The sequence below is a fragment of the Schistocerca gregaria genome, chromosome 1 (genome assembly GCF_023897955.1).
Source record: "Schistocerca gregaria isolate iqSchGreg1 chromosome 1, iqSchGreg1.2, whole genome shotgun sequence".
NCBI classification, from domain to species: Eukaryota; Metazoa; Arthropoda; class Insecta; order Orthoptera; family Acrididae; genus Schistocerca; species Schistocerca gregaria.
In genome coordinates this window covers 833,502,678-833,646,856 of record NC_064920.1, presented here as the reverse complement: position 1 = coordinate 833,646,856, position 144,179 = coordinate 833,502,678, and the positions used below count along the sequence as shown (strand labels likewise).

The window sequence follows — 144,179 nt, the reverse complement described above, 5'->3', positions numbered from 1 at the left end:
ACAGCCCTCTCGCAGTGTCAGGAGCAAGTATGGTGGGTCTGACACACCGGTGTCAATGTGTTCTTTTTTCTATATCCAGGAGTGTATGTTAGAGTTTCTGGTTGTTTTCACACAGCTGAAGTAAAAAAGAATATTTGTCTTTAAAATATCTTGTAATATTAATCTTTGCTTTTTTCGTAACGACGCAATAATTTTCTTTTGAGAGTGCTCCGTCATATTTTAGACTAACAACAGAGATATGTAACATTTTTGAAATTTTTCCTAACATTTTAAATTATCACTGACTGACAATACTGTAAGTGGTGAGAGAACCTTGATCTATCCGTTTTCTTGATGACCGCAGTAGTGCCTTAGTACAACAGTACTGCCAATATCTTTACTTGCATGTTGTGTGTTCGCTACAACTGATGATGTTAGTCAGTTGTGCTAATGAAATGTTGTGGGATTTTCACGACGACATCCGACGTCTCGCCCGAGAACCATATTTACAATTTTTACTTATTTTGGATGATTATTCCAATATTTTTGGAGCACGGCGCAAAATTCCCTTTGTCCAGATACTTTTGAACATGACCAAGATAGTGGCTACATACTGGCTGGTCTGTTTCGTTTTAATGGCCAATAAAATACTGGGGTGTGGTTGGCTGTTTCCTTTTAATCACAGGTAAGTTATTGCACTGTGATTTGCTTTTTCGTTTTCATGTCTGGTATAATGCTACCACGATGACGTGGAAGAGGAACATGGCTTGTGACATAATGGTGATGCACAGAAATACGTTGCCTGAAGGCGCTGTAGCCGTTCTGTTCACATCAAGAGCAGTTAGTAAAGAGGGTAGAATATCCCATTTTTTTGAGTGTGCTTGTTGATGAAAAACTAAACTGAAAGAAACATGCTGATGAACTGCTCATACGACTAAGATCGGCTACTTTCATTTTCGTGTACTTGGTAGGTTAAAAAAAAAGGAATCAATATTTCCAGTTACTGTCTTATGGAACGATTTTCTGTTACAACTCATTAATCAGAAAGGAAGTTTGGATTGTACAGAAAGCAAACAGTTATCTTGTAGGTACCCCTTCAAAGACGTTGGCATTTTAATTGCACCTCCGCAGTAGGACCTTTATGTATTCACTAACGAAATTCGTCATACATAATCCATCACAATTTTAGAAGAATATCGATGTCAAACTTCCTGGCAGATTAAGACTGTGTGCCCGACCGAGACTCGAACTCGGGACCTTTGCCTTTCTCAGGCAAGTGCTCTACCATCTGAGCTACCGAAGCACGACTCACGCCCGGTACTCACAGCTTTACTTCTGCCAGTATCTCGTCTCCAACCTTCCAAACTTTACAGAAGCTCTCCTGCGAACCTTGCAGAACTAGCACTCCTGAAAGAAAGGATATTGCGGAGACATGGCTTAGCCACAGCCTGGGGGATGTTTCCAGAATGAGATTTTCACTCTGCAGTCGAGTGTGCACTGATATGAAACTTCCTGACAGATTAAAACTGTGTGCCCGACCGAGACTCGAACGCGGGACCTTTGCCGTTCGCGGGCAAGTGCTCTACCATCTGAGCTACCGAAGCACGACTCACGTCTGGCACTCACAGCTTTACTTCTGCCAGTATCTCGTCTCCAACCTTCCAAACTTTACAGAAGCTCTCCTGCGAGCCTTGCAGAACTAGCACTCCTGAAAGAAAGGGTATTACGGAGACATGGCTTAGCAACAGCCTGGGGGATGTTTCCAGAATGAGATTTTCACTCTGCAGCGGAGTGTGCGCTGATATGAAACTTCCTGGGAGATTTAATTTAAATGGACGAGAACACGAGTTGTTAAGGACAGCAACGGAAACAGATATAAAAGCCATTTGATGCCAATGGACCTATTATTCCCTAAACGTAATAGGAAGTCTGTCAGACAGTCAACTCGACGAAAAATGGAATGACGTTGTAATCTGGCAGAATATGCGTAGCGGCTGTTGTAAGGATTTATTCTATGTGATGAAATAATGATTGTACAGTATGTGATGATGCTATTTAACGTGTCTCAACTCTAATCCTTTAATCTAGAGAAGTCCTAAAGCCATCATTGAAAAATGCCGAAGACAACAACCCCAAACACTAAAGACTTACCTCGAGGTAGAGACCAAGGAAGGCTCTGTGGGACAGAATAATAGTTCCCGGGAATCCTAACATACTTAATTTTCACCAGTATGGATTTCTAAAATTGAAGATGCAGTTGACAAAACGCTACGCCTCGCAACATCACAGGAACACAACATTCGGTGAACATTACGACAGACACGTCAGCAACAGTCAGTTATTTTTCTGGGCCGATAGCAAAATACGTCTGCTGCTTTCAGTGTCTCTCTTCCTAACCTAATTCCCTCAGCATCACTTGATTTAACACTGTAAGTACCATGTGTGTCATTTTTTACCCACATGGGCTTTTAGTGGGCCCTATCCACTCCGTAATCATCACAGAACCAAATGCTCCTGTGACATTTCATCATTTATGGGATTGTACAACTCACCACAGTTTTATACCTATAGCCCACCTAGAAGTATGAAAAATTTACCTATTATACCAGTAGTACCATAAGGATCATTTTTGACCCAGACCCATTTCAACACAGTTTGATGTCAGTAACACAGATTTGGATACACTAAATATTTTCTGCGCTTGCCTCGACTTTATTCACGTGATGTTTGGGTTTATTATGACATTTGGGCCAAAAAGAAAGTGAAACACGAAGAATTCGAAGCTCGGACGATATTTTATGTCAGCGCGACTTTCCGTTTTCAATAGACTTACGACATGCAGACGTACGAAGTGACACTGAGAAGCCATAGAGTAACTTATTATACAGAGGGGAAGCCAGCTCAATCCCCCTCCAAATCGCTGTCTTGGGCACTGTTAACAGTTCTCTTACACGACAGCAGATCTCAGGGGCATCGCCCTTACAGAAGTTTCCTGTCAGGATATCCTTGTCTGTAGTCAATTTGAGTGAGCCGAGGCAGTCCTGACGCAAGGGACTTGAGCTTGCACTTTATTTCCTAGAGTTCGCGTCATTGAGGTTACCATGAGAAGCCTTACGGAGGCTGAGATTCTCTACTCTTTGGAGAACGTTTCATTGATGCAATCGAATGTTGAATCCGGTAGTGAGATGAATGCGGAGGAGGACGACGATATTTTTCCCGGTATAAACTGCTGACTCAAGTGATTCAGATACATCAAATAAACATTAAGCACAATGTGACCCACCTGACAACGACAGACCTCTTGCACAACGTAAGCATAAACCATTCTACACAAAGTTTTTAACCAGAGAGTGGGCAGTCCACTGTACGACTTTCTTTCTTCTAATCTTTAAGTGTCATATTTACGGATTCTACCTGAGGGTGTGGACGTCCCTCCCAATGATGAGCCAGACGATTGTGCAATGCAGCATGGGGTTCTTCGACAAGGAGAGGGTGGTGGGATGGAGGAGTTATCAGTCAGCTACCTGATGGAGTCGATAAGTCACTGATAAATCTACGTCTACATCTACATCCATACTCCACAAGCCACCTGACGGCGTGTGACGGAGGGCACCCTGAGTACCTCTATCGGTTCCCCCTTCTATTCCAGTCTCGTATTGTTTGTGGAAAGAAGGATTGTCGGTATGCCTCTGTGTGGGCTCTAATCTCTCTGATTTTATCCTCGTGGTCTCTTCGGGAGATATACGTAGGAGGGAGCAATATACTGCTTGACTCCTCGGTGAAGGTATGTTCTCGAAACTTCCACAAAAGCCCAAACCGAGCAAAAAAATATGTCTTCAAAACTCAAATGCAATATCGCTGATCATCTAACGTAAACACGTAAATGAAAATACATCATTGTGTGTCTTTTCTCGTCATTCCCTAGCTCTCACCAGTTACAAAGAATTTTGACATACGACTCAATTTGCTGTGGACAATGGCGACGATCCAGGTGTTATGGACGACTCACAAGACGGCGATAGCGTGGCGGTGGTGCAGCTGATGGAGCGGCGAGAGGTGGACATGGTCGCGCTACATTGGGTGAGAGACGTGGTGAAGCAGCTCTACGTGGATGAGGAAGATGAGGCACCATGTGGCGAGGAGGTAGGGAGTTCCTATGTATCCAAGTGGACACAGCTTGAGCCAGGCGACACAGCACATAGGCGCAGCACCCAGTGTGCGTTCTAGGAGATACCCGGGCCGAAGGATCACGCCAAATGACATGTTGTAGACGACTCGCCACTCTCTGAGTTGCGGCTATATATCAGCGACACAATCCTGAAACTGATAAAAAATACACTGAAGAAAAGGCTCACAGCACGGTTGCTAATAATGAGTGGTCTGTAAGCCTCCCTGGATCACTCTACACTCGTGGAGCATATGCCGGTTGGGTTATTTCATAGAAACATTTATGGAGCAGTAAGTGGGGATCTCCTTTCTTTCAAAGTACCACGTCAAGGAACAGATTTTTAGAAATATGCAGTCTCCTTGGGTTTGATTCTGTGTCATCAAGAAGGCAATGTAAAGGAACTAATAAATTTTTTCTTGCTTCAGAAATATGGAAAATATTTACTGACTGCTGCATTGCCTGCTGCAAGCCAGGAGGGAATGTGACTGTCGATGAACAACTGTATCCTTGCAAGTGCAGGGTCCCATTCATACAGTACATGCCGAGTAAACCTGGTAGGTATGGGATAAAATACTGGCTTTCGTGTGATGTTGACAAGCACTACATCCTGAATGGATTCCTTTACCTTGGCAAACATGGACCTCGTAATCAAAGCAAGGGTCTTGACCACCATGTCGTTATGGCACAGCCATTCCTCAACTGTGGTTGTAAAATCACGACTGACAACTTCTTCACCTCCGTGAAACTGGCAGATCAGCTGAAACAGGAGGAACAAGTGCAGATGGCACTATTCAGATATCACACAAAGAGGAGCCGATGCATTGTTTCATATGCAATACATTTGTACAACTCAGGCAACTATCTTCTCACAATATGCCAAGGGAAAAAGAAAAAAAAGTCCTTATTCTGAGTAACGTGCTTGCTGGATATCAGGTGATTAAGAATGCTGAGTAGAAACTTCAAGAAACTGTGAAGTTTTATAATAAAACAATGGGTGGAGTCGATATTGTTGAGGAACTGGGTAGACACTACAGTGTCTGAGCTGGCACACTCCAACGGCCTGTCCATGTCTTTTACAATATTCTTGACCTTGCCATGATCGATGCTCACACACTTTTAAATTACTTACCTCCGAGAGGATCTCACTCTGAGACTTTATCCTCAAAGTGGCAAAAGAGCTTGCTGCCCCCCACAAAGCACGGAGAGGAGCAAATCTCCCCTTGTAGGCAATCAGTACTGGCACTGGCGAATATGGAAATAGAAGGCATTGTCAGATTCAGGTTTCGTGCAAACAACAAAAGGGGAATAAAACATCAAATCCATCCTTCAAGTGCAACAAGAATGTGTGCAAAAGCTGTCAAGCAAAAACTCTTGTCAAATGTCTGAACTCAGAACTCATTCCAGCTTAGACAATTCTGTCAACTCTTTGTTGGTAAAAATTTACAAATATTTATAATTATAGACTGACGTTGTTTGTTCTTATGTTTTAGTTCCTTGATTGCAATAAGTAAGAAAACACACAGAGCATTTTCAGTCACCCATTGTGTTTTAGACTCTTTCAGAAATACTCGGCACATACATTAATTAAAAATACTATTGGTAGTGACATAAACAGTATGTTATTACACTGTTTTCATCTTTTATGAAGAAAAACACTGTAAGACTCTTTCACTTACTTGTTCTAATAATGACTGATGAAAGACTGAGGAATTTCTTGTGTAAAATTTAAAATAAAGAAAGGTTTATCTCTGAAAATTTATATTTGAGCGAGTACTATTCATTTCAGAGACCAAATTATCCTTGGTTACGTTTAGAGTCTTCCTGAAATGTTATCAATATGGTGACATTGAAACTACCTCGCAAATACGAGTAAAAAGGTGGGTCAGAAATGGTACTGCTAGGGGTATAGCGAAGTCCAGTGTTAATTCATCTATATTCTATTATGTTTGTTTTACTTTTGTTCATGTCTATCTTATCATCTTTCAGACACTATGGTTTCTGTCCCACTTCTGTTACATGTCCTTTGCTGTCTCTGACAGAGTGCAAATATCCGTGGCGGACCTCAGAGTTTTTCATCATATTCAACATTTCAACATGAACAGCCACAGCTGTTGGAATTCATCGCAAGCTGAACTTGAATAGAACCACAAACAGCTATTAATTGATGATTTATTTACTGAACTTCACTGTGTTAAAGCAGCATCATCAAGTGCTAAGTAATGTCACATAGATTAGCACATGGAGAGGCCCCCATTGTTCAGTGTCACATAATCCAACACCATGAAGGGGGGCAGTAGTCAACAAATAACAATCGGCAGAGCATTGGGAAAATAGTGTGGGGAATGATTCACAATAATCATCAGTTAACAGCTATTTGAAGTTTTATTCAAGTTCAATTTACAATTTTTTGTCAGTCTATCTCCTAAAATAAATCATACATTTTGTATCACAACATGTGTTCCCATATTTCTCTGGAGACCAAAGTGGTTTTCCCCAAGATTGGTTTCCAGCAGTTTTGTCGTTGGAAACAAGAACCAATCATAATAACAACTGGTTCAAATAAATCATAGTTCTTCTGAGGCTATATATTATTTAAATATGAAGTTTAATTCACTGCTATTGGTCTATTTCAAGCTGACAATTATTTTCCAAATGTAGCTTATTGGAACTAACATTCTCAATTAGTTTCAGGAATTTAACTGTATCCCATTGGCATATCATTTGCATACCCGTGGTTCTTCTGAAGATTATTCTACCCTTGGCTCCAAATTTTTGCAGATGCTTTGCCAAAATACCATGAGATTAGTGCAGTCGAGAGAAAGATATAGTGTCCAGTTTGGCTTATCTACAACATAAGGATTATGTTTAAGACTCAACTGTTTAACTGAAAGCATAATATTTGTTGTGAAATTTGTACTTGGCTGCTTAAAACATGTACTGGACTAGAATTAGAGATGGGAAAGCCTATTAGTTAAAACTGATACTGGTATTTTAATTCTAAGTAACCAGTGTTTTTTGGTATTTTTTCCTCACTTATAACAAGTGTCTTTTTATATTTTCTGCTAAAAACCCAGTAAAAACCTGAAATATCAATTACCCATAGCAGCAGTGCTAAAATTTTTCGTTTTTAAACAAACCTGTTTTAAGAATTGAGTAATTTTTATTCACAAAAATTTCATTGGTTTGAAATATTGATTTATTACAGGCAATTGGGGAATCAGTCAGTGCTATTTTAACAACATTGCTGACAGAAATGAGTAACAAACACGTGGCATAAGAATTGGTGCAGCATTACTGAGACAATACTGTCAATGTTAATGTGTGTTATGGCTTAAGGTATGTGTGTAAGTGCTGTGTGCTAGTCTTGGTTACCAACTGTTCTTCATGGTAGTTTCTTGCTGTCATCGCGAGACATCCATTGTCTTTCAGAATGGCACCAGCCCTACTCTAGACACATTTTTAAGAATTGATATAGCAGGGAAATACAAGCTTCATTTGCTTTAAAAAATTAAAGATTTGTGTGACATTTCGATAAAGTGATAAAAGAAGAAGAAAATAATCAAAAAGCTTAACAATCCCCTCATAGTACACAATAAAAATAAAGAGTAGCTGATATGCTCCCTGTGTCTAAATAATATCCCTTTATCTGCTTCTAGCCCTTAAAAATGGGTAAATTAACACAAAAATATAGTTCTTCAATCTCAGATTTCACCCTTTCACATTGACTATTCGTAATACCTGAAGAGTGGTATGATCCTGATGACAACAGGATTTTTAAACTTCAAAAAATTAGAATCAATAGGAAATTCTGGCTATTTTGTGTAGTATTCAACCACTTACCACTTTTAGAGAAAAGCAGTGAACAGTGACTGAACAAAGTTTTCTTTTGTTTGCATATTTAATTTAATATTTTGATTTACATGTCTGGCAACTGAGAGAGTCAAAAATTTTCAATCTTTGCTTGATTTATACATTTATTACAGGAAATAATAGGAATAAAAAACGGAAAATCGGTTATTTTAGAAGGTGGTTATTTTAGAAGGTGGTTATTTTGACTGGTTTTAGGAGACTACTTAATCAGGTATAGAAAAAAGGTATAAGCAAAATCTGCCTCTTTCAGCAATAACCGCCATCCCTAACTAAGATTCAATCCCTACCTTTGATGGCAATTTGCTATCAGTTATGTCATCAGAAAACACCACTTGGAAAACAGTTGGGGATAATATATGTCAATAACTGAGTCCTGCAGATTGCGACCCTACTTATAGTGTTATAAGAATTTGTGTTATTGATAAAGTACCTTTATTTATCGACGTGGATTCTCTATATTTGGGTTGGTGGACATCATTGCCTACTCCTACAGACGTGGAAGATGATTTGATCATGGAGTGACCACTGAAGAAGTGAGATGAGGGACAAAATGTTGGAGAAACCTCATGTGTAGTTACGAAATATAGAATAGGATAAAGTGCAGATGCACATTAGTTAGGTTTACACTTATTTTTCAATTTATAGAAGAAATAGAACAAGGTGTTGACTTAAGGCATGTTAAAATGTTTCTGATGTAATACTGTATCAATTCAGAGAAGTGAAGCACAGAGAAACGAAATGAAAGATTAGCAATCCAACCAAATAACCAAAATGGATCAACAGTAGAGACTGGAGATGAGAAACTTCATAAAACTTGGAGACAAGAGTCACACAAAGGGGTTTGAGCTGAAAAAGAGAACAGTGCAGACTTGGTAAAGAGAGAAATGCTAGAAACAGTTAAGGAACTTCAAAATGACCTGCCAGGTACCAAGGAAAAAACTGGTGAACAATTTGCAGAAATGGTATAATATATAGTGCAAAAAGATTCATAGTTTTTAGTACTTAAGCAAATGACAGAGGTAATCATAAGTTGCTTAAAAGCAATAATTAAGAGTTTCCAATAACAAAAATTGCTCAACACCTCCTAGGATCGCAATGCTTCCTTCTCCACAAAGTAAATATAAGCAACAGGTAGGGTGTATCGTCCAGAAGAAACAACACTTAAGAGTGGTTCTAACCACTGTCATATCACATTATGTAACATCATGTCAGAACACGCCACAACCCTTTCAAATGGCACAGAACGTCACACCACGTCGCCATCAAGGTTTCTCAGGAAGGAAGTTTCAGCAGTGACAATGGTGGGGGAACTATGTCGTCATATGTTAACATCAAAAGTTAGTCTACTTTCGCCACATTCACTCAAGATATAGCACTGATTACTTTGCTTTTGTGTCTTCTTAAACTTAAGTTTACAATTGTTCTATGTTTTCGCGGTAAACTGCAAATATTCCATGCCATCTTGGATATTTTTTGCTTTAATTGTTCTTTTGCAAGTGAGATTAGATATCTGAAAGCGAAAAATTATTTGCATTTTACAATAATAGAATAGACCTGACCCTTGCACTGTATATGAATGGCTGAATTAATTTTAATTAAATGATATTTTAAGTGAAAAAGTCTGCTTTAATGAAGGAAAAAATTGTTTATTACATTATTAGTTACACAAGGCGAAAAACATAGTGGTTATGCTAAACAGGTAAACAGGCTCTATTTATTCCCTCATAAGTATTATTTGATGTGTTTGTTCAAATGGTTCAAATGGCTTTAAGCACTATGGGACTTAACATCTGAGGTCATCAGTCCCCTAGAACTTGGAACTACTTAAACCTAACTATCCTAAGGACATCACATACATCCATGCCCGAGGCAGGATTCGAACCTGTGATTGTAGCGGTAGCGTGGTTCCAGACTGAAGCGCCTAGAACTGCTCGGCCACACAAGGCCCGCGATGTGTTTGTCTGGATATATTTTCACTATAGGAAATGTCGAAGTTTTGAAATGTTGTTTCCCTTCTCAGCACTTCTCACCATGCAAAGTTATCAAGAACATACTTATTAAGTTTGGTTTGGCCATTAAGGAACTTTATCATCGTTAGTTTCTCAGTTCCAAAAATATACTCTAACATTTTATATCATGGTAACTCACTGTGATAAGTGAACTAACACAGTGTGATGTGGCAGCCAGTGTAAATTGGACTTTAACCAACAGAAAGGCCATTGGAGGATAATCTCTGAAGTCGATCTTAAGAAAGTACTGAGTTACAATACATCACTTACTGTGCTGGCAGTTTTTCCTGGTATTAAAAATATAATCTGGAAATTTTAAAAACGTTTGTGAATTCTACATATGTAGAGCGTTTCCTTAAATCTGTCTAACTGCTTAGAAACAAGAAACTTGCGGTGCAAATATCGATTTCATGTCTAACTATATAGCTGTAAAAAAACGAAAACACGCCGTCACCAAGGAATTTCAGTAAAGATGCGTTATCTTGGAGATATTTAATGTAGATAGAGTAACAAAAACTAGAAAAGGAGTGGGAAGAAGAAGGAAGAGCGTGGATAATAAATGTTACTAGAGGGACTAAATTTTTAGTATCTGACGTGACTCGGATTTCCCGCTGCCCTGGAGAACACGTCAGAGAAGCTTGGGCTACATACTACAGCTGCAGCTTGTGCCACATGAAGTGCAGCAGCCGTGGCATACACATAGGTTGCATCCTCCTCTGACGAGTGTGTGTCGCTAAATTCCGTGGCTCGGCTCTTACTATCCAGTCTCTCGCTAGTCTCTCAAGCCCTTAGCTGTGTGCCATTTTACTAGCAGAGTCTTGACCTTGCCTGATTTGCGTTCGACATTTGGATTGCTCCCTGTACTGTTGTATAAGTTTAAGGTGCTTTGATCTTTCGTTACCCGTTCACTACAGAACAGTCTATTTCGTTCCGCCGTTCTCTACGTTATTACCTATGCGAGTTATCATAAATTCCGTTCTACCCGCACAGAGTAGGACAGAATAGATCTGAAACACTGCCACATTTAAATTTACTTTCAATTTACCTTATTTACCACAAAATATCAAGGCTGATTTCCTTCAGTTTATCATTCTACCATATGTACCCGACCTAGTGAGCTGCTCCAAAAGCCAGTGGTACGTGTTTAATATCATGTCCTATAAGGATCAAGAAACTTGTCTAGCTGTGGTGAAGATATACATGAAACAGGAACATCATGTCCATCACCATTAGCTTGGGCAACCTATTATTACCAAACAACATCTTCTGCATCAGTTTGCTGTATATCAAGTAATGGAACCAGGAGTTCAGTGGACCCTATTTCTTGTTTGGTCTTCTCATGATTTGTCTTCTGAGTGGTTTGATAGACCTGTCATGATCCTGTACTAATCTCTTCATTTCTGAATAGTATTTACACCCAACATCCTCAATTATTTGCTGCATATATTCTCAACTCTGTCTTCCCCTGTAGTATACAGGGTACTCTATCAGAGAAGGATGTATGATAATACAGCAGAAAAATACAACTGGCTGATCAGCGGACTAATGGAAAATGAGCAAGGTACATTACACCACACTAACCTTTCATTTGAAAGTTAAGGCTGTGAACCTGGCAAAACACAAAATTTAAGAAGCCTCTTCTTCAGCTAATCTCTTTTGTTTGGTTCTGTCCCATATCTCAAAACAGAAAAAAATTGTACTGCAATATGGACCATGACAGTGACGTTTAGTAGGGTCATAAGCCTTATACTGGTAGTAAAAATGTGTAGCTACACCATGTGGATTAAAAACTGAGTAACCAGAGTTACTTATAAAATTATTTAGTGCAGACAAAAGAGCATTATCGTCATCTAATACTAAAGCAAACACCAAGTATTGGAGATGTAGAATATAATCAGTGCAAAACATATACGAGAGTATCGATTATAGTTGATGCATATTGATCAAGTGAAATTAACGAAAAGTATTTTGAGTAGAAGCCACACACACTATGCTACAAAAATTTGGTTATTCAGCACTGAAAGTGAAGTTAGTTTTAGCCAAATAAGTACAACCAGCATTTTGGCATGTGTCTCTTTTCCATCTACAGCCATACTCCACGTACTATTTGGAAGTCTGTGGTGGGCAGTAAATCCTACTGCACCAGCTCCATTCATGGGTAGTGCCTGAGAAGAAGAACTGCTTAAACGCCTCTGTCTGTGCTGTACATATTCTAATCTTGTCTTTGCAATCCCTCTGCAAGTGATACGAGATTGTAGTACATTCCCAAATACCTTATTTGAATCTGGTTCTTGTAACTTCATAAGTAGGCTTTCATGGAAGAGTTGACGTTTTTCTCCAAGTGTCTGCAAATTCATTTATTTCAATGTCTCTGTGGCGCCCTTCCATTTTTTTATTTTAGAAATATCTACACACATGGTAAAAACTAAACATGGGGAACATTTTCATTATTATCTCATATGAATGAAAAACTATTATTTGACTAAGCTCTCACTTGCTCCTCGACCTGTCAAGAGGAGTATCAAACTGTGTATCTAGCTTCTATTTAAAGGAACTGATTACAAGGGTGACTGCAATTGTTTGTGCTATGCATAGATCCACACTGAAACTGCTGGTAGGAACCAAAAGCCCTCATGACCAGGATCGCATAAGTGTAGAATTTGAAATCGGGATTCGTGTGAAACTGTAACAAATCATAGAAATTTTGAGTCAATGGGATACAAAAGAAAATTAAGAACAAGCTTTCGCCACCTTTTAATTATCAGACTGGTACAATTTTTTGTATGCTTTAGTTTAACATAGGATAAACTGTAAATTGAGTTGAATAGGGACTTGAGGATCAATATCGACAAAAATGGGAAAAAGTAACTAAGTGAAACCTCTCACTTTTGTTTTTGTCAAAGTTGTTCGTACAACTGCAATTAAGATAGCCAATATGTTGTATACAACATGCTATCAGCCAAAAATCGTTTTTTATATATTTATCGCAGTGGCAAACGCTATATTCAGTTGGTAATCTGCATAGAACTTTTGGTACACCTTAAAATATTCTGGGATTCTAGCAAATGGCTAGACTGACATGTTATTGGATTTATATTTGAAGTTCAGTGAATTTTGATGAGTATTTTTATATAATAACCGTTTAGTTAACTTCATTTTGAAAGCATCTATCTAATTTGTTAAAGTACTCTTTGTATATTTATTTAGAAGTGAGTAGGGACAAAATGAAAATTCCAAAACTACGGATCACTAACACATTTATCTTAACAATATGTATTTAGACGACAAAAAATTAGTTTTAACAATTTTATTTACTTATCTGTTTATATGACCTCAATATAGACCTCTTTGTAGTAATTCATGATGCCTAGGACATACAAAAGAGACCCTTGATCGAACGTATGTCATACTGTTGATGAGTAGATGGTAATACAGGATATTCAGGCAGTTGCTTGTGGAATGTCCACATGGGAAGCAGAGAATAAATTTGAAATTTCGAAGTCAGCCCTACACTGTTATGTGAAGCAACGAAGCCACACTTTTGGTGGTAATATAGAGTTAGGAAAAGCTAAAATCTCTCAAGTTTGTGTCAGAATAATAAAAGAAATCGAGAAAAAGTGCTCCCTGAAATTATTAGTACTTTCTTTGATGAGCTGACAGCATGAGTTGCAGGTACTGCAGCAAGTGTTCCACTAGAAGGTTTTCAAAAACATTGATGTACATAGTCCAGAACAGTTATCTGTGCTAGATGAACTAGCCTCTTCTGAAGAAGATAGGCCAAATTGTAAAGTGGAGACTGCAAATGAAGAAGTGACCAATTTTAGGGATGAGACTGGGTGAAGGTCACGTTTTCTTATAAGTGTATCAAGGTGACCATCGGAAAGATTCTTCAAGTTGATAGTTAAAATGGCCAATGAAATGGAACTTTTCTCTGCCAATCGATCAAATGATATTTTTCTGATGTACCAGGTGAGTGTGATTTCTCAGAAGCTAGTGATCTTGCTGTTTTGAAGACAGACTATTCAAGAAGGTGATAGATTTTTATACCAAAATCATTTCCAATAGGCTCCTTAACATGCGATATCTCGTAAATACAAAACCCTAACTTTTAAGAAAAGAGGAAAAACCTTCTAAATACCTTTTTTAAGGACTTAGATTGAATTTTGTGATATTTGTTAGAAACTGAGAGATATGAAGTAATATAAATTTATTTTGTTGCTACAATTGTCTTGCTTATAAAATTATGATACACAAGGAAGTCTTGCTGTATCATAACTGCTAACATATGAGTGTTTACAAGGTGTCACTACTCAAGAGATATCACATAAGATGTATGTACATGAAAACAAAAAAAGCGTTGGATAGAGTGATAGAAATCATTTGATTTTATTGCATGTATTGTAAATGTGAAGATGAAGTTACATGATATTTAATGCAAGTTATTACATTAATTTTGAGAATTCGAACTGAATTTATTAATCTTACACTGGTTTGTTATTTTACATATAACAACAAAACTGTTGTTACTAGTAAATGTATAAATGAAAGTTCTAATTTTAAAAATACAAATTTTACAAATAAAAATACAAACATACAAACAACATTAATATAATGATGAAAAATATTAGGAATACAATGATTAATGAGCAATGTCTGGTTTGTTTCTCTTGAACTACATTTAATCAACAGAGGGCTTACCTTCACTCTTACTGCTGTAATTTAGGACTGAGTATTTAACATTAAATTTACTTTGATTTGTTATTTCAACAGTTACAGGGAACATCAAAGGTATTTATGAGCTTTTACAATGAAAGTTGTGGGTTTAGTGACAAAATTATTACAGGCTATACATAATGTAGAATTGAACATAAAGATTACACATTCAGCTAACAAAAATCTTTTACACAGGCAAGTTATAACACTATTTTCTACAAACCATTGGAAAATATTGGCATATTCATTCTTATAAATGATTTGTCTCTAACGGTGTAAATTATTCAATGCCATCTTAGGGAATTTAGTCTTAAAATGGGTGGCAATGCACTGGTATGGTGGTTCTCAGTTCTTGCAGGTAAGTCGATTTCTTTTTGGGTGTTCTGAGGTGCTTTCTATGTAGATTCGGAAAGGAAGATCGTTTCTGACACTTATTTTTCTTTCTGTATGGTAAATCAATGCAATTACCATCAAATTCAAGCTTGACCTGGATTTTGTCATCAGATGTGTATTCTATAGCTTTCAGAATTGTGAAAATTAGATCCCCAGGCATTTTTCCTAGTCTAATGCTGTCATACACCATTGAACAATTTTGGTCATAGTTTTTGTCAAAAATCATATCTCAGTATCTTTGTTTTTATTAATGTAGGATTTTGCATGCTCACTTTTATCAATCTGCAAATAGCTTGGGAGATAGAAATGCATGTTTTTTTGAATGCTATTCTGTTAATGAGTGAACAGTGAAAACCTTCATTTGGTTGGGCCTTTGAGCGAATATTTCTGCTCCATTCTGAAGCTCCTTTCATGGTTAACAGCCAACAAAGCATTAGCCATTATGGTGTCTCTGGTTTGGTTCATAAAAGTGTCACTCCACACTATTATTAGCTTTGTGAGTTCACACTTTTCAGTTAAAAATTCTGCCAGAAATGATGCAAAGACATTAGCTGAAATATCTACCTGTTTTCATCACACCAATAACATACAGGTTGTTTATAAACAAGTTTATGGATGCTGAAATTATAGTGGCACAATTTTGTTCTATATTACAAGGCAGACACATTTAAACTAGGGCACGCCTTAATGGTTTCAACATCCATTGTTATAAAAGTACAGGCTCCTTTGAGAGATTTTTTCTTGTCCTTTTCTTCCTCTGTTTTCTTTACAATATGTTCATGGTAAGCAGCTACATCCACGTAACTATTTTCATATGTGATGCATTCATCGCTCCAATCCTTTTTTTGGCTGAAAAGATAGAGTATATTTAAAAACATGTCAGTCAAATGGTCCTCTAAAATAGGTTCAATAGGACCTGCAGCATTTTCTTCACATACTCTAATATACTCCTTAAACACAGCAGCACAAGAATTGCCAAAAACTGGTTCCATATGGCATTTACTATTTTTTGGTGACAATAGGATGTGGCAGCTTATATAAGGACTGTAAAAATGTGTTTTAGCTCTTTCTTGAAGGCGATGAGTTTGTCATGTAGTTTTCACAGTATCTTAGAAGGCACCATAAAATCGCTTTTACCTTCAATATTTCCACATGCCCAATATGATATGATTCATTCCTATAGATCTAAGGTGCTGAAGAACAGTTTTTCCCACCAGGTTTCTTCAGTGTATCCCTCAGTATGTTTTGCCTCCTTTGTTCCTCCAGATTCTTGTTATGGAACTTTCAGAGTGGTGTACTAATAGACCCAAGTAAATTTTTTTCTGGTTCCAAGAGAGGTCTTTATAAAAGTGTCAAACAGACTTTTTTTTATCATCGCCCCTGTCATTGCATTGTCTCTTCCTCAACTTTGCACAGACTTTATTGTTACAAGGAGAGCTCTGTTATCCTTCATTCCTATTTTTTCCCCACTTACCTGTTCCCCAAGGCTTTTTTGTCCATCCATAATGTTTTTACCTCGGTTTCTCATTTTTTAATTTTTTTTATCTCTCCATTCTTCTGTCTCAGCTATCTCTTTCCTTTTTCTCTTAATCTCATCCAATGTTGCAGGCCTCTATGTTTTGTTCTCACAGGTGGTATTCCACTCTGACTAATGTTAAATCACCATCTAACTTGGGGATCTCATAGTATTGATCATCAACATTGTTTGACAAAACAGATATTACATTATTTGTCTTTCCTATTTCTTTAATCGAAAATGGCCTTCCCACTGTGGTAACACTGGTTCCCATCAGATCACTAAAGTTAAGTGCTGTAAGGCTGGGCTAACACTTGGATGAGTGACCATCCGGTCTACCGAGCGCTATTGGCAAGAGGGTTCACTCAGCCTTTGTGAGGCAAACCGAGAAGTAGCAACTCTGGCCTCACAAACTGACATATGACCGGGAGTGCAGTGTGCTGATGACATGCCCCTCCATATTCGCATCCAGTGACGTCTGTGGTCTGACTATGATATGGCAGCCGGTCAGTACCATTTGGCCTTCCAAGGTCTGTTCAGACAGAATTTAGTTTAGTTTAATTTCTGTAATCAAATCATTGCCACCGATTTTTAAATGAGCAACTTCAGATGTAGGTCTAGATAGAACTCTGCTTTCTTCGCTATTCGCTCAGTATCCTCATCAACAATACTAGTGACACTGTCACTGACCATAGACTGTGATACAGAAAACTAAATCAGAACTAGAAGAAATATCAAAATCTAAAGCGATTATCTTCAATGTCTGCATTACATACTTCTGTGGAGTTTTTATTTGAAGATTCCTTTTATTAGATGAAGGAACAATTTCATTTATAGGTCCTGAACACCACTTTTTAAAGGAATGAATCAGTGCATAAACTGAACTGCAGTTTTTACAACAGTTTTCAATATCTGACTGTACTTCCTTCATATTTCTACCTGGAAAATATTACAAAAAAGCCTATTTTGCAATTGTATCCAATAATAACTTAAGTAGTGACACCTCATACGTGAGGCTCTGACAATAGCGAACCTTCATTGTGAAACCTCATATGTAATAACCTCTAAATTAACTACTTTTACAACATTGTTTACTGCATGTAAATAATTTTAGTACATTATGTTGTTACACTAGGTTGCTACCTTAACATAAGTAATGATGACCAACAGTTTTACCTGGAAGTAACTGCTACATTTTGAGAAACCGCTGGTTACAAGCATGCTATGTATTTACCACTACATACTATAAAGGCCCCTGTAAACGATCATATAATCTGTCAGATTGTACTGTGTTTGCCAAATATTTGACTCGTTTGTGTATTTCTCTCTCGTTTTAAACCATCCCCTGGACCAGTATCTTGTTTTGTTCTTCTTCTTCTTTTTCAGGAGAAAGAAACTCTTTATCAGGGGAAGGAAAACTGGCATTCTATGGATCACAGTGTGGAATGTCAGGTCCCTTAATTGGGTATGTAGGTTAGGAAACTTAAAAACAGGAATGAATAGGTTAAAGTTAGATATGGTGGGAATCAGTGAAGTATGGTGGCAGGATGAACAGGACTTCTGGTCAGATTAATACATGGTTATAAATACAAAATCCAATAGAGGTAATGCAGGAGTAGGTTTAATAATGAATAAAAAAATAGGAATACAGGTAAGCTACTACAAACAGCATAGTGAACTCATGATTGTGGCCAAGATAGATACAAAGCCCACACCTACCACAGTATTACAAGTTTATACGACAACTAGCTCCGCAGACAACGAAGAGATTGATAACATGTATGATGAGATAAAAGAACTTATTCAGATATGAGGGAGACGAAAATTTAATAGTCATTGGTGACTGGAATTCGATAGTAGGAAAAGGAAGAAAAGGAAACGTAGTAGGTGAGCATGGAATGAAGGTAAGGAATGAAAGAGGAAGCCGCCTGGTAGAATTTGGCACAGAGTATAGCTTTATCACAGCGAACACTTGGCTCAAGAATCGTGAAAGAAGGTTGTATAGATGGAAGAGGCCTGGAGAGACTGGAGAGTTTCAGATAGATTATATAACGGTAAGACAGAGATTTAGGAACCAGGTTTTAAATTGTAAGACATTGCCAGGGGCAGATGTGGACTCTGGGCACAATCTATGGGTTATGAACTGTAGATTAAAACTGAAGGAACTGCAAAAAGGTGGGAATTTAAGGAGATGGGACCTGGATAAACTGAAAGAATCAGAGGCTGTTGATAGTTTCAGAGAGAGCATTAGACAACGAATGACAAATACAGGGGAAAGAAATATGGTAGAAGAAGAGTGGGTTGCTTTGGGAGATAAAATAGTGAAGGCAGCAGATGATCAAAGGGTAAAAAACAGAGGGCTAGTACATATCCTTGGGTAACAGAAGATATAGTGAATTTAATTAATGAAAGGAGAAAATATAAAAATGCAGTAAATGAAGCAAAAAGGAATACAAACGTCTCAAACATTAGATCGACAGGAAGTGCAAAATGGCTAAGCAAGGATGGCTAGAGGACAAATGTAAGCATGTAGAGGCATATATCACGAGAAGTAAAATAGAAATTGCCTACAGAAAAATTAAAGATACCTTTGGAGAAAAGAGAATCACCTGCATGAATATCAAAAGTGCAGATGGAAAACTAGTCCTAAGCAAAGAAGGCAAAGCACAAAGGTGGAAGGAGTACGTAGAGGGTCTATACAAAAGCTATGTACTTGAGAACAATATTATGGAAATGGGAGAGGACGTAGCTGAAGATGGAATGAGGGATCTGATACTGTATGAAGAAATTGTCAGACCTAAGTCAAAAAAGGTCCCGGCAGTAGACAACACCCCATTAGAACAACTAATAGCCTTGGGAGAGCTGGCCCTAACAAAATTCTACCATCTGGTGAGCAAGATGTGTGAGACAGGTGAAATACCCCCAGATTTCAAGAAGAATATAATAATTCCAATCTCCAAGAAAGCAGGTGTCGACAGGTGTGAAAATTATCGAACTATCAGTTTAATGAGTCAGTCTTCTTTACAGATGACTGGAAAAACTGGTAGAAACTAACCTAGAGGGAGATCAGTACGGATTCCTTAGAAATGTTGGAACACGCAAGGCAATACTGACCCTATGACTTACCTTAGAAGAAAGATTAATGAAAGGCAATCCTACATTTATAGCATTTGCAGACTGAAGGAAAGATTTTGACAATGTTGAATGGAATATTCTCTTTCAAATACTGAAGGTGACAGGGGTAAAATACATGGAGCAAAAGGCTATTTACCATTTGTGCAGAAACCAGATGGCAGTTATAAGAGTGATGGGGTACGAAAGAGAAGCAGTGATTGAAAGGGAGAGTGACAGGGTTGTAGCCTATCCCTGGTGTTCTTCAATCTGTGTATTGAGCAAGCAGTAAAGAAAACAAAGGATAAATTTGGAGTAGGAATTTAAATGCATGGACAGGGAATAAAAGCTTTGAGGTTTGACAATGACATTGTAATTCTGTCAGAGACAGCAAAGGACATGGAAGAGCAGTTGAACCGAATGACCAGTGCCTTGAAAGGATAATATAAGATGAACATCAACAAAAGCAAAACGAGCATAATGCAGTGTAGTCTAATTCAGTCAGGTGATGTAGAGGGAATTAGATTAGGAAATGAGACACTTAAATGAGTTTTGCTATCTGGCGAGCAAAATGGTCGAAGTAGAGAGGATATAAAATGTAGACTGGCATTTCTGAAGAAGAGAAATTTGTTGACATAAAGTACAGATTTCAGTGTCAGGAAGACTTTTCTGAAAGTATTTGTATGGAGTGTGGCTATGTAAGGAAGCAAATCAAGGACGATAATTAATTTAGACAAGAACAGAATAGAATAGATGCTTTCGAAATGTGGTGCTACAGAAGAATGATGAAGATTAGATGGGCAGATCACGTATCTAATGAGGAGGTGCTGAATAGAATTGGGGAGAAAAGGGACTTTGTGGCACAACCTGACTAAAAGGGGGGATTTGTTGATAGGATACTTTCTGAGACATCAAAGGATTGTCAATTTGTTGTTGGAGGGGGTGTGGAGTGTAAAAATCGTAGATCGAGAACAAGAGATGAATACACTAAGCAGATTCAGAAGTATGGAGGTTGCCACAGTATTTGGAGATGAAGAAGCCTGCACAGGATAGAGTAGCAAGGAGAGCTGCATCAAACTAGTCTCTGGACTGAAGACCGCAGCAATGACAACAACACTGTGCATTCTTCTTGCACTATGACACAAAAATACCAACATGAGACTGTCTGTCCCAGCTGAACACATATTGTCCCAAGCACTTGAAAATATATTTTCATTGATTACTTCACTCTTTTAATTTTCGTATTTATGTGCAAAAAATCCTTCAAATTTTTGTTGAAGAATGTTGGTGCTTCTTACACTGTTTCTATAAAAATATCATTACCGACATAGTCTTCATGCACAGTCACGTTGTGTGAAGACGTTGATGCCACGTTTGCGCATCACTGTGTCGATAGCTGGAAAGCAACTAGGAAGCAGATAATGCCTGTTGAGTGACAATTTTGCCACCAGGCGGCCACGCGCCGATCAAAGCCGAGAGGCGTAGTCACTGTTTTGTCATGGGCTTACTCGCGGGTCGACAGACAAAACTGTTGCCCACATGTCACGTCTAATGCGAACTGGAAAAAGGCAGCCATTTTGGATCGATACTGGCCTCAGTCACAATGCGCTCTAGTTTCAGTAGTGGGCATTCCTTTCAAGATGTCCTACGTCAGGGAATTTTATCTCGCACGCAGCTATGTCTTGGAGATGGCTACAGATCGGAATACGTCGGCTCGACAGGTCTATGAAGCGCTCCTAGGCTGTCCACCAGCGCACAAACTGGAAATACGGATGCCAATGGTCGTCTGGAAGCAGGTATGGGCTAATATTAACAACCCATTCCTGTCGTCGGACATCAGTTCATTGTGGTAATGAGTCGTCAGTGACAACGTTCCAATCAAGCAGCATCTAGCAGATATTTACCTCAGCGAGACGAACGAATGCAGCCAGTGTGGAGCTGCCTACACCAGAGACCACTGTATAGTGTGCCACTATGTGTGGGGAGTATGGGAGTTGTGCCGATTGATGGTGGGGCTTATCAACCAGACTGCACCTTCCAGTGTGACACCAATGTGGATTATCCTTCCTGAACTTAAACTGCACCCAAAAACGAAGTGGCCTGGCTACTGCTGGGACACACTGCCTACGCCATTTTTGAGTTACAACCCAGTGACGCCGGAGAGTACATGGCCTACCTGTGGGAATGTCATCAACAATTGCAAAGTTCACCGCAGTACCACAAACATTTTTCCGACACTTTATCGCTTGTGTTCTTGTATGGATATCAGAGGACGCTTCACTTACAGTGAATACTTTCGCTAGAAGCATCCCTTTTGTTCCTCTTTTCTTATTAGAGTTTTCCATTTTCTCTTAGTCTTTTACCTGGTACACTTATTTTAATTTTTGTTTTCATTTCACAACTCATCCAGTTCTCCTTTTTTTTTTTTTTTAGAATTGTTACTAAAAGCTCTGTGAATAACTTGTCACACATTTCAATTGTATTTATTTCTGTATTTAAAAGATTTCGACTATGTGAAATATTGACCAGTTATTCACAATTACATTTTTCTGTTCATGTGTTGTTGTAACGATGTTATGTTCATAAATGAATTTTAAAAAAAGTGCGCATCTACGGGGTGTTCAAATAGTCTCTCCGCAGTGCCGTATGATTGTTAGTCGCGCGTGCTGTATGCCGCAGTGAATACACTCCAGGAAATGGAAAAAAGAACACATTGACACCGGTGTGTCAGACCCACCATACTTGCTCTGGACACTGCGAGAGGGCTGTACAAGCAATGATCACACGCACGGTACAGCGGACACACCAGAAACCGCGGTGTTGGCCGTCGAATGGCGCTAGCTGCGCAGCATTTGTGCACCGCCGCCGTCAGTGTCAGCCAGTTTGCCGTGGCATACGGAGCTCCATCGCAGTCTTTAACACTGGTAGCATGCCGCGACAGCGTGGACGTGAACCGTATGTGCAGTTGACGGACTTTGAGCGAGGGCGTATAGTGGGCATGCGGGAGGCCGGGTGGACGTACCGCCGAATTGCTCAACACGTGGGGCGTGAGGTCTCCTCAGTACATCGATGTTGTCGCCAGTGGTCGGCGGAAGGTGCACGTGCCCGTCGACCTGAGACCGGACCGCAGCGACGCACAGATGCGCGCCAAGACCGTAGGATCCTACGCAGTGCCGTAGGGGACCGCACCGCCACTTCCCAGCAAATTAGGGACACTGTTGCTCCTGGGGTATCGGCGAGGACCATTCGCAATTGTCTCCATGAAGCTGGGCTATGGTCCCGCACACCATTAGGCCGTCTTCCGCTCACGCCCCAACATCGTGCAGCCCGCCTCCAGTGGTGTCGCGACAGGCGTGAATGGAGGGACGAATGGAGACGTGTCGTCTTCAGCGATGAGAGTCACTTCTGCCTTGGTGCCAATGATGGTCGTATGCGTGTTTGGCGCCGTGCAGGTGAGCGCCACAATCAAGACTGCATACGACCGAGGCACACAGGGCCAACACCCGGCATCATGGTGTGGGGAGCGATCTCCTACACTGGCCGTACACCTCTGGTGATCGTTGAGGGGACACTGAATAGTGCACGGTACATCCAAACCGTCATCGAACCCATCGTTCTACCATTCCTAGACCGGCAAGGGAACTTGCTGTTCCAACAGGACAATGCACGTCCGCATGTATCCCGTGCCACCCAATGTGCTCTAGAAGGTGTAAGTCAACTACCCTGGCCAGCAAGATCTCCGGATCTGTCCCCCATTGAGCATGTTTGGGACTGGATGAAGCGTCGTCTCACGCGGTCTGCACGTCCAGCACGAACGCTGGTCCAACTGAGGCGACTACCCTGGCCAGCAAGATCTCCGGATCTGTCACCCATTGAGCATGTTTGGGACTGGATGAAGCGTCGTCTCACGCGGTCTGCACGTCCAGCACGAACGCTGGTCCAACTGAGGCGCCAGGTGGAAATGGCATGGCAAGCCGTTCCACAGGACTACATCCAGCATCTCTACGATCGTCTCCATGGGAGAATAGCAGCCTGCATTGCTGCGAAAGGTGGATATACACTGTACTAGTGCCGACATTGTGCATGCTCTGTTGCCTGTGTCTATGTGCCTGTGGTTCTGTCAGTGTGATCATGTGATGTATCTGACCCCAGGAATGTGTCAATAAAGTTTCCTCTTCCTGGGACAATGAATTCACGGTGTTCTTATTTCTATATCCAGGAGTGTATATCGGAATAAAACTCAGTGAAATACAAGTCATTAATATTCATGTTGAAAAGTGTCCCACCTGTTGTTGAATACACAATTCAATTCGTCTAATCATGTTTCCAAACACAAGCTGTAACATTTCTTCTGTAACAGAAGCAGTGAAAGTGGACATTGAAGTTTTCAGTTCATCCATTTATTTTGGACGGTTTTTATAGACAGTTACTTTCGCTGCACCCCAGAAGAAAAAGTCATGTGGTGTTAGGCCCTGCGATCGTGGAGGCCAAAGTCCCTGTGAAATTATACGATCACCAAAAACATCAGCAAGCAGTGACATTGAAACGCGAGCTATATGAGCGGTTGCACCATCTCGCTGAAAATAACCGTTCACTATTTCACTTAACACAAGTTCTCCTATGAATGGGTACAGAGTATCACTGCAGTATCGTTGTGCGTTTATTGTTTCATTGAAAAACCCAGGCAGGCGAACAACCATACGGCACTACGGAGGGATTTTTTATACACCCTGTACTTATGAATCCATAGGCCGGACGAGAACGACGAAAACAGTCACTGTGACAAAGTCGTCCGTGCGCGCTAGCTGTTTAAGTTTTCACGATGATGCGACAGGGCTGCCATGCCAGTGAATGTACAAGGTACTGCTTTGAAACAGAATTTACCTCAGAATTTATCATTTGTGGTACACGAGGTGTCACTGCCACAACGCGGATCGTTTGTCTGTAACTTTCGATACCGGTAATGCAAAATGGTAAAATTGTGACTTAAGAGGTGCCACATGTTAAGATGTTATGGAAATAATGAATGATTGATTTCCTTGGTTAACCAATTTGTTAATTTTATGTTACCCTTGTTTTTCACAATATTAAATATTGTTATAAGAATTACAGTCATGGGTTTAATCTAACAATTTTATTTATTGCAAATCCAATTATCTGTAAAATGTCAACAATGGTTTATGAGCATCCCATTCTAGAATAAACAAAATTCCTTTTTACTTCCGTTCTCGTATAATAAATATCAAGTTTTAAACGATATAAATTATGCCCCTAAGGCTCTCACGGTATGTTGGGAAAAAAATGACAAGTACCTGTCACTTTTGACGCTGAACATGGTTGGTTGGGTGGTTTGTGGGATTAGAAGGACCAGACTACTATGGTCATCGGTCCCATCGCTGAACATGAAGGAGTCGAAATTCAAATAAACATAATGCACGTTATGTTCGAGAAATAGGGGGAGCACATTTTCATTATATGAAATGGATAGCCTGAGCAGGTTACAAAATACATTCTCTTCACTGCAATGTCGTCCATGACTCAGACATCTGGACATAACCAGATACCGGTACAGGTACGCCTATCATGTTATTGCCTCTAACACCAATGTTCAATCACACATAAAACGGTGTCGATTGTCAACATCAGAGATGCGATTGCGGCATTGCAGGGTTTCGATGTATTTACGTTTATCCGTAAACAAATATGCTCCCACATTTTTCGTATCATAGGTAGCATGTGTTTTATAAGTTATAGGGCGCAGCAATCAGTCGTCCTTTTTATGCAGGTTTTATTTGGCAAATCCAGATTTGGTCTTGTGCCTAGCCATTATCCGTGCACTATTTTCTAGTCTCAATGCCTGTCAGTTCCCTGTTGTTCGGGCGTCACAGTTCTTGATTCAAAGAACTAGACCAGAAAATGGTGCACTGATAATGGCTAGGCACTAGCCGAAGTCTGGATTACCCAAATAAAATCTGCAAAAAATGGACGACTGATTGCTGCGCTCTATAATTTATAAATCATATCACAGCCACTGAGTGCACCCACGTTCCTAATCGAAGGTAAACTGATATTATGTGTTTGTTCATATTGGAACTCACATATAAAAAGGGGAAATTTTTTTTAAATAGTTCGCAGCATAGGTTATTGAATGTAATGACGCCTCTCACTGGGTGGCACAATCAATCAGTACCCGAACCGCAGTTCCTTAACGGTTCCAAAATGTCATCGACGCGTAAACAAACGATTAAAATGTTGACGTCCTTGCAAATGGACTGGTGACGAAGGCTAAGTCTCACTAACTGCAACCTGGACTTTGAACAGTAAAGTGGAGGGGACACGGTAACGAAAACAACTTACAGAGAAATCGTATCATTTGTGTCGTGAGATTGAGATCTGGAAAGAAGAAAACATCCCCGGCTTTTCAAGTAAGGTAAGATGCAATATCGCCCATTTATAAAGTATCGCATTATTTTGAAAGACGCGTTTTACATGTAAACTAGTTCGTTCATTGACACAAGAATTTATATGAAACTCATACTCAGATAACGAGTAGCAGTGTTGGTTGTAAAGCTGCATGACAAGTACTAAAATACTGTAAAAATGTTTCTTTATTTACAAATAACATAATGTATTCAAGTAAATGATAAGTGGTATGTAGGAAATAAACAACAGCTACGCAATATAACTGAGGAAGCAGCAGCTTTTATTGTAATTTACATGATTAAAAGTAGCTGAAATAAGAATGAATATTCATTCAGCATTTTAGCATGAACCAGTATGCTGATAGTTTATTGTTAATACAGTGTGCAGATTAAGTTTTTATGATTTGATTGTCTTGTATTGATGTATACCTTGACCTATTTCACATTCCATTTTCACTTTATCCTTGATGGAATATACAGAACAAGCTGAATGAATGAGACGATTGAACCCCTACCCCATGTATGTACAGCTGCTTAATATGTAGAGTTGTATTCAAAACGCCATCAGTGACTCTTTCATTGAGTTGCTTAATATAAATATATGAGTTACACAGTGTGCTGAGGATGTATTTTATTTGAGAATATGTTGGATCAAGCTGTTAGTTGTAGCCAAAATTCCTTTGATGTGTAACTCAGTGTTGTGACCAGTGAAATTAGGGCACAAATACAGTCTTTAAATTAAGCCAGTGTGCGAATATAAGTGCATCTTCTAAGCTGTCCCAGTTTTTTTTTGTATGTTTGGTGTGTCACTTGATGTGGCATTACTTCATTGTAAACTATAGTAGCTCATTATCATCACAGGAGAAGAGAAAGCTGCCTGATCTTCTGTGGGAGGTGGAGTAGTACAGTAGCCAGGTGTAATTTCTTAATAAAAAAAGTGTTAAAATTCCGTGAACAGTGCCTTACAAAGAGATATTGGAGGGTGATACTTTGCATCTAACTGTGTGTGTTAGTTCACGTAAGAGCACTGGTTGTGAGAGTCGAGGATTCCACTTCAAGTTACTCTCCAATACAGTTATAATCTGCAGCAAACTTGCATGGCCGAAAACGGGGAGGGGATATTTCATTTGAATGTACAGTTTTGTGTACAGAGCTAAGTGGAAGAATTAATAAATAAAGGAAACATTTGGGTATTTCAGTTACTGTTCTTGAAGGATTCATAAGAGGATACTAGTGACCTGCACAGGACAAACTGTGTTGATCATCAGTATAAAAGTGAGCTTACATTATCAAAGTGCTTGCAAAAGAAGAGAAACACATGTCTTATGACCTTCCTATGCACAAGATGCGCATTAGTAGCACCTGGGGAAGATAAGGTCAACTGAAACATTGTACACAGAAAAGGAATTATCAGCTGGATTCAATCAATTATACCGAGGAAAACTCTGAAATCAAATCATAAATATTGTTTGTGTTTGTATTTTACTTCCATACTGAGTGCCTTGTGTTTAGTGTACACAAATTTGTTGAGGAGTACTTGAGCCTTGTACAAGCAAAATGTCATTGGGTTGAAAGTATTACAGTTTTTAGACTAACTATAGATGGAAAGCTGAAAACATGTAACACAGTAATCTTTCTATGTGAATGCTTACTGTTTGTATCCATGTCCTGTCTTGGCAACAGTGATGGTTCAAGTAACTTGATTTGTCAGTGGAGAATAATTATGGTAATATAGACACTAAATGATACCATTTTAGCCATCTGATTTGTAAGTATTCCAGTATGAGTTAATTTGTGTAAGTTAACTGTCTCTCCATTACGTTACGAAAATGAATTGACTCGCCTTTTCATGGTTTAATATTCTGAAGGAAAGTAGTACAGGTGCAAATAATATATTTAAATCAGGTTTTATCCAGTAGGATATGTGCCACGAACTTAAGGGTTTCATGTAAAAAGCACAGAATTAGATGAGTATCCTGTATAATAAACCAAATGATTTTGAAAATTGTGTGTTTGTGATAGATAATGCATCAATTCATTTGACACTGCTATTTTTCATTGGATTTGCTGTTGATAGGTAGAAATTTGAATGAAATTACTGTTTGCATTCTGTAACTGTGACAGTAATGTTCTATGCATGTGGAGCACATCATTGCCAATTGTTAAAAAAAAATGGATAGAACATGCTAAAAACAAATAAATAAATAAATGTGGCAATGATGTGTGTGTCTTTTGGAAAATCATACACCATGGAGCACTAGCGCAATGTTTATCAAACTTTATAGACTTTACCATAGTCTATTATTAACTGGTATTAAACAATGGAAAATGCAGGATGGAATAATGGTAGTGTTATGAAAAGGATAGATTACTACTCACCATGTAGAGGAGATGTTGATTAACAGACAGGCACAACGAAAAGACTGCTATATATTTGAGCTATTGGCAAAAGGCCTTCTTTTAACAACCCTATTAGGAAAAGGGTAGATTGCTGCTCACTGTAAAGATGACCTGTTGAGTTGCACACACGCACAGGAATGTGACTGTCACATGAATAACAATCTGGAGGAGGAAGGGGGAGGGATAGGAGAGTAGGGGTGGGGGAGGGAAGAGTGCTGTCTGGTGGTGCATGCTGGGACGAGTGGCTGCCAGGGGCAGTGTCTGGAGGTGGGGGTGTGGTGGGAACAAGAATGAAGAGCAGAAAAAGAGAGAAGCTGGGACAGGGAAAGGATGGGTGGATGCATTGGCAGAAGGCAGCACACAAAGAGGGTGAGGGAATGTGAAAAGGGTGGAGGTGGCAAGACGAGGGACTAGGAACTGTTGGGTGGAGGGTGTGGGGACAGTAGCATGCTGTAGGTTGGGCGGTCAGGATGATGATGGGAGCAGTTTTGGTTGTCATACTAATAGAAAACGCTATGTAATGGCTGCAACAGAGCTGTATACAACATGGCTGCTTTCACAGATGGCCTGACCTTTGATGGGATAAGAAAGCCTATAAATAAAATCCCCCTCTTACGGCTTGCCACCTGGGGATGGTGTATCTGCAGTGAGAAGAGCCCCCTTTCCAAGTATGCTGAAGGTCTCACCAAAGCTTCCACAGACTGGCACTACTCCCAAGGCCTACTCCACAAACAGATTTCCTGTGCTGTCTCCCCACACCGAAGAACCAGCTACAAAAGAGTGTCTACGTCACCCAATACCACCCTGGACAGTAACAACTGAACCACATCCTCCATCACGACTTTGATTGTTATGTCATTATGCCATCAATTGAGGGACATTGTGCCCAAGATCCTCCCAATCCCACCAGAAGTGGTGTTCCTATGCCCGCACATCATCCTGGTCCATCCCTGTGACACTTCCAATACCAATCCCTTGCCCATTGTATCCCAGACTTGCACTGTAGATGACGAATCATGGGATACGTATGCTGTTCAAGAATCTATCCATTCCTCAAGATGCCTTTGTGCAGTGCAGTGTGTTTTCTTTCATGAACATGCCATTTACTACCCTGCTCATAAAGTGTATGACATCAGGGTTTACCATTGTTGCCACATACTGCTGACCATTCAGCCTGTCTTCAACAATTACCAAATCTGCCCCATTTTCATATCCAGTAGCTCCCACACAATTACTCAAGGAGTTGGGGATGGAGGGATTACAAGAATTGCTGCTTCCTGTGATCTTTCACCAGGGCATTTATGTGCATGTTGGCCTTGATCTGACTGTTTTGACAGACATCACAAATAGCCACTCAGTGTCCCAGATGACCCTGCCTGTATATCATGCAAGTATATTTTGTCTGTGGTATGGTGTCAGTGGTAGACAGTGCAAGAAAAATGATAACTTTAGATCCCATTCCACTTTCCAGTAATCCGTTCCCGAAGTTTGTAGTGGCACTGTACCAAAACCTTTGCCTGGATTTAGATGTTTTCGTTTGTCTATTCACCAGTCAGTCAAGAGTCCTACAATCCTCTTGTGCTGAAGTACTCCTGGAAATATGGCTTCCTCTTCCTCTTACCATACTCTTGTCCTGAGTTCATTTCATCTCCACTCATTCTGCCGTCCTCTGAGCATGCCGTGTTTCAATCTCCCCAGAAACATTTCTAGAATGTTGTACATGCTGCAGTCATCGTCTACTTGCACCATTGTTCACCTGTAGAAATGGCTTTTTCATGTGTTGAAAATGTTAAATAAGCTCACATAACTATGAAATTTTTATTAACATGGCATTGAAATCTTGGATTGTTAGTTTGGTAGAGTTGCATGAAAGTGTAACGCTTTCCAGGTCTTTAAGCATATTGTGTATTTTTTGTTGTTACTGACATACTAAAATGACTTGTAGAAAACATTGCAAAACTTTACAAAAGCTGTAATGTTACCTCATGACATGCAGATACTGTAGATTTTGATATGAGTCACTTTAGACTCGGCAAACAATAGAGACTCAATCTGGAAACAAGACACTAGTTGAATGACTTATAAGTTGTTCATAAGAAACAATTTAACTCATAATTTGACAAATACCAATGTTACAAGTGAACTTCAGAAGTCAATATTAAATCTCAAATTAACTGAATGTGTGTGTACAAAATTCTTTGACCTCTTTATTAATAACAACAATTTAATTAGGGTCAATACATTGTTAAAGTAACAAAAAAGTTTAACAAACATTGCATTTGGGAGTATCTTTCAATGTGTTTATTTGCCTGAAAAAATATAAGCAAATTTTGCATCTCTTTATGACAGTCTTACAGAATAATTTTTAGTTCAATTGTATTGAAAAATTGTTATTGTGTAAAGGCGTTTGTAACACTTATAAAAGTTTAAAATTGATATCTGACCATTTTTTGTGATGGTCATAAAGTACCACTCCACTCAGTGTAAACGTTACAGAAAATGCATTGGTGTTGCTAAGATAGTGCTGAAAGATATTTTCATATTCTGTACCTATTAAACATAATGGAAAATGCATTGGTATTGTTAGGATTAAGGAATTGTGATGTTCTTACACTAACTTGCCAGTTCATGTACTCCTTAAGTACATTTATCACTTAAGAGAGAAAAACACATTTCAGGTGATATATACAACTGCAAAGAAGATAAAGAAATAATTACTACATAGCATTTGCACTTTTGTTTAAGGTTCAAGATGCAATTCCACTTTGTGCCAGAACTAAGTAAGTTCACCATGGCTACAAAGCACTAGTTTGGAAATACTCAGAAATTACGACATAAATGTGAAATGAATTAACTGTTCAGTGGGGAAAGAGTCCCCTCCTCCCACCCTCTAACTTTTGTATAATACATAGGAAACTATGCAGTGTGAAGAAGACTCAGCAGATGTGTGTGCAGTGATAGATATTCAGTAACTTAGACAATGAGAAACCAGATTTGCATTTTTGTGTAAGTTCTTGCTTCTGAGATGATGATACTTGTTTTGTTGGCAATGAGGTTAAGGAGATAGCATATGGCATTTATTAAAAGTATGAATGGACAAATATTAATGATGGGTAACTGTGGATGAAGTGTCGGTATAATAAGCTGCTTGTCTCTGCCGCATTCCTTCATTTGTTCCTCAACCCCAAAGATTTCCAATTCATGATGTGACTTTGGTATGTATGGGTGTGAGTTAAATTTCCATCCAGTTCTAAATTATGTGTTCAAAGCTTCTCCTTACTTATCATATATCTGACATCGTTACTCCACAAGTTCCATTATGTATGTTATACTGCATTCATAAAAAATACAAATGTTGTAATTAAGTAGTAAATGATACCTTCACTTGTCATTTCTCATACCAATAGGTCAGGGTCCACATATGTTACCTTAGTTTGCACACTGTTGTTACAAACTGTAAGGTGCTGATCTCCATTATTTTCTGGAATACATGTGACAGTAATGAGTGTGTGGAATTAACAAATAAAACGAAGTACTTGGATGTCTGATGTTAGTTCCTTAATAAAAGGTAACATGTTAATTTGTGGTTGTATCAAAATTGCAGATTTCAGAACAACAGCACAGCCTACAATTTTTGTCATATTTGTGACGTGACTTAAAGAAACAAATAATGTCATTAAAATTTTACTTTGATATTTTCTCGCAACCATCTCGAGCAGTACTTCTCTTTCTGAAATTAAACAAGATACCATTTGAGCCTAAGAAGATAAATTTACTGAAAGGTAAGTATTAAATCACAATTTCTAAGATACAAAACCTTAACCAAATATTGAAATTTATGCTAAAAGTGTATAGTAATGTCATTTGCAGAAAATTATTAGTTTCCGAAAGAGACTGATGAGCTGGTTGGTATGTACCTTAAGAAAGTACAGCTGCCAGTATAAGTGATATACACAGAAAAATAACACTTCAAGTCTGTGGACCTACACTGTAGATGTCTTCTTCAGAAAAGAAGGGGAATCAGTTTATAGATGCTGGATAGGAGAGGGTTTTGAAGGAGATTTCCCCCACAACATGGGAGGGTGGTGTGGACCTAATTTTTATGAAGAGGATAGCGGGCAAATGAAAAAACATCAGAAAAGTGATGAAAGGTAGTACATTAGTACACTGTGTGCCATGGACAGTGGTGTTGGGTTATTGAAGCCAAATGGCCTTCGTGTTATAGCATCCGCTCAGGTCTCTTTGACTCATTCTGTTAAGCATGTTCAGCAATTTGGTGCTAGGGGAATCACCAAGGTGGACTGTTTATTTGTGTTCTTTTGTGTGTTCTGGCTTTTTTGTTGGCTTTCATCTCTATATAGAAAGGGATGGAGTCAACACATATCATCTAGTAAATGACAAGACTAGTTTTGCACATGGCCCTCCATCTAGTGTAGTACGTTCTGTAAATGGTGTGGCTGTAGTAAGTATAGTATAAATTGGGTGTATTAGGCACATTTTGTGGAGTGATTACTTTCAGTAGGTAAAAATCTTATGGCAGGGGTGAATTACTTAGTTTCATGTTCCATGAATCATTTTTATGATAAATCATAATGATGTGGAATGAGTCAGTTTATATTCACATCACAAATTATTTTGTAAATATGGCTATATCCTGATCATGTGTATATATGAGTTAGTAATTTGTAGCCACCATCTTTTACACAATACAATAATAGACATTCCTCTACAGAATAGGAGTAGTTGTCAGAAACATTTTCAGGTTCTTTTTTTAATGATGACCTGAAAGTAAATATATAGTGTAGCTGGTATCATACTCCCTTACTAATTCAGATAACTCAAGTTCTGAGGAACTACTGAGTTTGTGTGATTTGGCAAGAGATCATTACAGCTATGGAGAAATAATGGAGACCGTTAGTTGTTATACTTCTTTCATATGTAGTTTGTGCATCTGTTATGTTGCAACGTATTGAACATAACTGTGGTGATATTTTAATTTAAATAGGTACCTTTCAGATGGAAGAATTTGAGTTAAATACACACCTTGTTTGGCTGTAGAGCTTTCTGTTGTCCACAATCAGTTTCCAGACTACGTATGTGGACCATGTTCTATTGTTTCTGTTTTATGATTGTCCTTAGATGAACCTTGATAATATTTGTTATTAATTATAGTCATGCACCCATCTCTTGGCAATCATTTTTTTCAGTGGAGACTGAGCTATATTGCCATGAGCTCTGGTACACAAAGTGTGGTGTAGTCATTAGCATCGCTGGCTGGTGTGGTGAGGGTCATTGATTTAAACCTGACCACCAGCAATTCTTTCACATTTGTCATTTCTGGAAGATTCTTGAAATATTTTACATTTGTAATGTTTGTATACCTGTAATATTCAATGGTGGTATGAATATTAGCATTCTGGAATGTCCGTTGTTTTTAGAAATAACTGCACTATCAGTCCAGGAGATGAGTTCTGTTCTGGCTGTAGATTGGTGTCAGTAATAAATCTGCTTTCAGCTCTAACTGTTGTAATTAATTCGTGATCCCCCCTCCAGATTTAGACTTGATTGTGGTTTCTACATAACATTGTTCGGTGGATATGGCAAATACCTCAGATCATCTGTATCACCGTAGCTCCACTCAGGCAGTGTAAAAGCCATCTCCTGCATGGACAGGAAATTTAATACAAACAGCTCATGATTCCTAAGATCCCAATGGACTCCAAACCGGCAGGAAGTCAGCTGCCTCGATTATCTATCAGTGTTTTCTGGAGACGTTGGTCTGGACCCGATGAAATGGTTAAAGGGATTCAACTGGTTCTTGCCAAATACATGATGATGTGTTTTGCAAATGTATTCTTCTATGTGGGCAGCACAGCCCAACCTGGCAATGTATTGAGAAGCTAAATAGCTGCAACAAATTCCATGCCGAACTGAAGAAACTGTTTGGTGACAATCAAAAGCAAGTCCACTTAGCAGACCAATTGAAGGACAGGTCCAGTGTCATGGCAAAACAACACAGCTATACAAACAAATTGGTTTGGCCTGTTGCGACATTGTGATTCCAGTTATGGCAGAAATTGACAAATTCTCATGCATTTAGTGAAAGGAGTCGCAGAAGATATGTACCAATCTCTTGTGGTAAAGGATCCCATTATAACAAGAATTCATCAGGTGGTGGCAGTGCATCCAGGAAATACAAGAGAAAAGAGTTGGACAGAAGAGGTATGATGGACTGCCGAATGTGGTCCCTGTGGCAGTTGTGGAAGAGCACCATGACCCACTTCTCTCATACGCAGGCAGTTAAGTATGATTTGCAGTGTATCCATGTAGATGTAGAGGTGTAGCGTTGTATGGCAGCCTTAAATGTCCGGCAAAATACACAAGAATGAGCAGCAGTGAATGTTGACCCCATATGTCAGGAGGTAGTAGAGAATATTGAAAACTATATGTATCAATCTTTGGCACCAGTTCACTATCAGTCAGTCAGAATGGACTCAGCCAAGTAGGACTTAAACTGCTTCTGTCAAGACACCCCAGCATCCAATTGACAGGTACAATCAACTCCTCTATGTAAAACGTCCCACAGAAAAACAGACATTTGTAGGATGGAGGACAATACACGTCTGTTTTCACTGTGACCACCTGGACATATTGCATGCAACTGCAGAGAAAGAGGACGAGTATTCCACAACTATCCCACATGACATCAACCATCACAACAACCCTAATATGCCATAGCCGTTTCCTGTTAGTGTGCAGAGGTACTAGTTGCTTGCCCACCCACTGAATTCAGGAAAACTAAGTGATGTGGCCATCCATGGAGGTGAGGCTAGCAAAGAAGAAAGTCTTCCATGGATGAAAGTTACCAGGATAACAGGAAATCTCATCAATGTCGTCATCAGTGACCACCTAGTCCAGGTGCTAGTTGATTCAGGGGCTTCCTCTTCTATAATGTCAAATATTTATGCTGCCAGCTAAAGAAGACTATGTTCTGTGATGCAAAAGTAGTTGCGCTGAGGGCCACTAATGGGAAATACACCCAGCTGACGGAAATGTGTATTGCAAGAATGGCTATCAGTCACAGAAATAACCCTTCATATTTGTTGTTTTAACAGAATGTAGTTATGATGTTATTCTTGGATGGGACTTCCAGCATGTATCATAAGGAATCACAGAATGTGTAAGGCCAGAGTTCCAGGTGGACAAAGATATTCCAACAAGCACACTTTACAAAAATTGATGTGGACTTTTGTATGTTGTTGAAAAAATTGTTAGCCCACCATCATCAACAAAATGAGTTCCAGCCATCATTTGAGATGCACAGTTAAACTATGAAGATTTTGCTAAATGCAAAAGGCTATTAAGGGAACAAAAGAAATATACATGTTAGTGCTGATCATCAATTTTATGGGTGGTCAAGAAATTTGAATCATCAGTTGTCACAACTTATCACTAAAGGTTCCATGTGGTTATAATTAAAGTGCAGCTACTCATGGAGGTCCAGTATGGGCTGTAATTATCATATGGCAGTGAAACTTGGTAGATATTCTAATGCCTTATTAACAGAGCCGATTTATGCTGGAAAAAAATTGGTCGCAATTTTGGGCATCAGGTGTAAAGCTGGTGTTGCACAGTGCCTCGTCAACGTCTCTGGTGCTCATATTGAACAAATTGGGTAAGTGGCAGATAATAATAAAATCAGCATTATGTGTTTCTCACTTATTTGAACTTTTCTGCCCATATCCAGTTCCTAATCAATTTCATATGGAAATCTTCCTACATGTGTTTCTTGCATTTGTAGTGCCAGCTTTGAATCTGGTGGCCAAACTTGGAACTAATTTTTTTCCAGTGTAAATTGGTTACACAATAACACCTTATGATATCTACTAAGTTTGTTGCCATTTGACAAACACAGCCCACACTTCTGTGAGCAGCTACTCTTTAATTATAACCACCTGGTGTATGCTTAGGGACATCAAACAAGTCAAGGAAAGGTAGCTTAGTGTTATCAATGAAGAATTGTTCTCTACTACCACTACAGATAGAGCAGGGGAGGAAGCTACTACTGAGGTGCCAATAGGTTCTGGCCTGGCAGGGGAACAACATTGGCATGTAATAGCCTTTATTAGGATTTATTTATGAAGGGTCTTAATCCTAAGCTTCTTGTGTGACATCCGAAAAGCGACAGAGAAAATGATATGGCCCAAAGTAGCATTTTAGTAACTTTTCTGATAGTCTCACTTTCTGAATTTGCATAAAAATCCATACCATATCTTCCAGGCTCTCTCTCATTGTCTGGTGCTTCGGTATTATAGCTCTCTGAATTTTTCTCTCAAATGTTCATGGTCTATATGCAAGCCAGGAGCCTCACTTCTTTAGCCCTTGTGATGATGATGTGTCTCATGAAGTCCTCCTGAGTATCATCTGGTTGAAATGGAAACAGTGCAAACACTGTTCTTCCACCTTCACGACCCTGGAGTAGAAACAATGGCATGTAGCCTGTAGTGTCTTGCCTCACTGTATTGTATGCCGATGTCACTAATGGCAGTGTTGTATCCCAGTCTTTCTATTTGACATCAAATACGTTGAGCGCATTTCTGCCAATGTCTCATTAAAACATTCTGCGAGGCCATGTCTAAGGATGCTAAGCGGTTGGCATCCTGTAAGTGATTTCACAAAATGAAATTGCCTCCAATACTAGTCTGGACTGGAAAACTTTTCCACAACCAGAGATCATTACACAGGGTGCTCCATACTTCAACATGATGTCTTCTACAAGGAACTTTGCAATTATCAGAACTTCAGTAGTCGGCACAGCTTTGGTGACAGCACAGCAGCTGAGGTAGTCAGTGCAGGATATTATCCATCAGTTCCCATTTGTTGACTTCAGGAACCTCCCCAAGAGATTGATTTCAGTTCAGAGGAATTGCAGTGCTGCAGGCAGGGTTGGCTCCACATGCCTCAAAGGTAAGTGGGGCTTCTGTCATAGGTATTCCTTACATGACTCATGTAGTGTCCAACAGATCAGTAGAGACCTGGCCATTGAGCCCTGCGCCTTATTCTGTCTAGGATCTCCACAAATCCCTTGTGATCAGATCAGATGCTGGACTTCGAGGAAATACTGTAGAATCGGTAGCCACAGATGAGCTGGGATGGCAAGCAGCCATTTCCGCACCAGTAGATTATACAATGTTCTGCTTATTAACTGGAACCCTCTTCAGTGAGTTCCTCATTCTTCAGGACTTCCGTGGTTTCAGCAGTGATGGATCTTCTCTCTGTTCAGCAGCAATGTCATTTAATGCAGTGACGTTGAGATTTTGTCTGCGCTATTATTTTCCACCAAGGGATTGCTTCAAAGGCAGACAGTGTCCTTGTTTGTGTTTGCAGCAATTCTTGTGTAGGATGGTGATGTATTCCTGAATCATGTGTGCCCATCTCACTAGCTGACCTGACGGATCCTACAGACTAGTCAGCCAGTATACAGAATGGTGATCTGTCACAGTGGTGAACAGTTTGCCAAGTAAATATGGCTAGAATAAGTTGATGACTCAAACTACTGTGGGGTACTCTTTCTCGGTTCTAGGGTAGCTCTTATTGGCCTTGAAGAGAACTCTTTTCAGACCTTTCTGAATTTGTACTAGAACTATCTTTATCCTCCAGTGTGAAATTCTGTCTGAGCAGACTGTGGCTGTAGTACGTGGTGGTAAACAGGAGACTATATCAGGGGTGGAGACTTTCAACAGCTGAGAAGTTATTGCCTATCTCACATTTCAGATATGTGAAGTGTATACCAGAGATCGTGGTACATGTCTACAGTGCCATTGGTTCTTAGGACCAGGAATCATTGTAAAGTAAAAGAATCAGAGTCTGTGTCCGTATGGGTTAAAGGTGCACGGTTCCACATTAACACATTATGTTATATAATAAGTTTTGTTGCCATGCGATAATTACAGCTCACACTGGACTTCTGTAAGCAGCAGCAGATCTTTAATTATAACTATCTGGTGTATGCTTAGGGGCGTCAAACAAGTCTAGGAAAGGTAGCTTAGTGTTATCGACGAAGAATCATCCTACCACTATAGATAGAGCATGGGAGGAAGCTACTGCTGAAGTGCCAATAGGATCTGGCCTGACAGAGGAGCAACATTGGCAAATAATAGCTTTTCCGCATCAGTTTTCATATGCTTTCAAATCTGGAGTGGAGGAAAAGCAGACAGAGCAGCCTACGATAAAACTCTGTACCGACACTGGGGATCATTTATTGATTACTCAGTGCTCATATAGAGTGCGGCCAGCTGAACAAAGGATAATCTGGGAGGAATTGGAAAATGTGCTGCAACGTATCATTAAAAGTCCAGAGTGAACAAGTACAAAAGAAATATATCTGTCCCTTGCTGTGCATTGAGAACACCCTGGAATGTTTGAAAGGAGCTATGTATTTCTCAATTACGGACATCCAGACAGGATACTAATAAATCGCGGTTGATGAGGCTGGCCTTTGTGACTCCTGATGACCTCCATGAGTTCAAAGTTACGCCATTTGGATTGTGGAGAATATGCATCTCCTTTCAAACATTTGATGAATAACCCACTTTGACACACTTAAATGGTGACATGTCTCTTCTATCTGGATGACATTGTCATTCTTTTGGGGGAATTTGATGAATTTATAAGCTGATGACAACCTTGTTGAAATGTGTTCAGACTGCTGGTCTTCGCCTGACACTGAAAAAGTGCCTCCTTGTTGCTCAGGGAATAAAAATCTTGCGGCACCTAGTGAATGGCAGAGAGTCCATTCTGATCCAGAGAAAATAAGAGCACTCACATATTTTCTGTCTCCATGGCACATTTGTGATCTGAAAGGTTTCCTCGCGTTGTGCTCCTACTACCAGTGATTCATAGAGGACTTCTGTTCCAAGGCATGTCCCTTACAAGAACTACTGCAGGGAGATGTCAAATTTTCCGTGAAACAAAGCACAGGAAAACTCTGCGCGCTTAAGGAGGTGCTAACATTTTCTCTGGAGAATGCTCAGACAGAACTTCACACTTATGCTTCTTGTTTTGGGATAGGGACGGTTAGGTTAGGTTAGGTTAGCTAGTACAAATTCAGGAAGGTCTGAAAAAGAGTTCTCTTCAAGGCCAGAAAGAACCACCCAACAACCGAGTAAGAGTGCCCCATGGTTGTTAGTCATCAACATATTCTAGCCATATTTACTTGGCAAACTGATCATCATTGTGACAGATCACCATTCTGTAGGTTGGCTGACTAGTCCGTAGGGTCCGTCAGGTCAGTTGGTGAGATGGGCACACACGCTTCGGGAATACATCACCATCCTACACAAGAATTGCTGCAAACACAAACAAGGACACTGTCTGCCTTTGAAGCAATCCCTTGGTGGAACATAATAGTGCAGACAAAATCCTAACGTCACTGCATTAAATGACATTGCTGCTGAACAGAGAGAAGATCCATCACTGCTGAAAGCATGGAAGTCCTGAAGAATGAGGAACTCACCCAAGAGGGTTCCAGTTAATAAACAGAACATTGTATAATCTACTGGTGCGGAAATGGCTGCTTGCCATTCCAGCTCATCTGTGGCTACCGATTCTAAAGTATTTCCTCGAAGTCCAGCATCTGATCTGATCACAAGGGATTTGTGGAGATTCTAGACAGAATAAGGCGCAGAGCTGAATGGCTAGGTCTCTACTGATCTATTAGACGCTACATGAGCCACTGTAAGGTATGCCTATGACAGAAGCCCCATTTACCTTTGGGTCACGTTGAGACAATCCTGCCTGCAGCACTGTCATTCCTCTGAACTGAAATCAATCTCTTGGGGAGGTTCCTGAAGTCGACAAATGGGAATTGATGGATAATACCCTGCACTGACTACCTCAGCTGTTGTGCTGTCACCAAAGCTGTGCCGACTACTGAAGTTCTGATAATTGCAAAGTTCCTTGTAAAAGACATCATGTTGAAGTATGGAGCACCCTGTGTGATAATCTCTGGTTGCGGAAAAGTTTTCCAGTCCAAACTAGTATTGGAGGCAATTTCATTTTGTGAAATCACCTACAGGATGCCAACCGCTTAGCATCCTCAGGATTGGCCTCGCAGAATGTTTTAATGAGACATTGGCAGAAATGCGCTCAACGTATTTGATGTCAAATAGAAAGATTGGGATACAACACTGCCATTAGTGACATCCGCATACAACACAGTGAAGCAAGATACTACAAGCTACATGTCATTGATTCTACTCCAGGGTCGTGAAGGTGAAAGAACAGTGGATGCATTGTTTCCGTTTCAACCAGATGATACTCAGGATGACTTCATGAGACACATCATCACCAGTGCCGATGAAGTGAGGCTGCTGGCTTGCATATAGACCATGAACACTTGAGAGAAAAACTCGGAGCGCTATAACACCAAAGCACCAGACAGTGAGAGACAGCCTGGGTGACATGGTATGGATTTTTATGCAAATTCAGAAAGTGGGACTATCAGAAAAGTTACTAAAATGCTACTTTGGGCTGTATCATTTTCTCTGTCACTTTTTGGATGTCACACGTGAAGCTGATGATTAAGACCATTCATAAATAAGACAAAAGTGCAGAGACATTGTGCCTGTCTTCTGTATGAAGCCCTACGAAAGTACAGAGGTGCAGATTGGCAATTGGTGGTTCAAGAACAGTGAAGACTCCCTCAGTGGTTATGAAGCTTTGACAGAAGGGACTATCTTCAATGATCATCATAGTAAAGAGGATGCAACAACGCTACTGGAATGTAAGAATCGACCCTTGCCGCCATACAGAAGACCATTCAAGAGATCTCAGATCTTTTTTGCTGTATTCGGCTCCACTGTGGACTTCTGAAAAAGCGGGAGGAGTGCCATGAATTCTGGTGCATCAGTGTGGTGTAGTCGTTAGCAAATATTTTGTATTCAAGGTTACTTCAGCTTTGTATTTAAATAAAACTATCATGTACCAAATTGTGGTTAGCACCACTTTCTGGTGTGCTGCGAGTCGCTGGTTCAATCCCGACCACCAGCATTTATTAATTCTTTTTTATTTATCATTTCTGGAAGGTTCTTGAATTATCTTATGTTTGTATATATGGAATATTCAGTGTTTGTTTAAAAAAAAATAATTGCACTCTCTGTCCGTAAGATGAGTTCTGTTTTGGCTGTGTATTGCTGTCTGTGATAAATCTGCATTCATTTCTAAGTTTTGTACTACATTAACGATCCTGCCTTTGGATGTGGACTTGATTGTGATTTCAGTGTGATGATGTAGTACTATTGTTTCTCCTCTCCTCTATCTTGTTATATCTTGACTTAATTTCGATTTACCAATCACAGAATGGCTAATAGTATAAAGGGTTTCAGTGGCAGTTACTTGTATAAGGGAAGGGTGCATGGGATGTGCATTAAAGACATACATATATACATAGCCCAAAAACATTCAACAGCCTAGATCGCATAAATATTTCTTTATTTATGACAACCACTTTCAAAAGACTGTACTGTCATCTTCAGGTTTTAAAAATATTTTTAAAGATAACAGCAAAGTCTGTCGAAACCAGTTGTCTTAAACAAAGATATATTTATACGCTCTAGGCTGCTGAATTTTTTTAGTACGTAAAACAAATCACTCCTTCTGTCCTTTCAAAATGAGGAAATTCAGTTGTATGTAGACTACTCAATGACATGCAGTAAACAACAGTTAGGAATGAGATCGGTTCTGCTTCTAACTGAACATTAGATTTAATACTGAATATTTCTTTTCAGTGATGTTTTTAAGTTGCTTCTCAGTTTCACAGATAAATGTACAGGACTCTGAATTTTTCATGGTTATGTTCCTTAGGATTTACCTGCCAGCAACTGTTCATTAAGAAATTAATTTTTGAGTTCTGGGTAACAAGGCAAAGTTTTGAGGAGTACTGTATAGATAGTCCTGTAATGACATGACTAAGCAGTGAATATGTGCTTCGTAGAGGGGCTGACATTGAAATTTTTGATTATCAAAGCGGTTGTATTGGATTTTATAAAGTGTTTATTTTAATTGATTCTTTTAGCTTTCCAATTCACAGTTGTTTGATTACTGACTGAGTAGAAATTTCGAGCACTCACATTTTAGCTTTGTTAGTGTTTTTTTTTTTTTTTTTTTCTAATTGTATGTGGTATTTGTTTTGGAAGCAACTATTTTGTAATTCATCTAATGTGTTGTTATTTGAAACATCATAAACAAGTACTTGGAAGGTATGTAACTAATAACTTCGAGCATTAACTAACATACTTCAAGTACAAATAAAGATTCCAAGACTTACCAAGCGGGAAAGCGCCGGCAGACAGGCACATGAACAAAACACACAAACACACACACAGAATTACTAGCTTTCGCAACCGATGGTTGCTTCTTCAGGAAGGAGAGGGAAAGACGAAAGGATGTGGGACCGATCTGTCCAATGGCCAGCTGCACACATCCGTCCACATCAAACCCACCAACAAGCAACAGTACCTCCATTATGACAGCTGCCACCCATTCCATATCAAACGGTCCCTTCCCTACAGCCTAGGCCTTCGTGGCAAACGAATCTGCTCCAGTCCTGAATCCCTCGACCATTACACCAACAACCTGAAAACAGCTTTCGCATCCCGCAACTACCCTCCCAACCTGGTACAGAAGCAGATAACCAGAGCCACTTCCTCATCCCCTCAAACCCAGAACCTCTCACAGAAGAACCCCAAAAGTGCCCCACTTGTAACAGAATACTTCCCAGGACTGGATCAGACCTTGAATGTGGCTCTCCAGCAGGGATACGACTTCCTAAAATCCTGCCCCGAAATGAGATCCATCCTTCATGAAATCCTCCCCACTCCACCAAGAGTGTCTTTCCGCCGTCCACCTAACCTTCGTAACCTCTTGGTTCATCCCTATGAAATCCCCAAACCACCTCCCCTACCCTCTGGCTCCTACCCTTGCAACCGCCCCCGGTGTAAAACCTGTCCTATGCACCCTCCCACCACCACCTACTCCAGTCCTGTAACCCGGAAGGTGTACACAATCAAAGGGAGAGCCACATGTGAAAGCACCCACGTGATTTACCAACTGACCTGCCTGCACTGTGATGCTTTCTATGTGGGAATGACCAGCAACAAACTGTCCATTCGCATGAATGGACACAGGCAGACAGTGTTTGTTGGTAATGAGGATCACCCTGTGGCTAAACATGCCTTGATGCACGGCCAGCACATCTTGGCACAGTGTTACACCGTCCGAGTTATCTGGATACTTCCCACCAACACCTACCTATCCGAACTCCGGAGATGGGAACTCGCCCTTCAGTATATCCTCTCTTCTCGATATCCGCCAGGCCTCAACCTCCGCTAATTTCAAGTTGCCGCCGCTCATACCTCACCTGTCTTTCAACAACTTCTTTGCCTCTGTACTTCCGCCTCGACTGACATCTCTGCCCTTAACTCTTTGCCTTTAAATATGTCTGCTTGTGTCTGTGTATGGGCGGATGGATATGTGTGTGTGTGTGTGTGTGTGCGAGTGTACACCTGTCCTTTTTTTCCCCTAAGGGAAGTCTTTCCGCTCCCGGGATTGGAATGATAATTACTCCCTTAAAACCCACATCCTTTCGTCTTTCCCTCTCCTTCCTGAAGAAGCAACCATCGGTTGCGAAAGCTAGTAATTCTGTGTGTGTGTTTGTGTGTTTTGTTCATGTGCCTGTCTGCCGGCGCTTTCCCGCTTGGTAAGTCTTGGAATCTTTATTTTTAATATATTTTTCCCATGTGGAAGTTTCTTTCTGTTTTATATACTTCAAGTACACAATTATTGCAGTATTTTCTGAGCATTAAATTTTTTCAGGGGAACATTACAGTGAAGAATATGCTAAGATAAATCCATTTCAGAAAGTTCCAGCTGTTGTACATGGCAACTTTGCACTTTCTGAAAGGTGACTATAATTTAACTATGATACTCATTCCATTTTAAAAACCAGAGAGCCAGCTAGTACAGTAATTATATCAATATGCTTATAGTGTGGCCATCTTACGCTATCTCTGTCGAGAATTTGAAGTTGCCGATCACTGGTATCCAAAGGACAGCAAGGCACAGGCAAGAGTTGATGAATACCTTGAATGGCAGCACATTGAAATTAGAGCCAACTTAATGAACTACTTCCGAACAAAGGTAGTATTTTCCTTTGATGAAGTAACCTTAATTTAGAAAAATACAAATAGAAGCTGCGTTCTTTTTTATCATCAGCCTTTTGACTGCTTGGAAGCAGTTCACCATGATTTCATTATTTATATCAGTCTCTTTATCAAAGAGTAGCACTTACACCCAACATCATCAGTTATTTGTTGTATGTATATATTTTTAATACCATGACAGTTGTAACATGATGTCTTAACACAAACTCTATCTATTTTTCCCATATATTTAGTGAATAGAGCAAATAGAACAGTTAAGTTTACCATATAGTGTTGTTTCTGAATGAAGTACAACTAGCTCTATTTTCAGTGCCAAAAGCTAACGTTTGTATCAACAGACAACTGTTTTTTTAGTGCAAAGTAAATTCTGTTGTAGCTTAGGTCTGTCACCCCATATATCATACTGCACACAGAATCATTGTGATGATGATAAATTGTTATTTTGCCTGCTTTATACTAGTGAACCAACCTTCTTCAGTAAATGCTTCAGACTGTACCTTTTAGTCTGGTGGAAAATCCTCATCCATTTGCTCCTAGGGAATATTTGTTGGTATTGCAGCTGGCAACCTATATAGAGCCAATAAGGCTGGGGGCTATGAAAAGCACACTGGCCACCTTCAGCACCACTATAATGTTTGAAGCCTACCAGCATAATGAAACTGATGAGGCTGTATAACAAATCACTGGAACAGTTACACACATCCCTGATGAGACAATTCCATCTTTCATCAGTCCTTTCCATGAGAAAACTTTGCCTGGTGCTCTGGGTAGACCTCTTTCTCATTCACCTCCTTGTGTAGTTGATTCTGAGATATGTCTTAAACCTTTCGGATCCACTGTCAGTCTACGTCCGACATTATGATTTTCTTCTGTGGCTCCGGTGTTGGACAATGTCAGACACATTTCCATTATTCTGCTTTCCGGCTGACCCATTGTTGCAATTTGCTGTGTACATGAGAGTACTTGGTATGAAAATCTGCCAACTCACAGTGTGTTGCATTTACATGTTTCTGATAGGATAATGGCCAGTAGAAGACGTGTAAGTGATGATGATATTGCCAGGAGGCTTACCGAAGGCATTGAGGATGAAGGACAGTTTAGTGATGAAAGCGATTAGGAAGACACTTCCACTGTGTGCAATGTAAGTTCTAATGAATCAGAATCTGCTGATGGAGTGGAAAGTGATGGAGAGACACTTCCCTTAGCAATGTTCTAGAAGATTGATCACAATGGTGAGTGTAATATCATGAAGTTTACTTTTTATGTCATGCATCAAGGTTTTACTATCCCTCTTGGTGTTCAACCAAAATCTGAACATGGATATTTCCAACTCATCTTCACTGACAATCTTATTAGTGAAACTGTGAATGGTACAAATATGTGTGCTAAAGAAAAGGTGCATAAAGTCACTCCACTTATACAAAACACAATGTGTCACTCATTGAGGGATGTTTCATTAGAAAATCTGAAGTCTTTACTTGGGTAATATTGAACATGGTCTTGAATTTGAAGGCAGAATTCTTTGAATGTTTTACAGAAGACTGGCTAGAATGAACTCCATTTCTTGAGGATAATTTGTCTCCATTCTTTTCTCCCAAAATTTTTTAGATGCTGCATGAATTCCGCCTGTCACAGCTCGGGGGTGTCTGGGTACGAGAGAGAGCAAGGTGAAGAACATCAGTGAGTATATTGTCTGTAAATGCAAAGAACTTTATGTATTGAAAAGGGATATGGCTACAGATAAGGGAACAGTGGATTCAAAGGAAGAATTAAAGTGCTGCAATCCAAAGAAGCCTACAAAGTGGGGGATTACGAGTTACTGTCTGTGTGAGTCAGATAAGATTATGTTTTTTCTCACATTTAATATTAGGGAAAGACAACTATAGGAAGTCTAATTCATTGTGTTTTACATTTTGTAAACCCAAATAGTCGTCCATTTGGCACAGCAATTGCTAGTAGTGCAGCTGGTTCGAAGTATCACATCTTTACTGACAGGTTCTACATAAGCTGTCAGCTTGTTTGGGAATTTCATCTATTTCCCATAGAAGAAATCTTACCTGACAGCTAGTCGTCCAAGTAAGAAATACAGATTCAAAGAAGAGAGGAAGACCATATACTGAGTCTTTTTGACTATGGTTTATTTTGTAAATATGGGTGAATATTATTATGGAACTGTGGAAATTTATGCTGCACATAATTACGATGGCTGTAACCTAAGCTTATAGTATATTCATATATTGGCAATAGTTCAGTAATTGAATGACTGTTAAGCAAAATTTCTTCAAACTTAATGTATCTCAATTAAATTTTCTGTTCTACTATTATATAAATATACACATGAGACTGGTTACTTTTAATACTTAAATATTCACACACAACCATTAGTATGTGGAGTAATTAGAGGTATCACTTCTTATCTTTAATTTAAAGTAAATGAATAGATATTTCACATACACACCACTTTTTTTGACTTTATTATAAAAATCATTTTTATCAGAAAATGCACACAGTACTGTTGAACGCACAATATTATCACTTCACTTCTTAATTTATTTTACTCTTTTTCCCTTTTTTGCTTGAAGCAAAGATCTGTAGGCAAGCAGCGTAATCAAGGGAAATTTCTAACTGTCTTCTCGCCTCATGAGAAATTCAGAGTAATTTGATTTAATCTCATGAGTATCATGGTGGCACCGTAAGGAAAAAATGTAGAAATTTGGGACTGCTATTACGAAATGAAAGCAGAAACGTTAAATGAAACAATTATTATTTAACAAAGTAAATAATGTGTACAGAAATCTAACATTTTGTGAATAATTCTCACAGTTTTGAACATAACAAAGAATTGTGCTGCATTATGGCGAAATACTTGGAAATTACAATAATCTTAGCTCAACTCTGGAGTGAAAGAATAAAGCATTCATAATAAGATCAAATTAATACTCACAATTGGTGACAATAATAGAAAGATTAAATAAGTTCCCAGCAGGAATACAAGTTTAGTTCATTAGAACAAAATGGAATAAAGTAGGTCTGATAGCGTGAGATGCTGTCAGAAAGGTGCACGGTTAAAGAAGGGGAAAAAAAGATGAGCACTAATTCTTATATAGAACAAAATACAGGTGATAATGGTTCGTCGCTCTCATTACACTGGGCATACATATTCGCTGATTTGCAGCGCAGTTCATTGACTCAATGGTTAAATTATATCTTTAAACCTTAATATTCCAATAGAAAAAGAAAATAGTATGTTATTACGTCACGGGCAGGGCACAATATTATAACCATTATCATCTGATACTAAGGAGAGACTAAATGGAAAGAGACCATAAACAAAAACACCATATATAGGGTTGCAAACAAGTTTAAAGGAAAACAAAATTGTCAAGTGACCTTGTATTGCATTTTATATTTTTTAAAACCTGCATCGCAAAACCCATAATCCCTGAAACCCATTATGTGCGTAAAATATGTAACAGTTTCAGAGAATGCAATGAGTGGAAAAATTGGGTTAGAAAGGGTTAAACCTTTCTGTGAATCAAAAACAATACTGGTCATTCTGTAGTCTAGCAACTTTTTCACTCTGTCCTCTCTGAATAATCCTACTTGGAAACTATATAAGGCAGTAGCCCTTTGTTGAATGCATGCAGCATTTTCACTGTCATTGCCAGTTTTTGCCCAAACATCACATGTCATGAAAACACAAGTTTATTTTGGTGTGAACTGTCTAGCTATAAATATGCTGATATTGAACATATCAAGATTTATTGGTCAACCTTCAAGGTGCTGGCCTAGAATGCCAATGTGACTTGACCCAATGAAACTGGTAGTGGTGCCAGCACTGTGAAAGTTGACCAATAAATCTTGATATCTTCAGTATCAGCATATTTATAGGTAGACAGAAAATTGCCACAAAAAATTAATGATAGGTCTTGGAAAAACTGCTACCAGTTTGCAATTACACTCATTTGAAAAATCTTGGTATGAAGTGACAGTCCGCCACAACCTCCAAGAAATTAAATACCACTGATGGATGGAGAACTCCATTTTGAGCCTCCCAGAAAGAACTACATACACACATGCACACTGTTAAGACTTGCCACGAGAGGCCTGGTTCTCATGGTCTCTTCTCAGTAGCACCACTCTTGATCACCTCGATGTTGAAAGTCTGAATCAGTGTGTGATGGTGTCTTCTCAAAAATGTATAGGACACTGCCATTCATATTGTATTATATTGCATTTATTATTTGCAAAGTAACTATTACCAGTTCATCATCTAGGCAAATATACTAGCACGCTGAATCAGTTCAGCTCTTAAAACATCCAACGATTACAGTCCAGTGTGGAAGTTTATTATTCTGTTCAAAACACTGTTCACATTTACTCGAAAATGTCATAATTCACACTCGGCACAAGCCTGTAATAATTTGTTGAATAACACTTTGGTAGTTCATATAATTCAATCCATAATGAGTCTCACTATGTCCAACAGTCACCCATTTTGATGATAATGACATTCCATATGTAATATCATTCACTTAAAATGTTCTTTAATTTGAGATACTGCAATCACTCAAAAGTCTTTAAACATTAACATACAAAACGTGTAAGACTGTGGCACGACGTGGCTTGAGCCTACACCAAGAATGCATCTGACATAGATCTTACTCGTGGGCTTTTGAACCGTGAACTGCCAATTTTGAATGATGTTCAGCTACCTTTGAACTGGCATAAGAATAAACTGTAGTTTCATAAATTACATTAAAGGCTTTAAAAATCAGCCAATCTGAATTTTATTTTTTTGGATGAACTACCAGAACTAATGTGATTTAGGCTTATAGAAAATGTTGCCAGTTAGAAATTTAAAAAAATACATGAACGCCATTATTATTATTATTATTATTATTATTATATTATGTGATGTGGACCCCCTTGTTTACGTGTATGAACACTGTATTGCAGATTAGGGACAATATGAAATTAATCATTAGTAAGTTAATTAATCAGTGCTGTGTGTAATTCTGTGCAGAAAAATTCAAATGTTCCAAGTATGTAACTGAAGGTCAGAATCTAACAGTGATTAGGGAAACATCTACAATGAAAAGTGGTAGTGGCTCATAACTTCAAGTTTACTTACCGGTAGTTCAGAAGATAATCAGTTCCAAGTAATTAAAATATGTTACTGGAAAATCAGAGTACTTTGCTTTCAAGTGATGTAGGTCACCTTTTTCAGATATGCTTATTAGCTCACAAGGTTTTCAATGTTGTCAACATCAGTTAATTATATTTTCAAATTGTGAGTGCCGTAATGAAAGGTAATTATGTCATTGTAAACACGACAACCAATGATAATCTTAATAATACATTCAAGTGACATCAAGTCTAAACAATAATTTGAAATTTTTATGTAAGTGTTACAACCAATAGATAAATTTACTGAGAATGAGATAAAAATTAACAAAAAATAGGATGTACATATGTGTAATTGCATAGGGGCCATACAACCTATGGAAAAGTTTGGTAAGCTGCTTGCAAGTCAGATTTATGATCCTTGTCCCTACAATTATGCATCAGTTGCATGGAAACCATCAGGTGGAGCAGGAATTGAACACTGTTAATTGAAAAGAAGGAAACATGGATGGTAATGATGACAAAATAGACATTGTACTCTTAAGCTAAAATGGCAGACAAAGCCCCACAGCCACCAACACGTGTGGCATCCTCTGCATTATCTCTAAAGAATCCAGTTGCAAAGACAGGTGTCTCATAAGTAATAATAAAGTGATCTATTTGAGCCAAGGACAAGTCATTGACTGCCTCTTATAATCATAGAACATATGTATTCTGAATTATGCCACGAGACACATTTTCCTCTGTTTTGGGGAATTCTGTCATTACTTTCTCGTGATGTAGCAGGTAATTTTCAGATATATGTTCATCTATGGAATGGACTAGTATCCTGTTGACTCTACAAAAAGCAGTAAGTCAGCAAGGCTAAATGGAAAGTATATTCCCATCAAGCTTTCTTTATGTACCATCCACAAAGTCGCTGACAAAGCCATACCTGTTTTCAGCATTGTAGGAGACACTCTGTCCTACTGTGGAACATAAAGTACAGTTCTGCAATACATGATGGACAAGCCATGCTACAAATGTTTATGAAGAAATAAAGAGCAGAAAATTTTGCACTCTTTTGCACTGTAAACACTAAAGCTAAATCAGCTGTGAAAGGAAAAAAAAAAGTGTGACAGGAGTGTAGGAGTTAGATGATTCATTCCACATTGCCTTCAACATTTTGGGAATCATTGGGAAGGATAAATGGAAAAAGGAGGTTAATCCAAAATAATGGTGCAGCATACCTGTACTGGTACACCGGATCATTGTCTTAGATCTCGATAAAACTCATAGAACGAGAATGACTAAATTAGGAACCCAAGAATCCTCAATAGTATAGTAATTACTTTTCAAGTATCTTGTCTTGCAGTAGTTCTGCAACACGTGTTATCTTTTCATACAGGTACATCGTTGTCCTGCAGTGCTAGTGTTAAGCAGTAGAGACCACAGTCTAAAGTCTGGTTAAGTGCAGTGCTTAAACAATGGAAAATCCAGGATATACTGATGACAATAACATGTAGCAACCTTTTTGTTGTGTCTGTCTGGGACTCATCATATCCACTATACGATGAATATGATGAATAGCAATCTATTCTTTTCATAATAAGTGCAGTACTTTGTATGTGTTTCTTTTGAGAGAGAGCGAGGAGAGAGGGGTGGGGTTACCAAGTGATAGTCTTCCACAAGTCATTACAAATTTCACAACAGTTCTCATGAGAAATTATTACTTTCTAAATGACACCGTCTGCTAACAGTCTTAAAGAATTATTGACTTGTAAATTTATTATTTGTGTTATAAATCATAAATGTTATTTCTCTGAAGCAAAATTAATATTGAAATTCCCTCCAGTGATGAGATCCAAACAAAGCGCTATATTGAGTTCTAAATTTCTGAAAGAACTTGATGCAGTCACAAGTATTCTTCAGTGCATACTTGGTTGCTAAACCAATGCGTGGAGGTGTATAAAACATTCTGTATTTCATAATCATAGATGTCAGTGGAATTTGACAAGGTTTCTGTTCCAATATCCATGCTGGTTCCGATGTATGAGCTGCTAGACTCTAGGAATATGATCAGAACTTCACACAAAATCTTTTCCAAATTCTTCGGCAGACTTAAGGGACCATTCTCCTCAGTCAACATGTAAAATAAGTGATTTTTATGATTGTTTTTGGAAAAACTGATGAAGCAATCAATGTAAATTTATATACACATTCTGTTGATTCTTGCACAACAGTTTCCAGTTATTTATTTATTTATTTTAAAGAAATTCAGCCAAATTAAACCCCTCACCCAAGGAGTCCAAGCTGCTCTATCCAGAATTAGATGTGTCCTTAATGGAAGCCCTGCAGTCTGCAAATATTACCTGAAATCAAAAAACAATTTTCATAATCTGTAGGGTATTGAGTATGGAATAATAGCGCAGTTTTCTGAAATTTGAAAATAATAAAATGGCAGATGTTTGAAACAAAGATTAGTTTTTCTGTGTGTTTTTGCAATAACTAATACATTAAAATAAAAAATTAGCCTGTTCCTCCTTGCAGACATACCCAAGGAGTGATTCAGCCAAATTTCAAAGAGATATCTTCATTAGTGTCCCCGAAATCTGTTCCGTCAGCTTGAAATTACTGTATCTCAATAATTACTTCTCATTGTGGGGATCAACCCTTAAATTATCATAGCCTGCAGCAGTGTTGTCACACATAGCATCTCCCCATACGGTTACCCCCATAGGTAGAGGAAATACACTGTATCTCAAGCTGATGGAATGGATTCTTGACACCAGTAGAGAGATCTTTCTGTAATTTTGCCTAATTACTCCTTGAGCATGTCCGGAAGGAATAGTAGACTATCTTTTTGTTTTAATTTATTCATTAGTTACTGCAGTAAACATGACCAAGACACACAACAAAACTACATCTTTGTTTCAAATGTTCACCATTTTATTATTTTTTTTAAGTTTCAAAAACTGTGCTATTACTCTGTGTGCAATATCCTACAGATTAAGACCATTGTTTGTTTTTGATTCCAGAGATGATTTACAGACTTCCATCACGGATACAAATCATTTTGGACAGAACAACTTTAACTCCTTGGATGGGGGGCTTAATGGTGACTGAATTTAAATGAAACAATAAGTTTACTGTTACCAGTCACCGTTTTATTTTTTCCACGATGCGTTTCGAAGGTCTTAACCTCCATCATCGGGTGGATTTACATTAGTTAGTATTACATGTGTGTGTGTGTGTGTGTGTGTGTGTGTGTGTGTGTGTGTGTGTTGTGTTACGATTTTGGAGGAACTTGTGGCATTGCCTAGTGGAGAAACAAGACACTATTTCAGAATATGGTTTTGGATTACATTTGACAAAAAATTAAACTGATATCTAATGGTAAACTTTAATGAGTAAACTAGAGTATCTCCAGTGGACACAGGTATTCTAGTTTACTTATTAAAGTTTACCTTTAGATATTGGTTTAATTTTATGTCAAACGTAATCCAAAACCATATTCTGGAATAGTGTCTTGTTTCTCCACTAGGCAGTGCCACAAGTTCCTCCGAGATCGTAACACAACACAACACAACACAACACAACACACACACACACACACACACACACACACACACACACACACACACACATATATATGTAATGCTAACAAATGTAAATCCACCCGATGATGGAGGCTTAAACCTTCGAAACGCGTCGTGGAAAAAATAAAAAAATAAAAAAATAAAACGCTGACTGGTAACAGTAAACTTGTTGTTTCATTTAATGTCAGTAACAGTCACGGTAAAGCCTAACCTAAAAATGTTCGCATTTAAAGTGGCTGAATTTCTTTAAAAAATCAGCAGCAGCCGGCCGAGACTCAAGCAGCGAAATGGAAGTAATCGATTTTGTGACACTTTACAAGTTCGTAACCAGGAGTGCATTGTATTATTTCATCTGTGAGCTTTGTTAATGTAGTTTCTTGAGTTCCTGCACGTTAATTTAATATTTAATAGACACAGTTCTTGCATTTTTGTTTGCGACAGAAAGTAAACCGATTTTGCGACCTATTACAAGTTCCTAATCAGGAGTGATTTATTCGGTCTCACTGTGTGCTTTGGTAGTTCAGTTTTTGAATCTCTGTGTACTAATAAAATTTGTTAGACACAATTCTTGCATTTTTGTCAGTGTCTACAGTAGAGTTCCACAGCACTTGTCGATAGTCTGTTTGTCTGTGTAGTGTAGTTTACCACAGTCTTTAGTGTTGATAGGGACTGTGATGGCTGTGTGTGGATGCAAGCTGAGTTGGTGACACATCGCTCTCAGCTTTAGGCTATCACTGCCTCAGCTTGAAGCTGCAGTGGATGGGCATCACTGTTGTGGGCTGGCCAAGCAGATCCAATGGACATCCAGCATGTTTGAGCTGGCTGATCAGTCCGCACTGGTGACCATCCCAGTTATTGTCTGCGTTGAGATTGACCACTCACCTGTGCTTGAATGAGAGGTCACCTCAGGGTGTTGCAGGCGGCGAAAGACTTCCCAGGAGCCACTCACAAGACCTCACTAGTTAGTCTAACAAACAGGTTCCAGGTGCTGCCAGTGGCTGACACTGTCCCTCGGCCATATCAGCTGCCTACCCTGTTTCGGAGGGAACCTCTCAGCCTGTAAGATCCAGGTAATCATAGAGGGTGGGATTATTATTATTATGGAGCCCCATAGGAACAAGGCTGCCAAGGAGGGGAAGAAAGCCAGTGTGCACTCGGTGAGCATACTGGGTGGAGTCAATCCAGATGTGGAAAGGGTCCACCTGGATGCCATGAAGAGCACGCTTTGGATCAGAAGAGGATCTCCCTGGTTTCAGTAGGCTAACAGAGGTGGTAAAGGCTGCCAGTCTTGCTTGCCAGATAGAAGCAGACTTCACCATTTGCAGCATAGTTGACAGGACTGATTGTGGGCCTTTGGTACAGAGCCAAGTGGAGGGTCTGAATCAGAGTCTGAGACGGTTCTGTGACCATGTAGGCTGCAGATTATTCGACTTGCACCATACAGTGGTGGGGTTTCCAGTTCTGCTTTCCAGTTCTGCTGAATAGGCCAGGAGTCCACTACATGCAGGAGGTGGCTACATGGGTAGACTGGGCTGCAAGGTGTAGACTGGGTGTTTTTTTTTTTTTTTTAGGTTAGAGAGTCTTGGGAAAACACAAAAAGAGCTTCAATTTCAAAGGATGCAGGTCGAACATAGGAAGAACGTAGATACAGGAACCATTGGTATAGCACACACTGGACTCGCATTCGGGAGGACGACGGTTCAATCCCGTCTCCGGCCATCCTGATTTAGGTTTTCCGTGATTTCCCTAAATCGCTTCAGGCAAATGCCAGGATGGTTCCTTTGAAAGGGCACGGCCGATTTCCTTCCCTAACCCGAGCTTGCGCTCTGTCTCTAATGACCTCGTTGTCGACGGGACGTTAAACACTAACCACCACCACATTGGTATAGCAGTTGTAAATTGTTGTAGCTGTGTTGGAAAGTACCAGAGCTCCAGGTGCTAATAGAAAGCAATGATGCTCAAATTGTTATAGACATTGAAAGCTGGCTAAAGCTGGAGATAAGTTCAGCCTAATTTTTTGCAAAGAACCTAATGGTGCTCCGAAAGGATAGGCTAAACACTGTCGGCAGTGGCATTTTTGTTATTGTTAGAAGTAGTTTATCTTGTAGCGAAATTGAAGCAGGTAGTTCCTGTGAATTAGTATGGGCAGAGGTCATTCTTGGCAAATGGAATAAAATAAAAATTGGATCCTTTTACCAACCTCCCAACTCAGATGATACAATTGTTGAAAGGTTCAAAGGAAACTTTAGTGTAATTTCAAAAATGTACCTAATTCATACAATTATAGTTGGTGGTGACTTTAATTTACCCTCAATATGTTGGAGAAAATACAAGTTGAAATCTGAAGGTATGCATAAAACATGATCTGAAATTGTGCTAAACACATTCTCTGACAATTATTTTGAACAGTGAGTTCATGAGGCCACGTGAATAGTAAATGGTTGTGAAAACACACTTGACCCTTTAGCAACAAATAATCCTGAGCTAATAAAGAACATCAAAACAGATACTGAGGTAATCAACATAGGGTTGTCATAGAGAGCCTGAATATTGTAACCCCCAAATTTTCCAAAAATGAATGAAATATCTAGTCAAAAAAAGCAGGTAAAAATTCACGTGACACCTTCCTGAGAGGCAATTTCCACTCCTTCCATATTAACAATGTAAGTGTAGGTTAGATGCAGCTTGAATTCAAAGACATAGTATCAACAGCAGTTGAGAGATTTATGCCAAATAAATGAATAAATGACGGAACTGATCCCACTTGATACACAAAATGGGTCAGAACACTGTCTGCAGGTACAACAGAAAAAGCATGCCAAATTTAAACCAATGTAAAATCACCAAGATTGGTGTTTTTTTTTTTTTTTTTTTTTTTTTTTTTTTTTTTTTTTTTTTTTTACAGAAGCCCATAATTTAGTATGGACATCAATGTGAGATGCTTGTAATAGTTTCAACAATAAAACTTTATCTCAAAACCTGGCAGAAAATCCAAAGAGATTGTCGTGTGTGAGCAACAAGACACAGTCAGTGCCCTCTCTGCACGATAGCAATGGAAATACTATCAGTCATAGTGCTGCCAAAGCAGAGTTACTAAACACAACCTTTTGAAATACCTTCACCAAAGAAGACAAAGTAAATATTCCAGAGTTCGAATCAAAAATAGGTGCCAACATGAGTAACATAGAAGTAGATATCCTTGCAGTAGTGAAGCAACTTAAATAACTTGATAAAAGCAAGTCTTATGGTCCACACTCTCTACCGATTAGGTTCCTTTCAGATATACTGATGCAATAGCTCCGTACTCAACAATAACATACAACTGCTTGCTCAATGAAAGGTCTAAACCCAAAGGCTGGACGGTTGCACAGGTCACACCAATATTCAAGAAAGGTAGTAGGAGTAATCCACTAAATTACAGGCCCATATAATTAACATTGATTAGCAGCAGGATTTTGGGACATACATTGTGTTTGAGCATTATGAATTATCTGGAAGAGGACAATCTATCAACTCACAGTCAACACAGATTTAGGAAACACCATTCCGTGTGAAACACAACTAGCTCTTTATACATACGGAGTGTTGATTGCTGTTGACAAGAGGTTTCAAACTGATTCCGTATTTCTAGATTTCCAAGGCTTTTGACACGCATGGGGATTGCGTGTCAAAAGGGGCTTTTAGTGAAATTGCGGGCTTATGTAATATTATCTCAGTTATGGACTGGATTCGTGATTTCCTGTCAGAGAGATCACAGTTCATAGTAACTGATGGAAAGTCATTGAGTAAAACAGAAGTGATTTTTGGCATTCCCCAAGGAAGTGTTTTAGGCCCTCTGCTGTTCCTTATCAATGTAAACAATTTAGGAGACAATCTGAGCAGCAGTCTTAGGTTTTTGCAGGTGATGCTGTTGTTTATCATCTAGTAAACTCCTCAGAAGATGAAAACAAATTGCAAAACGATGTAGAAAAGATATCTGATTTGTGTGGAAGTTGGCAGTTGACCCTAAATAATGAAAAGTGAGGTTATCCACATGAGTGCTAAAAGAAATCTGTTAAACTTTGGTTAACGATAAATCAGTCAAATCTAAAGGCTGTACATTCAACTAAATACCTAGGAATTACAATTATGAACAATTTAAATTGGAAAGAACATGTAGAAAATTTTGTGGGGAAGGCAAATCCAAGACTGCGTTCTACTGGCAAAAAACTTAGAAAATGTAACAGATGTACTAGATTGCCTACACTACGCTTGTCCGTCCTCTTTTGGAGTACTGCTGTGCAGTCTGGGACCCTTACCAGATAGGATTAACAGAGTACATCAACAAAGTTCAGTGAAGAGGAGCATGTTTCATATTATCACGAGACAGGGAAGAGAGTGTAATGGACATGATACTAGGTTTGGGATGGATGCCATTAAAACAAAGGCATTTTTTTGCTGTGGCAGAATCTTGTCACAAAATTTCAATCACCATCTTTCTCCTACAAATGCAAAAATATTTTGTTGACACCAACCTGCATGGGGAGAAATGATCATTATAATAAAATAAGGAAATCAGAGCTCACACAAAAAGATATAGGTCTTCATTTTTTCCATGCACTGTTTGAGAGTGGAATAATAAATAAGTATTGTGAAGGTGGTTCGATGAACCCTCTGCCAGGCACTTAAGTGTGATTTGTAGAGTATCTATGTACATGTGGATGTAGATGAAAGTGTTGTCCAAGAAACAATAAATAATGTGCAAAAAGATTTACATCAGTTTTTTCCAATAAAAAATCACTTATTTTATAGGCTGAATGAGGAGAATGGACCCTTATGTCAGTTACAGAGATTGCTAATTGTGCGTATTACTTTATTACCTTTCTTGAATGTGGGAGTGACTTGGGGTGTCCGAAAAATATTTGGGGCCTATTGTTGCTGGAGGTATGTTGAACTAACACTGACTAAAGGTAGGGTCAAGTCTGATATTCAGTATAAAATCCAACACAAATCCATTATGTGCCCGTGTCTTGTTGGCTGCCATAGATTGTAAATTTTCTTGGTTTCTGTAGACAGTTATCCTGTAGTGCCATCTTCATGGTCCAAAGAATTTTCTGATGGACTTCTAACTTTTTTTTCAAATAGTAAACAAAATTCGAACTCGGATAAGCTCATCAGTGTAAATATTAGTCGCCTCCTTTGGAAGGGAACACTGGTAATTTGCAAGCCCTGTAAATGTTGTAGAAGGTACCAGGCAGCGTCATTACCCTCCATTGCTGGTGTAAAACGTGTCAGTGAATAGTGAAGTGATTTCTGTGTGTGTGTGTGTGTGTGTGTGTGTGTGTGTGTGTGTGTGTGTGTGTGTAATGAGAGAGAGAGAGAGAGAGAGAGAGAGAGAGAGAGAGAGAGAGAGCATGATGCTAAAAGTGTCTTATCATGTTTGGATAGACCCATGGTTAAATCGTGTATCAAAGCAAACTGTCAAATGTACCTGCAAGGGATAGTGTACCACTAGCAGCTGTTAAGTACACCAGTAATAAATAAATTGTAATCATGTAGGACTGGAGATGAATGTCATGCTTTGTCATTTGGTTTCAAGTGCAACAGGAATTGCTGCTGTTGTTGAATGCAGGTCATCTTAACTGATTTCTGAGAGACAGCTACTGATCTCAGTGGTGCATAAGGCTGCTAGTTTCTGGTAAACCAAATACGACAGATACTAGAAAGTAGTTGACTGAGGTGTATAGTGAGGTCAACAGAGTTAAGATTTCTCTCTTTTCAAATTATGCAAAACATTGAATGCACCACTGGCCAAATGAAGTGTTTAACCCATGCTGTGTGGATGGTATTCTTCAGGCCGGAGGTGGTTCTGTGATGTTTTTGGGAGTATTTTTTGTACCATGACTTGGGCCCACTCGTTAATGATACTGTGGACATGAGCCAGCATGTTTATTTCAACTATCTCGCTGACTAAGAACTGTTCTTTCATCTACATCTTCATGATGAATATGTTGTACACTCTTCTGTTCACCAAGATGACATCAGCCACATTCATATGGCTGCACGCACATATTCCTAGTTTGACAAACACTCAGGCACCCAATGGCAGCTTCAGAGACCCACTAAATCATGAAACTGTTTGCAACAGTGGGTGAAATATGGCAGTTAACATTCCTGCAATTTGATAGCTCTACAGGATCTAATCACCAATGAATGGCTTCAAGTGGCTACAGGCTGCCTGAAGAAACTTGTGCTCACTCTTTCTCATACCAGTTGAGATCAAGTCCAGGCTTGATGTGATATTATACAGTGTTAACGTGACATCTCCTGGGTTTGACTAACTTTTGGCTGGTGTGGTTGGATGACACTCACTTCTGTTTGCTGAGTGCTGAGGGAGGCAACTGCAGCAGAGCTGTTAGGTATCTGTTCACTCAGTTAAAATGGGATAGTGAGCTTCTGGAACATGAAAGGAGTTCCATCATCGAATCAAAAGGCAGAGAAGAGATAAGAATCTTAAGAACAATGATATTTGCTTCTAAATGTATCTATACATTTCTCTCCTCTCTTCTGTCAATTTTATCAGTGCATCATTTTTTTCATTTATGAAAGGTCAGATTAGAATATTCTCTTCTTGTATATCTTTCTCATGTCTCAGTGACAGACAGTGTCTCATCTCTGCATAATTTAATATTTTTCTGTTATTAAAAAATAGTTACCTGTTCATAAAACTTCAAAATGTATTGCCATTTGTAACTGATCAGATGTTTATGAGTATGTCTGTAATAATAATAGCCGCCTACATAAAATAAGCTGGAAATCTAGGAAATATCCCGCCTTGTTAAAGTAACTGAAAGTTTCTGATCGTAAAGTAGAACAATGCGTGTGAGAAGTCGAATGAAATAAAAATTGTTTGTGTTAAAAGTGTTGCAGTTTAAGTACATGCAAGACCATTCTATCACCTACAGTTTTTGCTTCCTGTGGTGACTGGAAGACCAGCAGATGGGAAAAAAGTAGCCCAGTATGAGAAGAAAGTAACTGGTGTTCTTAATATACTCGAGGATACATGGCTCAGTGAAAGAAAGTATTTAGGAGGAGACAAAGTGAGCATCGCTGATCTTTTAGGAGCTTGTGAGCTTGAACACCTTAGTAAGTATGTTTATATTTGTTAATACAATAATGCAAAGTCCTAAATGGAATCTCCCTCATCTGTTATCTCCTACTTTCTGCTCTCCAACCTCTTTTTTTCTTCCCTATTTTATGTGACTTACAAAACAAACCTTTACCAATGTTTAACTGCAGTAATTATTTTCAGAAATTCAGTGTTTCTGAACAATAATTTTATGTGGTGATGACTAGATTTTTCATCTGTTGACAGTATTGTGAAAAAAATAGTTGTTACTCACCATTCCACATGGGAAAAATATATCTAAAAACAAAGATGATGTAACTTACCAAACGAAAGCGTCGGTATGTTGATAGAGAGACTAACAAACACACACACACACACACACACACACACACACACACACACACACACACACACAAAATTCAAGCTTTCGGAGCAGTTACTTCCATAAAATATCTAGGAGTGTGTATGCAGGGCTGTTCAAAGTGGAACAGCAACATAAAACTAATTGCAGGTGGAGTAATCACATAATATTTTATGCTGATCAAATTAACACAAATATGATTTTATTCATGAAGCACTCAACAATGAGGGAAAAGTGACTCCTGTGGATCCCCATGTAACAAGACGCAGTATGCTGATGTGAACAGCACACTGGAAGGATGAACAAGAGGCCTCAGTTAGGGAAACATTCCATGTGGGAAAAATGTATCTAAAAACAAAGATGAGGTTATTCAACAAACAAAAGCACTGGCAGGTCGATAGACACACAAACATACACACAAAATTCTAGCTTTCGCAACCAACGGTTGCTTCTTCAGAAAAGAGGGAAGGAGAGGGAAAGACGAAAGGATGTGGGTTTGAAGGGAGAGGGCAAGGATTCATTCCAATCCCGGGAGCGGAAAGACTTATCTTAGGGGGAAAAAAGGACAGATGTACACTTTCTCGCTCGCGCGCGCGCGCGGGGGTAGGTTTTGAGGAAGTCGTATCCCTGCTGGAGAGCCACATTCAGAGTCTGATCCAGTCCCGGAAAGTATCCTGTCACAAGTGGGGCACTTTTGTGGTTCTTCTGTGGGAGGTTCTGGGTTTGAGGGGATGAAGAAGTGGCTCTGGTTATTTGCTTCTGTACCAGGTCGGGAGGGTCCACATCAAACCCACCAACAAGCAACAGTACCTCAATTATGACAGCTGTCACCCATTTCACATCAAACGGTCCCTTCCCTGCAGCCTAGGTCTTCGTGGCAAACGAATCTGCTCCAGTCCGGAATCCTTGAACCTTAACACCAACAACCTGAAAACAGCTTTCGCATCCCGCAACTACCCTCCCAACCTGGTACAGAAGCAAATAACCAGAGCCACCTCCTCATCCCCTCAAACCCAGAACCTCCCACAGAAGAACCACAAAAGTGCCCCACTTGTGACAGGATACTTTCCGGGACTGGATCAGAATCTGAATGTGGCTCTCCAGCAGGGATATGACTTCCTCAAAACCTGCCCTGAAATGAGATCCATCCTTCATGAAATCCTCCCCACTCCACCAAGAGTGTCTTTCCGCCGTCCACCTAACCTTTGTAACCTCTTAGTTCATCCCTATGAAATCCCCAAACCACCTTCCCTATCCTCTGGCTCCTACCCTTGTAACTGCCACCCCCCCCCCCCCCCCCCCCAGTGTAAGACCTGTCCCATGCACCCTCCCACCATCACACCTACTCCAATCCTGTAACCCGGAAGTTGTACACGATCAAAGGCAGAGCCACGTGTGAAAGCACCCACGCGATTTACAAACTGACCTGCCTATATTGTGAAGCTTTCTATGTGGGAATGACCAGCAACAAACTGTCCATTCGCATGAATGGACACAGGCAGACAGTGTTTGTTGGTAATGAGGATTACCTTGTGGCTAAACATGCCTTGGTGCACGGCCAGCACATCTTGGCACAGTGTTCACCATCCGAGTTATCTGGATACTTCCCACTAACACCAACCTGTCAGAACTCCGAAGATGGGAACTTGCCCTTCAGTACATCCTCTCTTCTCGATATCCGCCAGGCCTCAACCTCCGCTAATTTCAAGTTGCCGCCGCTCATACCTCACCTGTCTTTCAACAACTTCTTTGCCTCTGTACTTCCGCATCGACTGGCATATCTGCCTGAACTCTTTGCCTTTACAAATGTCTGCTTGTGTCTGTGTATGTGTGGATGGATATGTGCGTGTGCATGTGCACTTGCGCACACCTGTCCTTTATTCCCCTTAAGGTAAGTCTTTCCGCTCACGGGATTGGAATGACTCCTTGCCCTCTCCCTTAAAACCCACATCCTTTCGTCTTTCGCTCTCCTTCCCTCTTTCCTAAAGAAGCAACCGTTGGTTGCGAAAGCTAGAATTTTGTGTGTATGTTTGTGTGTCTATCAACCTGCCAGCACTTTTGTTTGGTGAGTCACATCATCTTTATGTAGATATGGTTGGCAGACAATTCGAACAAGCCTGCGTGGTGACACCACACTTAGCGCATTCACAATCTCACACACTAGTTGCAGGATATAACAGCAGTAAAGACAGTTGCCAACTAAGATTCATTGGAAAAATCCTCAGAAATGCAGTCCTTCAACAAAGGAGGTAGCTTATAAAGCCCTCGTTCAACCAGTGCTTGAATATTCTCATCAGTATGGGATCCATACCAGATAGGATTGAGAGAGGAAGTAGTGAAGATCCAAAGAAGAGCAGCACATTTTGTTACAGATTTGTATAGTAAGCATGAAATTGTCGCAGAGATTATCAACCAACTCCAGAGGCAAATGCTACAAGGGAGACATTCGGCATCATGGTGTGGTTTACTGTTAAAGTTCCAAGAGTGTATGTTTTGAGAACAATCAACAAATTTATTGTAACAATACGAGAGAAGGAAAGTTGCTACTCACCATATAGCGTAGAAGCTGAGTCGCGATAGGCACAATAAAAAGATTCACACAATCATAGCTATTGGCCATTAAGGCCTTTGTCAGCAGTACACACACACGCTCACGCTCGCGCAAGCGCAACTTGCACACACGTCTGTAGTCTCAGAGACTACAGTGTAGTTTCAGCTCTCTGAGACTACACAAGTGCGTGCAAGTTGCGCTTGCGTGAGCTTGTGTGTGCGCGCCTGTGTGTCTACTGCTGACAGAGACCTTAATGGCCGAAAGATATGACTGTGTGAATCTTTTTATTGTGCCTATCGTGACTCAGTGGGCCTTTGCTGTGTTTCATTCCTTACTTAATAAATATTTCTTCAGACAGAAATTTATGGGATGTTTAGGCTGTGTTTGCAGGACTTTAACTAAATTTTCTGAGTTTTTCGTTGAAGGTAGATATTTGTGACTATTTATCAGTAAAATCACACACACACACTCCCCATAGGAACTAAAAAACTAACAAAATTCAAATAATCATGCAGAAATATTCAACATTCTAAGCATTTGGAACAGGATATGTAGATGAGCAGGTAAATTATGTCTACTTAGCTTTTGAAAGATGTTCAAGACTATCATACTGTCAGTAGGAAACCTCAATATGATCACATGGTAAAGCTACACAAATATTGAAAATCTTGAAGTAATGTTTAATGATAGAACTGTGCATGTTGTACAGGATGATGAATGTTCAGCAGAAGTGAAACTAACATTGGATATGCCATAGGGAACCATTATAGGACCACTAATCCTCTCACTGTTCACTATGTGCTCAGTACGTTCCTGGATTAGCAAAAAAAAAAAAAAAAAAAAAAAAAACCCACAACCATTCAAAATGAAAGAAATGTGCATGTGGGTTGTCTATTGGTTGAAAATAGCATTTATTTAGTACAGTACATTGCTCAACCAGAATTTTTGATCTCTCCATGCCTTCCATGAATTTCCTTGGAAATTTGTGTGTCACAGCCATCTGAATCTCCATATTAGTCAAACTTAGAGCACCTTAGGTGCATATTCAGTTTTTGGTAGGGAAAATATGTGGAGCTGACAAATCAGGAGAATGTGTTGGATGGTGCAACAGTGAAACTTGATTTTCTGGGAGAACTGCTGATTAATTGATGCCAATGGACTTGGCTGCTGTTGTGTAGTAGGAAAAGGTCATGAGTACTGAAAAGCTCCAGGGGAACTTACTGGATTTGAGCAAGGAAGTGTTTCATCTACATGAAATAATTATCAGAGTTTGGAAAATAACATTTTTATTTTGTTATGTATTTTGGTAGAAATTAAGATGAGAATAAGTTCTACAAAAAGTAGAATTCTCTAATTTTTAAATGGGTTTTCCTGCATATTTTACAAATCAAAAGACTAAGTTTTCTGACTTACAGGAAAATCAGTTTTAATAGTTTTTAGTTTGCATGTGTAATGTGGAGATGCAAGTGCTGTGAGTGCTTCAACTCTATTTAGTGCTCGGTTCCCTCCAATAAATGAAGCAAAAAACTAAAAATCAATATTTTTCACCAACACTGTATTTATTCCTTGCTATGTAAAATCTTGCTTTGCAACTAAAAGTATGATTTCCTGGAGATGATCATATTTATTGTTTCCATCAATGCATAAATTATTTGTGAATCACGATATTGCGATTGAGAAACAGATTAATGTCTTCACTTTTGTTTTTTGTTTTTTTGAAAGCACGGCTTTTTTTTTAAAGTTTGACTATGTTTTGAAATGCTGACGTGTAGTTTCATGATGTTATGCAAAACACTACATCTCCTCACAAGCATTCATCTTGTCTGAAACGTTCTCAAAGCAATGTTATCATGAAGCAATTTTGGTAATTAAAGAGAAACTGATGTTTGAGTAAGATCATGTTACAGCTTGCAGAGCACCATTATGAATATTATATCACATACACTTCGTGAGAGGGCTATAACATGTACTGACACATATAGACAGTTATTTTCCATTGTTTCCTATGTAAACAGAACAGAAAATTACAAATACAGGTGAAGTTCAGTGGCTTACAGTGCATATTTGTTGATGTAGAGTCCATTTAGACAATTCTTACATGGTTTGGCATTTGCCCGAGTAGCTTAACCTCCTCATTGCTAAATGTTTTAGATTTTTTTGTGGTTTTTTTCCCTTCCTAGTACCTGTTCACTTTACAGTTCCTCTATACACTTAGTTAAGGAAATAATAAGTTTGAATGTCCTGTAAATTCTTCATTGTATTGCATGAATCTGAAATAATAGTAAAGCATAATGATGCATGTAAACAATGTATTTGGAAATCTTTGTTTCTGTGATTGCTACTTTTAGTGTCATTTGAGGGACATAATATAATTTAGTTTTTATGAGAAACCATTGTATCTTAAGGGTTTAACATATGTTTACAGTCTGACAGTTGGTATCATTTATGGGTAATGTTTATTGAAAAAATACCACAATATTTTAAATTTATGACAATACTTCATGTGTTAAATATATCTCACTGACAATTTTTGTGTTGCAGAAATTGCAGGATATAATCCACAAGACAATCGTCCCAAGGTTTCAGCTTGGTTAAACAAGTTGAAAGAAGAATTAAACCCATATTATGAAGAGGTTCATGTCCTTGTTGATCATATAGCAGAAAAACATAAGGGGGTCCCACCCAGCTCACCTGACAAGCTATGAATATAATCTTGCTGTTGATTATAGATATTGATATTGTGCTGATGGAGCATTTGATTGTGGTTCAGAATTCTGAAGGTACTTGTTAATGTGCAGAATTCTGTACCACCAACATTGAACTAAAATGTGGAATGCTAGTCACAATCCATTCACTGGAAGAATGTTGAAATATGTCATTACATATTATATATTAGGAAAATCGCTGTTGTACAAAGATCTTACTTCCAAGCCATGGCAAATTTCAAATGCCCGCCGTTAATTCTCTGATTAGTCCCACAACAAAGCAAAACATTTTAAACAAAATATTACGAAATTTTGATCTTTGATAGTTTGTTTACCTTATTTCCTGTTTACTTGTTTTATCACAAGTGTTATTTTCTTGCAAAGGAGAGATAGGAACATTTTTCAATTTGTGGCTGCATAAAACAAAAAGTTATTCTTAAAAATAGTGCAGTAGTTAAGCATTTAAAAGTTTGGAGAGATGGTATGACAGTTAAAAAAACATAACAACAAATGTTTAATGTTTCTGATAGTGATACAATTAATGTTTGCCAGAAGTCTTACTCATGCATGTAAATGTGTTTAAAAGTTTTATGGGAATCTTAATGTACGTACAGAAATTACAGACTTCAGGAGGTGTTAATTTCAATTTCTTTTGACATTTTAAGTGGTTGCTGTTAAAGTATTAGCCATAGCAAAGCTTGCATTGTACTGTTTGAAACCACAACTGAGAATAAAGTGATTTGTACAAAGCTGAAATTATCTTTTCTTTCTCAGAAAGAATTAAGCCATAAAACTGTTCCTTTGTTAGTTTGTAGTATTTAAGATAATAACAATACTCCTTTGATGTTACATTAACTGTAGGCATTGTTCCATTTTTTAGCCTTCCTCTGACAAAGTTGTAAAAATATACTCACTGTATTGAAATTGGATCTCTAAAACTGGCTGCCTGTGAGTGCTTCCATAGCTTATGAAGTATTAGCTCCAGATTTTATTTATATTCTGTTTTTCTGTGATAGTATGATCTGGAGCACAACTCAGTTAAACTCTGAGACCAGACAAGAAAGCATAAAAAATAAATGAAAAGCATAATTCATTTTTGAAATGCCAGAAGAGTATCTCATCAAAAGACCTGCACCAGTTTGAGTGCCACTCTTTCGTATTTATTTCATCTGTCTCTGTAACTGAGGAATTTATAATTAATGTGTTTCAATGTAATATATTCACTTTCTTAGAAATGTACTTTTATAAATTCTGTATGTAAATCTCTACATAAAAACTAAAAGAAACACACAGTATTTATTACACAATCACATAGTGTGGTGCTTTATTATTTAACATATCTCACAGAAATAGTAAATTACCAACAATGTAGGAAAACACAGATTGCTACTTATAGAAGACACATTAAGTTTCAAACAGACACAATTAAGACTCTTACATAAAACTTTTGGCCATAGCTTTCTTCAGTAAAAGAGAGAGACAGACACACAAACCATTCATACACACAAACAAGCACATCTCTTGCACACATGACTGCCAACTCCAGTATGTTGATCTGGAATTATTATATTTTATGGAATTCATACCATCATAACATTAATACTTAAGTTAGGAAAAAAATCTGTGAACTATTTAACACACAATCTCCTTTTAGACATTTCAGCTGCAGTTCACCTGTAGTTTCCTGTTGTACACCTTTATTGCTGTGAACAGAATGTGATTCAGAGTGCATTTTCAGCTCTATAGTGATGATACCCACAGATTTTGTAAGTGTGCTCTGATATGGAGAACTAGTCTCTATTTAATATGTCAAGTGTGTATTACTTATAATGGAGGTATGTGCTACTGCAGAAAGTTTGTAACGGTTTCTAGTCAGACATCTTAACATCTAGTAAAGAGATATCTCAGCTGACATTTACATTGATGAAATTGTAAACAGTAACCTTCTTTCTTCCCCAAGCTTTCAAATTTTAGGTCCATAACCTTTAATTATAACCGGCAGCAACTGACTCAAAAACTTATGGCATTTGATATTATTCAATAAACAGAGGATGAGTAGTTTGACTGTAAAATTGTATTCATACTTTAACCAACATCATTCTCTGTAATGATAATAGTGATCCGAAATGCCAAAATCAAGCCAATTAATATGACTGACTGATAAACATTTTAAATTAATTTTGCAGTTTTAGGTGATCTTTGATTTTGAGCAATAGTATGTCTACAATCTACATGTTAAACTTTTCCCATTGTATAAGGGTATCCACTCTTAATCCAATACAAGGGTATGGGCTCTTTGTAGAAAGTGGTACTTAGTGTGCTATGAGGAAAAGCTCTCTGGTTTCTAGAGCTTTCATCAATGTTATACACCAGGAAAGTCTACAGCTACACACTTTGTGCTGTGGTTGCTTATTTTATAGTTTATCTGAACATTAATATTACTAACTGCAAATTAAACTGAAAAGTAAATATACCAGTCTGAGTGTAAAGAGGCAAGTTTCTTGAAGAAGCTTGTGCTTGCGGTCTTGAACACTCACAAAAAAAGTTACTGTCTATCCCCAGGATATTATGTCCTATGCAACATTAGTGTAAATATGCTGCCATTTTTCTTGGCAACACGCTATAGTTAAACATGAATTGGAAAAAAAAGAACGAAAACAGTTTTTCTAATCATATGGTCATTGTTTTGTAGTGTTCTATAGATCATTTTGTGGAGGAGGATCATCACAGGTTTGGTTGAAGTGAAGGTACATTTTACCCAGGAGATGTAGCTGTAAAAAATTAATTTAGTCTACAGTACTTACAATCAACACTTACTAACCTACTGTATTTTATTTGTTCTTACATAGGGTAAAATTAACATAATTAAGTAGGATAACCACTATTTTCTAGAATGCTGCTGCTTCCTCAGTTATACTTAGTAATTGCTGTTTATCTGCTACTATATACTTATGTTTACAATTTTACATTGATAATTATTAAAGAATTGCTTACCAACAGGCTGTAAGAATAGAGACATGATTATAATGAGCTTGACTTGCTTCTAATAGTAGTTTCCAGTAGTTGCCTCTAGATAATTTTATCAGATATCTTATGGAACAGTAATAAGATATTATTTTTTTAAAAATCTGAATAGATTCCAAACTTCTTATTTGATGTCTACCAAAAGCTTGTAGAAATTCTCTTTAAACCCAACGCTAATAAGCCACATCTACATGGAAACTGCGTACAGGATGAGCGAGAAGTCCCCGTACCCCCCAGAGAGACAGGTTCCTTTCTAACTCCACTGTGTACTGAGGATTCTTTTTGTTCTAGATGACAATATTTAGCACGTGACCTATGATAAAGGGCACATTCATCTGGAAACATAAGCTTGGGACGGTTCACTGCATTTGGGAATGGAATTAACAGAGCACAGAATGCTAAAAAGTGATCTTTTCAGTCTGTATCTGATACCTCATCCACAAACATCAGTTGAAAAGATCTGACCATAAGGTCTTTTTTCATGTGATCTTGCTTTCTTGCCCTCGGTACACCAAATACCGAAGCACTATGTGTGTCATCTTCATAGGAGATTGACATGTTTCTTCTCATGCCTTCTTCCTTCCACTCTGTGGCCTGTCTTTAACACTGTCAAAAGCAAAAGCATATCTTTCCCAATACAGATGTGCTGTCTTTCACAGTGGAACCTTATTAAATCTTTCCTGGAATGTTTCCATTATCTGTCTCATTGCATGCTGTGTGTGTTGTTGTATTGCACACCCACATACTTGTCACTATGCTCCCCCCAATAGTGTAACCATGCCTGCTCGCCACGGCTATGAATTAAAACTTGACTGTGACTGTGAAAACATTTAATCATGAATTCCTACAACTGATAAGAAGTAACATAGCTGCCATCGTGCATAATAAACAGGATATGAGGACTTCTTGTCCACACTACATGTTATTTTATGTTGTAGTTGTGTAAATCACAGTTAAATTGAAGTTGGAGTTTATCATTCATCACAAATGCAATAAATTTACTGAGAATGTGGTATAAGAATTTCATAATATTTGAGGAAGCCTCTGCAAGATGTGGAGTCATCCTCTGCTTCATATGATGTTCTCATTGCTCACGTTTTTTAAAATCAACATTCCAATATGTTGATTTAATTTTAATTTTATGTGTCTCAAAGCAATGAGGACTTTTTATTGGTGGGATTTCACTTAGTGTTTGATGAATTATCTCACATAATTATTTTTGATATTACTGAGTAGCTCTTTGCTGTATACCAGTTCTGGTAAGCTTGTTAAGGTGCCGTGCAATGTTTTCTGCCTGGTATTTTCAAATTTACACCTTAATCATACACTCTTGTCATTAGAAAAACTGACCTTTTTCAAAAAGCTCTGTAATATGTGGCTGATAATGTATGGAGTTCATAACTCTAGTAAAGAAATTTTCCAAATGTTGAACCTCAAGTTGTCTTGCTCGATTGTGCGACCCATCTTACAGTTCTGCACATGTGCAAAGACATGTTTAGATTAATTACAACACTTTCAACAGAAACATTTAAGCAATCATTCTCACCATGTTTTATGTGCAAATGGAACAGGACAAATCCCTAATAACTGGTACGGTGGATGGAAAGTGCTCTGTTCCATGCATTTCATGGTGGCTTGTAGAATACAGATGTAATTGTTAAAACTTTCTGAATTTGACACTGCTACAGAAATAACACTGACTTGACACTTTGCTTAATGTTACTCTATATTTGAACCATATACAAACATGATGCAATTAATGGTAGAATACTTCACTTTTCTGGGTAAAATTTTTACAGTATGGAGAGATCACAGAAAATTATAACTGCACAGTTTCTGTTATTTAATTCGAACATAACTTCAGTAATTAGATCCAGCAACTTTCAAAACAACAATTGTACCTGAGATCCTGTCTGAAAAGTTAGTTTGTATTTGAAAGAAAAGACATTAAGACTACTAAGAGCAACACTGTTCAGTCAGTAGGTGTTATTTGCTCATTTCCTCTTAAGAAATGGATAATATATCTGTTCATTTAGTTCCCTCATGAAGTACACTTTGTTTAATATCTGCATCTATGTGCATATTCTACAAACTAATGTGGAGTGCCTGGCAGTGAGTATTTCACATTTGAGGGTAATGAAGTTTAGAGGGGTGAATGAAGAAGCAGCTGGACTGGAAAGGATCATAATAGTTACTCACTTTTCTAACTGGAATACATGCTGCTTTTCAGCAGTTTAATAAAAACTGCAGTATATTTAATGGTTTTGTCCTCTACAAAGACTTTCCTCACTGATACATACAATGTCAATCTGAGTAATTATATTGTGCCTCTACTTGACTGTTTTCGTTTGGTTTCTGTGAATTCTGTAACTGACAGAAGTAAATGAACTTGGTGTCATAAGAGGTGTGGCAGTAAGGAAACTGGGCTTGTGCTCTAACTCTTTATTGAAAAAAAACTTACACAACTAAAATGTTGTCCCTTTTAATGTAGCCCCCTCCCCAACTCCTACATTGCTCCATGCGAATTTTCCACTACTGGAAGCAGTGCTGCAAGTCTTTTTCTGTTATGCTGTTGAGGAGGCTTTTCCTTCACTGCGTCTATGGACTTGAAAAAGAACCTGGTTCCTTTGAGTGCAGACTTCAGTTTTGGCAAGGAAGGAAATCACATAGTGCTAGATCAGGTGAATACATTGTATGTTCCATCACTGGAATGTTGTTTTTTGCAGAACACTTCTTCACAAACACTGCGGTATGGCCCGGTGCTTCATCCTGATGAAAAATCTATGAGCGATTTTTCCACATATCTTGTCTCCTTTGTCACACACATTCATGGAGGTTCTTCAGAACAGTTACATAGTGAGTTCAATTGACAGCATCACCTTCAGGCAACCAATCAATATACACAACCCCTCATATATCAAAAACTGCCACTTAGTCTCTGGATTGTTTTGGAATATCCATGTTTCATCACACATAGTCATTTTCATTGTTTTTGGGAGTGTCAGTGCAGCAGTTCACTCAATGTCACTTTTGCTCATTTGTGAGGATTTTTGCACCACTTTAGCACAAACATTTGTCATGCCTAGATCATCGTGCAGAATCTGTCTAATGGTTTCCTTATTGATGCAGGCAAGTTCTGGAATTACTCAAATGCTCAGGTGGTGGTCTTCTCAGACAATTCTGCTGACCGTCTCCCCATTTTCAGTTTTTGAAGTGGAAAGATGACCTGATTTCAGATCATATTTGACATCTCCGTTATCATTCTTTAACCTCTTAACCCCACAAAGACGTGCATATGAGATAGACACTTTATCACCATAAACTTGTTTCAATAAATCGTAAGTTTCTGCGGTGAATTTTTCAAGTTTTATGATGAATTTGATGTTAACACACTGTTCCGCTTTAGAGCACAATACAATTCTGGTGGAGCTCGGACACATGGCCGCTTTAGAAGAAGGTTCACAACCAGACTAACCACTATGGTGGCATGATATTTTTTTAGTCCCTAGGTTATTCCCCCCACTCATTTCTTTGTCTTAGAAGAAGCTGGAAATGCACACAACTACCAATCTGGTTTCTTCATTGCCACATGTTGTATTCCTTCAAGCTGCCTTCACCGTCTCTCAGCTGCAGTCGGGGAAAAACAATCCCACTGTGTTGTTTTTATTGATCATAATAAATTAAGTAGGATAACCACTGTTTCATACTACTTTCAATGCTATTTCCTGTTTTCTTTGAACTGCAAAAGTACAGCCCAACTGCAGTTGCTGTTTCATTAGTGTATTTTTATGGGTTGATAAAGTTAAACCATCTATGGGAAGGAATCTCCAAAATGTAAATGCAATCAGTAAAGATGAAAGAAACGTATACTGACAAGGTAATGGCAAAATAATCCACGCTTATGTGTTTTCCTGTTTGTCCCACTTCTGCTTTCATATTCTCCTTCTGTTGCTACCTGTTTTTTTCTCATATTTTTTACTTTTTTTATTTTTAGGCTGATATTCCAGTATCTGTGACTAGTTGACTGCCATCTCTGCCACTCCTAACTTCGCGGGTATGTAAGAAAGTGTTTTCTATTGTTAGCATTCCACTGTTGATTTATCTATTGTTCTGCATGCTCAAGGTCATTTAGTTTGCACTAACATTTGTTGCCAGACGATAAGTAGAAATTTTCCATAATTTTATTTAACTATCAGATAAAACTTAGTGCCTTGTACACTGTCAAAACCACTATTTTCTGAAGGCCAAGATGTAGTAATGTGCCACAGCATTGGAAGTGATACATGTTGCAAAAATCATTGAAGAAATGGATGTCCTATGTGTCAATCTCTGCTTCTTATATGTATAGCAATATTACCTATCCACTCACACACACAGACACAAAATTATAGTGGAATATACTGCGGTTTAACATGACAGATAATTATTGGGAGATCAATCATCACCTGAAATCAATTCACCGTGATCTAACCACCGCAGGTTGAGTACATGTGTTTGCTGCTTGTTTGCTGACATAGAGGTTTGGTTGTGTGCTGTTGCATTATGCCCTTAAGAAACTTAAATTGATCATATGGCCAACCTAATGAACAGTCAACAAATGACATAAAAAACCCACACAAATGATTATAAAAATATTTAAATAAAGAGAATAATGAAATGATCTTTCAGGATATTAATGGAGCCTAGTCACAGGATTAAAGTTCACTTTCAATTTGTTAAATAGAAGATTATTTGAGTGGTGGCCTTACACAGGCTAATATCATACACAGAGAAACAAATGAAATATAACCGGCCTAGCAAAGCATTCACAGGCCATGACCAATGTAAGCCAAAGACATTGTACAGTGCATCAAATCAACAAGTTCATTCAAGTCTATATGCATTACCCACTTCACCATAGCAAAGATCACTGTCTGTTAGCTACATGAGCACTCACTATCAAACTGTTCTGTAAACCACAATTTGATGTGCAACAGAATGACTAACATGTCTCAAATCACTGCACGTTAAAATATTCCTAACACCAAACACACCTGAACACATCTGGTTTCTATACAAACTGTAAATAGCCTTTCGCCCCCTGTATTTTACCCCTGCCACCTTCAGAATTTGAAAGAGTATTCCAGTCAACATTGTCGAAAGCTTTCTCTAAGTCTACAAATGCTAGAAACGTAGGTTTGCCTTTCCTTAATCTATTTTCTAAGATAAGTCGTAGGGTCAGTAGTGCTTCACGTGTTCCAACATTTCTGCGGAATCCAAACTAATCTTCCCCGAGGCTGGCTTCTACCAGTTTTTCCATTCACCTGTAAAGAATTTGCATTAGTATTTTGCAGCTGTGACTTATTAAACTGATAGTTCAGTAATTTTCACATCTTTCAACACCTACTTTCTTTGGGATTGGAATTATTATATTCTTCTTAATGTCTGAGGGTATTTCACCTGTCTCATACATCTTGCTCACCAGATCATAGAGTTTTGTCAGGTCTGGCTCTCCCAAGGCCGTCAGTAGTTCTAATGGAATGCTGTCGACTCCCGGGGCCTTGTTTCGACTCAGGTCTTTCAGTGCTCTGTCAAACTCTTCATGCAGTATCATGTCTCCAATTTCCTCTTCATCTAAATCCTCTTCCATTTCCATAATATTGTCCTCAAGTACATCACCCTTGAATAGACCCTCTATATACTCCTTCCGCCTTTCTGCTTTCCCTTCTTTGCTTAGAACTGGGTTTCCATCTGAGCTTTCGATATTCATACAAGTGGTTCTCTTTTCTCCAAAGGTCTCTCTAATTTTCCTGTAGGCAGTATCTATCTTACCCCTAGTGAGATAAGCCTCTACATCTTTACATTTGTCCTCTATCCATCCCTGCTTCTTAGCCATTTTGCCCTTCCTATCGATCTCATTTTTGAGACGTTTGTATTCCTGCTTCATTTACTGCATTTTTGTATTTTCTCCTTCCATCAATTAAATTAAATATTTCTTCTGTTACCCAAGGATTTCTACTAGCCCTTGTCTTTTTACCAACTTGATCCTCTGCTGCCTTCACTACTTCATCCCTCAGAGCTACCCATTCTTCTTCTACTGTATTTCTTTCCCCCATTCCTGTCAATTATTCCCTTATGCTCTCCCTGAAACTCTGTACAACCTCTGGTTCTTTCAGTTTATCCAGGTCCCATCTCCTTAAATTTCCACCTTTTTGCAGTTTCTTCAGTTTTAATCTGCAGTTCATAACCAACAGATTGTGGTCAGAGTCCACATCTGCCCCTGGTAATGTCTTACAATTTAAAACCTGGTTCCTAAATCTCTGTCTTACCATAATATAATCTATCAGAAACCTGTCAGTATCTCCAGGCTTCTTCCATGTATACAGCCTTCTTTTATGATTCTTGAACCAAGTGTTAGCTATGATTAAGTTGTGCTCTGTGCAAAATTCTACCAGACGGCTTCCTCTTTCATTTCGTACCCCCAATCCATATTCACCTACTACGTTTCCTTCTCTCCCTTTTCCTACTCTCGAATTCCAGTCACCCATGACTATTAAATTTTCGTCTCCCTTCACTACCTGAATAATTTCTTTTATCTCATCATACATTTCATCAATTTCTTCATCATCTGCAGAGCTAGTTGGCATATAAACTTGAACTACCATAGTAGGCGAGTGCTTCGTGTCTATCTTGGCCACAATAATGTGTTCACTATGCTGTTTGTAGTAGCTTACCCACACTCCTATTTTTTAAATTCATTATTAAACCTACTCCTGTATTACCCCTATTTGATTTTGTATTTATAACCCTGTATTCACCTGACCAAAAGTCTTGTTCCTCCTGCCACCAAACTTCACTAATTCCCACTATATCTAACTTTAACCTATCCATTCCCTTTTTTAAATTTTCTAACCTACCTGCCCGATTAAGGGATCTGACATTCCACGCTCCGATCTGTAGAACGCGTTTTCTTTCTCCTGATAATGACGTCCTCTTGAGTAGTCCCTGCCCGGAGATCCGAATGGGGGACTATTTTACCCAAGAAGACGCCATCATCATTTAACCATACAGTAAAGCTGTATGCCCTCGGGAAAAATTACGGCTGTAGTTTCCCCTTGCTTTCAGCCGTTCACAGTACCAGCACAGCAAGGCTGTTTTGGTTAGTGTTACAAGGCCAGATCAGTCAATCATCCAGACTGTTGCCCCTGCAACTACTGAAAAGGCTGCTGCCCCTCTTCAGGAACCACACGTTTGTGTGGCCTCTCAACGGACACCCCTCATCTCTTTATTGCAATTTCAAAACTGTTTTCAGATTTTCTAGAGCTTGTCTGCTAGTGAATTTTGTGTTTGAGATGAATATTTGAAACTTTCATTTTAACACAGCCAGAATCTCTCCATACTGCTTAGCATCCATACCCTCACAGTGACTCAGTTTAGTCTTGCTGCTGCAGATCTCCAGGTGGCTTCCGCCCAGTGGTCTGTTGCCCTGCTCCACACCCCTTCTCCTGCTCTCTGCAGCAACTTGGAACTCACCCTGCAGCAACCTGTCAACTAGATGACACTCAAATATACCTCTTGTATTTTTATCAAACTAATTGTATGTAGTGGACAGGTTGTTCGTAATCTTACAATATTCTGAGCATAACTGTATACAGAGATTCCATTTTCCTTTGTACTTTGTTCTGTTGATACTTAGTGCTTACCCTCACCGAGAATTACAATAATTTATAGGCAAAATGTGTTTCTTTACACTCGTGCTTCTGTCCAAGCTGTAATGTAGGTTTTTTAAATGGTATTTATGTATTTCTTCTTCTTCTTCTTCTTCTTCTTCTTCTTCTGTGTGATGTAGGGTTTGCCTGTTATGCCTTCTTGGTTGAAATTATTGGTATTTCCATCTTTATCTCGGCTGTCCTAAATCTTGTTCTCACTGGATAGTAATTTGTCATTAATTCTGATATTCTGTTTGATATGTACACCAGAGGCAGCACAGGAAAAAAACCCCAGGTATAAAATGAATATGATGTTTGCAAAACACGTGAACAATCTTATCTGATGGGAGTTAGTTTGGAACACAATAACTGAAAACAAGTCACATCTTGAATATTGGATGAACAATAATAATATCCAAAACCTGAAGGCCTGCAAATGTCCCGGTAAATTGAAAGTTCCAAGTTCCATTTTCAGTAAGCAGGACACAATCAAATTCCAGAAGGGATGTGTAGATGTTAAAGTCCCAGAAGAACACACAAAAGTTTAAGTTTGGCATGTTGTCAATGTATCCCAAAGACAAATATTACAACGTCCGGTTGCTAGTCCCGATGTTAGAGGCCATGTCTCTTCAGTGCAGAGGCCATGGATGGTGTAGGTCCATAGCTGGCAACTCCTGGAGATGAAGCTCAATGAGGGTGGTTGCATCATCATAGCAGTTGCTCCAGAGTGACACCCTGATTGTGGTAATGCTTTTGCAATTGGTACCTGGTGCAGGAAACTCCCCAGTGCAAACTGCTCGATCATAGTCCAGGTACCAGCATAAATACTGCCTGCCTGGGCACCAGGATACTGCAGTTTCTACCTTAAGTCACGTGGCTTACAGAGGAGAAAAGGTCCACAGAGCCAATGACCTTTGGTAGCACTTGGGTTGCCGACTGATGGCTGGGCAGAGCAGGGCCATTGCTTGCCTGCTGGTGCTGTAAGGCCCATGCCCATGTAACCCATCTGTGTTGTCGGTTGCTAGGCGCATGGTCTCAACACAGCACTTGTGATGATAGCTGACATTTTACAAAAAAATGCTACCATATATATCTTCCATAATGTTTCAGTCATGGAAAAGGTCACATTTTTATGAAATGGCATGAACATACACATGAGATCTGCCAATTTTCATGGTGTTGCTGCTGCAAATTATCAGTACAAATTTGAATTCAATGCATTGTGTGGTATTATCAGTAACCACCCAAAGGGCCCATGTGTGCTACCTTGATGATCTGGTTACCAATAAGCTCGATATTGAGGAACATGCTTTTGTACTTATAATAAAATTGAAAAATGTACCACCAAACCTTAATGGTGTCATGGGATTACTGTGTGGTGCGGCCCAGAGAACTTTAGTTTCTATCAGCACCAGTTTTTGGACAACAGCTTTCCAAGATGAACAGTACTGGGTCTAATAAGTCGAAAAAACAAAATTGTTTGCATGTCTTAATAAGTTCAGGTACCTTCGGTTGTGTACAGCTTTATCATTGTATAGTCTATTGATGTGTTGCAAGCATAATATGAATATGCTGCAATGCGCTGTCCTAAACCAATATCCTTTGTCGCACTAGTCGCCCTGACTTTGTCACCTTCAATTCAATCAGCAGCGTTACGTCTTGGAAAATCTTTATGTTTTGTGTATGAAATGAGATGTTCCAAAGAAACTACGTCAAGCTGGTTAATCCCCTTAGGTATCCCAAATGTGATAACACACTGATATACACTGAATAGCCAAAGAAACTAGTACACCTGCCTAATATCATGTAGGGCCCCTGTGAGCAAGCAGAAGTTCCACACTACGGCATGGACTTGACTAATGTCTGAAGTGGTGCTGGAGAGAACTGACACCATGAATCCTGCATGGCTGTTCACAAATCCACAAGAGTACAAGATCTCTTCGAAACAGCCCGTTGCAAGGCATCCCAGACAAGCTCAATAATGTTCATGTGGGGGTGTTTTTTTAGCCAGTGGAAGTGTTTAAACTCAGAAGAGTGTTCCTGAAGCCAGTCTGTAGCAATTCTGGACATGTGAGGTGTCACATTTTCCTGCAGGAGTTGCCCAAGTCCTTTGGAATACACAGTAGACATGAATGAATGCAGATGATCAGACAGGGTGCTTACGTATGTCACCTGTCATAGTTGTATCTAGACATATTAGTGGTCCCATATCACTCCAACTGCACCCCCCCCCCCCCCGCCCCCACACCATTACAGAACCTCCACCATCTTGAAGACTACTTGCTGACATGCAGGGTCCATGGATTCATGAGGTTGTCTCCATACCCGTACACATCCATCTGTTGGATACAATTTGAAACGAGACTCGTTGGACCAGTCAACATGTTTCCAGTCATCAGGAGTCCAATGCTGGTGTTGATGGGCTCAGGTGAGGCATAAAAGTTTGTGATGTGCAGTCATCAAGGATACACGAATAAGCCTTGGGCTCTGAAAGCCCGTATCGATGATGTTTTATTGAATCATTCACATGCCAACACTTTGTGATGGCCCAACATTGAAATATGCAACAATTTGCGGGAGGTTAGCACTTCTGTCATGCTGAACAATTCTCTTTAGTCATCGTTGGCCCCATTCTTGTGGGATCTTTTTCTGGCCGCAGCAGTGTTGGAGGATTGATGTTTTACCGACTTCTTGATATTCACGGTACATTTGTGAAATGGTCATACGGGTAAATCCCCACTTCGTATCTACCTCAGAGATGCTGTGTCCCATCACTCATGCACCGTCCGTAACACCACATTCAAACTCACTTAAATCTTGATAACCTGTCATTGTCGCAGCAGTAACCGATCTAACAATTGTGACAGACACTTGTTGTCTTATATAGGCGTTGCCAACTGCTGTGCTGTTTTTTACTGCCAGAATTTGTCAGCATAAACAGGCCATGAGAGATAGCATCCTAGCACTCGTCCATTATCATGGTTTCAGAGTGCATGGAGCAGCTTCCAGATGCAGTGGATAGATGAGTTTACAATACGCCAAGAATTTGAGATACAAGACACAAACAAAAGAGAAAATATGAGTCCAAGTTGTATTCAGTCAGCTCCCAAAATCAGCAGGTCACATCAAGAGCTACCACCTGTAGCAAAATCAGCACATTCTCAATCTGTTCTACAGCAAACATATTCTCCACATTGAGAATATTTGAAACAATTAAAAGAAAAGAAAGCTGTAAGAGAATTAAAGGAGACAGAAATGAAAGTTTTGTTCTTGAAAAAGAAAAGCACAGATAACTTAATCTTCCAGTCATTGAGAGTCTGTCTGCAATGGTTATCTCTGTGAGGACTAACATAGAGAAATGGGCACAGTGCATGCATTGAATGCTATACATGGGCTTCCAAAGAATGTTAAATTGAAAAAGAATTTTTTTTTATACAGAAAATGTTGGAGAGGCAATAAGGAAGAGATTATTATTTTGGGTTTTACCTGTTCTTATATTGGTCAATTCTAAGTGTTTTCTCCGAGTTTTTCATATCAGGACACCATTTCTATTACGATTCGGGCGGACTAGTATGTGCTTTTCTCATATTTACATGTGTTAAGTGTTAATTAGTAATAAATCAATAAATAAAATTTAAAATACAGTTGTCAGATCCCATTAACTGCATTTTTCCATTGTTACTGCTTTCAAGTAGACTGCTCCAAATAACCTTATCATACAAAACGAGGTTACTGCTTGACCTGGGTCTTTACCCACCAAGGAAAATTTTAAATGGTCCCATCAATTCCACACAGTAATAAACAGATGATGTTGCCGTGGTTTTATCTTGCTTTCTCTATCACACAAATGAAATATGATGCCCATCAAGTATTAGCGCAATAATATTGTCACCAGACTTACCGTATTTACTCGAATCTAAGCCGCAACTGAAAAATGAGACTCGAAATCAAGGAAAAAAATTTTCTCGACTCTAAACCGCACCCGAAATTTGAGACTCGAAATTCAAGCGGAGAGAGAAGTTTTGGACCGCATCTCCAAATCGAAACAAAGTTAGTCCATTGTAACATGCGACACAATTTAGGTTGAATGGATGAAAGATACAGCTATAGTAGTTTGGTTCGAGTCGTAAGCTTAGCAGTTGAGCTTAACCAAGTAGCCATTGCTATGCGTAAGGCACTCCGTACATATTTACACGGGTACCCTTCCTTTTTCAAGTGCTTCGTCTGCTTTGAATCGATTGTTTATTTTGCTTTGATCTAGTAAGTGCCGCTCTCTTTGTTATAGGTGTTTACGTCACTCTTAAGCTGAAAATGCATTATTGTTCTGTGTCCTGCATTGTTTGTCGCATTCTGATGAGTGATTACGACATGTCGCCGCTCGCGGCATGGCTTGCTTTTGTGCGCGCTGCCGTAGCTTACAATAAAAACAGAGAGGAATTGTGGAATTGTCTCATTAGCGAAACACTGGCAAGAGACTACTATTTGTTGTTGCTTACACTGCTCCTTTCATTTATAATGATCAACAAGAACCAAATAATAGACTGTGTATAATAGAAGATATTCTGAACGAGAGGTTCGCGAAAATTTTTCTCCGTTTGACCATCTTTGCAGACGCTGTTTTAGTATATTACATTCTGCACAGAAATTAGAGTCATCTTAGATTTAAAAATATAGTCAGTTGCCGTGCTTCATTTCTGACTGTATCACTATTCAGTATAAGAATACGAATATAAACAGAACATGATTTGTTTATTCTTCTACGTTTGCTCACTCAAGTTTCGTAGTTTATTAGGCAGACATGATTTAAATGAGATAGCAGCAAACACGAAAGAATACATGGCATAATGTTTACATTCGTATTATTTTTATGGTGAAGAGAATACTGCATGTGAGTTACGATTCATAAAAGTTCTTATTTGCAACCATCTCTTGTCACAGGTAGGAAAAAATTCAGAACGTAGAGTTAGCCATATACCAACAGTCTTGCCAGTCGGATTTTCGTAGTAGATTTTCAGTGATGACTTCAAATGCAGTGTGTGTTGTTGTTGTCTTCAGTCCGTAGACTGGTTTGATGCAGATCTCCACGCTTTTCTATCCTGTGCAATTCAGAGTAGCAATACTCATAAAATAAGAATGAAAATAACTTGGAAATTACATGCTGAAATTTAAAACAAAGTTTTATTAGGTTTGTAGTACATCTTATACGAAATGTTTAAATCAGTCTTGATTCTGAATCCCTAACACTCGATTCTTTGTTGCTGCTTGGTTTACGCAGTCTGTTGGTATTACTCACGCACCATGTCCGAAAACCACCCAGTTTCGTTTACTCTCCATCGTCTGACGTTGCTCTCATCAATCTCATATCACAGACCTGCAGCACGATTAGAACTTTGTTCAGCACAAGAAATAACTCCCTTCTGGAATTTGGCACTATAATGAAAGCTCTTCATTATGGTTCCCTAACATCAACAAGCACTTCACAAAATTGCACAAAGCAATGGGTTCTGCTACGTGAAATCTTAACGAGCCCCAGCGTATCCGCTTGTGCAACAATCCTAAAGCCTTGTGCATTGTTGGTATTTTTGTGTAAAGAAATTTATTTTTGTTGCTACGAATATGAAAGGCTGCTACATTCGAAAATGAACAATACGGAATTTCTGTTTACTTCGTTGGATAATGTATGAAAATGTAGTGGTCGAAACTCGGGTCGGAGGAAAAAAAAAAAAAAGCTCGTTTTCTACCTTTTTTTAAAATTTATTTACTAATGCAGAGGTTTTGGCGCCAGTATTTATCTTTGTGCCTGCAAAGCATGCCTGTGTAGCGCTACATATATTCGACGGCAGAAGACAGTTGTGGCGGTACCTACCAACATTTTTCAGAACTTCCGCGTAGTTTGCACTCAATTCTAGGCCGCCGGCTGGATTACAAAAACCGGAAAAAAAATTGCGGCTTAGATTCGAGTAAATACAGTAATAGGTGTCAGGTTAATCAGCACAGCACTTAAAACCACATAAATATTGGAAGAACGACTAGAGCAATCCTAACTACAGCTTAACAAATGTTGCATGAAGGAGCATCATCACCAGATGGCTTCACAAAGTGGATTTCCAATTAACAAACACACAGTTGTATCAATTGTTGTAATATAAAGTGGACTAATGTGGGACGAGGAAAATTTCACATCAGAAATGAGGCTAGTATGAGGTTCATCCACCATTGGTTTCAATTACCTGCCTCATCCAACAAGGTGTGGAGGCAGTCAAGTGCTGATGATACATTGTTGACAAATTTTTCCACGTACAGGTCTGTCAGTGTTAGTTACATTCATGAGGAGTGGGTGTACGAGTCCGATATAAGCATTCCGGGGTGGGGGCCTTAACTTGGGTTGCAAGTATTTCTAAAATTGTGTGTTTGTAAATTGTTATAGGGAGACATTGCTCGTGATTATGTTACAGTGCCTCCAGAATTGAGTGGGCCTAGTTCAGCAAATTTTTCCAGTTTATTGCTAGGTATTGGTGCTCTTATTTATTGTTTTATCACAATGTTTGAGTAATTGTTTGTGCTGCTGTGGGTGCCCAGATTAGATGTATTTGGGTGGGGGAGGGGGGGGGGGGTCATTGGCTTTTGAAGTTGTTAAGTAGGGCAGTCACTGGGGTATCCAGCTGGAGATGAAGTCTCTTTAGTAATAGTATTGTTGTGATTGTTTTGCTCATTTTAATCTAACAGTGGTTGTTATTTGCAGTTCATTTTTAAGGGTCTTAAGACAATTCTAAATTGTAATTGACCTAATGACTGATATATCTTATGTCGTTTAAAGTGGCTCACTCTGTTTAGTTGTTGGTTTCCATATGAGGTAATACTTAAGTGTACATGAAATTGATGAGGGCCACATTTCTAAGTGCACTGCAAAACACACATAACCTTAAACCTTGCAGGGTGGTAATTGGGGTGTGGTTTAATTGCCCTAGTTCGTTGTTGGTTCTCATCCCTGACTTGGGTGTTGCAATTAAGAACTTTTAAGTATCACAAAAGGGATTCTGCTGCCTCTGCTTTGCCACCCTGGCTGCTACTGCTGTATACAATTTTCTATTTGGCAACTTAATTTGTACATGATTGTGTTCAAAATTGAGAGTGACAGTGAATTTTAATGTTTCCAAATAAAAGGATAAAAGGATTGCTGTTGAGCTTGGTGTTTATATTTGAGTGCATAATTTGAAAAAAAGTGTATCATTACCAATCTCATCCATACCAAAGAATTGACTAATTATTTACCCTCCCCTACATTCGCAATACAAATTTCATAAAAGATAAGTTTGCTAGACACTTGATTGATCTAAAATGGCTTACTCCTTAAAGTAATAATAATCTCTCATTCCTATAAAACATATGTCTTTAACAGAACTTGGATGAATTTTGCACAACATTTTTTGAGTTTTGTTGTACAGTTTTGTTACCTCATAATGCAATAGTTCTCTACTGTGCAACAAATAATATACACCAGTGTTGTACTCATCAAGTTACCGCAGAAAGGCCAGTGTCACCTAGCATAACAAGGACATGACAAATGTTGGTCACAGTGCAGAAAGTGATACTAACACCTCCTTTGGACAGCATCTAGTGCTGCCAGTCAATCTATACTGCGCTGTTGGTCCTATACTACCACGTATAATGTTTCATTGGTATTATTTACAATGTTATGTATAGTACATATTGCTGATATGATAATATGTTGCTGCCATAACGCATCATGACCATTAACAGGGCAAAAGTGTTGCCACAGCTTATAATGTGGCTGTACATGCTGAGAATGGCAGATGTGAGACTTAGCAATTTTCCATGAGAACAGTTTTGTTTTGTGACTGTGTGGCTTGTACACTGTAAGATGATGATTTTACTGGTGCTGCCAGAAATGTAGAAAGCGGGCATTGATTAAAAGATATTAAATTGTCTCAAAATGCAGTAACATTAAGCTGCCTCTGGATTCGAACTATTACTGTATGCATTGTTAAGGGTAATGGTGCCTGTACTCCAGGAAGAATCTGATGTTGCCTTCTGATCACAATTCCTCTCCCCACAGTAGTGCTAATGTGGAGAAAGACATGCCTACTGCAATTCTTGATAGCCACAAAATGAACTGTCAGCTTATTGTGGACAAGCTGCACAGTGGTCTGACACATCTCCTGAACTTGGTTGATTGGACTTTCGGCTGTTGATGGAAAATTTGATGCTTATGTAGCTATTGTACAGTAATAACCTGTACTTCTGTGCATACCTATGTATATATCTTTGCTATATTTATGATCTTTGGGTCTGCTTCGCCAGAGAGTTAGAGGAGGCGAGTGTTTACTCTTGCACTGTGATGTTAACCTGTGAACGTTATCCGAACGAATCCTTATTGTGCTGTACACATTATTGTTTGTTAGCAACATTCTTCAACACACTTCTTTTATTGTGTAAAAGATTCCTAGCTGTAGTTTACAGCCTTACACGGTATTGTTATTTGTATACTCTTTCACAAATATTTTGTTTAATATTTTTATAGTTTTTTGTCTTTTAATTTTAAAATTATCCTCATCTTTCTGTGAATTATGTAATGACTTGTTCTGTGAATTGCCCCAAATGATTGTCTGTAAGATGAGAAAATAATTTGACTAGGGTATGTGTGATTTTTATACTAAGAGAGAACAAAACAGTTTTGTAGAAACACACTGACAGAAATGAAATAAAACTTCAGTCTGATGTTTATCAAACTGTGTAAAAATGTTCATCATATAACAGATATTACATGCCATTCCATTCTGAACTGATGTCCATAAGCATCAATATGAAGTCTGGTCCCCCATGGGCACAAATACTCTCCTATATTCATTGAATCATGAAAGAAAACAGCCTCCAAAAGTAAAATTGAGGAATTGCTTGTCTTGCCTGTTCAACAAACTGGCTGGAAGCTGATATGAAAGCATATAATTTCCTGTGTAATCCCACACATTCTCAGTGGGTGATAATTTCCTAGACGGACAGTCCAATCAAGGATCCACACATTCCTCATGGTTGTTTCGAGAGAGAGAGAGAGAGATTCCAGGCATTAGAGAGGTATGGGGCTCAAAAGCCACAGCTTGCTGTGATCTTTTACGAGGTCACTTATGGACAGGTTGGTGACAAACCTGCCACAAAAGAGAGAAGCAAGATTCATAGCTAAATGCCACAAAGTTCCACAGAATTTTCCATTTGGCTGTGGTGATGCACCATACAGCCACAAAATACCACACAATTTTCCAGTGGACCTGCTTCTACACTTTACAGGTGACTGTTGTCTGTATGTGATATCAGCAGTAAATGATGCATGGCAACTCATGATTGAAATCATCTACCGATAATCTGTTTCCAACAGCCCATGGTGACACTCAACCGTCACTTCTACCCAGGTTTTAGATGTTGTCATTGATTTGTTTGTCAGGGCCTCTTGAACAATCTGACCATCCTTTTGTGTTCTTGTGGTGTTGTCATTGTGGAAGGACTCCTAACTCTTTTTATCACACTGTTGCCTTGAGTCCATCTCATCATCATTCACCCTGTAGTCCTTGCACTGCAGACAACTGTGTAATCTGTCAGTATGGTGGTTCCATATCATTCATTTCCATGTCAGAAAAATGGTGGTAAGCTACACTTGCATGTTCTTTTGGATGGAATAAGTTGTGATTTACACATGAATGTTTCCAGTAAAAGTAAATACCCCCAAAGCTATCATTTTTCACTTCATTATTCAGTCATAGAAATGGATTTTTTACACTGAAAATAAGCCAGCATAAGGATCAAATTTTAATCAACATTTCCCTACAGGCTTAGAAATATTGTAGTATTAGTTTGGTAACATTTGATTAAGATGTTCATGGTGTAGCGATTTACATTTCCATAATTGTAGCTTTGAATAAAGTAACTCATTTGTGAGGTGGTGGGAAACTAGTCAGTCTTTCTACAGATCCATCTAGTGCCCTAGCTGCCCTAGCTGCCAGGTCATGAAGAGGTAGTGATTAGTGATTACAGTGATGTCATAGTTATGCTGGTTATCACAATCCAAAAAGTAACTGAGAACATCTAAATTTAGTGGATAAAATTAGCAAAATACTGTTAATACCTTTGACTCCGATAAGATCACAGAAATTGGTATGTTTCATCCATATTTAGTTACCTGCCAGCTGAATGGTAAGACTTATTAAGAAACAAAATTAATGGACAAATATGAAGAAAATGGAGGTTAATACACTCTGCTGTATTCAGATATTCATTTGCTTATATGATAATTGGATGGATAGAAAACATTAAGGTACGGAGTGTAGAATTTTAAAAACAATTTAATTCATTGAAAAGGACTGTATCATGGAAATGGAACTATACCTGTTAATCATACAATGTAGGCTTTCGCTGAATACACCTGTTAAGTGCACAGCAGAAATGATGAAATACTTATTTATTGTGGCCCAAAGACAAATGGTTAAATATCACTCCCACCTGTAAAGAGCTCATCAAACAGAAAAGGCAGGATTTAAAACCTAAAACAAATATTTCCTGTTGGAAAATAAAACAATTGGAAGCACAAATAATATGACTTACCTATTTAGAAAGGCATAATTTCGGAGTGAAACTAGTTGTTTGTTTAGAAATTTTTGTGCATTTAAAATGCAGTAACTGTTGTATTGTGGGCTTGCTCAACAGTAAGGCACTAGTGGGATTTGGCATGCATAAACTTCAATTAACTGAAGTATTTGTTATCACCAACATCATTCTTTTGTTTCAGCTTCACAACATCCCAAACTTTTTATTTCCCTGGTGTGTTCACTGTAATTCATGAAACTTTTATCTTTCAGGATCGCAGTTCTCTACACAGTTACACTTCACTAACAGAAGAACAGCTGCAGTATGTCGTTGAAAGTTTACTATGATCTGCTTTCACAACCATCAAGAGCAGTTGTCTTATTTTTGTTAGCAAATGACATTCCTTTTGTGGCAAGGGAAATAAGTCTTCTCTATGGTTGGTATTGTAGGAATATGTTACAGTATTGTATGTAAACTGAGATAGAATGGCAGATGAAACACCAAGCGATTGGAAGTTTTAGTGGACATATGAAAAACTTGTTAGCAATCTAAAATTATTGCATTTATTCAAGAGACTGTTAGTAGGGAGCCCATATTTTGTCACTGTTGGCAACTAAAACCTATGGTTTCATCTGTCATATTTCCATAGCATAGTTAGTAGTACCAATATTTGTAGCTTCAGGGCATTCATGTGGAGCATGTGGTCACTTTAGTGGGTTTAAGGAGATGTAAGATTAGTATTCTGTCATAAATTGTAACAGCAGCTCAAGAGAGAAAGGTTCTGTGGTCTTATTATGGAGAATTTTGGCATTCAAAAAGTGAATCAGTGCCCATGTAAATCAAAGGCGTGGTGATTAGAGATAGTGGAGGTCACCAGTTAGTTTGCCAATAGTGGTGTTTATTCTAAGGTAGACTCAAACACAAATTTTATATTGCTGTAGCAGCAACAGTGTTGAAATTTTCAGCTACAAAATAAATAGGCTGGAAGCTGTTAGAAATGTGTGCTATTTACTCTGTAATGTTAATGAAAAACCTGTACCTACTACGAAAAAGAAGAATATCTAATGAGTTTCATTTTTTTATCGATACATTATCATCCATTCGTTAGCTACTAAAATGTACTGTGCTATTGATTTATTGGTCATTTATTGTGCTGCTAACAGTGGTTTATAATTTGAATAGTGCTTTTTCCACCAGCTCTACCTATTTCTTCAACAAAAGCATATCCAGAGTCTGGGTAGGAAAGAAGGGTGGAGGGAGGTCATTTCATTTTAGTCGTGCAGTGAAAGATGAAATAGTTTTGAGATTTCATGAGAAATGGCTCTGGGTATGCGTGCACAAAGCAATATCCAGTACATGATCTTCAAGCTGATATTGAATTTATCCATCTGTCTGTCTGATAGGCATGACGTGAGTTCAGTTGATGAAGATGGTTAGTATTGAGGGGGGGGGGGGGGGGGAGGGGGAGGGAAGGTGACATGACTGCTACCCTCCCTTGCCAATTGTTGGCATGCCCTTTCCTGTTGGCACTTAGCTCCACATAAAGCAGCTTTTTATTTCTATTACAACAATAGAGCAATGTATATTTAAGTTAATTCTTTTGAAATTATTATTCAACCTATGACAGTATTGTGAGACTATAGATTGCTAGTCACTGTATAGCAGAGGTGTTGGGTCTCAGACAGGCAAAACAGAAAAACTTCTAAACACATAAGCTTCTGGCCAGAAGGGCTTTGTTTCAAATAGACAACATACACTGTCTCTGAGTGCCAAGACCAGACTGTGAGCAACTGTGCATAATGGGAGAAGCCATCTGGGTGGTAGCAGCAAGGAGGAGGCTGGTTTGAGGGGGGGGGGGGGGGGGGGGAGCACGGTACAGGTGGGGGCAGTAAAGTGCTGTTTGCGAGAGCATACAGGTATGAGGTGGAGAAAGGGCAGAGCAGTAAGCCAGAGGGGGGGTAGAGGCTTGTGCAATAGGAGGCTGTGGGTTGGGAACAAGGAAGCGGAAGGTTGATGCCAGGATGGTTATGGAAACATAGGATATACTGCAGGGAGAGTTCCTGCCTGTGCAGTTCAGGAAAACTGCCATTGGTAGGAAGGATCCAGATGCCATACGCTGTGAAGTAGTCATTAAAATGAAGAACGATGTGTTGAGCAGTGGGCTCAGAAACTGGGTAGTACACTTATTTCTTGGCCACTGTTTGTCGTTGGCCATCATGTGGAGAGAACAGCATGTTGGTTGTCATGCCCATGCAGAATGAAGCATAGTGGTTGTAGCTTAGCTTGTAAATCAAATGACTGGATTCACAGGTAGCCTTGCCTTTGATGGGATAGGGGTCCGCCCTTGGTAGCTGAGTGGTCAGCATGACTGACTGTAATACCTTAACGGCCTGGGTTCAATTCCTGGCTGGGTGGGAGATTTTCTCCACTCAAGGACTGCGTGTTGTGTTGTCCTTATCATCATCATTTCATCCCCATCGACACGCAAGTCGCTGAAGTGGCATCAACTAGAAAGACTTGCATCAGGCGAACAGTCTACCAACAGGAGGCCGTAGCTACAAGGCATTTCATTTCATGGGATAGATAGGTGATGTCTGTGACTGGAATGGAGTAGGCCGTAGTGGCAGGATGTAAGGAACAGGTCTTGCATCTAGTTCTGTTACAGGGATATGAGCCAGGAGGCAATGTGTTGGGAGGAGGGGATGGGAAAGAATGGATGAAGATATTGTGTAGGCTCAGTGGGTGGTGGAATACCACTGTGGGGTAGAATATTCCTCATTGCAGGGCACATTGACTTCACCTGTCCTTTTCAACCCAACAAGCTACCTTCCTTGATGTTGACCTCAAGCTCAAAGTTGGTTACATCAGTACTCCATCCATATCAGACCTATCACCAGCTGTGCCCCCACTTCAACAGCTGTACCTTCATTTCAACAGCTGCAACCCATTACATGCCAAGAAGTACCTTCCATGCAGCCTAGCCACTCATGGCTGTCACATGTGTAGTGACAAGACATTCATCTCAAAATACACCAAGGGTTTCACTAAGACTTTTATGTTGTAATTTCATATGCTGATACATTCCATGATCTTGGAGATTTGCTCCTCAATTTGGTCCTACGGGACTGGATGTGTAAAGTAAAAACTCAATAAAATACCATAATTACACTTCCAACTTTACACAGAGACAGATTTGTCATACTTACCTCTGCAGTCACCCACCACTTCCCAAAGTCCCACCATCTGGCCACAGAGGAGCATTCCCCTTGTGACTAAGTACCACCCAGAACTGGAGCAACTGAATCACATACTCCACCTGCTTTTCTACTACCTCTCATCATGCCCAGAAATGAGGAATGTCCCACCCATTATCTTCCCCACCTTTTCCCACTGTGATATTTCACTGCCCACTGAACCTACAATATCCTCGTCCATCCCCACACAACCCCTGCTGCTAACCCCTTGCTTCATGGCTCATATCCTTGTAATAGACCTAGATGCAAGACCTGTCCCATTCTTCCTCCCACTACCACCTACTCCAGTCCAGTCACAGGCATACCTATTCCATCAAAGGCAGGGCTACATCTGAAACCAGTCATGTGATCCTGCTTTGTTCTATGAAGGCATGACAACCAACAAGTGGTCTGTTCACATGAATGGCCACTGACAAACTGTTGCCTAGAAGCAGCTGGACTGCCCAGTTGCTGAGCACGCTGCCCTATACAGTGTTCATCTTTTTCATGACTGCTTCACAGCCTGTGCCATCTGGATCCTTCCTGCCAAACCCAGCTTTTCTGAACTGCACAGATGGGAACTCTCCTTGTAATATACCCTACATTCCCATAACCCTCCCGGCCTGAACCTTCCTTAGTCATTGTCCTTCACCCACCTATCCTCTTCCCTGTTCCCACTCCGGCACTACAAAGCCTTCTATTCCTCAAACACACCCACAGTCTTTTTACTTCTCTCCTTTTCCACACACCCAATGCCCCACCCTGCACTCCCCATGCCCTCCATCTAACCTTCCAACAACACCTTGCTGCCGTACCCTCTCTCCACCTCATCCATGTATGCTCCCTAAGACAGCATTCTACTGTCCTCCACCTGTATCCTGCTCTCTCTCCTCCATACCACCCCAGGTCCGCCCTCCCCCCTAACCACTCTGATTGATTCTCCCATCATGCGCAGTTGCTCATAGTCTGGCATTGGCAACCAGAGACAGTGGTTATGTATGAATGAGCCATCTTTGCATGAATATGTGTGTGTGTGTGTGTGTGTGTGTGTGTGTGTGTGTGTGTGTGTGTGTGTGTGTGTGTGTGTGTGTTTTGTCCACTTCAGAAGAGGGCGTTCTGGCTGAAAGCTTATGTGTTTGTTCGTCTTTCCACTGTGCCTCTCTGCAACTCAGCATCTCTGCTATATGGTGAGTAGCAGTCTACCCCGTTCATAATATTGACATTATTCCATTGTGGATTTTCCACTCAAACTACGATCATATTACTTACAAAATAAGTCATATTATGGTTTAAAATATGAATTTATAGTGAATGTCAGTAAGTTTTACTTGGCAAGGCGAACTGGTAACCCAAGACCATAGCGTTTCATGTGACGAGGTGCAGCTATGCTTCAGTTCAAGGTGGAGCATGTTGGTAGCTCACAGTACAAGCACAAAAAGTGGTTGCAGAAAATATTTTCTCAGGAATCCATGACAGACTGCTGTTAACATCGTTAATATTATTGGCAGCGGACTTTGAGAATGAGGGAGGTGTGATAGTGCCGTTAGTGAAGGCAACATAATGTTGAAATACATGTTGACAAACAAAAGTTATGTAAGTCAATAGCATGCAGATTATGGAAGGAGGGGCAGAGTTTTGAGTGACATAGGCCTCCACACAAGAGGGGGGAAGGGGAGTCAAGAGGTTACACTTGCTCTCCCCCCTCCCCAGGAATCTGGAGTACAGAATATTTATTCATCACAGAATTGCCATACACTTCTAGAAGTGAGTGGGTAACCATCAGTTGTCTGGGATGTATTAAGTTGTTTGTGCCACTCAAATTTAGGACTTGTGTTATGACATGTTCTCCATCCGTCTCACTTCCCACCCGCTCCTCTAATAAATGCTCCTGCTGAGTGGAGCAGGATTCAAGTATCTGCACCAAAGCAGATTAATTAAAATTTCATTGATGATATAGATAAATGTGTTATTAACTAGCAGTTTCTGTGATACTGTATTATTAACAACCCAAGAAAATGCCAACCCTGCAAAAAAACTTCACCATGTTTGTTGAACTGGATTTCCAAGTCAGCAAAGAAGCTCAGAGAAAAACTGTTCCATCTATGGGAACTGATTTTAAAACATACTGGAATGAACAACTCAATATGTGTGGATGATGGAATATGATTGTAAAAAGAACATACAACATTAGATTTTTTGCACAAAAAAAGTGAAGCATCAGAATGAAAACAGCCAGAGTTTTATTTAGATAAACTGTGAATTCATACACACTACGTTGTGGATAAATATTTCAAAGTGACACTGTGCAAAAACTGTCGTCAAAAACAGTGCTAGACAACATTTCATTGCTTTGAATGAAGATTTTAATTTCATGTTCACATCTCCTCTATGAAACAGGAAAACTTTGAACCATCATGTAGAAATGGACAGAAAAAAATTAAAAGTTTGTAGAGATAAGAAATGCTGAAATTTTGTTGTTACTTAAGGAACACCAACCTCCACCTCTTTATTCCATAGACAAACTTTTGCAACAACGTGGTTCTGTTCCCGCAATGACCATATGACATAGAAAAAATTCTTGCAGATCTGATGTGGGATCTTGCGAGAACAAGATCCATAGTTGTAATACCTCAACCATCTCATCCTCTAAGCCATAAAAATAAAAGCTGATGTTTTTACTGCTATAAATGTCATGTGTCACCTATCGTGAAGCAAGCTTTTCGATGTAATGCTCCTTCATCAACTTGCACATCAATTTCACTGCTTGTATATTCAAGACGCTTTTCAATTGGCCTCACAAGGCTGTGTGTGCATCCTTACAGCCCTTTCCATGAGAGAAAAATCTGAGGTTGTCACTGAGGATTGAACCCAGCACCTCAGCGTAACTAGCCAAAAAAGCTAACTACTAGGCCACACAATCAGTTTGCTTTTGCTGCTGTGGTATTAGTTTTTATCTTTACGACATTAGAAGACTTGAAAAGCTGTGTATCATGCCAAAAACGTGCATGATGACAATCGATGGAGAGATACCACAAGTGAACAAACTGAAAAAAATAGTAAAATCAGTCAGCATGGATTTGAACAAAGAGCTGGCATTACGTCCATGACTAAACCAGCAGATGGTGAATTAACAGACTCAAGTGTGGAAGATAGTGATATCATTGGAATGGTGGTCTTACGGTTACTGCCAATTAAATGTCATAAGCAGACAAGGTGAGATTTACTGTATGCTCTATTTCTGTTCTTGTTATTAATAGTCAATTCACTCAGATATATAGTGTGTAACAGCACTCCACTTGCAAGAATATTGATTAAATGCTTTTAATGCCTCCTCTCTCTCTTCTCAGGCATAAACACTATAATGCTGCCATCACGGCCAGATAACCACTTCATTTTGCCAGGTTATATACATAAATATACAGTGAGAAAAATGAAAAATAAAAATGTTTAGTCAAAATTATCAGCTTCTTGTATGCACTAATCTCCACTCACTTTCCACACTCTATTTTGTTTCATTTTAACTCAGTCATAGTGTCCATCTCACACAGAGCTATTTGCAGTAGATGTTAATGTCATGAGAAAGTAAAATTTTGATAGTTCCTCTTCTTTTTATGTTGTTTTTCTTTAATTTATTTTACAGTTACCTGGATTGGTGTAATCTTTTATTATATATGCTCAATGATTACATTACCATTACTATCACCATTGCCTCATCTTCTCCTGTTAGCTTACTTTGTCTATCATTAATATTTTATGGTGATTCTGACATCATTGCTATGTGAAAAAATTACTGCTTCGGCTTAATGACCTTAACATAAGAAACATACTTTCTAGAAAAATTTGTCTATCACAGTGGTGAGTGATGTAGTAGGAAGTGGTATATCTCATGTGGCTCTGTCATTAAACTCGAGCAATAATTCATTTTCAGCAGAAATTAAATTCAAGGGAACTTCCAGTTTGTACTAACATAATGATAAATATTCTGTAATGATAGATATTCTACAGGCCAGTGGCTTTCAAGAACTAATGGTATCTGACATTCACTATAGTTTTAGTTCTCATGTTTTATATTTGGAAATGAAATTCATTAAGCAGATAATTCCCCATATATAGCATGCAGTAATCTCCCTTTTCTGTGACATGTACTCCTAACATCTCGTAAACCTGCCCTTCATCTATATTTTAATTTTTTGGACAAGGATATGGGCTGGTCACAAAGAGAACATAGTTTGTTTCTAAATCGACATGACCATGTTGCTGCCTAATATGAAAACATCTCTCTTCATTTGATGTATATTAAAATTCTTTAACTTTTAAGTGAAAAGTTGTTGCTTTTAGTTTATTGATTTTTTGCACTTCACATACTTTCTACCAAGGCATAGACCCAATCATATTCTTATTGACAGTCAAATGCATTCCACTTTCACACTGCAGTTTGCTATTGCTTTACCAAATAAATCTTTCAGGTTGCATCTGGTCATGGTAGCCTTTTTATAACAGATCAAAGAGAATTATGTTCTGTCAATGAAACTTGCTGGCCAACAATAATGATATGGTTTTATCCACTGATGTTATGTACACACATCAAAAAATGTTTTGCATCACACCGATTCCCAGAATTCCTGAAGATAGATGTTGACTGTGGATATTGTATCACAGACACAGTCCTTTTGACTGTTCAGAGATGTCACTGCCCAAAGATGTAAACAACCATGCATGAGCAGCGCCTAGTAGACGGAGGGGGTTCAATGGCCAATTACTTCCAGTCATTCCACCAGGAAGGAGGTATACGGCTCGTGTTGTGTGTAGTTCAACCATGCCTAGACGTTCAGTATCATAGTTCGATTGCATCCGCATTGTTACTTTGTGCCAGGAAGGGCTCTCAACAAGGGAAGTGTCCAGGTGTCTTGGAGTGAACCAAAGCGATGTTGTTTGGACATGGAGGAGATGCAGAGACATAGGAACTGTCGATGACATGCCTCACTCAGGCCACTCAAGGGCTACTGCTGCAGTGGATGACAGCTACGTACAGATTATGGCTCGGAGGAACCCTGACAGCAACGCCACTAGGTTGAATAACGCTTTTCATGCAGTCACAGGATGTTACAACTCAAACTGTGCACAATAGGCTGCATGATGCGCAACTTCACTCCTTACGTGCATGGTGAGGTCCATCTTTGCAACCATGACACCTTGCAGCACGGTACAGATGGGCCCAACAACATGCTGAATGGACCACTCAGGATTGGCATCACGTTCTCTGCACTGATGAGTGTTGCATATGCCTTCAACCAGACAATCATCGGAGATGTGTTTGGGGGCAACCTTATCAGATTGAACGCCTTAGACACTCTGTCCAGCAAGCGCTGCAAGGTGGAGGTTCCCTGTTAGTTTGGGGTGGCATTATGTGGGTCCGATGTATGTCGCTGGTGGTCATGGAAGGCACCATAAGGTCTGTATGATACATGAATGCCATCCTGTGATCGATAATGCAACCATATTGACAGCATATTGGCGAGGCATTCGTCTTCATGGACGACAATTCACTCCCTCATCATGCACATCTTGTGAATGACTTACTTCAGGATAACGACATCACTTGACTAGAGTGGCCAGCATGTTTTCCAGACATAACCCTATCGAACATGCCTGGGGTACATTGAAAAGGGCTGTTTATGGGTGATGTGAACCACCAACCACTCTGTGGGATCTACGCCGAATCACCATTGAGAAGTGGGACAACTGGACCAACAGTGCCTTGATGAACTTGTGGATAGCATATAGCATGCCACGATGAACACAGGCGTGCATCAGTGCAAGAGGACATGCTACTGGGTATTAGAGGTACCGGTGTGTACAGCAATCTGGACCACCACTTCTGAAGTGTATGGAGGTACAATGTGCAATGTGTGGTTTTCATGAGCAATAAAAAGGGAGGAAACAATGTTTATGATGATCTCTTTTCCAGTTTTCTGTACAGGTTCTGAAACTCTCAGAACGGTGGTGACGCAAAACATTTTTTGTATAATTAAGTGCACCTCCCGCATGTAAATTGTATCATTGCTCATTATTAATCTACCAGTTGACATAATATTTCCCAACTCATAATTCATTGCTTTAGCAACTATTCAGATTGGTGATGTGTCACATGTGCAAGCAAGTGTTCTGTACAAAACCTGAATGACGAATCTCTTGTACTCATGTACTGGTGCATGACCAGTAGCACTTGGGTATTGTTGAATATAATAACGAGACAAGGCTTCTCTTGGGAAAGGTGAACTTAGCTTCAAAAGTTCCAGAAAACTGGCAATGTGTAAGGGATTTAATAAATCATACTACTGTCGATAGTTGTATCCCTTACATCTATCAATAATTGGCTCTATTTTGCTTATGTTATTCTATCTTTCCTAATCATTTTTCATACTTTGTTCTTTCTGTTTAGTGTTATCACGGACCCTTTCCAAACTTTTAAATTCTTTCCATATGCGGTCCATCCCCCCCTCTACCCCTTTCCCCTTTCTCATGGCACTTCATATGTTTTTCTTTTTTGTTTCTCATACATTTCATATATTTTATGTTTTTAATTTCAGACTACTACTGTTGCATGATTTTTACAACAGCTACTATTATATGTTCAATAATTAATCATGACTTTGTAATAGTTGTTCACTTACTGACTTTCCCTTTCATTTACGTCTGCCTCGGTAGCTGAGTGGTCAGCATGACGGATTGCCGTCCTATGGGCCCAGGCTCCAATTCCCGGCTGTGTTGTAGATTTTCTCCACTCAGGGACTGGGTGCTGTGTTGTTTTCATCATCATTTCATCCCCATCTGGCATGTAGGTCACCCAATGTGGTGTTAAATGTAATAAGACCTGCACCAAGGCGGCCTGACCTGCCCTGCAAGGGGCCTCCTGGCCAATGGTGCCAAATGTTCATTTCCATTTCCTTTCACTGTTGCATCAGTTAGCCATGAAAATTTTAGGAGCTGTGGCTAATGTGGGGGGGATCATCTGTTTTGTTCATTCCTTTTATAAGACAAATAATCCATTCATTTGTCTGACGTATACTCTTTTTTATGTTTATAACTGTTTAACAGTCTCAACTTTTATCCCTACTTTTTGTTTATAATTTATCTGTTGTGTCAGCAGATACTTGTTAACATTTCAAAATCAGGTGTTTATAGCACCCATATTATTTCAAACAAAAACCACATCATTGATTGAATCTCTTTTGATAAATTCATAATTTTGTTTTTTTCCAAAATGATTAATTATAATTTTATTGTAAAATATGTTTACAGGTGAGCAGTTTAGTGAAGAATTCGCTAAACTTAATCCAATGAGGAAGGTTCCTGTGATCAAGGATGGAGAGTTCACATTGACTGAAAGGTAACAAACAGCAGATTCTTAGTATTGGTCCCATGCACTGTGCTGCTAGTATAAGTTCATTTTGATTTTGAATTAATGTTTGCTTCAGTGTAGGTATTTTACGATACTTGTGCCGAGAGAAAAATGTTCCTGACCATTGGTACCCAGCAGACAGTAAAAAGCAAGCAAGAGTTGATGAATACCTCGAGTGGCAACATACAAACACAAGGAGCAACTGTGCACTTTATTTTATAAGTAAGGTTAGTTCGAGATATTATGATTACATGTACTTTAGTAATGTTGTACTTCACTTGTTTACAGCCTCGTGTAACCTGATAGTCTCCCTTTTTCTGCTGAAGGAAATAGACTTCATTTCATTCTTTTTTAAAAAATAGATTAGCTATACCTGTGCAAACTCTAGAATATAAATAGTGTGTATAAAGAAAACCAAACACTGCAAAGTGATCCCTAGGGTACCAACCTCCCTTATTGCAATGTAGATTTTTATTTGCAGAATTAAAATTAAAACAACCAGGTATAAAAAAACACTAAATGATATACACAAAACTAGAAAATGCAGTATAGTAAGGAACAAGATACTGGATTTTCAAAGAAAATAGCCCACAAGGGTACACTTCCCACTACACTTGGTCTCAGTTCGAATACTGCTATGTATAACTATAAAAACAGTGTTGGTGGTCTGCAAGGGAGCCTAAAAGAATACCAAAGACCCCAATGGTGGAACGAGTACATGATATGATAAGGTGTCACAAAAGAAATGCCCATTTAATTTTTTTCTGGAAAGAAGCTCAAGTGAAGATTGTGAAAAATAAACAATTTAGGAGCTGCCCCCCCCCCCCCCTCCCCCTTAAAGCTCAATAAATGCAGTAGATACAGTTTTTCATAAAATGAGTTTTTGTGTTTTCATGTAGATAGAAATGTTTGAGCATTTTAATTTTTACATAAACACTAGATCTCACTGACATTAATAGAGCATTGTAATGAAATAAATTAAAATCTATTCTTTATAACATTATATCTAGGTGTGATTCTTCCAGTTTGTTTCAAAAGTTGATAAATGCTAGTTATTATTACTGGTATCTGTTAAGTTGACTTCTTTAATTCTGCGTATTTTTTCCACAACTAATATTTTTATCTGCTATATTGTTAATTATGTGCCTCCACTGTCATCAAAACACAGTTTTGCGTATATTATTATATATATTGTTATTTTCAATTTTTCCCTCTTATATTTATATGTTATCAAGTTACCTTCCATTAGAAATGTGGGTGCACTCAATGACTGTGATAAGACTTTCAAATGATAGACCACGGCAATCAGTCATCCTTTTCTTTCAATTTTTATTAGGTAAATCTAGATTTCGGCACGTGCCTAGCCATTATAAATGCACTGTTTCATGGTATCAATGCATGTCCTGGTAAATCAGTCTCCTGTTGTTTGGACTTCTGTCACAGTTCGTTCAAGAGTCTCCGGCATTGAGTAGTCTTGAACGAACTGTGCAGAAGCCCAAACAACAGGGGACTGATGTAGTGCAAAATGCATTGAAAATCTATTTTTGCCTAATAAAACCTGAAAGAAAAGGACAATGTTGTACGTCTAGGACATCTTTGTAAAACTCCTTTGCATCTTCTGAATTTCAAAATACTTTAGCAAGGCAGAAACATCTTTCTTCTTTTCTTTGCTTATGATATTTTGGTTTCGTAAAAGGGTGGATGTCAGTACTATTGGATGGCATGGTTTCTTCCATCTCGGTTGTCAACTTGTACTGGATCTCCAGAGTATGTATCACTTACTGACACATTAACAATTTTCTTTTCTTTTTTGTATGAGATGTCATGTTGATTGTTCATTTTGAACAACAGCTTGGATTTTAGTACTTCTTGTGCACTATCTTTTAGATTTTTGACAGTCCAGTCTGTGTTTAGAACTTCGAGAACACCATGCTCAACTAAAGTATCATAATATTCGCTAGGAGACAAGGGGCTTTCTGTTTTTGTAAAAGACATCGCAATTCCACCAAACATTCAGACTGGAGGCACATAGCTATGCCCACAAACAGAAAAGAAGTGATGAATATTATTGAATTTTGCACTGTTTTTCAAGAATGCTGCAAGCATTGCCATCATACAACTACATTTATTTTGGCTGCTGCAAGAATCTGAGAATAGGTGTAACTTTGGTGCCATCATCTGGTTGTTTTTTTTTTTTTTTTTATCTTAGTCAGAAAGAAAGTCCAGCAAAGCTGAAGCAACATTAGTGCATCCTCTTGAAGTTTCTGTTTCCAACCAGGTTTAGAAAATGATGCTTTCCCTTTTTTTGCTCCTTAGTATGGATCATGATGCACAGATTGTATAATTATACTTGTCTAGCATAGACAACCTCACTGACCAGTAGTTTTGGAATAGGTTGGTTCTGTTCCATGTCAAATCAAATCTTAGTTACAGTAGGATTATCTCCTTTCATTATATCATAAAACCACTTTGCACAAATTTTATGTAATCTGTGTCTAGTTCATGGTTCATTCTTCTTTTGCAGACACATTTCAGGTTTTATTTCCATTAAACCAGCATTACAAGTGGAGCAGGTGTCAGTATGAGGTGTCCTGAATGGTAGATTGACATGTTTTTTGACATATTTATAAAATATGTGCTTGTATTTTGATAAGGAACTTTGTTTCAGTCCAAATTTTTCTTTCTTTCTTTCTTCACAGAATCACTTTAATATTTTATTGACTGTGAGATCTGAAGGCAAATAACCTCTTGTAGACATCCCCCTTTCTTGGTGGCTCTCTGTGCACTTATATCTTTTTGTATCATGCTTATTGGCAATAGTTATCCCCATATGATCCTTTCCTGTTCTGCTGCCTCCTCTGCTTTCTTATGGCAGTCTTCCTCCTTCAGGAAACCTGCATGTTAGATAGGATAACCTACCCTTTGACATGCCAGATACTCCTTGGAAAGTGGCAGCACAAACAGGCACTATTTCACCATCCTTTTTGTAATGGTATACTGCACTGTCACTGTTTTCTTTGTTTTCGCATTCTGAGTGTTCACTACTCTATGTTGAGCACCCCACAAACCAATCATCGTCATCATCATCATCATCATCATCATCATCCACTACTCTACGCTGTGGTGAAGAAATATTAAGAAATTTTAACATGTTTATGTTGATCCATTTTATTTAATGGTGTCGTGACGATGAAAGTGGGTAATATTTCCATAGCAGATTTCAGCAGTTTTGCAGTCTTTCGCCCCTGTAGCTTTTGAAGGCAAAGCCTCAAGTCCATGTTTGCATTAAATGGGTTACTTTTTACAATTTTTGCTTCGCATTTCAGGTCAATGTAAGCTTTTCTTGAATCAGGATTTTCTCCCTCCATTTTCAGAACCACAAGTATCATCATCGATTCTGTTTTTGCTTGCAACACTTCTTTGTAGACGTACTCATGAGCGTCTAGTGAATACTTGTCTAAAAGCAAGCTGCAGGTGTTCCGATGGCAGTGAAGTCTCGTTGCAGCGATATTCCCACCAGTAAATGTTGTTACAACAGTGAATAACATCACTTACAGCAACAAGTATACTCTGTTATTGTTGACTGCCTGCTGCGGGAATTTGTCGATTTTTGCTATAACTGTAAGAATGCGTGTATCATATTTTGCTAAAACCTTGTGATTTGGAGTGTTCACATACACGGCAGTAGTCAACTTTTGATAAAACCTGGTTCAGGGGTTGATGTAAGTGGTCAGCATTATGCCATTATCACACGTAATTCAATTTTGAAATTGTTTGTGTGTATCAAGTTTTGAAAAAACGTTCCTCAATTCCAGTACAGAAAGGAAAAGCAGGACGATGTTTGTACAAATGTCTAGAAGAATCTAATAATAATAAAATCTATAAAATACATAATTTACTAAAAAGAATAGCAAAGGTTTTAGATCAACTAAATCGAGTGAGAAGGATGTGCTGTTAATATTGGATAAAGATATGTATTGGCTATAGTATGAATATCAGAAACAGCTGCTCAATAAAGATTTCCCATTTACATAGTTTAATGAACAACTTAAGATCCAATGACCTTTAAATGATGCTACTAGAGAGGAGAGAAATCATATAAAAGGAAACTGTAAAAGAGCCGTTCCAGACTAAATATCTGGTGAACTGTAGAACCTCTTCATGATTGCTTGTGCCACATGGCTTACAGAACTTTTCAATAACATTTCGTAATTTGGAGTAGTTCCAGGTGCTTGAAGAAGGAGTATATTGATCTTTTTATAAAAAGAAAGGCGATGTGCGTGATTATGAAAACTGTTAGAGAAGTGAAACTTACTTTACATCGAACCAATCCAAGAATTGCACCTGGCAGGCACAGCCGTGCCACACGGGTGCAGGCAGTGTTGTTCAGCACCACATACACAACCCTGTGTCACTACTGTTGGCATAGAAGCAAGAGAGATATCTGTGGAATGAGTGTGACCACACAGCACTGCTCTGCACTGGGCTGTCCCACAGTCAGATCCAATGTAAACAAAATAACAGAGGAAGCGCAGCTCTGTAAAAGTGGTCGATGAGCGGTAAAACAAGCAAACCATTTACTGTTTAGATAACAATTAGATTTCATGTGCCGAATTACTACGCAAAGCTATAGAAAACAATATCCAAAACTAGAATCATAAAACAAATTAGCAGTTTTCTGACCCACAGGTTGATTCTATTAGTATTGCACATGCACACTTATCATACGTACAGTAGGCTTCTTCTGAAAGATATATCAGTTTCATAAATGATCTAGTGTCATAAATATTCTTTTTTAGAAATAATTTTACATAAGGCAAATAGAGACTCATTCTTCCTGTTAGTAGTTACAAGTAAATATGTTTTGTTGTACTTCATGCTACAGCTTTTTGTATCCCTTTTTAGAATTTAGGTATCGGATCCTTATTTTTTGCTGTTTTGTATGCTATAATTTTAATTGATCATGTTTGAAAACTTATTTAAAAAAATAGAATTAAGGTTATAAAGGACTTTGATCCTTATAGTCAACATTTTTAAAGAAGGCACTTAATATGTTACATGTTTTTCTTTTTGGAGGAAGTGATTTTTCTAAGTTTAGTACAATATTCCAGGAGACTGCTAACGTCAAAGAATTATTCAATTTTTTTTTACTATCTATTGAATGGTTCTTAGTTTTAGCAAGCTTTAAAAGGGAAAAAAAGCGCTCACAAATACATGTGGAACCAAACGTTGAGAGAACTTTGGCCACATGCTTGTGCACAAGAGGTTACTTCTCTCATGGAAAACAGCTGTAAAGGTCATCCAAATTTTTACACATACAAAAGCAGTCCTTCAGATGAATATCACACTGCATGTGAATCAGCTTTAGTTGAAACACGTGTGAGACGTCCTCTGCCCAAAGGGAAAACGGGTGAACAAATGTATCTAAGGCTGGTTGTAGCTCACTTATCTCCAAAAATCTGTTTTGAAACTCTTCTTTTAATTCACAAATGATTTGAACATAATCTGAAAAATCCACATCTTGACTAATGCTGCCTAATGCAGAGAAGTGTCCACAATTCTTCGTGCACAACTGTTTCTTCCACAAAATAAGGTTTTTTTTAAATGCTTGAATCGTCTGCACTAAATCAACAACTGAGTGATTTTTGCTTTGGAGTGAAATGTTCAAAGTACTTGAATGACCAGTTACATCACACACACACACACACACACACACACACACACACACACACACACACACACCAAAAAAAAAATTGCCTCCCACTTAGGATCAGAAAGTACTTCTTCTGGACATCCTTTTGTTTCCAAAAATGATGTTGATTTTGTCCCTCAAGGAGAAAAACTGATGTAGCATAACATTCTTTATGTTGACAATCTTTGCACAGGGTGTCTCCTGGAATGTCAGACAATGGACTGCCGCACATAAGGAACAGCTGACTGCAGTCATTTTGGACCTGATGTAACCTAGGAATCTAGTGTGTATCCCTTATAGTGCAGGGGCTCCATCTTTTGTTACACAGGTCAGGTGTTCCTATTTTAAACCCATTGACTCAAGCACATTTTCCACAGCTAGAAAATTATCCAGATCCATGATTGTGTCTTTTAATGGTATAAATTTAAAAAATTCTTTGGTGTCACACAGATTGTTGTCGACGTCCCAAATGAATATGACGGGCTGAGATATGTCCACATTGTCCATGGGCTCGTCAAGAGCTATAGAAAATGAAATGAAGTTTGCCATCCTCTGTATTAATTGCTGCTTCATATCTGAGGCCATATCTTTGACTAGGCGAGCAAACAGTTTAAGGCAAAAGAGCTATTTTTTCAAATTTTTCCATGAGCTTTGCTGAACAAATACAAGCCACTGAGTCTACCAGGTAATCTTTATTGAGATTCCCAGCCACAAAGGATTTCCCTGCTTTTGCAATTCTTAATGTGCATTTGTACTTGCGCGCCAACTTTGCCTACCTGTTTTCTGCTACTACATGGCAAAAAAGGAAAAAAAAAGAAACTTTACAATTAATTTTGTACACTCCTGTTTTTAAAACACCTTTATCATTTTAACAGTTAATTGTTTCATCCATTGAAACCCAGATAAAAGCTTTGACAGGTATTCCTCTTGCGACAAATTTTTGAACTGATCTTTGCGACAGGTATTAAAGTGTCATTCAGTTGAGTCCTTTTTTTAAATACATGAGGTTCCGATGATATACTAAGCATTTGGCATGATTATTGACAGCAGTACAAAAGAAATTAATTTCCCACTTGGGTTTAAATTGTGTGGGTCTCGATCCACTGTAACCTCCATCTATTGACTAATGGCTTTGTGTCATATCAGTGCTTTTGACCACTGCTGGCACAGTGGTCTGTCTTCCTTACAAAGTACTTGTACAGCAGCATGGAGAGGTGTGGCAGGGACTGCACAGTCAGCTAAGAGATACAGCTTGGCCGCTGCAACAACATACGAATTCGACCAGGGCTCAGGCCGCAGGTCTTTTCAACATTGACTACCAGGCCAAGTTCCCTTGTATCTCTCTTCAGTTGTTGATAGGCATCAGCCAGAGCAGGAGTGTTACGTGCGCGTAATGCCACATCATCTGCATAGGCTATGTACTGAAGTGAATGATTAAAAATGGTCCCTACTCTATTCAACTCTATTTGACTTACGACTTTTTCCAGGCAGAAGTTGGATAGTAGTGAGGAGATATTGTCTCCCTGTCTCAGTCCCTTCTTCACTTCCACTTCTCTGGAGATTTCACCCTGTATTTTTACTTACAGTTGGTTTCACTGAGGGTTGTCATAGTATTTTTAACAACTTCTTATGTATTCCAGCCTCTTCCATTACATTCCTCTATGCCACTTTTGAGATGCTATCATAGGCTTGTTTAAAATCGATATAAAGCTGATGTATGTTTATTTGCTGTTCATAACATTTTTCAAGTGGTATGCTTAATGTGAATATTTGGTCAGTTATTGACCTATTTCCTCTAAATCCACTCTGATCGTCTCCAATTCTTTCTTCCACATAGGGAGTAAGCACTTTTGGAGAGCACATTGTATGTAGTATTTAGCAGGGAGATTCCTCAATAGTTCTGAGAGTTTCATTTATCTTCTTTTTTTATCTATGGCACATAATAGCCGTTTTCCACTCCATTGGCTCACTTTCCTCCTGCCAGATGCTTGGAATTACTTTGTGTATTGCTTTCCTCAGTGTTTCCTCACCATATTTGAGAAGTTTTGCCTGGATCTGAACTTCTCCAGGTGCCTTATAGTTTTTTAAGGTGTTAATGCCTTGCATCACTTCCTCCAGTGTGGGTCCTGGCGTTAAGACCTCTGATGCATAATAAGTTATTTCCACCAGTTCTTTTTCTAATCCTTCTACTTCTGGGTCCAATAACTCTTGGAACTATTCCACCCATCTGTCAAGTATTTTATTACTCTCCCTTATGAAATCCCCTTCTTTATTCGTCCATACATTTGTTCTGTTTTAAAACCTGGTCTTTCCTTCTTTAATCTTTTGGCACATTTCATGTACTTGCTTCTCTTTCCTAGCTGTTCAATTTCTTCCTTTTTTTTTTTCTTTTCTAGTGCTCTTTCCTTCTGTCTGAAAACCCTCTATACTACACAGCACTTCTCATTATATTCATTCAAATTTGCTCTAGTTCTTCTCAGAAATAATTTCATTTGTGCTATGTTATGGTCCTCAATCCTTCTCCTACAGTCTCCATCAAACCAATCTGCCTCCCTTTGAGCCCGTATATGTCCCAGAACTTCTCCAGCTGCCTCAAGGATTGCAGCCTTACATCATTTCCATATCTTCATGTGATGTATTAGTATCAATCTTAATCCTCTCTTCTATTTTTGTCTGATATGCTCTCCATACTTCTTCTAACTTCAAATTCTTAATGTCAGAACTCTTTTGTTTCCGACCTTTTTGTTTACTCAATAATGTTATCCTTTCCTGTGCTTAATTCTCACTATATGACGGTCTGAACTGCAGTCAGCACCACGTTGGCTGCTAACATCCGTTATTGCCGATCCATGCCTCTGATCATTAAATATATGGTCTATCTGATTTCTGATTTGTCCAACAGGTGACATTCGTGTTTCTTTGTGTGGAAAACATGTACTGCTGACACTCATGTTTTTACTTGTAGCAAAATCAACAACCATAATTACATTGTCATTTGATATTTCATTTCTTCCTATAGTTGGCTGATAAGCCTCTTCTTTTTCTACTTTTGTGTTCAACTCTCCTATTAAGATCTTAACATACAACTGCTCTATCTTGCTATAAAACTCATCCTTCTGTAATTGATCTACCTCCTCTGTTGGTGCATGTACATTTGTAATTATTATGTTGAAAAATTTTCCCCTTAATCTTAACATGGACATCCGTTCATTGATTGGTTCAAAGCATATCACAGCATGTTTCGGTTCTTTAGCAACCACAAAACCTTTTCCAAATGTATATGTCCTCGTGCCATTATAGAAGATAGTGAAATTTCTCGAGGCCATTATGTCACATCCCTTCCACCTAATTTCCTGGAGAGCCAATAGTTCTATACTGTAGTTGCTGCCTTCATTAGCAGCTGGCATAGGGCTCCAGCTTGGTATAGACTCCGCACATTCAATGTTCCTGTGTACATATCTCTTATCCTTTTTTTGTTTACTGGGGTCATCATCAAAATATCCGTCCGGGTTATTCCTTTGTTAGCATTCACAACAGATGATTTTTCAGGGAAAATTGTTAACCTTTTACCCAACCATTTGAGGGGTTGCCCCCTTACAGCTTGCTGGGTAGCTGTCTCCGTTTTCAGGGGAGCATCCTTAGCCTCTGTAGATCCCTCTACTGACTGCAAGGCAGCAGTTGATGGTTGTGGGCCCCTCTGCCTTTCTCCCAAGCCACTGGCCCTCATACCTGCTGGTTTTGGTCTGCCCCAGGTATTTTATTTCCCTGGTACCCTCCAATTGGAGAACTTTCCCCTATCCGCCACTTCGGGAGGTGCCTGATGGGGAACCAGCAACCTCACATGAGCAAGGTAGGGCTTAGCAAGCACAAAGACAAGCAGTAGAAACTCTCGCCGTGTGCAAGTGGGCATTTCCTTGTTGAAATGTAAGACCAGGGTGGGTTGCCATGAAGGACAACAGTACAGGTTAGAGACTTTTCTCAGCATACTGCTATGCTGTAAGGTTGCTGCAAATGATAATAAAAGGGATCATGCTATGAAAAGAAACAGCACCCCAGACCATCACTCCTGGTTGTTGGGAAGTATGGCAGGAGACAGTCAGGTTGGTATCCTACCATTATCTGGAATGTCTCCGGAGAAGTCTCAGCTGGACACCAGAGATCAGTTCAAAGTGGGACTCATCACTGGTGACAATTCTACTCCACCCAATGTGATACCAAACCAGTTGTTGCCCACCACATGGCCCAACAACCAGAAGTGATAATCAGAAGTGCATTTATTTTCATAGCAGGACCACTTTTTTGTGTGTGCAGCATCTTTACAACACAGTGGTATACTGACGATATCCTATGATCTGCATTTTTGCCCTTCATGGCAAGCCATCCTTACATTTCAACAAGATAATGCCCACTTGCACATTGTAAGAGTTTCTACCACTTATCTTTGTGCTTGAAAAACCCCATCTTGGCCAGCAATGTTGCTGGATCTCTCCCCAGTTGAGAACATTAGGAGGATTATGGGCAGGGCCCTCAAACCATCTCAGGATTTTAACAATCTAACATGGCAACATAATTTGGCATGATATTCCTCAGGAGGACCTTCAACAACTCAGTCAGTGAAGCCCAAGCCAAATAATTGCATGTATAAGCGCCAGAGGTGGAGCAACATGTTATTGACATACTCAATTTGTGAAGCTTTTCCTCTGGAATAAATCATCCAGTTTTTTCTGAAATTGTAATCATTCGTTTGCCTGTACATTATAATGCACTCCCTTACTTACATTCCATATATTATGAATCACAATTATTATGTTGTGGTTATGATCTCCTAGTTTAAACAATGTTAAAATATATAGTAAGAGCAAATAAACAGTACTGATAAACAGTACTTATCTCGCAAAGTTGGTCTCAGTGTCAGAGCTAGTTCCTCTGTAACCTATTGTAGATATTTTGTTCAGGGTTGCTTAAATGACAAGCTGCTGGAACATTATGTTGCTTTTAACCACTTTCTTCTTTTATTCGCATGTTCTTGAAACACAATTTACCATCACATATTTGACACTTTCCAGATATGTATTGTGCAACTTGCTCGAACCGAGAGAGAGAGAGAGAGAGAATCGTTCTTCAGATTTTTTCTGGAAGTATGAGGGTTGCCCAGAAAGTAATGCACCACATTTTTTTCCTCAGCCGAAAACAATGCTGCGAATGTGAAATGTTAGGTATGTATTATTTGAAGCCTCCTGAGTGAGCGCACCAAGTTTCCGTCACTTCTGATTGATAGCGAAGCTGCAAGACAGTTTCAAAATGGTGTATGTAGGTGATGTAAGTTACAAGCAACATGCCATCATTGAATTTCTCACAGCAGAGAAAGAAACTGTGGGGAATATTCACAAACACTTGTGCAAAGTCTATGGAGCATCTGCTGTCTATAGGAGTATAGTTAGTCACTGGGCATGGAGGGTGAGGTCATCAGAAGGCGGTTCGGCAGAGCTCCACGATTTGCAGCGGTTGAGGAGACCATCCACGGCTGTCATACCTGACATATCTGACCTAGCCCCCTCAGTCTTCCACTTATTTGGACAATTAAAGGATGCCATTTGTGGAAGACATTTTGAGGATGATGAGGCGGTGATTCACACAGTGAAGTGCTGGCTCTGCCTCCAGGACAAGGATTGGTACTGGCAGGGCATACATGCCCTTGTTTTGTGCTGGAGGAAGTCCATAAAATGGGATGGAGATTACGTGGAAAAATGGGGTATGTAGATAAAACACCAAACTTTTGTGTGTTTAATTGTCATTATGATCATAAAGAGTTGTTGAAGAAAAAATGTGCTGCATTACTTTCTGGGCAATCCTCGTAATTATTAAAGCAAAGATTTACAGCTTAAATGGTCAATAACAGAAGTTGCAAATTTTGACAGTACTAAAAATAGTACTTCCCTGTTGTTTTGTGAAATTAATTTCATTGTCTACAGCAAAATTGGAAAAAATTATAAATGAAGACAGAAATTTTATTTATGTGAAAACTGAAGCATAACAGTATTATATTTACTGTGAATTTGGTTTTTGGTCATGTCATTTGACAGTTTTGATTACTACGTTTCGGGGCACGAGATCACGATTACAAAATGGATTTATGCGAATATTAAAAATATGTTGTCATAAAAATAGTTTTTGGGGATTGGATATTTTCGTAAATATCTACAGGTGAGAAATATATAATTGAAGTAAGAAAATTAACCCAAGTCTAGCCAAAATTTGTGTGGGATTGAACATTTTGGTTAACATGTTAAAGTTCTGAGGGTGCTAGCTTCTTTACAAGATGTACATCATATCTACTGATTTCCATCACATTTGGATAATTCCTTCGTAGTGCATAACTCCAGACCTGAGATGCAGCAAAACCTGGTTTCCTGATCTTCCATTACGCTGATTCATTTCAGCAGGTGCCGGTCCCTCAACTCTAAGTTCCTGGTGTCAGTCCTTGTCACAAAAATATCCATTCCCATTACCCCTTTGAAATTTATCAATGGATGTGTTGCTGTCACCATTTCCTTTATCAAAACTGTTGTTTGCATTCCATTGATAACTTCCTGGACATCTTTCATAGTAGTTACCTGGACTGTAGTTATGATTTCCACTCTGAAAATTATTTGTCTGCTTACTTGGCGGTTTAAATTTCAACACCCATTCTGATTTTTCTACAAAGCTCAAAAATTCATCTATTGAGTTGCTAGTACTGTGCACTAGATCCCACTGCAAATTTTCCAGTAACCGCCTTTTCAGCGTCAAAATTTCAGTAAGCACTCCCAATGGACGTTACACATGCATTAATATCCCAAGTTCATGTTTACAAAATTATTGCATCAACCCGTTCCCGTATTTAAATGTTGGCCCATTCAGAAACTCATTTTGGAGTCGTGTTTGCTTTGCTTCACCCCAGAATTTGTTCAGGAAACTGCTTTCAGATATTTTGTAGGTAGTGAACGTATCACTGTGTATATTTGCCCATGATTGCGGCACACCTTCCAAATGTCTTTTCACGAATTTTATCTTCGCCTCGTCAGACATGCCTCTTATAAAACCATCCCTCCATGCTGCTAGAAAATTTACTGGGTGATATTTTCTGTCGTCTGCAAAACATTTGACTGATCCCCAGTTCATTCATGGAACACTGATCACTGTAGAGGTTTGATGAGCAGCTGAAGAATTCAGTTCGCTTTCTATTTCATTGTCCTGCTTTTTAACTTCACTATTTTCAATTTTAATGCCAGATTCTACTTGTTCTTTTATTTTATCTACTTCTGTCTCCCCTTTACCTATTTGAATGGATAAGTTGCTAATAGCCTCTGTCGTCTCAGCCATTCGAGCATCTTGCCTACTCGTACAATTTCGTACACTGCCTCCCAGATCTGCTTGCAACTTCTCCACCCTGTCACTGAAATTTTTCTGCACTTGATCTACCTTAGAGTCAAGTATCCCAACTTCATCAGAAATTATGCCCATTTCTTCCCAAATTGTTTTTAATTTTCCGTCTATCAATTCCTCAATTCCACTATCCATTTTACCTATTTCGTCTCTCGCAATCGAAGTTATTTAGGATTGGACCGAATCAGTTTTTAAATTTATGTCAACCATATCAGTTTTAACAGAATCAATTTTTAAATTTACCTCGCACATCTCGATTTTAACAGAATCAATTTTGGATCCCAATCTTCTTATCATTTGCATTAATTGCGATATCATGTCTCCCCCAAATTCATCTTCCTTGCCTGATTTTGGACTATTTGCCCTACTAAATTCACTGCCGATCACACTCTCCCGCTCTGACTTTGGGCTAAGCAGCTCGCTAGTATTTTTGGACCCACACAAACTGGCCAATTGCTCAATATTAGCGACGTCTGTTATTGGCGATTGAACTGCAGAACCATACATAATCTCACTATCAGCCAGGTACGTAGCTTGGTTGTGCTGGATCTTGCTGCTGGTCTTGCTGCTGGTCTTGCTGCTGATGTTGCAGTTGTAGCTGACGCTGAAGATCTCTCAGCCTCTGCTGTGGTAGTGCAACCGCCGCTGCGCGATGAATCACCATTGAAGATGCTGCAGCTGGCTGGAACCATGTGCTTTCGATGTCGCCTCTTCTTCTGCGTTACTTTTTTACCACTCCTAACCACCGCTAAAACTCGGTGCACACAACTGTTGCAAAATTTGAAGCTCAGAGCCCCCATGCCAACTGCCTCAACTACCACAGATTTGGGACCTATGTCACAGAATGTCATTAACTGTGAGAATTACAATTCTAATTTCACATCTATTAAAGAAATCTAATATTCATTCCTGAACTGATCTCACATTTAACTTTTATGAAAGGCTCTGCCTATCGAAGATCAGATAATACTTTTGGAAACACCTTGCAGGATTCAAATTCAATTCTAAACTTTCCAGGGTTCATATTCCGCAACTATTACTTTCCCAAATCCAGTCCTGTTCCAACACTTTGCAAGATTCTTATCTCTCAATTATCACTTTCCAAATTCCTATCCCGGACGAGCCCCCAATAGTGAACTAACATTCCAAAGACATTCGGGCTCACATGTGGTTCCTCTTCGTCAAAATGTCTTGGCTCAAATTCGTCTAGGGGGTGAACCGCACGCGTCGCATTACCCACCCTAAATTAGACACTTGTGACCCTTTGGTTAAATTGTCTAGCTGATGGTAAGTTTGCGAAATACAAATTTAATATAACATATAGTAACAGGAATAATAATATTGAGAACTAAATTAACAACCCATAAATGATGTAGGCCACACAGTTGCGATTTGGATAGAATAATGTTTATTCAGAAAGCGAACTAACAGCGAAAGTAGTCGTGTTTAGAGTCACTGTTACACTTGAGCGTGTATCCATTTGATACAGCTAAATCATTCACAATCTCATACGCAAAACACAACTCCAATACTCCGCCTCCTCGACTACGTGAAAAGTTAAGAGTTCACACCAGGTGCGTGGCTGCTCACCGCTCAGAGACTAAGTTCCGCGATACCACACAACATGAAATTTTTTAAGTCATTCCACTTCCTAGCTACCTAAACACCGACCAGCTGCTTTCGCATCCCCACCAGCACTGTCCACTTTGGTGTCTCCAGCCACACTGACCCTCTGCCCATACCTGGCTGCGCATTTCCTGCGCGCTGAGTACCCTCGCTCAACTGCTTAGGGCAGTTCCCTTTCCTGAAGCCACCCACCTAATTGGCTACAGCTTATTCTACATTTTAGCATATTTAAATAATCAAAGCTTGACCACTTTCATGTTCTAAATAAAGTAACAATATTACCCATTACATAATAAATGTTAAATTCATTTACATAAAACCAATACAATTTCCTTTTTAACTTTGAATGTCATGGTCAGTAGCCTTGCACCAATGTGCTTACTGATAAATAAATAAAAAACAAAAGTATTTATTATGTACTAAAATTTACAACAAATATTCTGTTACCTACTGATTCAATAAGGTAGCATGCTGCCATCGTTCAATGTGTTTTGTGTGGAGGAAATGATGATCTGGTGCTTAACTGAAAATACTGATAATTTAAATTTACTGTATCTTTTAAACAAATAAAGTTACAGAGTTGATATTTACAACATTTGTCATTTTAATGACGTGCTTCTATATGAAATGTCAATCGTTAAGAGCGACCAAAGCATTCAGATTTTAGCATGCAGGTCTTTGTTAAAAACTTGTTAATTCCTTTAACAGTAAATCCTAAACTATTACAGATATGATCAATCTTCAAGTTTTATTGGGATCACCATGAAATTTTATGGAGGATGGCAGATTAAAATTACCTTAGCTTCATTCCTTGCACTACTACAGAATTAAATAGTTTTCATAAGTGTTTCCCTTTATGGCTGATCTTAGGTCCGTCATATTTAACACTGCTATGTCTTCTTGACCCAAAAGCTTTCTACTGGGTTTCTGTATGATGTAGGTTCTTGTCTCTCTCTCTCTCGCACACTACAGCACTCGAGCCTCAATAGACAATAGACGCCTGTGAGTTTCCCGATCTAGTGGTGAATGTGCGCCCTTTGTGGCATGCAGTCCTGGATGATAGGGTTCGTTTAACAATTACTGTAGGCCGACTCTTTCAGCCATATATTTAAATGAGAGTGCAATGCACTTTAACTCACAACAGAAACCTCTTTGACACAGATTGTAAGCAGTTATATGTGCATTACATTCCACTGCAGGAGTAAGATCCTCAACATTAATAAAGTAAGTCACATTTTATTTTAAAACTCAAGTAAAGATCTGAAGTGTCACATGGCAAGATTCTAAAGTTGCCTTTTTTTTAATAACTCGTTTGCAAATTGATTAAGATGGACCTACAGTCACTGACAGCAGTAATTCCAGTTGTGTTCAAAACTGTTTGTCATTGAAACTGTGCAAGGTCTCAACAGACAGGTTTCGATGAGAGCTATCTACAAATATATTCATTTACATTATTCACAGGTCTGTTTAGCTGAAAGGAAGCCATCATTAGTACCATATTTGATTACTCTTGCAGAGCTACATAATTGTCAGAATGTTACACATAGCAGTATGCACCAGTATTAAGGCCTAGTGATCATAATAATATATAAATGTCCATGGTTTTATGTAAATTAAGATTAGAATTATATAATGCTCCTCTGACCCTGTCGGGTAGGATCTATGCCCTTTTTGGTATAACTGATTTGGCTTCTTGGAAGATGTACCATGCAATAAGAACTAAGTTTGACATGAGGTGCACATAATTTACATTATCTCAAAAGACAAATAATGATTTGCTCATAATATTTTTTAAGGTACGTGCATTGGACAATAAGTTTGATCATTTCCAGGAGGCATCAGACCAATACTGTATAACACTGCCTGTAGTCTTGATAATGGCTCATGTTCAGCATGGAGGAATGTCAGCAAATTTCCTCAGGTATGCCTCATCCAGCTGCATCCACTCATTGATGATTAGATCACGTTGGTTGCTACGTTTCACTGACTGTTCCAAATAGTGTCAGATATATTTTACAGGACTGAAAGCTGGTGATTTAGTAGGTCAGTCACGATGTGATAATATTCCTGAGCGTTTGTCAAACCAGGTTTATATGCTTGCAACCCTGTGAATGTGGCTGATGTCATCTTAGAAGACAGGAGGATCCACAGCATATTCCTCATGAAGATGTAGAAGAAAAGGCAATTCTTGGACACCGAAAATGTTGAAATAAACATCTTGGCTCATGTTCATGCTAACCTGAATGACTGAATCATAGTCGGGTTTGAAAAATGCCCCCAAAACACCACAGAACCATCTCCACCCTTAACTACATCATCCCAACATAGAGGGTTAAATGCCTCATTGGGCCATTGGTGCCTTCAGAGTCTTGCATTATATGAAAGGGGGCAAAAATCGCATGTTGTTAAACAACACTATATATCCCCACTCAGCTACTGTCCAGTTCCTTTATTGTTGGCTCATTTAATATTAGAAGCTGTACAAGGTATGGCTACAAAGTAACAGGAATATTGCTGTAAAAAAACTTTTTGTATCTAGAAACAAATTGTAACAAGTAATTATGACATCAGTAAAAACGAATTATTGGAAAAACTGTGTATAAGTAGAGGTGTCTTGCAGTTTTGCTATACTGAAGATTCTCTCATTGCCAAAAGCAGTGCTTTTGAAAAGCTAGCATGTTGTGGATTAGATACATAACTTCTTATATATGTGCATCTGTATATGTCTCTTAATACTTGTCTTTAAACTATACTAAATGAATTTTTTTCCTCGACAGTTTATGCTTCCAGGAATCAAAGGAATACCGCCCAATCCTGAAACAGTGGCTAGGCGAGAACGAAAAATGGTAGAAACATTGAATGAAGTAGAAGAGATCTGGCTGAACAACAAACCATATTTGGCTGGAGACAAAATCAGTATTGCTGATCTACTTGGAGCATGTGAGATTGAGCAAACTAGTGAGTATTTCCTTGTGGAACACCGATAGTGAAGACTGGACATTTAGTTAAAAGAATATAGATAATATGTGTAAATAAATGTTTAATGGTTGAAAATGAGTAGTTATAAGTAAGGGGATGAAAAAGAGATCTCTGTCATTCACTCCTACTCTACAGGAATGAAGAGGACTCAGCCAATTGGGGGGAAATCTGATGCTCTTTTCTGTAAACACTCGCTACAGAAAATGCATCCTCTTCCATTACTCTCTTTTATAGTTGTTTCCTGAAAATGAATCTTGTGGGTCACACAGCAGTTATTGAAGATTTTCTACCACAAATTGCATATATTTTTCTTTGTTTCTGTTTCAGTTCATAACTAATCAATGTTTCTTAAGACTTCCGGGGTAAGTTATAACGTAAAACACTCTTAAGAAGGGGAAAAGAGAGCGAGGGGGGAAGGAGAGGGGAGGAAGAGAGGGAGAGGGAGGTGCTCCACGAAAAAATTATCCTAATGAGACAGAAATCAATAGGTGTGATCTAAATGTACAAGCAACCAAATGGTGACAGTTTCAGAAATAGTGGATGAGTTATTCAAGAGAAAGAGCTTCACAAACTGAGCAAGTCAATAATGTGTTTATCCACCTCGGGGCCCTTATGCAAGCAATTATTCAGCTTTGCATTAGTTGAAAGAGTTGGTGGATGCCCCCTGAGGGATATCATGCCAAATTATGTCCAACTGCCATGTTAGATCATCAAAATCCTGAGCTTGTTGGAGGGTTCTCTCCATAATGCTCTGAACATTCTCCACTGGGCAGAGCTCCTGTGACCGAGCTGACCAAGGTAGAATTTGGCAATCACGAAACCAAGCAGTAGAAACTCTCAAACTCTCGCAGTGTGCAAATCGGCATTTTTTGTTGTTGTTGTTGTTGTGGTGGTGGTGGTGGTGGTGGTGGTGGTGGTGGTGGTCTTCAGTCCAGAGACTGGTTTGAATGCAGGTCTCCATGCTACTCTATCCTGTGCATTCTTCTTCATCTCCCAGTAACTACTGCAACCTACATCCAACTGAATCTGCTTAATGTATTCAGCTCTTGGTCTCCCTCTACAATTTTTACCCTCCACACTGCCCTCCAATACTAAATTGGTGATCCCTTGATGCCTCAGAACACGTCCTACTAACTGATCCCTTCTTCTAGTCAAGTTGTACTACAAATTTCTCTTCTCCCCAATTCTATTCAATACCTCATCATTAGTTATGTGATCTACCCATCTAATCTTCAGCATTCTTCTGTAACACCACATTTCAAAAGCTTCTATTCTCTTCTTGTCCAAACTGCTTATCGTCCATGTTTCACTTCCATACATGGCCACAGTCCTTGCAAATACTTTCAGAAAAGACTTCCTGACACTTAAATTATACTCGATGTTTACAAATTTCTGTACTTGCCCCTCGACTCTTTTAACTGCCATCTGGTTTCTGTATAAATTGTAAATAGCCTTTCGTTCCCTGTATTTGACCCCTGCCACCTTCACTGTTTGAAAGACAGTATTCCAGTCAACATCGTCAAAAGCTTTCTCCAAGTCTACAAATGCTAGAACTTAATCTATTTTCTAAGATAAGATGTAGGATCAGTATTGCCTCACGTGTTCCAACATTTCTACATAACCCAAACTGGTCTTCCCTGAGGTCGGCTTCTACCAGTTTTTCCATTCGCCTGTAAAGAATTCGCGTTAGTATTTTGCAGCTGTGACTTATTAAACTAATAGTTTGGTAATTTTCACATCTTTCAACATCTGCTTTCTGTGGGATTGGAATTATTATATTCTTCTTGAAGTCTGAGGGTATTTCAGCTGTCTCATACATCTTGTTCACCAGATAGAGTTTTGTTAGGGCTGGCTCTCCCAAGGCTATCAGTAGTTTTAATGGAATGTTGTCTACTCCCGGGGCCTTGTTTCAACTTAGGTGTTTCAGTGCTCTGTCAAACTCTTCACACAGTATCATATCTCAAATTTCATCTTCATCTACATTCTCTTCCATTTCCATAATATTGTCCTCAAGTACATCACCCTTGTATAGATCCTCTACATACTTCTTCCACCTTTCTGCTTTCCCTTCTTTGCTTAGAACTGGGTTTCCATCTGAGCTCTTGATATTCATACAAGTGGTTCTCTTTTCTCCAAAGGTCTCTCTAAATTTCCTGTAGGCAGTATCTATCGTACCCCTAGTGATATATGCCTCTACATCCTTACATTTGTCCTCTCACCATACTTGCTTAGCCACTTTGCACTTCCTGTCGATCTCATTTTTGAGACGTTTGTATTTCTTGTAGTCTGCTTCATTTACTGCATTTTTATATTTTCTCCTTTCATCAATTAAATTCAAAATATCTTTTGTTACTCAAGGATTTCTACTAGCCCTCATCTTTTTACCTACTTAATCCTCTGCTGCCTTCACTATTTCATCTCTTAAAGCTACCCATTCGTCTTCTACTGTATTTCTTGCCCCCATTCTTGTCAACCGTTCCCTAATGCTCTCTCTGAATCTCTCTACAAACTCTCATTCTGTCATTTTATCCAGGTCCCATCTCCTTAAATTTCCACCTTTAGCAATTTCTTAAGTTTTAATCTGCAGTTCATGACCAATAGATTGTGGTCAGAGTCCACATCTGCCCCTGAAAATGTCCTATAGTTTAAAACCTGGTTCCTAAATCTCTGTCTTACCATTATGTAATCTATCTGAAACCTTCGAGTATCTCTAGGCCTCTTCCATGTATACAAAATTCTTTCATGATTCTTGAACCATGTGTGAGCTATGATTAAGTTATGCTCTGCGCAAAATTCTACCAGGCGGCTTCCTCTTACATTCCTTACCCCCATTCCATATTCGCCTACTATGTTTCCTTCTCTTCCTTTTCCTACTACTGAATTCTAGTCACCCATTACTATTAAATCTTCATCTCCCTTCACTATCTGAATAATTTCTTTTATCTCATCATACATTTCATCAATCTCTTCATCACCTGTGGAGCTAGTTGGCATATAAACCACACTGTGGTAGGTGTGGGATTTGTATTTGTCTTGCCTACAATAATGCGTTCACTATGCTGTTTGTAGTAGCTTACCTGCATTCCTATTTTTTTAAATTCATTATTAAGCCTACTCCTACATTACCCCTATTAGATTTTGTATTTATAACCCTGTAGTCACCTGACCAGAAGTCTTTTACCTCCTGCCACTGAACTTGACTAATTCCCACTGTATCCAACTTAAACTTATCCATTTCCCTTTTTAAATTTCTAACTTACCTGCCCGATTAAGGGATCTGACATTACATGCTCCGATCTGTAGAATGCCAGTTTTCTTATCTCCCTGGAAAGTAAGTCTAGGGTGACTTCCCGAGGAGGGCAACAAAATGCTGTGTAGAATATATCACTGCTGTAAGGATGCCATAGATGACAACCAAAGGGGTCCCGCTATTAAAAGAAATGGCAGCCCTGACCATCACTCCTGGTTGTCAGGCTGTATGGTGGATAACAGTCACGTTGTTGTCCCACTGCTATCCAAGATGCCTCTAGACATGTCTTTGCTGGTTATCTGTGTTCATTTTGAAGCTGACTCATCACTGAAGACAAATCTACTCCAGTCAACTAGATTCCAGGCTGAGAACATGTCTGTAGATGCACTGGAAAGGGGTGGGATACCAACCTTACTGTTGCTTGCCATACAGAACAACAGTCAGCAGTGATTGTCTGGTGTGTCATTTCTTTTCACAGCAGGCCCCCCGTGATTATCATCCGCAACACCCTCACAGCACAGTGGTACACTGATGATATTCTACAATCTGTTTTGTTGCCCTTCATGCCAAACCATCCTGGTTTTACATTTCAGCAAGATAATGCCCACCTGCACATGGTGAGATTTTCAACTTCTTGCCTTAGTTATTCCCAAACCCCAAGTTGGCCAACAATGTTTCCAGATCTCTCCTCAATTGAGAATGTTTGGAGCATTATGGGAAGGGCCTTCCAAACAGCTCAGAATTATGACAATCTAATGTGCCAATTGGACAGAATACGGCAAAATAGATGTCAGGAGGACATCCAACAACTCTGTCAATCAATATCAAACTGAGTAACTGCTTGCATAAGGACGAGAGGTCTATGAACACGTTATTGACTTGCTCCCTCTCTTGAATAAATCATCAATTTTTTCTGAAATTGTAATCATTTGTTTGCCTGTACATGTACATCACATCTACCAATTTCCATCTGATTTGGATAATTTCTTTGTGATGTGTCTTTTTTTGTGAATAATTTCAAATAAAGTGAAATAGATATAAAGGGTTGTACCCAGTAGAATGCAAAATAACAACAGGTATAGGTTTCACAAATGATCACTTCATTTGGAGAAGAGAGGAAGATGTGTAGAGTTGTTATATCTCTTAAGTGCCAAGGTCTGTGCTGCCTCTCATGGTTAATTTCTGTGTTACACATTACTTGTAATGCAACTCGTTGACATTAAAGCTGTATTTAGTACAAATTATAATAGTAGCACACTGAAGAGATACATTTTCTAATTCAATGTGGACAGTTTGTGGTAACTTTTTAATAACTGTGTTTCCAGGAATGGCAGGCTACAATCCTTGTGAGGGGCGTCCAAAACTTACTGCCTGGTTAGAGCGAGTTCGTCATGACACACTTCCACATTATGACACAGTTCATGCAATAGTTAGAAAGGTAACAGAGAAGTATGGAGGTGTGGCACCTGCTTCCTTCTCAAAGCTGTGATATTGAGTAAAAAATTCTAACACTGAAAAATAATGGTACATGGATTTATTTTTATCTTTAGACTGAGTAAGCACTGTATGTAACAACAGACTACTTAAAGTATGCAAATATTATATGGATTGTTATGCCACAATAAAAATGATTATTGGCTTATTATAATGTTACATTAGGTTGTAGGCCTTTGTTTATAAGAATATGTAGTTGATTCCATAGGTGCTAACATTTGTGTAGTTGATATTTGTACTATTTTTGTACTTTTAAATACCTAAACAGAAAATATACTCAGTTGAAGCATAACTTTGTATCAGTGAAAACCGTTTTGTGTAATACTTGTGTAATATTGTATTGTGTGTTCCTTTGCACTGTCTACATTGTTTTCAGAAGATAGAACAGTTTTTCAGTTGCACTCCTGAGGCATTTCTTACCCTTTCTTATAATGCATTAAGGCAAAATGGTCTGTTTGTTTTTCAGTTGAGGGAATATCACTACTGAAAGGGCAATCCTGGGCAGTTACATTGGCTGACCTAAGGTCACTGGAAAACATAAATAAAATGGACTGTGTAGCAATGGAACTTGGCCCTCACATAATGAATAGTTTCATTTCTGTCATTCCTTTCCTAGGGTGAATTAGTTTTGTTTGTAGGAATTGAGGGCATCAGGCTCAGTTTGAGGCAAAGTTCCACCATAAACAAAAATCCTTGGAGATTGTTCACACTGAATGTTGGAAAATGAAAGACTGGAATTGAATCGTGGGAGCTGAGGTATGTTCAAAAACGTGTGGACAGTTATTATCAAATAAATAATCATTTGGCACTTCTTTTCAAATTTATTTTTCTAGGAACCATGAGCATGAGATTGTTTGGTTTTCACATTACTGTTTTAGTTTGTAAGAAATTATGTAAAAATAACCTTCATCCAACAGTGATAACATACAGAGGAGGTGTGTTTTCACATTTAGTATGGTATACTGGAACATACTGATAAAGGCACCCTGTTAGTACTTTGTTGATATGACTTGAGTCATGATAACTCTGTTTTTCACCAGTGGTATAACTCAGAGACAGAAATAGGAGGTAGAGTTACTTTCTTTAATATTTTCTTTTCATAATAACAATCAATGCTAATCTGCAGCAGCACAGATGGATTCAATCAGGTGAGCAATGAATATTTTGGGTATGTATTCTCAGTCAAAACGAGAAAGCTCCAGCACCTGAATAGTTACAGTGACACTGATCTAGTTTCAAAGTGTCCCAAGTGAATTCTGAACATGTTAAATTCCAAGTACCATGTGAACTATGATCATGTGTGGTACCCTCACCTTGTAGCAGTGAGCTTCGTTTTTTACTTATTCCCATTCACCCATTGCACCAGCAAAAGTGAGAGAATCTTATTACCATACCTTCAAGTTGTCAAAGAACTGTTTTGGCATTTTTTTGCTGAGGAACTGTGTGATACACATTTCCCCATACACAAATATATATGTTATACACTGCCTATGAGATATTTTGTCTGTTCTGAGGGCTCAGAGCATGCCAGGCTGCTTTGTGAATGTTAACCCCTCATTGGTGGAGGCTGGTGGATCAGGTTGGTGCTTGCATCTCTATTGTGTGCAGCTCTATGGACTGAAGATTGCTGTTGCTACTTGTCTCACTGAGTGACGAGGGAGCCATTTACAACTACAATTAAGTTCCATGAGCCTTTATGCAGCATATCAGGCAGAACTATTTAAGGTAGCCTTGTCATATTCCATCCAGGTATGGAGTGAGGAAAATTTATTGTCTATCATTCCCTAATCCCATCTGTTACATTAAAAATAATTTGTCCATTTTGGGTGCAGCAACTGTAAAACATGAAGGAGAAACCATAGAACAGCTGGAAGAAATTTTTATTTTATTTTTTATTTAATTTTTTTTAAATTTCATTTAATTCTAGAGTGGAACTGATATTTGAGGTATGTCCATTATCAAGTGGCAAGCAGGTAACCATTAATGTAGACAATGCACGTATGAGGGTTGCCCAGAAAGTAATGCACCACACTTTATTTCTCAGCTGAAAACAATTCCAGGAATGCAAAAACATTATGTATGTATTATTTGAAGTCTCCTGAGTGAGCGCGCCAAGTTTCCATCACTTCCGACAGTGTAGCTGCAGGACAGTTTTAAAATGGTATCTGTAGGTAATATGCAACACAAGCAATGCATCGTGATTGAATTTCTCACTGCAGAGAAAGGAACTGTGTGGAATATTCACAAACACTTGTGCAAAGTCTATGGAGCATCTGCTGTTGACAGAAGTACAGTTAGTCACCGTCCACGGCTGTCACACCTGACATGTTGCAGCTAGCTGATGTATGTCATTCGCGAGGACAGATGCATTATAACTCAGCAGTTGGAAGACATTTTGAGGACAATGAGGAGGTGATCGACACAGTGATGCACTGGCTCTGCCACCAGAACAAGGATTGGTACAGACAGGGCATACATGCCCTTGTTTCGCGCTGGAGGAAGGCCATGCAACGAGATGGAGATTATGTAAGTCTCATTACATTCAATAAAGAATTGTTGAAGAAAAAATGTGGTGCATTACTTTCTGGGCAACCTATGTACATTAAACGTTCAGATATATGAAAAATTTGTCACTTCATGCTGGATACACGCACATTTTTGCATTAATAAGTGTGTACTACTTCATAATGAATTCTCATTTCATCTCTTATGTTATTCTCACAATCCCTACACAATTTACAGAATGGTACATCTGAAGTTTTGGATAAGATTATCTCAAAAACTATAAATTGAGTAAAAATAGTGGGTAAGACAAGTTCATAAGCTCAAAGAGGGACATCAAATGGTACTACACATGACCTCCAGCCCCCTCCCCCTTGAGTGGGGAGGGGGGAAACTTTTAAATCTTAAATGGAAACATCCATTTTTTTTTATTGCAGACTCAGATTCTCCGTAAAAAAGTAATCAAGTTTTGTCTGAAACATTTTTTTAAACCATTGAAAGATGGTGCTGAAATTGAGAAAAAAGTAAAATTGAGGAAGAACTCTGATTTATTTAGAATTATCCAAGAATAATGCATCAAATCAATAAAAAAGTGTGCACCAATTCTTTCGTTACACCAAATTAAGCTATTTCTGTACAAAATGTACTGTACCCTACTTTTGGTGTTACCTAGAAACATGGACGTGGTAGAATGAGGGTCCCATGGGGTGCTTCATTAGTGTGAGTCCCCTTCTCTCTTACATTTTGAGGGGCTTAATTAATGAAATTGTTCAAAATTATCCCCATTTGCTTCAATGCATAAAGACAATTGTCTCCGAAAGTTGTCCACAGTTTTGAGCAGCACATCCTGTGATATGGCTGCGTATGCTCTTCGAATGTGTTGCTCCATATCGTTTCGGGTTGTGGGCTATCTTTCATAAACAATATTTTTTAAATAACTCCACAAGAAAAAATCAGGAGACATAGGTCTGTGAATGTGGAGACCACTGAATTGGCCCGCCACATCCTATGCACCGACCAGGCTACCGTAAATTTAAAATGTTCTGCACATTTTTAAAATAATGGGGAGCTGCTCGATCCTGTTGGAACCACATTTGTTGCCTAGTTTCTATATCAACGTCTTCCATTAGCTCCAACAAACCATCGTGGAGAAGTTGTAAATAAGATTCCCCAGTAACATTTCGGTCAAAAAAATACGGTCCTACTCAGTAACCATTTAAAATTCCAAGCCAGACTATTAATGACCATTTGTGTTGATTGTCACTGGGTCTGTACCAGTGTGGATTGACAGGGGACCAATAATGACAATCATGACGATTTAATTTGCCCTTATTTTTGAATGTTGCTTCATCGGTGAACATACTGTATCTAAAAAAATCATTGTCACCTCTTATCATTTCCAAGGCCCATTGGCAGAAATGCACGTGTATTTGCATAATGCCTGTGTCAGTGTGATATGGTACGCGTGATATTTATGTGCCTTCAAAAATCTTCAAAACAGTTTATTTTTGTATTCCAGTTTCTCTCTGAATCGCACGATTACTCATTTCGGGATCCAGTTGAACACAGGCGGGAACAATAAGGGTACGAGCATCATTTTTGTTGTATTCATGATGGCGAGGTGGACGGTGCGTGTACCCATTTCGAGCTCATTGAGTGCAATTTCAAATAATGTTTTCGCTTGGACGTTGTCTGTTTGGGAAACGATCTGCATACAATTGCGCAGCTGCAGCATAATTGTATTGCATTCACCTGAAATTATTATTATATCAACACTCTGTGTAGGAGGGTAGCGAGCCATGTTTCACTAAAGAATAATTTACTTTCGTCAGTTGATGTTTACGGTTCACAATCTGAAAGTGAAGTGACGTCTGATCGCATTGCACCAACCTTAATACTGAGCTATAGTTCGCAGTTTGGCCACAGTACTGCCACAGTCGGGTGAGTAAAAGAAAAAAGAAAATAGAAAAAAAAGCTTAATTTGACATAATGAAAGGATAGTGCACATTTTGTATTGATTTGATGCGTCCTTCTCGAATATTTCTTAATAAATTGGAGTTCTTCCCCAATTTAAATTTTTCTCCGTTTCAGCACCATATGTCAATGATTTAAAAAATGTTTCAGACAAAACTTGATTACTTCTTTTATGGAGAATCAGAATTTGCAATAAAAATGGGGTTTTCCATTTAAGATTTAAAAGTTGCCCCCACCCCACCCAAGGGGACGGGGGCTGGGGATTATGTGTAGTATCATTTGATGTCCCTCTTTGAGCTTATGAACTTGTCTTAACCACTATTTTTACCCAATGTATAGTTTACGAGATAATCTCATCCGAAACTTCAGATGGACCACCCTGTATATGATGAAAGAAGTTTGTGACAAAGTGGCTTGGCAACTGCATCCTACTTTGTATGCTTTTGATAATTATATTTTAACATACAAGATGAATCTGATGGTCATAATCCAAGGATTCCCATCGCATAGGCATAAATTAGTACTGCACACTTTAATAGATCCTGCTCATGAGAAATAATATACAGACAAAACACAATGACAAAATAAGTAGCCAATAAAAGATGAACTTATTGGCATATAAAATTTGTAAATTGTTATGAATTAACAAAGTTCAGTAATATTCTGGAGCAAGTCTTCATAAGGTCCAAGTGCACACCATTTTCAGGCATTCTGTCAGTCTGCTCTGAAGTTTTTGTCTAGTGTAGCTTTAGGCTAGCTGATACATATTTTAGCCCTGTCTTGGGAACCATTTATGTTGCCCCTCCATTCATTTAATGTTGGCTGAGAGTACATATTTCATAGTTATGAGCAATAGACATCCCTAGTTTTATGAGAACAATGTTTCATTTCTCCATTTTCTTGGGCCTCTCTGTTATAGTTTCATATGAGCCATATTGACCTCCTGTAATACTAACAACATGCCTCTGAATTTCTTCATCTTTTGTCAGACTGGCTGGATGCAGACCTATACACTGGAAAGATACCTGCCAGATGTGAAATTTCATGGCAGATTAAAACTGTGCGCCGGACCGAGACTCAAACTCGGGACCTTTGCCTTTCACAGGCAAGTGGTCTACCATCTGAGCTACCCAAGCACGACTCACACACCATCCTCACAGCTTTACTTCTGCCAGTACCTTGTCTCCTACCTTCCAAACTTTACAGAAGCTCTCCGAGTTCGAGTCTCACTCCGGCACACAGTTTTAATCTGCCAGGAAGTTTCACATCAGCGCACACTCTGCTGTAGAGTGAAAATCACATTCTGGAAACATCCCCCAGGCTGTGGCTAAGCCATGTCTCCACAATATTCTTTCTTTCAGGAGTGTTAGTTCTGCAAGGTTCCCAGGAGAGCTTCTGTAAATTCTGGAAGGTAGGAGATGAAGTATTGGCAGAAGTAAAGCTGTGAGGAAGGAGGGTGAGTCATGCTTGGCCAGCTCAGATGGTAGAGCACTTGCCCGCGAAAGGCAAATGTCCCGAATTTGAGTCTCAGTCTGGCACACAGTTTTAATCCACCAGGAAGTTTCAAATCGGCCCACACTCCGCTGCAGTGTGAAAATCTCATTCTGGATACAGTCCAGATGATTGTAATTAAACTTTCCTTATTTAACATGTTATAACATGGAAACTAATTACTGTACAAGTACCAGACTTGGTAGTATTAATGCAAAATCAATTTGATTGAAAGACTTTTAAATGTGCTTCTATGGTACATCATACCATTTATACTGTTGAGTTCAATGCATCTGTCTCCTGTAGGGCAGGGATGACATGCTGGCAAAGCATATCGCAGTAACACTGGCCAGTCACACTGCATGTCTTTGGTCCTTGAGTGCCATTCTGTTCAAAAAACAGTGGGCCAGTGATGAACATAGCCATGAAGCCACACTGTACAGTGACATGTTCACCATACAGAGGGCCTTCATGCACAGTGACTGGAGGTGGAGATCCCCACACTCGGCAATTCTGCAGGTTCACCTCATCTGCCAGGCAAAAATGAGCTTCATCTGTTCATAGAATGGTCCAGGGCCAGCCATCGTCAACTTCAATCCTAGCAAGCAAGTGGAGAGTGAAGTCAACACATTGTTGTGCGTCCTATGGTGCAAGCTGCTGTACAATATGGATCTTGTTCCGATAGCATTTGAGAATGGTTCTAAGCACTTTCCATGTAGTGGACCAGGGGATGTTCAACTGTCGTGATACAGCACGGGTGCTGCCTGACTATTGGGAATTGTGCGCATCATTGCCTGCCACAGCAACAGCAGTTTCACCAACCAGCTGTGGTGCAACCAGTCATTGGCCTCTTCCCGGAGCGACACCCGGTTCTCCAGTTGATTCGAACTTCTTCGTTATGCTTTGCACAGCAAGTGGAGAAAGAAGATCCTTCCATAATCCTTTCAGGTGACAATATTCTTAAGGTGCAGCTGCAGCATTACTGTTATTTTGATAATAGCGCTTCACCAGCAATGCCCTGTTCCTTTTGTCCAAGCTCATGGTGACACGTCAACAAGTGCACTGCAACTGGTCGGGTGTGTGAGACTATGAATCACGGTGACTCGTCATGGCACCTGGTGGCCATGGTTGGAACTGGACGATGGTGCTTTGATGCATGGAAATCATGCACCTCATACTCTGGACATTAATGCTACCACGTTTGGTACTCTTACGGTAATTAGTTACTGTTTTACAACATGTTAAATATGGAAAGTTTAATTATAACCACACAGTATAATAGATCACACTACTGTCCTGCACGTAGTTTCCTTAACAGGTGCACTGCCCTTTCCGTGCTGTTGATTAGTTTTTTGTAATTTCATATCAGTTTTCCGTATTACCCTTTGAAGTTAAAATGATTGAACAACCTCCTCAAGTTTACTACGCAAATCAAAAAAGGTTTAGCATCACCTCAGTTCCAAGAATTCCGGAACCTGCACAAAAAATTTAAATAGAGATCAACATAAAAATTTCCGCCCTTTTTATTGCTCATGAAAACCACACATTGTATGTTGTACCACATACAGCGAGACCTCCAGAGGTGGTGGTCTAAGATTGCTGTACACAGCGGTACCTCTGATACCCAGTAGCACGTCCTCTTGCATTGATGCATGCCTGTATTCATCGTGGCATACTGTCCACAAGTTCATTAGTTTGTGAGCTCAAACGTCAGGCAGGTAATGGAGCCCCTTAGGGAAATAGCGTACAGGGCTGGAAAGAATTCCAACGTGCGCTGGCCTCGCGCGTGGGGTGCAAGCAGAGCTCTCTATTTGTAGCATTTGGATTGGGGTCCTTTGGTTTGGAGCTGAGTGGAGGGTCTCAACCATAGACTTCGTCGACTCTGTGATGGTCTTGGCTGCAGATTTCTAGACTTGCGCTATTGGATGGGGAATTGTAGGACGCCCCTAGATAGGTCAGGGGTGCACTACACAAAGGAAGTGGCTACTCGGGTAGCAGAGTACTTGTGGCATGCACATGGTGGTTTTTTAGGCTAGGCAGTAGTGCGAGGTGTCCTGATGAACACTCACCAGTCGACATGCAGGCAGGAAAATCAGGACGCGTTCAGTGTAAAGACACTTCAGCTACCAAGACATTCGCAGTAAATTTTCAGAGTGTTTGGAATAAAGTTCCTGAATTGACTGCCCAACCGGAAGCGTGTGGTGCGCAAATTATTCCTGGGGCTGAGACCTGGCTGAACCCTGAGATAGGAAATTCTGAAATATTTAGTGAGGATTGGAACGTGTATCAGAAAGGCAGGGTAGACACCGTAGGAGGTAGTGTCTTCAATGCAGTTGACAAAAATATTGTGTCTACTGAGGTCTAAGTAGAGTGTGATTGTGAATTTATCTGGAAGCGTTTAACAGGGCTAGGAGAAATAAAGTTAATTGTTGGGTGTTATTACCAGCTACAAGGTTCCATCGTGACAGTTCTAGAATCATTCAAAGGGAATCTACACTCTGTATCGCAGAAGTACCCGGATCATGCTATATTAGTCGGAGGCGACTTCAACCTACCTAGTATAGACTGGGATGTCTATGGATTCATTACAGGTGGTACATACAAGCCGTCGTGTGAATTACTTTTGAACACATTATCCGAAAACTGTCTTGAGCAGCTAAATCGACAGCCAACGCGTAATGGAAATATTTTAGATCTGGTAGCCATGAACATACCAGACCTCATTGATGGTGTCAGTGTTGAGACAGGGATTAATGATCATGATGTTGTCATTACGACTATGGTTACGAAAGTTAAAAAGTCGGTCAAGAAGGCTAGGAGAATATTCTTACTAGAAAGAGCAGATAAGCAGTTGTTAAATCAATCAACTTCATTTACTTCCGGTATGATGGACTTGGAAGAATTATGGGCAAATTTTAAACACATTGTAAATTTTGCATTTGACAAGTATGTGCCGAAAAAATGGGTTACGGATGGAAAAGACCCACCGTGGTTTAACAGTGCAATTCGGAGAATGCTCAGGAAGCAAAGACAGTTGCACTCACAGTACAAGAAAGATCGGGAGAATGAGCACAGGCAAAAGTTAGTAGAGATTCATGCTGCTGTAAAAAGAGCAATGCGCGAAGCATACAACCACTACCACCGTCAATACCTTAGCAAAAGATCTTACTGAAAACCCAAGGAAATTCTGGTCTTACTTAAAATTGGTTATTGGGTCGATGGCTTCCATCCAGTCACTCACTGATCAGTCTGGCCTGGCAACGGAAGACAGGAAAACCAAAGCTGAAATTTTAAATTTAGCATTTGAGAAATCTTTTACGCAGGAGGATTGTACAAACATACTGCCATTTGAGTGTCATACATACCTTTTCCGTATGGAGGACATAGTGATAGACATCCCTGGGGTTATGAAGCAGCTGAATGGGTTGAAAATAAATAAATCGCCAGGTCATGATGGGATTCCAATTCAGTTTTACAGAGAGTGCATTTATCACAAATCTCTTGCCCAACCTAAAGTCCCGAGCAACTGGAAAAAGTGCTGGTGACACCTGTATATAAGAAGGGTAGAAGGACAGATCCTCAAAATTACAGACCAATATCCTTAACATCGGTTTATTACAGGATTCTTGAACATATTCTCAGTTCGAATATAATGAATTTCCTTGAGACAGAGAAGTTGCTGTCCACGCATCAGCACGGCTCTAGAAAGCATTGCTCCTGCGAAACACAACTCGCCCTTTTTTCACGTGATATCTTGCGAACCATGGATGAAGGGTATCAGATGGATGCTTTATTCCTTGACTTCAGGAAAGCGTTTGACTCGGTGCCCCACTGCAGATTCCTAACTAAGGTACGAGCATATGGGATTGGTTCCCAAATATGCAAGTTGCTCGAAGACTTCTTAAGTAATAGAACTCAGTACGTAGTCCTCGATGGTGAGTGTTCATTGGAGGTGAGGGTATTATCTGGAGTGTCCCAGGGAAGTGTGGTAGGTCTGCTGTTGTTTTCTATCTACATAAATGATCTTTGGGATAGAGTGGATAGCATTGTGCGGCTGTTTGCTGATGAGGCTGTGGTGTACAGGAAGATGTCGTCGTTGAGTGACTGTAGTAGGATACAAGATGACTTGGACAGGATTTGTGATTGATGTAACGAATGGCAGCTGACTCTACATATAGATAAATATAAATTAATGCTGATGAGTAGGAAAAAGAATCCCGTAATGTTTGAATACTCCATTAGTAGTGTAGCGCTTGACACAGTCACGTCGATTAAATATTTGAGCATAACATTGCAGAACGTTATGAAGTGGGACAAGTATGTAATGGCAGTTGTGGGGAAGGCGGATAGTCGTCTTCGGTTCATTGGTAGAATTTTGGGAAGATGTGGTTCACCTGTAAAGGAGACCACTTATAAAACACTAATACGACCTATTCCTAAGTACTGCTCGAGCGTTTGGGATCCCTATCAGGTCGGATTGAGGAAGGACATAGAAGCAATTCAGAGGCAGGCTGCTAGATTTGTTACTGGTAGGTTTGATCATCACGCGAGTGTTACGGAAATGCTTCAGGAACTCGGGTGGGAGTCTCTGGAGGAAAGGAGGCATTCTTTTCGTGAATCGCAACTGAGGAAATTCAGAGTACCAGCATTTGAGGATGACTGCAGTACAAATTTACTGTCACCAACTTATATTTCACGGAAACACCACAAAGATAAGATAAGAGAGATTAGGGCTCGTGCAGAGGAATAGAGGCAGTCATTTTTCCCTCATTCTGTTTGGGAGTGTAACAGGGAGAGAAGATGATAGTTGTGGTATGAGGTACCCTCCGCCACGCACCGTATGGTGGACTGCGGAGTATGTATGTAGATGTAAATGTAGAAGTGGTGTAAGCAGAGGTGAGATTGTGGCTCCATCAACAAAGTCAATTATTCTACAAAGCATGTTCAAAACGTTTTGCAGAGTCGTCTCTATTTTTTTTTATTTTTTGCAGGACAAGAATGAAACTTTTTGTGAACGTACTTGAAACATGTAGCTATACATTGAGCCTGCTCAGTGTAGCCTCCATCAGGTGTGACGTATATGGCCCAACGTTCTTTCCATGATGTAAATGCACTTTGGTAAAATTCTGGGGATTGACTTTTATACCATTGTTTGACACGTAAGTTATTTCTCACTATCAAATGTTTTACCGCACAGGTGGGTCTTCAGATGATTAAGGAGGTAAAAATAAGAGGAGACAAGTCTGGAGTGAAGGGAGGATGAGGAACCATTTTCCAACCCATTTTCCTAAATTTCTTCTGCATCATAAGGGCTGTATGGGGTTTGGCATTGTCATGGTGTAGTCTGATGAGCTGACCCTGAAGCTGCAGTCTGTGGGTCTGGATGGCACGCCGCAGCTTGTCCAGTGACAAACAATAATAGTCCCATTTAATTGTGGAGCCTGGTTCCAAAAAGTCAATGAAAATGACACCATACTGATCCCAGAAGAAGGAAGCCATTACCTTTTGGCTTGTTGTTTGTGAAAGTCTTGGTTTCTTCTTCTGAGGGGAACCTGGATGACACGACTCCATGGATTGTGTTTTGCTGTCAGATTCCGACAAAAACAACCATGTTTCATCCTGGGTAATGATGCCTTCAAAACACTGCTTCCACTCTTAAGTAAAGGTCCTCGTGAGACTCTTGCGCACATTCTTCCTCATCGTTTTCATTTCTCTTGTCAATAATCTAGACATCCAACATACACAGATTTTTCTGTACCATAGTTACTGTACCAGTGATACCACACTACCCAATGACAAATGAGTAATTTCAGCAATCTGTTGTGTCATCACACATCTGTCATTTTGGATGATTTGATCAATGGTCTCCTTATTCACATCACTCACTGGCATCGATTGCGTACCGATTCGTGGATTGTCCAGTAGAGAGAAACCATCTTCTTTAAACCTCTGCTGGATACTGCTGTGATCCACTGGGTCCTTCCCATAAACAGGGAGGAACTTCCTATGAATCGATGTGGCAGAGTCATTGCCGGTCTTGAGGAAGAACTCCATCACCGACCGTTGTCGCAACCTGACATCTACCTGAGCCACTATGCCACTCTTGCATAAGCACTCAGTGAGACACTCTCCCCTACAAGTTCAGGATGTGTAAGCCTTTAGACCACTGTAATTGACTGTGCAATCCCCCCTTCCCCAAATTCATTACAAGTGAACATCAGTTCCAACCTTGCTGCAGTAGACTGGAACTTTGTCCAGTGCCTACACAGACTTACCTGGCCCAGACACTTCATGGCAACTCTCGTGCCACAGACTGCTTGTAACAGACACTTCATGGCAACTCTCGTGCCACAGACTGCTTGTAACAAAGCAGGTGGATGCTTTCCAGTTGTTACATTTTTCTCCCCCCCACCCCCCACCCCCCACCCACCCACCAAAAAAAAATCTTTTTGTCCCCCATGATATCGTCAATAATGTTATTTTTGTAAGGCATGTGCACACTATCTGCCAAGTGCCAAGTACAGTTTAAAGATGTACACATGGTGTGGCAGCAAGACATGTTACACATGTAATTTTGAAGCATACTATGACAGACAGAACACTGAACCACATCTTGCATATTGTTTGTAAACCAATCAAAGGCACTCATAGAAATCTAACTACAGACAAATAATAAAGTACATATCCTTTAGCACAGAATCTTCTAGAAAATGGGCTACACCTACATATATACTCTGCAAATCACTATATACTGCATAGTGGAGTGTACCCTGTACCACTACTAATCATTTACTTTCCTCTTCTACTGGCAAACAGAATGCGGGAAAAATGACTATCTATATGCTTCTGAATGAGCCGTAATCGTTGTAATTTTATCTTCATTGGCCTTACATGAAATGTGTGTTGGTGACAGTAGAACTGCTCTGCAGTCAACCTCAAATGCCAGTTCTCTACATTTTCTCAATAGTGCTCAAAAGAACATCACCTTCCCTCTTGTGATTCCCATTTTGAGTTGCCAAAATGCCTCCATAAAACTTACATGTTGTTTGAACCTGCCAGTAACAAATCTAGCTGCCCATCTCTGACTTGCTTCGGTGCCTTACTCAATCCAACCCAGTGTGGATCCTAAACACTCAAACAGTCCTCAACAATGGATCACAGTTGTGTCCTATATGTGTTCTTCTTTACAAATGAACAGTTTCCTAAAATTCTTCCAGTCAACTGAAGTCGACCATTTGCCTTCCCTACTTGAATCCTTACATGCTAATTTCATGTTTTATTGCTTTGTAATGCCACTTCTAATTATTTAATCGCTGCCGCTGTGTCAAGCAGAACACTTATAATGGCATACTCAAACAATATAGGTTTGTTTGTCCTATTAATCTGCATGAACTTACATTTTTCTCTTTTTAGATAGCTGCCATTCATCACATGAAGCACAAATTTTGTCTAAGTCATTTTGTGTCCTCCTACAGTCACTCAATGACAATACCTTCCTTCACATCACAACATCATCGGCAAACAGCCACAGACTGCTGCTTACCCTGTTCTCCAGATCATTTATCAATATAGAAAATAACAGTGATCCTATACTGCTTCCCTAGGGCACTACTGATGATACCCTTGTCTCTGAATAACACTCTCCATTGAGGACAAATAATGGGTTTTGCTACTTCAGAAGTCTTAGAGTTACTCACATACATGGGAACCTATTCCTTATGCTTGCACCTGCGTTAAGGTCAATAGTGTGGCACCGTGTCAAATGTTGAACAGAAATGTAGGAATATGGAACCTGCCTGTTGCCCATCATCCATGATTCACAGGATCTCATGTGTGAAAGGGTAAGCTTAGTTTCACACAAGCAATGCTTTCTTGTGGGCAGAAGCTTTTCCTTATCAAGGAAATTTATTATATTCTAACTGAGAATATGTTCAAGGGTTCTGTAATTTTTTGGCTCCATTCTTTTACCATTCTTATGTACAGGAGCCACCTGCACTTTTTTCCAGTTCCTTGGGACTTTTTGCTGGGCAAGAGATTCATGATAAATGCAAGCTAAGTAAGTGCCCATTGTTGTAGAGACTCTTTGTAAAACTGAGTTGGGATTCCATAAGGCTCTAGTGATTTTTTTAAAGTTTCATTTGTATCTCTACAGGGATGCTTGTTACTATGTCCTCCAAACAGGAGTTTGTGTAATGGTCAAAAGATGACTTGCTTCTACGATCTCCTGTGTGAGTGTCCACCTGCTTAGCTATGTGGTAACATGTAGCAGGCCCAGGTTCAGTTCCCGGCCAACTCGGACTGGGTGTTGCGTTGTCATCTGCAATAAGACTTGCAATCCAGTGGCCAAACTTCCCTGGATGGGGCCTTCTGACCAACAATGCCACACAATCATTTCATTTCTTTTTTTCCCAGCATGAACAATTTCTTAAATGTGAAAATTAAAACTTCAGTTTTACTTTTTCTGTCTTCTACCGCCGCACCAGGCTGGTCATGTGTGTGACTGGATGGAAGCTTTAGATCCAATTACAAGGGAACATCCCCATGTCAATAAATGATCTTGATGAAACTTGGTGAGTGTATAGAGGGGACAAAATAGTGCAATATGTGTTTTGTTGTTTATACCCAGTTTCATTCTTAAGGGGTGAAACACACACAAATAGCTAATTTGGCATTTTAGATTATCTTCAAAATGATGATACATAAAATAGGATTTTCATATAAAAGTTGATGTCTAATTAATGTTCTTGAAAACTGTTTAATCAACTTTTGTAATAATTTGAAATTTTGCCAAATACCCCACCACCGCTAATTAACTTAGAAAAATGAAAACTTTTGTTATGACCTAAATTAAAGAACAACCCTGTGTAATAAAGCTGGTTTCTGAAATACCATTTTTCAGAAATAAGCTGTACACAATGTGCTGTCAGAGTATTTCCAACACATCAAAATATCTTAACATTCATTACTATTCTAATTATTTATTTTACTCATATATTTGTTTTATATTTTAAATTGTTGTTTTATGTTATATATTCATAGTTTTTTTGTCTTGTCTTTTTGTTTACTTTTTCACATACATATGTTTCTTTAATTGAAAATAATAAGTAGCTCACAAGGGAACCTCCCCATTGCACCCCCTCAGATTTAGTTGTAAGTTGGAACAGTGGCTAGGCCTTGAAAAACTGGACACAGATCAATGGAGAAAACAGGAAGAAGTTGTGTGTAACTATGAAAAAAATAAGCAAAATATACAAACTGAGTAGTCCATGTGCAAGATTTGCAACATCAAAGATAATGTGGGCTCATGAGCGCAGTGGTCCTGTGGTTAGCATGAGCAGCTGCGGAACGAGAGGTCCTTGATTCAAGTCTTCCCTCGAGTGAAAAGTTTACTTTCTTTATTTTTGCAAAGTTATGATCCGTCTGTTCGTTCATTGACATCTCTGTTCACTGTAATAAGTTTAGTGTCTGTGTTTTGCGACCGCACCGCAAAACCGTGTGATTAGTAGACGAAAGCACGTGCCTCTCGAATGGGAACTGAAAACATTTGATTGCAAGGTCATAGGTCAACCGATTCCTCCACAGGAAAACATCTGATATATTCTACACGACACTGGTGATGGCATGTGCGTCACATGACAGGAATATGTTGTCGACTAACCTAACTTGTACACTTGGTGAATGGGTAAAAAGATTCTTCTACCTTGCCCGATTTAGGTTTTCTTGTGGATGTGATAATCACTCCCAAAAAAGTGATGAAAACATAAGAGTTTGTCATATAAACTGCAACAAATGAATACAACAGTTTCAATGTTTGTTTAGGTGTAGCGTCCCCATCCTACGGCGCAGTTACCTCGCATCAGACGGAGGGACGGACAGCTAATAATTGTCTGAAAATAAAAAATTAAACTTTTCACTCGAGGGAAGACTTGAACCAAGGGCCTCTCCTTCTGCAGCTGCTCACGCTAACCACCTGACCACGGCGCTCCTGAACTTACATTATCCTTGATGTTGCCTATGATGTGCATGGACTACTCAGTTTGTATATTTTGCTTATTTTTTCATAGTTCCACACAACTTCTTCCTATTTTCTCAATTGATCTGTGTTCAGTTTTTCAAGGCCTATCCACTGTGCCAACTTATGACTAAATCTGAGCGGGGTGCAATGGGGAGGTTCCCTTGTCAGTATTATGATAGGAAATGATAATCTGTAAAGAAATGGTTAAAACTTACATTTTTTAAAAACCATGCACATAAAATAAATGAAATTTCTTCATGTAATATATACAGTGCTATAGACAATATAAAACAAAATTAAGCAGGATACCAAATTGTCACAGGTGAACCTCTGAACATCCTGATTTGTATCATGCATATTTCAGTAAATTGGTAAGCCTTGGTTAAGAGAATAATTATGTACTAATGACTGCAGCTTGATTACATTGTTTGTCAAGTGGAGACTGACATCATAATCATTCAGCAGAATCAGATCTGAAAGTTCCCAAAAATTTCTTCCAATACTGAAAGGTGTATACATCCCACCACTGTGCCTGTGCCATTGAGCCCTTCATGGTCACCAGATGAACAAACTCCTTGTCCTCAGGTACAATGCTCTAAATGGTTCTTTCACAGTGACCACCTCAAGAATCTAAGAATAATACAGATATTTTTCCCTCATTAGGAAAGAAAATGTCTTTCAAGCATATTTTTAACTGTTCAGACATTTGTTTACCAGGCTTCAATGCTGTCACAAGGACATCTGAAATTCTTGAGTTCTCACTCCAAACTCACTGTAACTTCCTTGTAAAAATATGAAAAGCAGATAGTCAGTGTGAAAAAATCCATTTTGAGCATCATACCCAAGGACAAGAAACATCTAGTGATCCCAAAGGGATTGATGATGCAGGCACAGCCATGGAATGTATACAGTTTTTGATGTTGGAAGAACTTTGTGAGAAGTTTTTCAAATATAGTTCTGTTGAATGATTGTTGTCAGTCTTCATTTGTGAAACAATGCAATCAAGGTGCAATCACTAGTACACAATCAATTCCCTTTGCCAAAGCGTACCTATGTACTAAAATATGTCCAATACAAACCCTGCTGTATTTTGTTTTATATTGTCTTCTCTTCCATGAATGTTGCATGAAGAAATTTCATTCATTTAATGTGCTTCGTGTAATAAAAAAAACTTAATTTTTTAAGGATTTCCTTACAGATTATCATTATTGTTATTATTTTATTTCACAATAATTATTGTTCCACAATTATAATAATAATTTCAATTATTATTTTCAGTTCACAAAATACACATACATGGAACAGTGAACTAAAAAACAAAAAAAGACCATGAATGTAAAATGTAAAATAACAATTTAAAACAAAACAGATGTAAGTGAAATAAGTGATTAGAATGGTAATTAGTGTTTAGATATTTTAATTAGTCTTGTTGAAGATACTCTGACAGCACATTATGTGCAGCTTGTTTTCCAAAAATTGTATTTTAGGAACCAGTTTTATTAAATGTATAATGTATGTGGCTTCAAAGCTTCTTTAACTTATGTTGTAACAAAAGTTTTCATTTTTCAAAGTTAATTAATGGTGATGAGGTATATTGTAAAATTTCAAATTATTACAAAAGTTGATTATACAGTTTTCAACAACATTAATTACATATCAACTTAATATGAAGAACTTTTATTATGTATCATCGTTTCGAAGATTTTCCATTCAAATCTAAAATACCAAATTGCCTTTCAGAATGTATTTTACTCCTCAACAGTGAAAAAAGAAAAAAAAGTATTGCTGTATTTTGCATCATTTTCACATCTGCCAACTTTCATCAAGACCATTTATTGACACAAGGGAATGTTCCCTTTGTAGTGATTTTATGTAGGACCATAATTTTTTTCAGGTTCTTGGCAAGATCTATTGCTAAGTTATGATGGTGGTAGTTGTTATAAACTTTGCACATTGATTTTTTTTATGGATGCTCAAATTTCTGTTAACTTTTGCCTATCCAACATTTTCTTTTGAACCAAGAGTACATTAGTATTTACTTCCTTAGAATTTCCAAATTTCGTTGTGAAACCATGGTGGGTCTTTTCCATCCTTATTTCACTTTCTGGGTGTACTTTCTGACAGAGTATGATTTAGAATCCATTTAAACTTCACCTATAGCTCCTCTATACCCATAGTACTGGAACTAAATGGTGTCAGTTCATTGTCTATGTGGAATGCTAACAACTGTCTATCTGCTCTTTCTACCAGAAATACTATCCTAGTCTTCCTGATTGATTTATTAACTTTAGTGACCAAGGGCAATATGATGACAGTATGGTCACTAATACCCGTCTCTATACTGATGTTGTTGATCAGTTCGTGCCTGTTTGTAAGCTACAAGGTCTAAAATATTTCTATTGCATGTGGGCTGTCGAACTAGCTGCTCAGTATAGCTTTTGGAAAATGTATTGAATAGAACTTCACAAGACTGTATATCCTCCCCTCCAATGAATCCATAGATGTCCCAGTCTATACTCAGTAGGTTAAAGTTGCCTCCAATAATATTGCATGATTTGGGTATTTCCTCTCTGCTGACAGTAGACCTTCTGTAAATAATTCTACAGCTGCCACAGCAGACTCAGGTGACCAGTAAAAACATCCAACAATTAACTTCATTACAACTACACCTACTGTAAACTACCAGATAACTTCACTGTCACACTCAAATACCACCTCATTATAGATAATATATCTGTCACTGCAATAAACACCCATTCCTCTGGCATCTAATCTGTCTTCTCAATATATTTACCATGTACCACTAAATATTCCAGAAATTTCTTCTTAAGGTTTCAGCCAGCTCTTGATCCTGAGAATAATTTAGGAGTGGGAAGTTTCCTGGAGGGCAGTAAATTTGGGAACTTTGTTATGATTACTTTGATAACTTACTGATAAAATTTTACAATTGAAGAAAAGCTATCTGCAAGTTGTCAACCTACTACCTAGCCTAAAAACCCCCTTTGCACTCCACAAGTACTCTGCTAAACTAGTAGCTGCTTCCTTTATGCAGTGCACCTCTGACATATCAAGGGGAGTCCTACAATTCGCCACCTGATAAAGCAGATCCAAAAATCTGCAGCTAAGACAGTCATAAAGTCGATGAAGCCTGTGGTCGAGACCCGTCACATGGCTCCAAACCGAAGGGCTGTGATCAATTCTGGGAACAGTGCTGCAAACTGCAATCTCTGCTTACACCCCTGAATGAGACCAGCAGCCTGTATGAACTGAGGATGGCCACAGAACCCAAGCAACAGGTGTCATTGGTGCCAGTGTAAGCCACTACTTGCAGACAACTACAGTGTGTATGCTCGATGGCTGCAGGCAAGGCCTCCACCACACCTGGATGAGGCCACCTAGCAGATATACCAAATGCACATAGGTGTTCTTTCCGGCCGTGAATGCTATCTGCCCAAGACGCTCCATAAAGTGCCTGACATTGGAGCTCCCAGTAACTAGTCAACTCCTACTCCCCATGTGCGTGCTCGGACCCTGCGGAGTGCGCAGCCACCTGTAGACTCACAGGCTGAGTGGCTGAGGCACTGGCCCTCTGCTTCAAGTGATGCCAATACGTTACTAGCAAGCAATCTGCCTGTGAGAGAGGGACACCGTGTCGGGCACACTGGGAGGTAACTCAGCAGCGGAGCACATTGGTGAAACAAGTGGCACCTGAGGTGTCTCATGCAACATGCCAGATTCTCCACTGCTGCTGCACTCCAAGGCAGCAGCCTGAAGATGACTGACTGTAGCAAAAAGCACATGCAGCTGTTCACAAACAGCGGCCAGCTCCTCCTGCATTTTCACGCAACGTACACACATCCTACCCATCCCTAACCAAATCTTGACCTAAAAAACACAGAGAGAAACCTGGATATGCAACTCGCTAAACTCCTGACCTGTCACCAGTGGAGGCTGATGCCTTATGAGCTGTTAAGCGGAAATGAAAACTGCACTACAGACTGCCTGAGAATCCTTCATAGTTACAAAAACGTGAGCACAAACTTCTTAAACAGAGAAAAAACACACACAAAATTTAAGAAATGTTCTACTAAGAAAACAAAGAAGCAGCTAAATACATAACTTTTTACTCTCACAAGTTGCGAGAAACAGAAACTGCCTTTTCAAATACCAGATGACTGACTTCCATCTTGTTTTAGCCGGCCGGGGTGGCCGAGCGGTTCTAGACGCTACAGTCTGGAACCGCGCGACCACTACAGTTGCAGGTTTGAATCCTGCCTCAGGCATGGATGTGTGTGATGTCCTTAGGTTAGTTAGGTTTAAGTAGTTCTAAGTTATAGGGGACTGATGACCTCAGAAGTTAAGTCCCATAGTGCTCAGAGCCATTTTTTTCTCTTGTTTTATGGCAACAAAAAGAAACAGTCACCAGTGCATGAAACTTGTGGCAGCTGTTGAGCACAACAGCATTGCTGACCAGTGAGAGTGACTGTCTGGACTCATTCTGACTGTTTAGTACGCACTGTACTGTGTTTATGTGTGATATCTCATCTAATAGTTTCTAATAAAAAGTGTGTTATGCTTTGTTTGGATCATGTATTTGATATTCTCCCCCCACCCCTGTATCCTGAGTCCCACATGGTAACAGTTCATACACACTAAATGTGATTGTGATTGCTGCCCACCTAGTGCTCACAAGTTCATCCATTCGAAAAGACTAAGCTGGTGGCCTCTATGAGTTGCATGGCAGTGAATCTTCATCTCACTCCAATGACAATGAAATCTACTGGATGTCTCATATCTGACAGTGCACGTGTACATGATCTTTTCACCGACTCAGGTTCTAAGAAGTGTTCTGTGGGACTTCCATCTCCAGCAGCTCCATTTACAACAAACCATTTTCCAAAAGACACCAGCTTTGCACTGTTTGACGGCTCATTGACAATGATCAAACCCACAGCATTGCAACCACACAAATGTGTCTGATCATCGATCACAGCTCATGGACCCATTACCCAGACTCTGCAAGTGTCATTGTCTCACTGCCTCACATAGTCATTCTCTTGTAAGGACATAACAAAACAAAACCTAGAGATGGAATTTTTTATGACAATTCCACATCCCTTTGTTTATAGATCACACACCACTCCTGTACTTCAACACGGACCACTGCATCCCAGGACCTTTTGACTTTGCACCTCTGCCCTAACTGGTACATTGACCATTCTGGACAAACAGCAGAAAGACAATCGTACATCCATTGACATACTCAAGCACTGTGCCTTCTCAGCTGATGAGTTCTTCACCAGCACTATGCTGACTGATGTGCATCACCAGGAGCACTTCATGCGGAGATTGCATTGCTCGCACAATGCATCCATTGTCCTCACTGCGGCATGCAAGCAACTCATAGTCTTGACACACAACCATCATAATGATGAGTGTGGTAGTGCATGCGTGAACCCAGTCCTGCCTAACTGACATCCGACCATACCCATTCCTCACTCCAACCAGCATCTGTACTTCACTGATCCTGGGCATACAACAAAACACACATGAGAATACACCACGTTTCACCTTGCCACATGGCTCCTCTGCCACTGGCATGTTTGGACCTGCCTATCCAGTTGGGAAGCACACTGTTGCCATATCACTTCTGCATGACTCACCAGAATGCAGCTCAATCACTGTCCTCTACCAATCTTCACACAACATCACTGACTCCACTGACTATGTTCACCCGGTTCCACATTTGATAACAGCACACATACCACAGGTTGATGATGCTGTACAGTGCCACATTTGGGGCACATCGGAGTAATGTAACACACACGATGTCAGTGTGACCACTGTCATTGCACAATTCACTGACAACTACAACGCCTCTCCCTGACACAAGTACAACACAACAATACCCCTTCCAGACCAGTCGTGATGCGGGTGGTCTGGCAAACTTGCCATAGATATTGCCCGATGCTGACTGACCACCACGTTGGCTCATTGACCTTGGTGCCACTTCTTCATTTCCTCCCCTGTGCTCAGCACTGCCGGGTGGTGGCTCTGTGTTGGCGACCAGCCATAACAACAACATAACTTACCAGCAAGAATGAGACTGTTTGACTATTTAGTAAGTACTGTGCTCTGTTCGTGTAGAGACATCTCATGTAATCATCTTCTATAATTTTTTTTTACTCTATGTACTAATTGTGTATTCAATATTTTACAGCTGTCTGTATCCTGAGTTTCCACAAACTGATGAAACAGACAGCACTACAGGAAAGTCTGTTGTAAATTTGGATTACAACACAACCGAAGGTGGAGCAGATACTCTTGATTATATGTGTATATCCTACTCCACACAAAGGACAAGAAGAAGATGGTCCTTGGCCTTGTTTTCCTATTATCTGGACATTGCTGGTATAAGTTCCCAAGTGTTACTGTTCGCAAACAATTCAGAAGAAAAGTTTAGAAGAATATACCTTACAAACTCCTCCATGAACTGTGAGCCTAGCCATTGGTGGCAGACTTACCTGCCTCAGCGATACAGATAGCCGTAATGTTCGTGCAACCACAATGGAGGGGTACCTGTTGAGAGGTCAGACAAATGAGTGGTTCCTGAAGAGGGGTAGTAGCCTTTTCAGACTGATTTGGCCTTGCAACATCAACCAAAGTGGCCTTGCTGTGCCGGTACTGCAAACAGCTGAAAGCAAGGGGAAACTACAACCGCAATTCTTCCAGAGGACTTTCAGTTCTATTGTATGGTTAAATGATGATGGCATCCTCTTGGGTAAAATATTCCAGAGGTAAAACAGTCCCCCATTTGGATCTCCAGATGGGGACTACTCAGGAGGATGTCGGTACCTGGAAAAACAAAACTGGCATTCTATGGATTGGAGTGTGGACTGTCAGATTCCTTAATCGAGAAGGTAATTTAGAAAATTTAAAAAGGAAAATGGATAAGTAAAAATAAGATATAGTGGGAATTAGTGAAGTCTGGTGGCAGGAGGAACAGAATTTCTTGTCAGGTGAATTCTGGGCTACAAATACAAAATCAAATAGCTGTAATGCAGAAGTAGGTTTAATACTGAATAAATTAATAGGAACGTGGATAAGCTACTATGAATAGCATAGCAAACAATAGCAAACACATTATTGAAGCCAAGATAAACATGACGCCCACGCCCACCACAGTAGCACAAACTTATTTATGTAGATGAGTAGGAGGTTGAGGAAATGTATGATGAGATAAAAGAAATTATTCAGATAGTTAACGGAGACAAAAATTTAATAATCATGGGGGATTGGAATTAGGTAGTAGGAAAAGGAAGAGAAGGAAAAGTAGTAGGTGAATACAGACAGGGAGATAGGACTGGTAGAATTTTGTACAGAGCATAATTTAATCATAGCCAGCACTTGATTTCAGAATCACAAAACAAGGTTGTGTATTTGAAAGAGACCTGGAGAAATTGGGAGCTTTGAGATTGATTATATAATGATAAGATAGAGATTTTGGAACTACGTTTTAAATTGTAAGACAGTTCCAGGGGCAGATGTGGACTCTGGACA

The 144,179-nt window shown here is 39.1% G+C and overlaps 1 protein-coding gene across 5 annotated transcripts; it reads left to right on the top strand.

Moving 5' to 3' along the window:
* Positions 1-25,384: 25,384 nt before the first annotated feature.
* Positions 25,385-120,929, top strand: LOC126272173 (glutathione S-transferase theta-1-like). Of its 5 annotated transcripts, none has more exons than XM_049974819.1 (7): positions 25,397-26,189; positions 73,250-73,309; positions 87,809-87,972; positions 98,072-98,159; positions 98,248-98,398; positions 115,692-115,872; positions 120,469-120,929. In XM_049974819.1, the coding sequence occupies exons 3-7, from the start codon at positions 87,861-87,863 to the stop codon at positions 120,630-120,632; spliced, it is 696 nt and encodes a 231-aa protein (XP_049830776.1). In that variant the 5' UTR covers positions 25,397-26,189; positions 73,250-73,309; positions 87,809-87,860; the 3' UTR covers positions 120,633-120,929. The 5 variants fall into 5 exon arrangements, with proteins under 5 accessions (XP_049830814.1, XP_049830793.1, XP_049830776.1 ...); XM_049974846.1 differs by having other exon boundaries at positions 25,414-26,184; XM_049974857.1 differs by lacking the exons at positions 73,250-73,309; positions 87,809-87,972; positions 98,072-98,159; ... (1 more) ...; positions 115,692-115,872; positions 120,469-120,929 and adding exons at positions 32,186-32,363; positions 44,455-44,542; positions 44,628-44,778; positions 60,451-60,631; positions 66,068-66,987 and having other exon boundaries at positions 25,385-26,184.
* The last annotated feature ends 23,250 nt before the right edge of the window (positions 120,930-144,179 follow it).

Excerpts from the sequence above, each read along its gene's own strand:
- LOC126272173 (XM_049974819.1), top strand. The coding sequence starts at position 87,861 with ATGTCGTTGAAAGTTTACTATGATCTGCTTTCACAACCATCAAGAGCA. Across the intron at positions 87,973-98,071 it reads GGAAATAAGTCTTCTCTATG|GTGAGCAGTTTAGTGAAGAA; the intron begins GTTGGTATTGTA and ends ATATGTTTACAG. Across the intron at positions 115,873-120,468 it reads ATGTGAGATTGAGCAAACTA|GAATGGCAGGCTACAATCCT; the intron begins GTGAGTATTTCC and ends CTGTGTTTCCAG.